General features: G+C 41.4%; 2 protein-coding genes across 5 annotated transcripts; both read left to right on the top strand.

The window, feature by feature from the left end:
- The first annotated feature begins 27,082 nt into the window (after nucleotides 1-27,082).
- On the top strand, nucleotides 27,083-75,119 carry LOC139282589 (protein arginine N-methyltransferase 3-like). Of its 3 annotated transcripts, none has more exons than XM_070902376.1 (16): nucleotides 27,083-27,110; nucleotides 27,392-27,527; nucleotides 28,352-28,434; nucleotides 28,526-28,575; nucleotides 28,780-28,885; nucleotides 29,761-29,926; nucleotides 30,436-30,577; nucleotides 32,803-32,868; nucleotides 34,532-34,653; nucleotides 37,335-37,434; nucleotides 50,112-50,190; nucleotides 56,629-56,816; nucleotides 58,984-59,070; nucleotides 67,269-67,319; nucleotides 67,893-67,980; nucleotides 74,880-75,119. In XM_070902376.1, exons 1-16 carry the CDS (start codon nucleotides 27,089-27,091, stop codon nucleotides 74,987-74,989), a joined length of 1,596 nt encoding a protein of 531 aa, XP_070758477.1. In that variant the 5' UTR covers nucleotides 27,083-27,088; the 3' UTR covers nucleotides 74,990-75,119. The 3 variants fall into 3 exon arrangements, with proteins under 3 accessions (XP_070758477.1, XP_070758494.1, XP_070758485.1); XM_070902393.1 differs by having other exon boundaries at nucleotides 27,089-27,119; XM_070902384.1 differs by having other exon boundaries at nucleotides 27,089-27,110; nucleotides 27,377-27,527.
- Nucleotides 75,120-80,558: 5,439 nt separating this feature from the next.
- On the top strand, nucleotides 80,559-97,623 carry slc6a5 (solute carrier family 6 member 5). Of its 2 annotated transcripts, XM_070902936.1 has the most exons (16): nucleotides 80,559-80,882; nucleotides 80,913-81,041; nucleotides 82,560-82,707; nucleotides 83,274-83,405; nucleotides 83,529-83,702; nucleotides 85,084-85,234; nucleotides 85,678-85,810; nucleotides 87,134-87,268; nucleotides 87,358-87,461; nucleotides 88,014-88,138; nucleotides 88,301-88,413; nucleotides 92,046-92,177; nucleotides 92,575-92,674; nucleotides 94,550-94,650; nucleotides 96,086-96,253; nucleotides 97,468-97,623. In XM_070902936.1, the coding sequence occupies exons 1-16, from the start codon at nucleotides 80,559-80,561 to the stop codon at nucleotides 97,621-97,623; spliced, it is 2,325 nt and encodes a 774-aa protein (XP_070759037.1). The 2 variants fall into 2 exon arrangements, with proteins under 2 accessions (XP_070759037.1, XP_070758957.1); XM_070902856.1 differs by having other exon boundaries at nucleotides 80,559-81,041.
- The last annotated feature ends 46,556 nt before the right edge of the window (nucleotides 97,624-144,179 follow it).

The raw sequence follows: 144,179 nt of genomic DNA on the forward strand, positions 1-144,179 counted from the left end.
TATTTCCAAAATATATCTGTAATTTCAAATTGTCCATGTCTAATATGTTTAATTACCAGCCAAGCCATAAACCACTTGGAATGTTTTCCGAACAGCTCCTTTAGTTTTAATGCCACGCCACCAAAGCGCCCTGCTGCTTTGTACAACCTTTGTACACTAATTGTGTGCTTTCCAACGACGTCCAACCCAAGGCTTCGGCTTAATGTTTCCCTTAGATAGATTGATGGATGGAATCGATCTGCAATGTCTTTAAAATGTTGAGACACTCTGTTGAACGTCCCAAGCATTGACATGTCATCCTCAAGGGTCATTTGGATAATAGACTGAAACATTTCAGTCGGTAGGACAGGCTGAACAGGGGGTGCATTCGGAACAGGCTCCTCAGGCTCATCAGACTGGATAGGTGGGTCAGACTCGACTGGAGAGGCAGGCTGGAGAGGTGAAAGTGTGTTGTTGTCATATAACTGTCCTGCTTGAGCATCCAAAACATATTCTATAAATGGTGTGACTGGTCCCTCCAAACTCAGATAATGCTCTCCATGCCCCTCTGCCACATGACCAAGTACTAGCACTGGATTGTTGTAAGAATATATGTTTGACTCTGATACAATAGTTGAGGCATTGATTCCCAGAGAGAACATTACAAGAAACTGGACCTGGAAAATTTCAGATGCTCTTTGCAATGTAATGTGGTCACCATATGTTCCAGTTTGGGCCATTCTTTCCAAGTATCCATCCCAGTCATTGCCCTCCACAAAGTTGAACAAGGGTGTTCCATTTTCATTGTATGGATAATTCCTGAGGTCTTGGAAAATTTCATCTCTTAAGGTTTCTGGTGATCTAAATATTCCAAGTGTGGATAGCTGGTCAGCCATGGCTGCAAACTGACAATTTCCATCTGGGTCAGGGTCATAGCGAATGCTTAACTTCATGGACATAAATTCCTTTAGTCTGTCTGTGTGTGTGTACTGAAACAAAAGTGGGTTTAGGCCTCTCTTTGATGGTGCTGTCTTGGGTTTTTTAGAGTGTGTCTTTTTTCGCAGCCGGGTAGCACTAGTTATATCCCACACAAAGAACCATTTTTGTGTTTGTTGGAGGGTCTTTGGGTCCCTGAAACTCACTTTGTATTTTGAGAGCTTTCGATTTTTTTTCACAATTGTACCACACCTTACGTGATACTTTTTGGAGACTCGATGGGCACCATCCCTCACTCTGACCAAAACAGCGTCCTTAACATTGTAGTGTTGTGATAGGTTTTGTTTGAATGCACGCTTGATCATCAGTTTAGCACAGTGCTCAGAGGCCTTCTGCGCCATTCTTCTCACCCTTTTTCGTTTAGTATCAAATTTTTCTCGATGTCTCAAGGATGGTAAAGTTGAATGTTGATTCCTCACAGACTCCTTACGAACAGAAGATGGAGAGCCGCATAAAGGATGCCTTATGCTGTTGCTTTTTCTTCCATAGTATATTTCAAATGGAGACCTCCAGCCTAAAACTTCTTTAAGATCCTCATTTAGCACTCTTGAGTATACAGGTAGGTGCTTGACCCAGTTAACTCCTTTCCTTTGAAATTTCACCAGATCATACATGATCTTCTTTCTTAGCCACCTGTGTGTCCTCTCGACCTTTCCTTGGCTTTGTGGATGATATGGTGAACTTTCAATTACTTTCACTTGCAGAGATCTCATTAGAATTTTCACCACCCCTTTAAACTCAGTCCCTTGGTCATGTCACAATAAATCTTGTTAAGGTGTTTGGCAATTTCAACACTACTTTTTCTTTTCAATGGTTTCAGCCACATGTAACGACTAAACACATCCATCACTGTGAGAATGTAACGGTATGACGGTATGAAGCCTGACCATAACTAATTTTCATTTTTCCCATGTCCAATAGGTCAATTTGGTGTCGATCTTGCACTTCTTTGGCTTGAATGGTCATCAAAGGGGGCTTATTCAGAAACTTTGCATTTTGAAGTTGGTAGCACTCAGTTTTGTTCAAGATTTCCTGCACCTTTCTTTCACTTACGCCACTATGATGCATTTTCAGTCGTTTGCTCAACTTTATTGCTCCAGAGCCCTTGGTATCATCTAGACCCTTTTTAACAACACAATCAACATTAGAATGTAACATGACTGGCTTGCCGGCACACAGCAGTGTCTGCAGGGTGCAGGTCAGGGTTATAATTAGCAGACCTACAAGGGGGACAAAAGAGGGAAAATGTTTAACTCCCAAAACTAAACTGCATTTTGTGCCTTTCTTTGCACTTTTATTTTATTTGTGGAATTTCATTGCAAGTACTAAAATATTTTATCTTGAATTAATATTTAAGAAGGTATTTTAATGATTACAATTTTGATAACCCACCACCACCTGTGGCCTCATAGTACCAAAATTCACACTGCTTTACGAATGTTGATCTTATGTTATAGCCCTAGATTTGTCTCAATAGAGGATGCTATCTTTAAAGAGGACACTGCTTTTATAGGAATACTGAAAAACAAGGTTTTAACAAATTCATTATGTATTCGCACCTATAATAACATTTTTAGCCTTTTAATAGCTATTTGGATGCTTACTATTTATGACTGTGTTAATTCATCGCATGGAATGCTAGGTATTCAGCTTCACTCATTCAGCCAATGGTTTACAGTGACTTCACACAGGGAAGGTGTTGCTCTCTCATCCACCATTCTTCATATGGCTAGGAACTAGGAAAAAGTGAATTAGTAAGTTAAACTAATTAGACTTACAGTGAAGGGTGAAGCACAGCTATCAAAGCTGTTGTTCACAATGAAGATCTACCCACGGAATAACACATGAGAGGGGTGAACAGAGAGGCAAGCTTTGAAGCAGCTTGGAACTGTAAAGTTTGGCATTCATCTTAAACCATTTTAGAGCAAAACAGCAAGTTATTTGTTATCCAAATTAATTGAGATCTGCAAAGTACAGTTTATGTTCTTACAATGACAAAAAAAAGTTCAACCCCAAAGTTTTATTGGCATTTAAAATATGGATGGTTCATAACTTTTCATTCTTTCTGTTAAAAAGCCCTATAATGTACATTAATCTACTCAAAACAGTAAAAAAAATGAAGGGTTCCACCCAGTGTAAGACCATATGCTGGTGCAGTGGGCCCTTCCTTCTGATGCATATGTTATTTTGTCATTCCACTATGTAAATAATATACATTATTAACCAGAATACCTCATTCATTGTGATCTGGGATGTGTTGTTTAAATGTTCACTTTAATTTTTTGAGCAGTGTATTGAAGTTTTTTGTGTGTGTGTGTGGGGTTTTTTTTTTGCACATGCACAGCTTTCCTTCAAATTTGTCCTGCTTTAAGTTATTAACTTTTAATATGCACCTAGAGGCATATATTTGAGTTTTACTCAAAGCTTTTTTTTCCAAACTGTTTTTAATGCAGTGAGCATAACTTGGACAATGCAGGTTTAAATTCAGTCATATAATTTCTTATCAAGGGCAAAACATCTACATATCTTTAGATCAACTGTAAAATGTCTTCATCCTTCCATATAATCAATTTCACAGATAATATTTGGCACAGTTTTTTCATACCTGGCATCATGTTGAACTCCGTCGGCTGTCTCAATTAAGCATGCAAGCAGCACATGATCTTTGTAGAACTGAACGGTGCAGCAGCCAATCAGATTACACCCCCCCCCCCCTCCCCTCCCCGGCTGGGTGACAGACGGTGTAAAGAGCTTTGAATTTGGCCACAAGTTATTGGCCTATATAATTCCAAACTTCAAATAGGCAACTAACGTTATATTTGGAGTATTCTGTCATACATAGATTTATTAGGCTACATAGCTCGAAGGGAAATTGCATAAAAATCAATAAAAGTCACTCTTGTCTAAATTCATTGTTTAACGAACAACAATAATAGGTATTATTACGTAATGCACCATGTTATTACATTTCCCAGCAAATAAAAAAGTTGCAAGTGCATTTTGTAATAATCTTCTCAAAATGTAATAACTTATTACGTAATGCGGCAAAATTTATTACATAATGCGTTGGGGTAGTTTATTACGAAATGCGGCAGTTTATTACAAAATGCGGCTTTATTACAAAATGAAATAAAGTTATTACATTTTGGACGTTTATTACAAAATGCACCGTTATTACAAAATGCGGCTCAACAGGGTCTTTCAAATTTCAAGTGCGCATGCGCCGCCATATAGCGCATTCTCTATGGTGGAAAGTGAGGATGAGGATCGTTCTTCCTCTAAGCTGTTACGACTTCATACCAAATAAATAAAATAAACAAGCCTTGCAGTGAGCTCGTGCCGTCTATCAAGTGACATATCGACGACCACGATCACTTCTGATCTTGTCCTCAGTCTATCAAGGAAGCAGGAAGAGCGCACACCGTCTGTATGATGAAGCATCTATAAATTTAATCGTTGCTCCTAGTAATGTAAATGATCTCACTTATATAGCGCCTTTCAACCTTCACGGTTCCCAAAGCGCTTTACAGCTAAGTCTCATTCACCCATTCTCTCACACACCAATGGCGACCGAGCTGCCATGCAAGGTCAGGAGCAACTTAGGGTTCAGTGTCTTGCTCAAGGACACTTCGACATGACAGGGGCAGCCGGGGATCGAACCCCCAACCTACTCTAACCAGCTTTACCTCCCGTGCGCCAGTGCTAACCACTGCGCCACCATGCCGCCCCTGTTGTCTGTTATGAAACTACTGTGCACCACCCTAGGAAAAGCGACCGGGCTCTTAACTGTCCTAGTTGTTGTCATTGCAGCGGTTTTGAATTATTTCGACGACCCTGTTCCGGTTAAATATACCAGGTAAAGGACAGCGGAGCTTCTCTGCCAGCACATTAACGTTGATTTAGCTGATATATAACACCAGATAACGCTAACGTTACACGTAACGTAGCTAAATGCGAATATAACTAAATGTTTTTAGCTGTTTAGCATATCTACTATCCAGACCTGTGGACCACAGCAGGGCCGGTTTTTGCTATGGGCAATGTGGGCGACCGCCCAGGGCGCAATCTATATGAGGGCGCACGAGCGCCCTCAAAAGAACTAAACAAAAAAAAAAACTAAACTCAAAACAAAACTCGCCAGTTTTCTAGACTACCGCTCATTTGTCAAGTTAGTGGAGTGGGCGCTGGGGCGCCCTCATTGTCACGTCAACTTGCTGCTGAGAGTCATACAGGTTGTGTGTGTCCGAAGAGGCAAGGGGGAGGGGGGAGGGGGATCAACTTGCGACTGCAGAGGTTGGCAAGGGGGAGGGGGGCGAGGGATAGACTGATGCCAGGCCACACAACACAAACTGCTTCCAAATAAATTGTATTTCATAATTAACATAGACCCATATGCCTACACGTAATTGATTGGGTTATGTGAAAAATGTAAAAAAAAAAAAAATCACCTACGTAAATTTGTCATCATCAGCATCAATCATACAGTTGCACAACAGATTTCGTATGATGATGTAATTGATGATTTTGCATCAAAGAAGGCTAGAAAAGTCAAGTTTTAGATTGCACTTCACACCTGTTGTTAATGTTAATGCCAGTTCTAAACAGGGTGAAAAACCCAGGTTGAAAAATAGTTTACTGCAGGAATCTTTTTTTTATGCTCCATAGAGTTGCCTTTTTTTTTGCTTTCTTCAGGGATTTTTCAAGCATGTGCAATTTATATACTGTATTTTATTTATTGATCTTGTTTTTTCTTTGTTCTAGTTCCGTTTTTGTATTTAAGATTATATGTAATAAAATAATACAAATAATATAATATATTGTTGTGTTGGTGGCGGGGTTTGGGGGTAAGTCCTTTTTTTGTGGGGCCGGGGGGGGGGACCGCCTCTGCTCGGTCTAAACTGTATGCTCAAAAATACAGAAAGGAGTGGGAATCAAACCCTGAATTCAAAGGCTGGTTGAAGCCGTTTATTGACGATGATACACGGGCATACTGCCTGTATTGTAAAGCTGATTTCTACTCCAAACTTTGTGATATAAAAAAACACGACAACTCAAAAACGTACTCAAAAGGCAAAGCCTTATAACAGTTCCACCCAGAGCAAGCTGCCATTCATGAGTTAAAAAAAAGTGACTCTGCAAAAAAGGCTGGAGCCACCATGGCATTAGCTATTGCCGAACACTATTCCATGCTGGCATGTGATCACATTGGGGAAGCATGTAAAGCTGCTTTCTCAGACTCCACTGCTGCTACTCACTTCAAAATGCACAGGACAAAGTGCACGGAAATGATTACTGGTGTTCTAGCACCATACTTTCTAAAGTTGTTTCAGCCTCCTCCTCGATGAGTTGTAAGTGTTTCTAAGTCCCTGGGGGTTGTGATAAGGTACTTTAGTGACACCAAACACACAATTGTCTCAACATTTCTGGGGCTTGTTGAGTTGGAGGGAGGAGATGCCAGATCTATAGCTCGAGCTGTTGTGGCTTTCCTGGAGAAGTGTTGTCTGAAAAAAGAGAAACTCCTGGGGATAGGGACCGACAATGCCTCCGTTATGACGGGGAATAACAATGGGGTCCATAAAGTGCTGAAGGAGGAGTATGGCCTCAAAGATCTGGTTCATCCATCCTGTATGTCCGATATGCTCTGAAGTTGTCTGGTGAGGCTTGCTATGAGCACAAGCTGCCTGATAATGTTTTGCAGCATTTTGGCACATCAGCTGCTTACTCATTTAAGTCAGCTCCCTCAGTTGCTGAACCTGAGATTTGTTTTGGTGTGCATTTTTTATTTATCCTAGATATATGGGATTAGTAGGACCTAATTAGTATAATAACTAAACTTTGTCTTTGTACAGGAAGTAGTTTTTCAGAAAAAGTATGGCCTCATATGAGGACAGTCGATTTATTTTTGCATTTAAAAACGATACAAAATAATGTCAATTACTTTCCCTGAACAGCCTTTTGTCTTTAACCTTCTCTAACAAGCCTCCTCTAACAAGCTCCTCTCCCAAAAGCAGTCTGTCTGCCTGTCCAGAACAGCCCTACTTGCCTTTGTGAAATGCTGCAAAGCAGTTGCGTTCACTTTGCAAGCAAAGGAACACATTGCATTTCATGCACCGCACACGGGATTTCCCAGGGCAGCCTTGTCCTCGGCAACGCATTGGATTTTTCAGGTCGGCCATCTCCGGGAGGTGAGCAGCAGAATATGTGCGGACAGAGACATGTGGGACTGGGGTGATCCGAGATCTTTTGCCTGGTTGTGGAAGGTGTGCATTCTCTTCCTCTGCATGTGCGACATGAGCATCTTCATCAAGAACGTCACACTTATTGAGGAATACCTGAGCCACTACCATGCGAAACTCAAGAAACTTCATGATAGCCTTTCTTGGAGTACCATTTTTCTGGTTATCTTGGTGATACAGCAGCCAGGTGTTGCCAAGAGCAAGATCCGTGAAGTGCATCAGCATGCGAATTGTCCACTTCTTGGTGCGGACACTCATTCTGTAGTAGCTTATCATTCTGTCTGACATGTGTTAGACATGCGTTATTGATGGCACAATCAATAACGTAAAATAGTCCCAATGTCCTCAAACGAGTACTTCATGTTTAGCGACGTAGCAGTTTGCTACTACTGCTAAAATTTGTAAAATTTGCATGCCATATGAAGCTACAGACGTTATTGTGCAAAGATACACTAGTTTCAACCATGAAATATGATTTGGATTTTTACCTTGCCCATTTTTCTGTCGGGAGTTGCTGTAGAAAGTTCTTGTTGGTATTCCTGCCATCTTGCTTTCACTGAAATGGGTGTATGTCGTTATGTCACCACTAGATGGTGCGGGCAGCGTCTCTAAATGAGGCCAATGGGTCGAAGTTTTCAAAAATGAAGTACCATGGTGTAGAAAGCCAAAAATGTAATGTCTACATATGAGGACACAGGGTCTCAGGAGGATAGAAAGCCTTGACCAAAATGAAGATGAACTACTCTTTCTGTGAGCCAGCACAGCGTGTGTGTGTGTGGAGGGGGGTCTGAAAAAAGCAAACAATGAACCTGAATTAGGGCCAGACTAGTTACCATCATTTTCTCACATTGCCATTGACAGTTTTTTGGAGCATAAGGTTAGAAACTAAACCAAACTTAAGAAAACTAAATAAAAAAAAACAGAAACCTGGATACAGGAGGAGGGTTGGACGTAGAGCAATTCCACCCCACATAACAGTCTTTTGATTAAATTTGATATTCTAACATTTAATACAGGACAAAATTAATTTATGTAACGTGGGTCTAGACACAGCATTTAAGTCATGAAGTTATTTTGAGAAGTGATGGCCTATTTCAACGGCAAAATTAAAAAAAACAAACCAAGAATCAACAGAAGGAAGTTCATTTGTAGTTCTAAACATATTTAGGGTGTTTTTTACTCACTTTTTGGACGTTATTCTTCTCTCCTACAGCGTCCATTACAATGACATGCAAATAGCCAATTATGCAAATTTGGCGTCATTCAGCGACTTTTAGGACAGCCAATAGCTACTTTCCTTCAAAGTAAGGGGGGAGAAACAAATATAATACAAGGGTTAAAGAGGACCTATTATACTTTTCCATATTTTCTGTCATGTACTTTAGTAATAAAACAAGTGCGCATGCGCCGACCGTGCATGCAGCCTGTTACAGTTAGCGCAATACATGTGTGTGTGTGTATATATAAATATGTGTGTGTGTATATGTGTATATATATATATATATACACTACTCACAATAAGTTAGGGATATTGTTATTTACATGAGTGCTTGTCCTATTTGGTCTGAATTTTAATGAAATAAGTAAAAGTTCCCTTTGATATTACTAATAATGAATGAGAAGAAACACCATTTTCATTAGTTTGATATTTATTACCCCAAAAATTTAGACAATAACAAGGATAGCCCCAAATAACAAAAATTGACAATGTCAGTAGCGGGTGTTTCCACCATTTGCCGCAATGACAGCTCGACAGCGACGTCTTATGCTCCTCACTAGCCTCATGATGTTGTTCTGAGGCAATGCGTTCCACTCTTCCACAAGTGCTACACGCAGTTCTGCCAGGTCACGTGGGGGTGGGGTACGATCATCCAGTCTCTGCTTCAGCTGGTCCCAGACGTGCTCTATGGGGTTCAGGTCAGGGGACATTGCCGGCCATACCATATGAGGCACTCCGACTTCCTGAAGTCGAGCTGTGACAATTCTGGCACGATGTGGTGGAGCATTATCATCCATGAACAGAAAGTTGGGGGTGTGCTGGCGGAATTGGGGGATGATGATGGGTTCTATGATGTCTCTGAGGTAAGAACGTGCAGTGACTGAGCCATCTACAATAACCAAATCTGTTTTGCGCTGACTGGTGATGCCTGCCCAGACTGTTGCACCTCCTCCACCAAAGCGAACCCTGGGGACCATGTTGACCTCGGCGTATCGCTCACCTCGCCTTCATCAGCAACGCTGACGACCATCATTTCTGTGCAAGGTGACCCGACACTCATCAGTGAACAGGACGGTAGACCACTGCTGCATTGTCCAGGTCACATGGTCTTGTGCCCACTGCAAACGTTCACGGCGGTGTCTTGGTGTCAGTGGAGTCACCTGCAACGCTCGTCTGGCATTCAAGCCAAAGCGGTGGAGTCGGTTGCGAATGGTTTGTCTGGAAACCCTAGTACCCCTCACATCTCGTAAACGGGCCTGCAGCTGTGTGGCAGTTACATAACGATGTCTGAGTGCATAGGTCCTTAGGTACTGGTCATCGTTGCGGTCTGTCACTCGTGGAGCTCCACTCCTGGGTCTGTCACGAACTCTGCCAGTAGTTCTGTGTCTTGATGCAAGTCTGCTGATGACACTTTGAGACACACCAAGTTCACGAGCAACATCTGACGGCCTGCCACCGACCCGAAGGCGCTCTATGGCCAGGTGGCGCTGCTCGTCCGTTAAGTGACGTCGTGTGTTCATGGCTGTTTGAATGATGAACTTGGAATGACTTACTGACAATACCAGCTTTTTATACCCACAGAATGTTGAAATTGATGCCACATTGAAAAGGGTTGTCTTTTGGTATTTTTTGGTATTGGCCCCAATATGTAAGGCACACTGTACACAGTGAGACCATTACGTGGAAAACACAAAATGAGGCGTGTCTATCACCCCAATACAATTGCCTCCCTATCCCAAAAATCTCTGAAGTGAAACAAACACCGTATGTATGACATCCACTGAGTCTCTCACAATATCCCTAACTTATTGTGAGTAGTGTATATATATATATACACATGTATGTAATGTAAGCACCCACTGTCATCCCTACAATACTGATATCAAGGCATTCAGTCAAAGGTGTCATATTTGATTTTGTCCAGGGCCTATACTGAAGAGTAACCAATGTCCTGCCATGTGTCTTTGTTGTTGGCTAGTTTGTAAATGACACTATGGAATAAACAAATTATACAACGCTACTGAACGTGTCCTTTTAACTGGGGATAGCACAGATGTGTAATCTTGAATATACTAACTGTTGGGGCACAGCTGATTCAGTGTGTGTTACTGAAATCACTAACCTTTTGTTTCATTTATTTTGCCAAGTGAACCAGTTTACTGTCCTATTAAACCTATATTTGGGGATAATGAAAACTTAAAACCTTTAGAACTTGAAACACTCTGTCCCAGTATCTTTTAAAATGTTTTGGAAAAATGTACGACGTCCCTACAGCAAACATTCTCCAAAGCTTCTGGCATGGAGGCATAGTGGCCACACATGCGCCTGTTTATACAGATACTCAGTTTTACTACAACATATAATATTCTATACAATTTTCTATCCATGATTTGGAGGCTATGTGAAATTGTAGCCACAGTCGAGGAGGATTTGCTATAAAATAAAGCACGTTGTCAGTGCTTAGGATAGATGATCCATCAGTAAAGTTGCATCGTCTGATTTCATCTGTTACTGACGTGTAACCTCTGAAATAGAAGTGTGCTGTGTATTGATTCATTATTGATTAATTCCTGGCGCTGTCCATGGTGCTGAAGTAGCAGACGGATTTGTAATTGTGACTGTTTCCTCTCTGTCCCAAAACAAACCCCCCCCCCTCGTTAAAAATGAACAAATCGGTATATGTGTAATGTATAATATCAGTAATAAGTTACCAGTGCGCTGCGCTGGATCTGCAGGTAGAGAAGCCGTAGAGGCACCGGCAGCGTCTCCCACATTGTTTATACATATCATATACAAGTGAATATGGTCTGATGAGCCTGACCCCTGTCTCATTGGTGTCCTCGTTTTCAGGAGAAGGAGGTGGAGAAAAATCCTCCACCTCGTAACTTGCGTCAGACTGACTGCTATCGCTATCCATTGTAATATCCATGCTAATGATATTGACTATTGACCACACCCCCGTTCTCTGTTTGAGAAAAAACGTTTACTGACAACCAGGACGTGACACTGGCTGGAGTGGGGCTTTAATATTATTATGTCACTGTTTTTCCCACTCAACCACAAAATCAAAGAATGCCAAACTGCAAATATAACACATTTGGGGGGCCTGACTTTGATTCAAGTAACGTGGACCTTGAGGTTCCAGGTGAAAATGACCTAAAAGGGTCAACTTTCTTTTTCGCCAACCTCATGTAGGTTTCAAACCACTGATGTTTCCATAAGCAGGACCAATTGTTTCTTTGAGTGCTTCTTATATTTGGTTTGTTTATTGTGACTGAAGCTGTTGTATGTTATTGCATGATTCCTGCTTATGCATTTTTTGAAATATGTCACTTTCTGCCTCATTTAAGTTTCTTTTTCTATATAAAGCCAGTATTGTGGCTTTGCAATGATGCAGCATATATAACAACGTGGAATTCTTGCACATTCTGTAATTTGTACAATGTTTGCACTATACAATACTTGTTTGAAAAGTAGCTTTTCTTTTGATGTACATTAAAGCTATGTCATGGCACCCAAAACCCCAAAAGTTTCTCTGCAGTTTATTGCTGATGTTGAAATTCAAGGAGGAAATGTCAAATTGTTTCCTATTTGTGTTGAGTTCAATCTTTTTTGTTTCATGGTTCCTGTTTTATTTTGTTACTTACTCTCCTTTCGTTTCGGTCTACTTCACTTCCTGCCTTTGTGTGTTTTCCCGCCTGTGTGATTGTCTTCACCTGTCCTGATCAGTTTCACCTGCCCCTCGTTATCCCCACCTGGCTTCTGTGTTTAGTCTGTGTTTCCCTCTCTCCAGTGCCAGTTTGTCGTATGTTGTTGCTGTGTGTGTTACCTGTATTGGCTGCAGCAGCCTCCTGCTTCCCTGGCTCCACCTATCTCCAGTCCCGACACCGGCCTCCGGCTCAGCTTCCCTGTCGCCGGTCGCTGGTCTCCGGCCCTGCCCTCCATCCGCCTGTCCCCGGCCTCCTGAGGGACTCCGTATGTCTGATCATCCTCCAGAGCAGGGATCACCAACCCGGTGCCCGCGGGCACCAGGTTGCCCCCACGGACCACATGAGTCGCCCGCGGCAAGCCTTTTCTAAAAATAACATTTTTAAAATTAAATTAAATTATTTATTTTTTAAACTGTCAAATTTTTATTCTCATATTGAAGTTGACTATTCCAGTCTTGACGTTGACTATTCCCGTATGAAGTTGAAAAGGTCAAAGGTAAGTATTGTGCGCATGACAAAATTTCTGCGTTCGTGGAGAGTAAGCTAGCTAGCGGGCGCATCGAAGACGGGAGGCTGAATGCGGTTTCTTACCCAAAAAACATAGCAGAAAAAAGAAAGAAAACTTATCATTTTCACAGCGAATGGGAGGAAGAGTTTTTTTTACTACTATGAAAGAAACCTGCGTGTGTTTCATTTGCGGGGCGAAAGTGGCGACGGCAAAGCGGCACAATGTGGAGAGACACTTCACTACGCATCACAAAAGCTACAATGCTAACTACCCACCGGGAAGCGCGCTACGGGCAGAAAAAGCCCGTGAGCTAAAGGCAGCTTTGGGTAAGCAGCAGTCTTTTTTCACGAGGCCGGCGAAAGACTTCCAAAAAGCAACCGAAGCCTCGTTTAGAGCTACACATTTTCTAATAAAGAAGAAGAAGGTATTTTCAGACGGAGAAGTTTTCAAAGAAGCAATGATGATAATTGTATCACTGTACTTAAAGACGAGAAAAATGGAACCGATCTAATCTCCACTCTCTCTGATGTCCAACTGGGGGCATCTACGATGGCTAGACGAGTGTCGGCTATGTCCGGTAACTTGGCCGATCAGCTGGACCGGGATCTGGCGACGTGCAGGTGGTTCAGCATCCAGTGCGACGAGTCCGTGGACAGCAGCAGTACAGCGCAGCTGTTGGTCTTTATCTGGATGGTGTTTGATGATTTCTCCACAAAAGAAGAACTCCTGACACTACTGCCCCTAAAGACGACTACGAGGGGAGTTGACATTTACAACGCGGTGAAGGACTTTTTCGTGCAGAAAAAGGTAGCATTGGAAAAGCTGGTAGCGGTGACGACAGACGGGGCTCCTGCTATGATCGGCCAACATACAGGTTTCATCGCTCACTGTAAAGGTGACCCAGACTTCCCAACATTTCTGCATTACCACTACATCATTCACCAGCAGGCGCTATGTGCAAAAGTGATCGGCTTTGGGCACGTGATGACTCCCGTTGTGAAAATCATAAACAGCATCCGCTCCAAGGCCAAACAGCACAGGATATTCAAGGTGCTATTGGAGGAGATGTCAGCTGAATATGGTGACCTGCTGCTACACACACAAATCCGATGGCTCAGCAGAGGACGAGTTTTACTTCGTTTTTTGTCACTTTTGGGTGAAATCAAAGAGTTCATGCAGTCCAAAGGCGAGGACGTCTCGCTGCTAGAGGACACAGAGTGGACACTTGACCTTGCATTTTTAACGGACATTACTGGGAAACTAAACCACTTGAACTGCGAGCTGCAAGGCAAAGGCAAGACTGTTGTTGACATGATAAGTGCTTTAAATGCATTTAAAGCCAAGATGAACATTTTCTCTGTGCATATACAGAGAAAAAATGTGCTGCACTTTCCCTCTGTGCAGTCGGTGCTGAAAGACAATGCTTCTGCATCTGAGACATTTGACAAAGTTGCAGAAAAGTACTGTCAAGTCATAAACACACTTGGGCAAGAGTTTGAGAATAGGTTTTGTGACCTTGATCAGCTTGAGCCATGTGTGTCATTTATTTCCAACCCTTTCATGAACGTGGACATAACATGCATTGCTGAGCAACTAAGTGCAACATTCAACTTGGATGTTGGGCAGGTGGAGATTGAAATCTTAACATTGCAAAATGACCTCCACCTCAAAGCCTACCAGGCTGCACCAAACTTTTGGTGCCTTGTTGACACAGAAAAGTACAGTGGGGTATGCACAGCAGCTATGAAGGTTGCCAGCCTGTTTGGTTCAACCTATCTCTGTGAATCAGCGTTTTCTGACATGAACTTCATCAAGAACAAACACAGAACACGCCTCACTGATGCACATCTGCAAGACTCACTCAGAGTTGCAGTGTCAAGTTACACACCAGATTACAATACACTGGTGAACAGCATGCAATGCCAGTCTTCCCACTAACAAAGAAACCAGATGTTGTCAGTGGCAACATGGTAGTGCCATGGTAAAGTGGAATAAGTGATAAGATTTATTAAAAAATATGAAAGTAGATTTTTGTTAAACATTACATAATTGATAACTTGTTAAAATGGGACATTTTGCCTATGAAATGTTGCAGAAGTGATCATCTGAAAATGTAAACAATTGCTGAGATTAATAGAAATAAAGTGTTGAATATTGATATGTTTCCTACCTTGTTCAGTCATTGTTGATATTTATAGTGAGAAATCATTAACGTGATCAGTGTCTTCACAAAGATGAGTATCATTTATCAACTGAGCAAATTTGTTATTTCAAAAGAGTGTATCAAACTGGTAGCCCTTCGTATGACTCGGTACCCATGAAGTAGCTCTCAGTTTCAAAAAGGCTGGTGACCCCTGCTCCAGAGCATCTACGCATGTCCTCCTGCCCGTCCTCCACCCATCTGTCCAGCCCAAAGACCTGACAACATTTAGGTTCAGCAATCAAAGCCAGACAAAGACTCAGGTTCATCAAGTATAATGCATCTTTGTCTTTAAATGTTTCAAGTATTAATTGGAATATTAGAGATGACAATAAATAAAATATAATCATTTAAAAATGTTTTTCTCTACATATTTTTATTGTATATTTCTGTTTTAAAACAATGTATATTGAACATTGTTTTGGTTGCTGTAATTGTTCATCCTGTCAAAGAGATTCCCTTTTTAATGCCGTTTCAATGGAAGACATGTGAGACTTATGTGAGTTTCTTCCAGGTCTTCACCAAAGCGAATGGCTTCAGCAGTTGCAGTTGGTCAAATTAGGTGGGCATCATCCAAGTCTCTTTAGTATATAGCACACTGTGTAAATGGTGATTAGAGGAGCTGAAACTTGAGGTACTCCAGCATCAGTGGTAGAAGAAATATTCAGATCCTTTACTTAAGTAAATGTATCAAGACGACGCTGTGAAAATACTCCATTACAAGTGAAAGTCCTGCATTGACAATGTTACTGAAAGTATTAAAGTAAAAGTACTCAATGCAGAAAAATGTCCCCTGTGACTATCATACTAGTATAGACTATATCATTAGACTATTATTACTCAGGCATTAATGTAAAAGCAGGATTTTACTGTTGTAGTTGGTTGAGGTGGATCTAACTTTTACATTTTTTAACTATTTTGTATAAGACTACAAGTAATGATTATCTTCATTATGGGTTCATCTGCTGATGAACCATGACATGTTTTTGCATGAAAAATGACTTAAATGATTATTAAAAGTGCCGGTTATTTGTTGACATTAGCGGAAGAGAGGCTCGGCACTCAGGAGCGTGCATAACGTCACCACCTTTCAATTTTCCTTTACATAGAAATCAGACCACAGGCTCACACATTGGCAATAAAAAGAGATTAATACATGTAAACTGCTGCATATTGTTACATATTGTACCTTTAAGTAAGTTTTACTTGTGATGGAGTATTTTTACAATGTGGTATTGCTACTTTGATTTAAGTAAAAGTACATCTTCCACCACTGGTGATATATGTTTAACCTTTTACTAATCTACTTCTCCTGCACCCCTGATGAAAACTGTGCAGGGCTGGATATCATATTATCAAAGGGTCTGAGTAAAGATCAGTATTCAGTATCAGTGTTGATTTATAAGAAAAGAAAACAAACATCGACAGTAGATTTAGAATCCTGGTGTTCTATTCTCTGACATCATAATCGACTCATTTGCATATATGCAGGTGCACAGAATTCCGGCTTCATTCGAGCATCAACCTTTGAAGAGTTAGGTAAGACCTCTTTACACCTCTGATAAAACTACGGTTTTACTTGGCTTTTTTTGTTTCGTAGTACTGTACTGTATTGGGGAAGGAGTACGTGTATATTCCTCATGTTGTTCTGTCAAGTAAATTACTTTTTTCATTAGTTACTTTCCAAATGACATTACAGTAAGATGTGCATCTTTTGCTGTGATCAGGAGGTGCGAATGCGCTTTTTGTCTCGCACAACATCATTTTAAGTTGTAAACTTTGCTTTACTTGTTGCCTAAATTGCATGTGTGCAAAATGGACTGCATTTGTAGTGTGTCATTGCACTAGAGGGAATTTCACATTGACTGAAAGGTTTGCAGTCCTTGCACTTGTGGTCTTTTGCAGTTCCTTTCACAGATACCATGAAAATGAAAGATTATTTAATGGGTATTTTACTAAATATGACTCCTCCATTCTGCCAGTTTCCTGATCACAAGAAAAGGTTTTCTTGTAATGTGACAGAAAAAGCTTCTCTTGAACTAATAGTGGAAAACAGTGTTTTCTGTTTTCTTGTAGCACTGGGGTTCATGTTCACTTTTGTTTTCTTCTCATTATTATCACCAAATGTAGTTATATTATTATTATTTGTATTATTGCTGTAACCACATTTGGTAGTAGTGGAAGTTCACTGTCATTTATTGTATTAAGTGCACCAGTTCCAACAATACTATGTTAATGAATATAACGATTTAGATATGTAATATGTCAGTTACATCTTGAATACTGATACTATTAAATTTAGGTCAGTGAGAATGTTAGTCAGTTGATTATGAAAGAAGTTGATCAGTGTGCTTCTTGAAAAAAAATCAGAATATCAGTCTAATGATTGCTGTTTGTGTTTTTGTGTCTGCAGTTCAAAATGATTGCGAGAGCGTTCAAGCAGCAAGTGGTACCACTAGCAAGACCTCGGACTCCAGGAGATACCAAACAAGGGGGTGAGAGCCCTTTCTCTCCTGGAGTCCTCAACCCTCCCATGATCTGGAAGGGGCCCGAGCGAAGGGGTGTAGGTCCTTCGTCTCGTGGCTTTGCCAACCCTTTCCGGATCTGGGAGAAGGACGGACGGAGGAGTGTAGGTCCTTCGTCCTCTGAAGAAAATCCAGGACAGAGGGGTGAGAGCCCTCTGTCCTCTGAAGACAGTGGAGGACGAAGGGGTGAGAGCCCTTTCTCTCCTGGAGTACTCAACCCTCCCATGATCTGGAAGGGGCCCGAGCGAAGGGGTGTAGGTCCTTCGTCTCGTGGCTTTGCCAACCCTTTCCAGATCTGGGAGAAGCGCGGACGGAGGGGTGTAGGTCCTTCGTCCTCTTCGGACAATCGAGGACAGAGGAGTGAGAGCCCTCTGTCCTCTTCGGACAATCGAGGACGGAGGGGTGAGAGCCCTCTGTCCTCTGAAGACAGTGGAGGACGAAGGGGTGAGAGCCCTTTCTCTCCTGGAGTCCTCAACCCACCCATGATCTGGATGGGGCCAGAGCGAAGGGGTGTAGGTCCTTCGTCTCGTGGCTCTGCCAACCCTTTCCAGATCTGGAAGAAGCGCGGACGGAGGGGTGTAGGTCCTTCGTCCTCTTCGGACAATCGAGGACAGAGGAGTGAGAGCCCTCTGTCCTCTGAAGACAATCGAGGACGAAGGGGTGAGAGGCCTTCGTCCTCTGAAGAAAATCCAGGACGGAGGGGTGAGAGCCCTCTGTCCTCTTCAGACAATCGAGGACGGAGGGGTGAGAGCCCTCTGTCCTCTGAAGACAATCGAGGACGAAGGGGTGAGAGGCCTTCGTCCTCTGAAGAAAATCCAGGACGGAGGGGTGAGAGCCCTCTGTCCTCTTCGGAAAATCGAGGACGGAGGGGTGAGAGCCCTCTGTCCTCTGAAGACAATCCAGGACGGAGGGGTGAGAGGCCTCTGTCCCACATGGATATCAAAGAGTGGATGAGGAGGTCCTGGCTCCGTGTCCTGGACTGTGAACGGAGCCGGGAGGAAAGAGAGAAGAGACAGAGGGATGAAGAGAAGAGAAGAAAGGAGCTGGAGGAGCTTAAACGCGAGAAGGAGAAGATGAGATGGTTTTGGTACGAGATACATGAGTGGGACAAGAAAAGGCAGGAGACAGAAGAGACACTGAGGGGTGAAGAAGATGGAACACAGCGTGAGAAGGAAGAGTGCATGAAAAAGTTAGGAATAGAAATGCAGGAGTTGGGACAGAGAATGCAGGAGAGCAAAAAGAGACTGAAAGATGAAGAAAAACAAAGACAGGAGCAGGAGGAGCTGAGACGTAGGAAGGAAAAGGAAGAGAGGATGAAAAGGGCCTGGTTGAACATACTAGAGGAGGCCCGGAGAAGAGCGGAAAGACAAAGACTGGAGAGTGAACCACAAAGACCAGACAGAGAAAGACAAGAGCCGAAGGGAAAAGAAAATCAGGAGACGGAAGAGACAACCAGCCAGCAGAAGGAAAACAAGTGGGAAAAGAAAAAAACAAAACTATGGGAGAAGGAGAAGAGGAGAAGAGAGAAGTGGGAGAGGAAAGAGAGAGACAGACAAGAGAAGGAGGAGAGACAAAGAGAGAAAAGGGCAAGGAAGGAGAGACAAAGACAAGAGAAGAAGGAGAGAGAAATAGAGAAAATGCAGGAGAAAGTGCTGCAGAAGAAGGAGAAGCAGGAGAAGAAAAGAGAGAAGAAGGAAAGGAAGGAGAAGAAAAAACAGGAGAAGCGGGAGGAGAGTGAAAGGCAGGAGATGGCCAAGAAGGAGAGGAAAAGACAGGAGAAGGAAGAAAAAGAAAAAGAGAAGAAAGAGAAGAAAGAGAGAGAAAAACAAGCCAAAGAAGACAAAAAACAACAGAAGGAGGAGAGAAGAAGGGCTCCAGATGTTGGCTTCCTGAAAAAAGTCAAATTCAGACTGAACGCGCCAAGGGCAAAAACCACCAAGCCCAGCTGGAGCTACGTGGAGGACTTTAGCTCACTTAATGGTAAGAAAATCAATTCTCCTTCTTTCACATTAAGTTTCATAGAAGCATGCATTGCCTCCCATAGATCCACGGTCAATTGTAATTGTTGAAATGATGCCTGATAGGTTTGAATGTTTGGTATTTTGTTTTAATTAAGCAAATTAATTCATATTAGCTACATGACCAGCATGACGTCAACATTGTGGGAAATACTATTTGGTTTCTTGCCAAGAGTTTTAAGATCAATACCACTCTCATGTCTGTACTTTAAAGGATGGCTTCACATCTTTCAGTGGTGAAAAACTGAATCCAAATACATTTACCCAAGCACTGTACTTGAGTGCAATTCTCAGGTACTTGTACTTTACTTGAGTATTTACATTTTGTGCTACTTTATACTTCTACTCCACTTTAATTTGGAGGCAAATATTGTGCTTTTTACCCCACAACATTTATTTGGCAGCTTTAGTTACTAGTCATGTTGCAGATTCAGATTATTAATACAAAATATTAAACAACAATACAAGAGCACAGCTAGAATAGACTGAGGACAAGGTGTATTTGGACAAGTGTGTTATGTGTCGATTGTTTGATGACAAAATGAAGCCAAACCAAACCAAAAAGCAGTAGGAACAGTGGGAATAATATCCAAATACTAAAAGTAGGGCTCAGTTATTATATAGGCCTTTCTTAAGTATGGTTTGCATTTTTCATATGATCTGGAAAATAAATGGATAATCCTCCTGTTTTTTATTTTCGTATTGAAGAAAAATAACAAATCCCTGACAAGATGCCCGTGACCAAACGTGTCATTCATAATTTACAGAGCTAATTAATAATGTGTGGATTCTTTTTAAAGATAACAATAAGTATGACTTTTCTCATTGTGTCTAAAAAGATTTAATTCTCACAAAGTTGCTCATGTTATCCTAAGCTGCAGACATGGAATAATAGTGTAGAAGCTGCAGTATCTGCAGGAAACCGCTCATCAATGACAGGAAGTTAATATGCATCTATAAGCACCATTGAGACTCCTATTTGTTAGAAGCCTTGTTTTAATCCCAGAGTGGGCACATGTTCCTTCTGTCTCTGATATAATCATCATGGAAATCAGTCATCTAGAAACATAGATGACTGATTTCTATTGTTGACTCTTCCCTGTTGGGAGGGGTGCAGGTGTGAAACTGGACTCCAAACTTAACCTATCATATGCTGTTCATTTCAGGCGACACTGCACCAGACCGTTAGACGAGAGGCAAGGAGAGAGGACGAGAGTAGAGGCAGGCGTCAACATGGCAGGAGGTCAGATAACAGCGCAGAAAGACAGCTGTGTCCAGGTGACGTGAAAATAATGTTCACCTTGAACGTTGGTAAACTTGTACAGTTTGTTGGAGGTGCCACCTCCAGTACTTGTCCTCAACAGTGTCCTCCTTGGTGCACTGCTCTTTTGGGGTGCTGCACCAGTGCATCCTTAGTTGGGGGGGGATTTGCTCCATTCTTCATCCTTTCATCGCGCACAACTCAAGACGAACTCGATCGATGTTGAGTTGGCTGCTGGTGCGATGTCCAGCTCTGACACATGCACACTGGCTCAGACCACAACATCTGTGTCCACAGTGCACAGGGTGATCCCTTAAATCCTCTTCTTGCACCATCCGCCGCATGGAGCAGCATCCTTATCTGCCTCTTTAAGCACGCAAGGGGCAGATAAGGATGTCTAACCATGAGCTCTATGAACCTGTCCAATCTGGATTCAAAGCACAGGACAGCACAGAGACCGCCCTCATCAAAATCACCTCCTCACCGCTGCTGACTCCGGCCACATCATCATCCTCATCCTCCTGGACCTCTCTGCAGCCTCTGACACAGTTTCCCACACCATCCTCCTCAACTGCTTATCTGAATACCTAGACCTCGCCGGCACAGCTCTCTCCTGGTTCCAGTCAAGCTTGGACCCCTCCTTTTTACCATCAGATCCCACCACCACGGCGTCAGCTTCCACTGCTGCGACAACCAACTCGACTTCAGCACTAAACCATTGTCGCGGCAATCCGAAAACCTGATGCTGTCTGGAGTCGGTGAGATGATGGCAGGGAAATACCCAAACACAATATCAATTTCTTTATTGCTTGCAAGCAAGAGTGACCCCATACGTACATGGGAGAGACTGCAGAACAAACGTTACATTACACGTACACATATTTATTTTAAGTACTAGACTTTTGTGGTACGGTATATATATATGTGTAATGTAACGTTTGTTCTGCAGTCTCTCCCATATACGTATGGGGTCACTCTTGCTTGCAAGCAATAAAGAATTCTTGGGAACTAGAGATAAAGACAGATATTGTGTTTGGGTATTTCCCTGCCATCATCTCACCGACTCCAGACAGCATCAGGTTTTCGGATTGCCGCGACAATGGTTTAGGGCTGAAGTCGAATTGGTTGTCGCAGCAGTGGAAGCTGACGCTGTGGTGGTGTGATCTGATGGTAAAAAGGAGGGATCTAAGATTGACTGGAACCAGGAGAGAGCTATACCGGCGAGGTCTAGGTATTTAGATAGGCAGTTGAGGAGGATGGTGTGGGAAACTGTGTCAGAGGCTGCAGAGAGGTCCAGGAGGATGAGGATGATGATGTGGCCGGAGTCAGCAGCGATGAGGAGGTGATTTTGATGAGGGCGGTCTCTGTGCTGTGCTGTGCTTTGAATCCAGATTGGACAGGTTCATAGAGCTCATGGTTAGACATCCTTATCTGCCCCTTGCGTGCTTAAAGAGGCAGATAAGGATGCTGCTCCATGTGGCGGATGGTGCAAGAAGAGGATTTAAGGGATCACCCTGTGCACTGTGGACACAGATGTTGTGGTCTGAGCCAGTGTGCATGTGTCAGAGCTGGACATCGCACCAGCAGCCAACTCAACATCTATCGAGTTCGTCGAGTTGTGCGCGAAGAAAGGATGAAGAATGGAGCGAATCCCCCCCAACTAAGGATGCACTGGTGCAGCACCTCAAAAGAGCAGTGCACCAAGGAGGACACTGTTGGGGACACGTACACTGCAACATCATGGCTGGCTGCCAGGGGGCAGGAGACCGTGAATAAAAGGTTCAACAACAACAATCAACTTCTGAAAATGTTCAGGGCCCCAAACTGTACAAGTGTACCACGTTTCATGCTTTTCTAAAAAAGTGAACATGTCACCTGGACGATACTATGAGGAGGCAGCAAAGGTCAGGGTCAGGGTCAGGGAGTGGTTCAGTTAAAAGGGGATCGAAATAATTTTAAAATCAAAATAAATCATAGGCTCCAGCCCTGGTGGTACCCTTCAATAAAAGTTCCAGCTCTGCAGCCATACTCACTGACAGGAAGTTCAGGGAGGAAATCCAAGTAATAGAACCAGATTCCTCAAAGTATTTAGGTGAGCAGGCTAACAGCATTGAGGGGCCACCAGAAGAGCTGGAACAGATGGCGGCAGATCATCATCTAGAGGTCCAACTATGACCTTTTTTAATCCAGCAAAACTTAATTACGACGGCTGTAATTCTGTCACCTGCTATAATTCTTATTGAATACATTTTTACGAGCCAGCCACTTAGAAATCCTCCCAAGCAACCACCTGATAACATGCAAGGTGTTGCTGACTTTATTGTCTGAAAGGGGGAGAAAGAATGCATTATCCAACAACAACAACCTGTTAACAGGCCAGGTGCTGTTGGCTTCAGTTCAGAAAACTGTGTGAATGTCCAGACAGGAAGCATGAGATGCATGTTAGATGACAGCAGTAGCAGCAGTAGAAGTTGTAGTATCTACTGTTTAATCTTGTGCAGTGTTGCTTTACATCAGAACTGTAAAAATACATGTAAAGTAAATATGAGTGACACATCACTGCAGAATAGAGCAAGTCCCAGTCCTGCATGTTGGCATTTCAGTTCATTCATCCTCTTTACCAGTCACAGGCCTGAATCACAAATACAGTTCATCAGTGTTCAGGTGGCAAAAGTGGCCGGCCACTTATCAGAGACACTGAACGTGACGCCACGCTTAACATGACATCACGTGTCATAGCATGACAGCAAATGTTTAGAAACCTGAAGAAGGTAAATGAGGCAGTTGGGAAGAATCCTGAGTCCCAAAAGTATTGATTCTGCACCAAACAGGTCAGGCACAACAGGGTCATATCACACGTAAGAAAGGGTCACGTATGGAAGACTGCTTAACCTATGACGGGTAAGACCCCCCTGTGTAACCTGGGGACAACCTAAGACAGGTACAGCCACGAGTACTTGACCTCGACGCCACTGTGAGCAGGCACAGTGTGCGAGAACACTGTGACTTGTGTTTCTGTACAATGTGCAGGAACACAGGACATGGCTGAAAGAAATTTAAGAATAAAATGTTAAAAAAAAAAACCCAAAAAACAGGCAAGTATGGAAGACTGGTTCACCTATGACGGGTAAGATCCCCCTGCAGAACCTGGGACAACCTAAGACAGGCACAGCCACGAGTACTTGACCTATTTGCCACTGTGGGCAGGCACAGTGTGCAGCACTACGTCTCATGTTCTTGCATAAGAACACGAGACTTGATTTGGAAATAGTGTAAATAAAATGATGGTGGTTTGAGGAGGACTCAGAGTGTGCTCTGCTCTTGAGTGGCGCATGTCTGTTGATACTTGGGACCGGGAGGAACACCCGATCACTGGTCTCTAATACTCTTCAGGGTCTGATGCCCCCCCTAAAAGTAGGATCTTGATAAACACTGATAATGAGTGGACCTGAGAGAACACCATGGCACCTACATGAGGATTATAGTTACTACTTAGACTTACATATAACTGCCTACCAAAGCCTGAAACGCCTACAAGACGTTTTAAGAATGAAAAATGGCCGTAATGGCCTCAAGGGTAAGAAATGTCAACATGCAGATTCAGCCTAATGGGGTTAGCTTGCTATCACGTGACATGTCATATAGTCACGTCTTTCCATCAATATGTATCGACTACTAATACTTCTACTGCTGCTGCAAATATAGATGCTGCTCTGGTAAATACTCAGTGCTTCTATACAGAGAAAGAGAAAGGTGACAGGACAGCTATTGATATAAATAAATGATGATGAATGTCTGTCAGTAGTGCTCCTCCTCTGCCAAGAACAGCCCTGCCTCTTGCTCCTCAGTCCTCTAACTGACTGTGGCCTCCTCCAGCTCCTCCGCTCTACTTCCTGAAGAGACTTTCCCTCCTGCCCTCCAGGAGGCGCTATAAATAAAGAACAACTAAAATGATATTGTTGTCTCATTGCATTGATTTATATTTGTGTGTGTAGATTATATCTTTTATCATGGAAGGAGCTGCTAATATTGCTTGTTGAACTCCAAAACTCCAATTAGTCCAATTGCATATGAATAACTCCAGACGGGTGTAGTCTGTATATGACCGTGATGTCCTGCATATGATCTTAATTATGAAAAATGTATCAATCTTTGAATAAAATAATATAGTTGAGTTAGCATAAAGCATCATATCTATTTTCAAAAATGTAATTTTCAGTGTAAATAGACAGTTAAGAACAGTGGAATGGAGATAGACGACGTACCATCAAAAAGTACTTACACAAACTGGCCAGCAGGTGTCGCACTGTGTCTGAACTCTTCATTAACAGGTCGAGCTATAGTGTTGAACCTAAGGAATGAAACAGTTTGCCTGCTGGTCTTTGACTCGCTCCAACACTGTGTTGGTTTAAAACCAAACTAAAGACTTTTCGCTGGAGCATTTCACATCTTAAAGGTTCTATATGGACTTTTCAGAAAGTCGGTGATTTTACTGACACCGGTGGCCGTTAAGGCGGAGGCAGAAATTGTATTTTGGGTGGGCCATCTTTTCCCAGAAAACTGTATGAAACGTCGGAAGAAGAAAAAAGAACAAACATAGAGTAAATGAAACACAAGCGACCCGTTTACTTTGCAAAGCTCTGCATCACAAAGGCAGCAACAGCAAAACACTGCCTATCCAACAGAGCATCAGTCTGTAAAGGCTGAACACAACAGGTCACACAAAAAGTGTCTTTTGGGTGTCTTTATAACCAGCCGGCTGCGCATTGGCTCTCCAGCCACTGTTAATTATATTTTATAGCACAAAGCGGCAACTAAACATGAATCCAGACAGCAGGAGAAAGTGTTCACTTACACAGAAATCGCACATTAACATTAACATTTAAAGTCGAGATGAAATTCCATTTTAACCCTTTTTAGAGCACATCCCCAGTCATATTGTGCACCTATCTCTATCTGACAATATATGCCAAAAAAAATACAAAAAATCAATTTCTTTATATTCTTAAATCAAAATCCAATCGTGTTTTATTTTCCCTGTAAAACAAAACATGACGTGTGCTTACATAAGCTTGAACTGACCAATAATATCATGACGTCCACCCGTCAATCAATCAACTTTTAGCGGCACAGAGCTAACATTCATTAGCTAGCTAGCAACAGACGTGTCCACGTCTTAATAGGCTGGAAACGCAACGTTGACATATCATCAATAGTTGATGCATTAGCTAATGTGTTCGCAAACCGTTACCTATTTATATGTCCAGCAGACACAGAGCGACATTGGCATTAATTAAAAGAGTCGTATTTCTGGTCTCATGTTGAATATAAGTCCATTCACTTTCCCTTTACCTCAGGCATACAACAACGTTACTGTATGTCATCATATACAATAATACACATACTACATATACCGGGAGGGGGGGGGGGGGGGCAAAGACACTGCTGGTGTCAGACTGTCTTTGCTGGTAAATACTGTAGCAGAGGCCGTTTTGTGAGGCCTCCAACACTTAAAGCTTTCTGAGTTAGATGTTCTTTTCTTAAAAACTGTACATTCATTTATAGAAATCTAAGAGTTGGGAGCGTTTGCCAAATGTCAGTCTTCAGAGGTGGATAACTTTTATATTATTTTTGGAGACCACCTCAAACACCCTCTTAGGTTTGGCTTATGTTCTAATATTAGGAAGAATTCAGAGTGACCAGAATTGGCCTGTGAAACATCTTCAGTCTTTTGACCCTTTAACATCCAATTTTCTGCTTTGTTTTCTCTTAAGTAGCTTTAAGGTTGGAAATATCTAATTCCACACTGCCTGACAGCATCACATATACATTCTGTATTACCTTACTCAAACTCTTCATTGAGCATGTATGATATCTATATATACACCTATATTAATTATAATGGTTAAGCCTATATATTTATACATAACCTATATCATGTATAGGCTATATGATGTAGACTAAAAAATTTTAACCCACAACAGTTTTTTATTCCATTCCATCAAATTGAGCAAATCAGCATAATGTTACACACATTTCCCCCTAATCAGACTGAGATATTCTATGGAAATGTTGGTATCTCCACTACAATTTATAAAGTTACGTGGATTTGTGGTAACTGAACCACGAGTTTAAACCCTTTTCAGTTAATCAAGAGACTGATGGTGTTGCATCAAAACAAGACAGTATTTGAGCACCTGGAAAAGAAAAGAAACACCGAGACTCATTTTCACTTGTTCTTCACTTGTTTCACTTCAAATGCCTTACATTTTTTTTATTTATCAAACTATCCGAGTTGCAATACACAGACGTGTCATAAATGTAACTTTGGCGACATCGTGTGGTGAACATCTGGAAGTGCCTCCTCTGACTCTGCCCGCCCCTTCTTTACGTCACCAAACGTCACCAGGAAGTCCGCTGAAACCTAGGCGACATCATGGCCGAATACACAGACCCACGTGAGTGTGGTAAATAGCAAATTTAAACCCCAAAACTGTTGCTGCAAAAAAATCCAAGCGCTAATTTTTGCTAGCGACAGTTTCTTTTACGTTCACAGTTAATTAACGTTGTCTTTAGTTGCGTTTCACGATGCGTTAACAGCCTTTCGCCCAACTGTAACGGTTGCACCGCTAATGCTAATTTATCGAGGGAAAGTAATTAGCTTACTTCAACACTGCCAACGTGACAGTGTGGCGTCGTGGCTCTTAGGTGCAGCTGTAATGAGGTTTCATTTTGACAGGCGGTGATGGAGCTGCCGAGGAGATGCCCGAGCTCTCTGACTGTGACGATGACGACATTGATGATGATGAAGAGCAGTGGCAGTGGCTGGAGGAGGACAGTCAGACAGTTAACGTTACCTGTCTGTTCTGTGACAGGTGAGATGACTTTGCACTTCTAGAGGAAACAGGCCGCAGACTTTTACCACAGCCAGCATTTTTAGAAATGCACTGGATATGTGGATGAATCAGAGTTTTCCTTTTAAATGCCCTGCAGTGATTTCCCTTCCTTCAGCCTTCATTAATATTTTCAGCCTCTCCCTTCATTCATTTTAGTCATAAATGGTAATAAGACAGTCACATTAGCTGTAATTATGACATACAACGGTATGAGGTTTTCAAACAGGTGGCCAGGCTGAGTCATCAAGCGCAATATTAACTGTTTATATAACCCTCAATAGATTTCTGATGCTGTTATTAAAGTTATCAATTCCTGGAGTATAGAGGATGTTTTCATACGGCCAAACTATGCATATGTCATCTATTCTAATCTAAAGTAAGCCCCCTTAAAGTTTTTTGACCAGAAATAATAGTGACAAATTTCCCGAGAACATAAAGTAGAAAAGCAATTGGGATTTTCTGCACAAATTTAAATGTACATGTCTCCACATAACTTGCCAAAAGCACAAGAATGGCTCCGCAGATCTGAGGTTGTCTGTGTTTCCGTAGTAACTTTTAAAGACTGATGCTACATACATCTAGTTGGTGTTTGTGTCTGACCTCCAGTAAACAATTTGCGATGCATTCTGAAAATCCCAGAGGTTTTCCCAAACTCAGATAAACTAAAATAAAACAGGAAGCTGTTCTTTTTATTCAGGATAATCCACACACACCAAAACCAGTTGTCATTTGGACTATTTCTAATTCTTTGTATGTAATTTCCTGTACTGAGAATCGTAACGTTTTCGACTTTTGTGTTTCAGGTTGCTGAGCTCTGTGCATGCCACCCTGCAGCACTGCACAGCTGAGCACCAGGTCAACCTTGTAGACGTGATAAGGAAACACAGTAAGCAGACACCGATGCCCTCTGCGACACTGAAGCAGCAGGCGATTATTCAGTTTTGTTGAAATGTCTCACCCTTCCTTTCCTCTTTTAGATTTAGATGACTACGGTTACATAAAGATGATCAACTTCATCCGGTCAACAGTAAGTACATATGCTGTAAATGTATATATTGTTGAATTTCTCTGATGTTTGTTCATGGGACATGGGGATTGTTAATATGTCACCCAGAGAAATATGAGAAAACATCTGCTCAAAGATAGTAAGTTAATGCAGTACAACTTAAAAAAAAAAAGTGCACTAGTATTAATTAATTTTTTTTTATATATAAATGCGGATTGTTTATAGAAATGTGATGCGTCCTGTCTGACGGGATTGCCAGACGCTCCCTTACCCTGGGAGAGTGAGGACTTCCTGCGACCAGTCCTACAGGACGACCCCCTGCTGCAGACAGGTACAGCAACTCCTGAGATAGATAGGATAGGTAGATTTTATTTTTGAGTAACTGACTGCAGTTTGAGTAACGGCTGGTTCAGATTGCTGTTCTGCCTGCATCACTCAACTGTTGTACATCCTGTATCTTGTGATGTGACACAAGCTGCCTTATTTCTTCTGAAACATGCTTATACTGCAGTCGGTGACATGTTTCCCACAATCCCCCTGAAGGCCCTCAGAAGAAGCAGGATTTTGTTTTTGCTGTGTTGGTGCAGAGAGCATTTGAGGAGTGACAGATTTGAGAGTGACGTACTTTATTCAGCTTGTCTTTTAGCTGCATTTCCCTGGTTGTAGACACTGGTCTCTGTGCGTCCTCTGCAGGGCATTTCTCCCAGTATGATTATTTCATGACAAAGTGACAAAATCCTGACAGGAATAAAACAAACACACCAATCAAAAGCAACACCCATTTCTTGTATAGAGTTATTGTTAGTTACAGGGCTGATACCTATTCTTTGTATTGACTACATTTTTTTAAAACCCCACTGGAGACCTTGTGGTTAAGTACAATAAACATATAATTTTATAACTATTTTTTTTATAAGATGACTTTAAATTCACTGGATATATTTATTCTGATTTCACATCCACTTCACTTCAGTTCGCTTCGTTGTCCCTTGAAGGAAAACCTTTCGTGCTGCAGCAGTTTAGAATACAACAGAAAACGTGCAGCGCATAAATACAAAAAAAATGTTCAAATTAAAGCAACCTAAAAAAACAGAAAACACTAAAACAAGTAATTGGAAGATCAGAGTTAGTCACTGTGTTGAGCCTTTGTGTTCAGTCCGTGTATTTTACCCTCTGTTTGTCTCCCCGGCTCTGTGATTCTTGCAGACCCCGAGGAGCTCTCTGGCAGTGAGGGGTCGAGCCTGTCGGCGTGCCGGTCATCTGGGGCAGAGTCCCACGATGCACTGCTGCAGAGGTCACAGGTCGCTGAGGAGAGAGCCCGTCGCTCAGAGGAGGCGCTGGCCAGAGCCATGGATGACCTGCACAAACTCAAGTCAGTGATGCTTCTGCATTTTCAAGTTTTTTTTTATTTTTTATAACGATTAGATGTGATAAGGTTTCTTACGATCTTGGATAGATGTTTTCTTTTTATGTTCATGAGAGCTTGCAGTGTCCTCAGTGTGTTGCTTTACGTCTGCACTACCCTCGTGGGGCCAGCAGGGGGATCCAGTGAACCCAGTATTGCAGAAACATCAGCTAGAGTACCTTGTGGAAGAAGTTTGGAGGAAGGGGACAGATAAAAAAGGGAAGGGAAAATTCCACTGCAGCATGGAGGTTAAAATGAGGAGGGGAGGTAGGCAGGGGGGCAATAAGGGAAAATTACAGAAAGAGTGAGGTTGGGGGGGGTTGGAAGAGAGTTAGGAAGATGAATGCCTCCCATCTCCTCCATTTACTGCTACGTCCTGCATGAAGGTTGTGTGTGCTTTCTGCTTTCTGGTCACTGCTTTTGTCCCGTTTCCTAATATGAGAAGTTAAACGCAGATCTGTCCGGTGTTCTTTCAGGCTGCTGGCTCAAGGTTTGGTACTGAATGCAGAAACCAGCAGATCTGGCAACCTGGGCACCGTGGCCGAGCTCCGAGAGGACGAGGACGAGGCCTACTTCAGCTCCTACGGCCATTATGGCATCCATGAGGAGATGCTGAAGGTCTGAGTCGTTGCAGACACACAAACACACGCGTAACGCACACGCCGACCAGGCCTGCAGGTCTCATTACAGTCCTGTGAGTCACTCCCCGCGGGTGCAGCAGTCTCTGCAGAGCAAAAGTGGGTTCATCAGCGTACGTCTTGGCTGAAAGATTTCGATGTAGCACATAAATGAAGATGATCATCTTTATGCACACATTGATACTGAGGACAAGACATTTTCTCAAAAGTGACAAATCAGCAATACGTGCTGAGCTCTCATGTGAGACACCAGTGAGAAACGTGGAAATTAATTTTTACACTGCTCAAGTGCTGAAACTTGAAAGTGTCAGCAAGCTGGGGGGGTGGGGGTGGGGTCAGCTCTGTCTCCTCCTCCTTCCTGTTCTACTTACCGCAGTGCTTAAGCTTTTTCCATTTGGACGTCCTGATTGGTGCTGAGCACTCTTAAGTTTTGCGTCATGTGTGTGTGCGTCAGGCTGCAAACTCCATCAGAGCCTCAGGAGGGGCCGAGAACACGTGATTGGGGGGCTTTGCGGTAGAATGTGGTCAACTCTTTTACAGGTTGACATTAAGTGCATCACCTATGACGCATTCAGTGTGTGTGTGTGTGTGTGTGTGTGAGAGAGAGAGAGAGAGAGAGAGAGAGACCCTATGAAAGAGGGTGTCATGTTTTTGGAGTTAGATGTGTGTCGCTTCAGTTTAAGGTGAATCAGTTTTTAATTTGTCACTGACAGTCGTAGCCTGATTTAATAAAAAATGGATGCTGGCCAGTCGGTGTGACATGACGGAGATGAGAATGACGGAAATCCTGTCTCACTTTGCCTGACGGAGCTAACACATCTAGGAATTTCAGTTTCAATAGACAGTTTGAGGCTAAAAAATGAATTGTTTTTATACTGAAAATCTGGATTTGCAATTTTTTTTAATTATGGCCTTAATTTTACACAACATGGACAACATTTTAAAAATCTTAAAAACGATGGGAGTGTGTACAATTAAATAGCTATTGGTTGCAATCCTAATCAATCCTGGTCCAAGTCCAGTTGGAGCTAATTTGAGGCATGTGAGTTTAGTATGAAAATCCCTGTTTGTGTTACTGTCTGTCTGCCGCAGCTCGGCAAGGAAACACAAAGAGGGAATGGACAGGGAGAACAATTACAGCGAGCAATAACTCTTTCAATGTACATACGGGCATCTAAGTATTGTAAAGAGATAGATTAGAAGACATTTGAACCTGTCCTTCAACCAGTCTTACGAGGTAAAATTCAATCCAAACATGCACGACCTGTCTGTAGACGGTTACAACACACGCTGACATGTTGAGAGCCTTGTGAGGCAACACCACAACCCTGCAGTGTTGGTCATAAAAAACAAGCATTTAAATCATTTAACCCTACGTCTAAATGTTGTTTGACATTTTTCTACAGTATATAATTCTGAGAGTAATTACAGCTGAAAGATATATTGATTACAATGACAGTATTTTTATGATACTACACATCAGCATGGACCTCAGTATCACAGTTAACATTGTGATGTAACATACATTTTTGTTTCCCTGATCTTTACTGCTTCTTCATAGTTGAATGACAAATATCAGAGCTTGTTTGACTGATGCAGCTGATTGCAATGATTACTAATGATTTTCTAATTGAAAAACTTTCGTTTGTGTAAATATCTTCCCAGAGCTCCAGATTCTGTTCAAACCAAGTGTTGAATAGAACTTGCACTAGTGCATGTTACTGTCATTTCAATAGATTCTGTAGCTTTTCCTCCAGAGAGGAGGTGCCCGGGCTTGTGGGCAGACTTGATTGGCAGGTTAATTAGCGAGTGCTGACCTGACCTCCACTAGAAAAATATCGGAGTTGTATTTATCCCATAGATTTGCTCTAAAATGTCCAAGAATCCCCCACTGTTTTGATCTGCTGTTATCTACACCTGTGTTGAAACAGAGCCATGCTCTGAGATTTCTTTTCCCCAAGAGGGATGAAAAGTTGAATTCAACTTCATATCACAACATAGGCATCCTAATACAAGCAGTTGTAAAACTCATAGACTGCAAATTATCTGCAAAAGGTTAGATTTATATATGCCTCGCCTTAACCTTTAGAAACCCTGCAGTATATTTTAATTTGTGCCATACACATTAACACGTTATATTCTTTTACGCAAGAAAGGTTTGTGTTGCTGTGCGTTGTTGTTAATATTTGAATATTCTCTTCACAGGATAAAGTGCGCACAGAGAGTTACCGTGACTTCATGTACCGCAACCCTGACGTGTTCAGAGACAAGGTGAGCCGGCTGAGCAAATACAAACAGATATGTGTGTTAATGTGCAGTATGTGCAGGGTAGATGGTTTAATGTACAGCCAAGTCTATTAACAGAAACAGGCGTGTGCATTTTGCAGGAAAGACATTAATAAGGCGATGGTGTCTGATTTAAAACACGGTGGGACTTTATTAGCACCTTGAACGCCGACTGCAGAGTGCTGATAACAGACACATGCATTCCACAACCAAACCCATGACAACCCCCCCCCCCAAAAAACCCTTCCAACTCGCCCCCCACCCGTTTTCCATTGCCTTTAGTTGCAGGAAGCAGTGGCCTGTATCATGACCATCCATTATATGGGGGGCTGCTGGTTAGTGCTGGGATGAGGCTTTAGAGGAGGGAGGCAGGCTGTGTTGATGGGAACGTACATTATCCCTGTCAGAGCAAAACATTCGGCAGAGAGCGAAGTGTCACCTTCTACAAAACGGGATGTTCTTGTTTCAGTACTGTTAAGATGGGGGGGGGTACAAAAAGATGGAGAAAGGAATGAGGAGTTGTTTGTTGTGTCGAGTCAGCAGTATGTTGCCGACCCTCTGTGAACCCATAAAGGCAGCAGGATGCTTAGAGGGAAGTTAAAGTGGCCTTAAATAGACACACACATAAACACGGCGTTACATATAGATGCCTGTATAGTCTTTGCCGCTGTGCCTCGGCCATTTAACAACAGTCGGAGGCGAAGATGAACAAATTAAGTGTAACCTATGGGAACCTGAAATAGAGGTAATTAAAAACTTAGCCAACAACAACAACTAGAGTGAAAAAGTTACTTGGGGAGCCTGAGGATTTAGAAGCAGTTTGATCAGTAAAGGTGCTGAGGACAAGCTCAGCATGCCCAACGTACAGACCATTGATTCGACTTCACCTGTGGACCGAGACCACTTGACCAGGAAGCCGAAGCAGCTAGAGGTGGTCGCTTGGTAGTTCGTATAATACCTCAAAAAAATCTCCAACGTGCCACATCAGCCTCAGTTGTTTGTACTTTTTTTTTATCGTTTTATGTTCTTGTTTTGATATTCCAACAAAGTAACGTGAATGTAACGCCATTTACTAGCCGACAGTAGAGTCCCGAATTATAAGACGACTTGCCAAACAGCGTGTGAATGCAGCGTACTGTTAAAAAACGAACATTTAAAATTTATCAGTTTGCTCATCAGACCTGCTGCCCAAAGCTGAAATGCATTTATACATTTATAAAGCATACACAGTATAACATATGTTATGTTATACATATGACCCACAGCCAGATCACCACTAAAATCTTGTACTGGCTGTGGGCAACGACGATTTTAACTACTTCTGGTTGTGTATTAAGTTGTTTTGGTTGATGATGGTTCCATTTTTTCACCCAGTGTGCACTACAAACGATTGTCCAGAGACAAACCATCTACAGTGGTCCCTGGGGGTCAGCAGTCCCACAGACACAAGAATATTTATCAAGAAATAAAATGTGAATGGAGTTACATGCTCCTACTTATGGTGGCACTTTTTAAACCCTCAAATTGCACAGGCATGTCCTGAACTTTCCGTATTTGTTATCTTTGGGCTAATTTCTATCCCTGATTCTGTGCCTCTATCCCACCACCCGACCCCCTTCCTCGACCCCCTTCCCTGACCACGTTACAGGTGGTGCTCGATGTGGGCTGTGGGACTGGCATACTGTCCATGTTCGCTGCCAGATCTGGGGCCAAGAAGGTCATAGCAGTCGACCAGTCAGAAATCATCTATCAGGCCATGGATATAGTCAGGTGAGACACACACACACACACACACACACACACACACACACACACACGCTACAAAATGTTCCTTGTTTTTCAGTTGGCAGTTAACATGCTAGTAGATTAGCTCACTAGCGGTAGTGCTAGCTCGGATACCCCTGTCAGTCATGTGACCCTCGCCTTGCATGTCATAGTGGTCCTGCGGTAGTTGAGAGTGTAGACGGGTCTTCCCTTTGTGTGCAGCAGAGGATTGTGGGAGTGGAGGTCTGTGTGACCTCCAGCCACCTTTTTATTTGTTGCAGCTGGTTGACTTCGATAGAGCTGCTGTCAGTCGCGTGGCCATAATGCACATAATTTACACCCGCGGTCTGACTCATTCACCCCTCGCCTCTTCTCCAATGTAGTAACTTCAGTCCGAGGCCTGCAGTCACACACACACACACACACACACACAAACATGTAGATGACCCCCTGTTGGTACCTTTTAATACAGTCCTCAGTCCAATTTCAGGTGCTGTGTGTTTCCAGTTTTCCAGCAGCTGGCTCTCCACAGTGGAGTCATTTACCTCCACCAGAGCTGCTGCTGTCCCTTCGTCTACCTGCAACCACTTCCTCCAACACACCCCTGCCTCTAAAATGCATTTTTGAGTTAGGGGCCATTATGACTGCTATTATTACCGTTATGTAAGAGAGTGTCGTATAAGCAAAACAACGGGGTTTGCTGAAGGAAAACGACATTTTAATTTTACAGCCCACTGACTCGCTGTTGGAGTGTGTGTTGGCATGCAAGCTGCGTCGCAGGTTCGCCAGCGGTGAAGATTCCACTAAAGAAAGATGTGTAACCCCCCCTCCTCCCTACACTTTCACACATGTACACACAATAACACACACATACATACAGAAACACACTCAGAGTCTGCCCATGGGTCCCTTTTAAACTGACTGTTTGCTTGATTTGTGATTTTTAAAGCGCTCATTTGTGTGTGTGTGTGTGTGTGTGCACACGGCTGGCCTTTGTGTGTCCGTCACTTCCTCTTGATGTTAATATCAGGATTGTAATTAAAGTGGCTCCTGTTGGTTAGGCAGGAGCATCCATCTCCTGTCTCCACTCCGTCGCCGAAGTTTAAGTGAAGCGTCTAAATAGTTTTTTTTTTTTTAATGGCTGGAATTGATGGATTATCCAATAGAAAGCTTTGAATTGTGACAACAAAGTGGGAAAAAAAATAGATAATATTTTACGTAGATGAGTGAAATTCAACTTTTACTGGTGATATGAAGATGAGTGGATGTTTATCAGCCAATATTTGACTTTTGTCGAAGAATGCTAATCAGCATTTTACCAGCCAGTAACACACAATATGAATGCATGTAAGTTGTAAAAATGATGAAATGTTTATTTTTATGTTTATGTTTTAGTTTTAAATCAATGTGAGGAAAAATGTATTTGTTTGACTTAGATCCACCATCAAAAACACTGGTTTCCTATGATGAAATGTACAACCTCTCTCTCTCTCTCTCTCTCTCACTCTCTCACTCTCTCTCTCTCTCTCTCTCTCTCTCACTCTCTCTCACTCTCTCTCTCTCTCTCACACACACACACACACACACACACACACACACACACACCCCTGCCCCCCCCCCCCTACAAAGCCACACAGATACTGACTCTCTCCCCAGAGTCTTGACATTGTCCTCTAAATTACCCCAATAATGAGATTACAGTGTTTCCCTCTTGTGAAAGGTGGAGGAGGTGGGAGGGGAAGGGGGGGTTATGTGTGAGGGGTGTGGGGGTGATTCTGGGAGGAGGTGATAGCAGCGGTAGCAGAGCAGCAGAGAGGGGAGAGACAGTTCAAGATAAGGATCGCTGCCACAGAAATGCACTCTGGGCCGCTGTGAGTAATTGTTCTGTCCTCAGTAACATTAGCTGTCATGATAATGGAATATTCACAGAGATTGATACCCAGACTGGCCGGTCTGAGAGGAAGGATCATTTAAACAGCTGCACTGATCTTACGGTCCCTACCTGAGCCTGACTCCTCTGCAGGCCCACAGTTACACGTTCACCCCTTTCCCGCACGGCTCAGGAAAGACTGGAAATGTACTTGGAACATAATATAATGATTTACAGATCTTGACATGTTTAAAAAAAAAAAAAAAAAAAGCCTCAGTGACTCAGGGCTCAAATGACTTTGTGTAATGTCAAAGGGGTCGCTCTAGTGATGAACCTACAGAGAGTCATCACCCCACTGCAGTTCCCCTCTGCTCTACGGAGCGTTTTCAGCATCTTTCAGCTCTTTGTTTTGGTTTTTATGGCCTGCTACTTTACTGTTTTCAACCTCATTTCCACTCGCTGTATGCAGCTGTTTTCAGTGACAAAGCTCTGACCTAAAGCACGACTCCAAATGAATGCTAATGTTGTTCTGGGTCTGTTGTAGAGACTAAATAGACTGTTGTTTGCTGACAAGTTAACCAGATCAACTTCAGAAGGTTTTAATATGTCAGTGTTGTGTTTACAGGTTGTTCTGCTTCCACCAAGTGGCCAAAAAAAATCAATTAATTCTCTTTTAATACGAGATAATTGGGATTTGCAGGGTTCGTGGCGTCCACTTTTTTGAACAATGACTGCATTAATTTGTTGGATGCTAGGCGATGTAAGATTGACATAGGTCATGTTTCCAAGTCCTCTGACTCTTGCATGTTTCCCACAGGTCCAACCAGCTGGAGGACAAGATCACTCTGATCAAAGGCCGCGTAGAAGACATCAAGCTGCCTGTGGAGAAGGTGGACATCATCATCTCAGAATGGATGGTCAGTACATATTTACACACATATACATACTGCAGCAGTTTGATTGTGGGAATGCAGGAGTGTCAATCAGGTCAAAGCCTTCTGCTCCTAAAGCTTCATATAATCAGTAAATGAAAAAAAGTGATGCAAGTTCAGTTTCAACTCAAGTTGTCTTTGTGTAATTGTTAAGTCATATTCACACAGCCGACTACATTGTAGGAGTGTCTCTCTCTCTCTACATGCACATGACGGTTCAACCAGCTCCGTGTATGTGCTTGGCTTGTAAGACCTCGTATTGCTGCTCGATTCAACGCATTTCTGGCTTGACTGGTGTGGACAGCTCGGGCCAGACTCAAACCAGTATTAAGTGGGAGTATTAAGTGGGCAGGACTAAAAGAGCACAGGTAGATGAGTGGAAGCCTCTGATTTGGAAGATGAGGTGTGTATGAATTAAGATGTACATAGTGGACAATGACAGACGACTAATGCCTGGACATCATACCAATATCCAATATAATGCATACATCGACACACACAGAAGACATTTTACCAGTGTGCAGAAAAACCAGTGTGAAAACCAGTGTGCAGAATTAAGGCCAGATAATGAAGACCTAAATGGAATGCAACCATCATTAATGTTATTCGTTACACCTGTGTTTGAGAAGTCAAAACTCGAGACAGGTTGTAGAGTATTTGTTGAACAGGCAATTACAAGTAATACAAAAACTCATTACAACTCTACAAAGGTCAAGGGGCTTGTCTTGAAATGGCCTTCGAATACAGATGAATTATTTATTTTCCTGATGTAGTAAGTCAACTGTAACTTTTACTAATACCGTGGTATGTCAAAGTAACAAGGTCTCTACAAAGCCTAATAAAAACTTGCCTCATGAATATGCATTTACCACACTGAGGATTCCTCAATATACCCCAGCACAGGGAAGGAGCACTGTACTTGTCTGACACTAGGACTGTTCTTTATTTGTCTTCCCTAGCCATTTCTACCATGTACCATTATTGGGAACTACTAATTTTGCCTGGATCTCAAAATATATTTACAGATGCAAATAACTTTTTGGCTCACCTGAGGCCAATACGTTTGTTTACATGTGTGGTGTGAAAATATCTTGGAAGCAGCTTATCTTCCATCCAACAGTAGGACTTTTCATACACATGCATATACACAAAATGTAGATGCCCAACTTAATCTCAGATTGGTCCTTTACCAGCCAATGAGTGTGCAGAATCCAAGGTGCCAGCAGCAGTGATGCATGTTTTAAACATGGCTTAAACGGGGCTAAACTCGACCATGAGCTCTTCTGAATACCTAACCAAGAAGAGCAGTCTTCCTTCCCCTTGATGCCCATTTATCAGGGAGATTCTCTGTGGTGATACAGGCGGGACGGCCAAAGTTGAACGCACCGCTGAAGTCATCCCTAATTCATGAGCATCCCGTATCTGTCCCCCCTCCACCTCCCCCATCCATCGTGAAACCCCAGGGTCACGAGCAGGGGTCGCCAGCCAGAGCCTTCCCATCCTCACGCCAGGGAAATTGAAATTCGGTGGTTGACGTGCTGGTGGAACGGTGAAGGATAGGGGGCGTAATCTCTGATGACACCAGCTCACCGAGCGCTAATAAATCTAAGAATTCTCCAGTCACTTCTCATCATGGCAGCAATGGCAGATATTTCTCAGAGTGGCCAGAACTTCAAAAGCTGCCCTCCAATCTGCCTGTATGAAATAGAAAAATGACAGTTGTCACAAGAGGAGACGTTCTGGTCAGTGTAAATGGCTTTAGACTGTATTACACTTTCATGGCTTTGTCTTATAGCCAGGTAGTGGCTTATTATCTCAGAGAGATTCTGGAGATCATTACTCTAGTATCAGGTTTTTTTTTTTTCTGCTTCAGGTGCTTTTTTTTTCTCAGTGTTTGTCACGTAAATCTCTGATGTTGTGTCTTCAGGTTTTTTGAAGTCCCATATTATATCTTCTTAGTGAATTTTCCGCATCATTCAATGCATTAGTTTGTTTAGTTTATTTGTACATTTTTCTCAAAAAACACTTAGTATAGGAAGGGAATTTCCCGTGTATGGATTCAAGATTGATCCCTTGTTACCCACTGACTCTCTAAAATGACACATTTTCAAATGTGTTTTACAAAAATATAACCTCTGTTGTTGGTGCTCAGAAAAACTACTGCTATGTTTCCCTCTTGTCCCACCAAATCCCCATGATCCCCATAAAACCATTCATGAAATTGCTTAAAACAGGTGGAAAGCATAATTTGACTAACCAAAAATGTTTTCAACAATAGCCGTGTATAATGTATTTAGATTCTGTAATTACCTCTTTTGTGTTAGTCCAGCATTTACAATTTTATCTCATTGATATCGGCCTCACTGTTAACTTGTAACTCTCAGCCATATCAGAGCTGCATGAAGTTACTACTAATGCAAACCAAACATTTCCAGCTGCTGCTAGTTCACATTAAAAGCACTCAACGGGCTTTTATTGTGAAGCAGTCACGGGAAACACAATGTATTTGTCTCCGAGCTTAGCACTGACAGCGGCCGTTCATCTGAAATGTGTCAACAAAGCGAGACAGTGGTCATTTTCTGCATTTTTCTTTTGACAGTGGATCAGTTTGATATATTATAAGGAGTAATGGAACAAGTATGAAACAGCCACAGTGAGCTGTTAGATGAAGAGCTGCATGCTGATGGAAAAAGGTCTGTTATTGAGTATCTTGTCTTATTAAAACAATGTGAGCTTGTTTGGCTTCTATGCTCAAGGAGTGTTTGCTGCTCGCAGATTTTGGGGACCTGTAGTATTAAACCACAGAACTGAAATCTTAAGGATTGTAACTTTAAAGTCACTTTGATTAAGCTTGTCCCACTTGGTTCCTCCCTGCATTAAGCCCAAACATCCTGTCCTGACTATGACAAATAATGGAGGCAAAACAACATCAGATTGCTGTGTCTCTCTGACTTTAAGGTTTAATACCTTGGCCTGACTTTAATGCATGCCTCTGGTGTCACCTGATCCTGTTCAAAATGCACAAACACACACTAACACTGACTGGAGGCTTGCTAAGGCCTCCAACAGAGAATGGCCAAATTGGGTCAAAGCAATGGCGGGGATGCACAGGAGGGAATTCAGTAACTAAGAATAGATTAGCATCCAGCCGCATGCTTTGTATTCCTTCCTCTTGTTTGTAGGAATGGAGGATCGACAAAATAAAAAGGAAAAGGAGCAGAACTGAAAACACAGCCAAGTAGAAATTATAGTACAATAGTCTGGTGAGTCTGTTGTCACTGAACAGTATAATTAATCTGCAATTTTTAATAGGCCTACAAATCCATGCTCTGTGGATCCAGAGAGAGAGCCTTGAGCTCACTGTGGCAGAGAAAAGCATCACTCCTTTTAAAAAAAAAAAAAAGAAAAGTAAAACAAGTACCACATTCATTTATCATCACGTGTGTTGTGATTGAAAATGTTGTTCTCTGGCCTGGAAAGTGTTCTGTATTGAGTGGAAGGCATTAAATGAAAAATGTTTAGGACTTTGAAAAGGTATTAATTCCAGAGAGACTGTAAACTAAAGCAGTACATAACTTCTCAAAAATGAAAATAAGTGAAGAACAGAATGACAGCTTGTTGCTACAACTTCAAAGTGTTTACATTAGAGATGCACACAATTAACTGACCAACATTGCTCCAGAGTGCTGCTAGTGGTCAAAAACTACCTTTACATACTAACCCTACATTCTGTAATGGAGGATGTAATGACTTAAATTACCAAAGTAGGTAAACCCATGTAAGTTTTCAGATACCTCATTTAAATACCGTTAAACACACTTTGCTTAACTTTGCGTGTTTAAGTGATATTACATTTTTTATCCAGTGTTAAAGGAACACACATCGCATTTTGAAAAATCTGCTTATTTGGGGTTTTACTAAGAGGTAAGTGAGAAAAGCAAAGCGATCATCATCTGTGTGTTCAATTCAGAGCTTAGCATAAAGACTAGATGAGGGGGAAAATGGCATTAAAGCTGGCTTAATTACACTTGTATGTATGTATGTATTTAACATGTTAAATTGGAAAACATGACACTGTATTTGTGTTTTACCAAGCAGTTTGTTGTTTGGGAGCAACGGTACCAGCTGGGCTCATGTACAGCACCCCGCGTCAAGTCCTGTCCCCACTGTAAACATTTTTGTAAGCCTAAACACAACCTTGATATTTGGATGTTTGCTAGCTAAAATATACAGTGCGTAAACAAGACAGTCTTGGAATTGTTGGAAGGTTGAATTTTTGAACTTTTAAAGTTGGCTAATCACCCCCCCCCCCCCCCTCTAGTCTTTGTGCTAAGCTATGCTAACATGTCACAGAGCTAGCATTACCTCTGGATTGGATGCATAGAGATGTGAACTCTCTTGCAAACAAGATCTTGATTTCAACTACACTTACTGAATTAATAAAAGCTATTAACTGAATAGATAGATCCTCTCATGTAACTCTCTTTAAGACAGGAAATAACCACATTTCCGAAAATGTATTCCTTTAGTTACATTTTCATCTAAATTTAACAGCCATTTTTATAGATGCTGTTTTTTGCTCTCACATTGAAGTAGATGTTGCATATTATTATTGGCATGTATATTACTCACATTTGTATTGATGCTCTATAACTGACCATCAGTTATTTATTTCTATGTAAAAAGAAATAGTATCATAACCAACAGATGTCAGGAATTATAATAAAAAGTATTACTTTAACTATCCGTATACCAGCAAATTGTAGGTTTATACAGATAACCTTGCAAGTTTTATCATGAAGTAATATGTTACTTACTTGACAATTAAGGCTGTTGAGGAAGAGAAACAAAGGATTATATCACTGAAGTCCAGCTGTCAGAGTTGTTGGACCCAGCAGACAGATAGTGGTTATAGGGCTAATAGACAGAGATGTGTGATTAATGTGGTGTAACTGTGGTGGTGGTGGTGGTGGTGGTGGAGGAGGAGGAGAAGGGGGCAAATGAGAGTCTGTCTGTGGTGGCAGTGTTTGAGAGACTGCCTTTAGCAGCACCACTGTCATTTCATAACTCACAACATTGATCGGTCCTCTTTCTCAGCACACGGAAAAACAAACAGTCCAGAGCAGATAAGAGACTGGGGGGCTGGCGGGGAGGAGGAGAGCTGAATTCCCCAAAGACTAAATAAAGCTTGTCACTCCAAGATCAATCACAGGTGATGGGCCTGCTAGCTTGATAGTGTTTAATGACACGCACGTACAAATCCGGACATGAGAGTCGACCGTCAGAGGAGAGTTGGCTTTAACAAACTTTTGTTACATAATACTAGCGTCAACATTACGAACTGAGGCCTTAAAATGAGGATTGAAAATCACATTTTTGTGACACATAAGACGATAACTACGTTAACAAGGACACAACCAGTTAACAGTGACATACTTTGCATTCTGAGTCTGTTTTTGTAGTTTATTGTATTATATTTTTAACGTGATCCAACAGCTATAATGAAGTGTAGATAGCAGGGAACGTTTCAGCAGTATTAGTTTTGAATGTTAAAATCTGAACCAGCTTCCAAGAAGAAGTTTTGAATCACACACTAAATTACACATTTTCACCATTTCTGCCGTCCGTCAAACCTGCAAGTTCTACCAGCTTGTTGTCGCATATCCAGTCAACGGACGTTCTCCAGGCTCTCAGGGGAGCGCTAAGTGGAACAGCTTGATTTTTGACCCGAGAGAGACACCATGAAAAAGTGTGTTTGTTTTTGAAGGGGAAAGAGTAAAGAGGTGACATAAAGATGTACTTTTATTTAGTCTTTTACAAAATTATAAAAGAGCTTTTTATGCCGCTGTCGCTTGTGGTGACTGAATCTGCAGCGTGTTTGCTGTTAATGTCTCGTTTTGGCTTTCTGCAGCACATTTTTTCATTTGCAGCACGTTTCTCCTAATGGAAATGTTTTGGGCTGTTGTCCACAATTCGTCATTATAAAATAACTCATGGGGTGCATTGAACACAAACCGATGATACAGAAAACTACGATAGAAACCAAGTGTTAAGTTTTACTGTGGAGGCTGAACCTCCGTCTCCCTGAGGTGCAGTATCAGTGAAAAGTTCGGACACACTTTCTTATTCAAGTGAAAGGGAAAGTGTCCAAACTTTTGATTGGTACTGTATGCGGTAACTCACCTTGGAGAAACTCTCTCAGAATGTCAAAGTGGTCTTCAGCAGCAGTGAGTGTTCAGTCTGTTTCATTAAAATGTGAAAGGGACCCTGAACAAGAAAAGTGTCAAAGAGCCCCGTTCAACTCCTCTGCTGTGGAGGATTTCTTTGTACCTGCAGCTCTGATATTTTACCTTGAAGTGAACATACTTTGACTACAAATCAAGTATCGCTGACGCACACATATACACACACAAAGTCCGAATCATTGTGTGCGGTAGAGGTGTGAAGTCAAATTAATGGCAGCCCTTCCTCTTTAGCCTCATTATCAGGGCTGGGAGCCTCACCTGCCCAAGAAGAGGGCGGTAGTCATCAGTCATCCTGTCCTGCAGTCTGACTGACTGTCAGTCACACACTCACACACACACACACACACACACACAGATAGAGACTCAGATGCAATAAAGTAGATGCACACATCCAAACACAAACGCAGCGACAGTGCCACAGGTGTGTCCATGTTCTAATGAGGATTTATTGGCTGTACTTACTTCCCCAAGACCTTCAGGAAGTGGTTTTCAGCCAGCTGCCTGTGTAACTAAATGTCTGATGCATCTAACTCATCCCATTTGTTATTTGGTAGTGCTTCTACAGTCTTTCACCCAAAATACCCAGATTGTTTTAAAGAAGCAGACGAGTTTTCATTTCATGTCCACACCCACCCAAAAGTTATTGTTTCCTATGATCCACGCTATTTACAGAACATTATGTCTTTATGCAACAAGCAGAGCTCAGAACATCCTCCAGTTAGGTGAAACAGGACAGCCATATTAGGAAGTTAAACATTTTTAGTCAATGAAAACACGAGAAATGGTTAAAGCACAGAGTCCTTGCTTTGCCCCTGGTATTTCTAAAATCCAAATTTTACCTGGGTAATGTATTATCAAGCTTTTTAAATCCTTTTTTTTCACCTGCACTGGCTCATCATTTTCAGTAAATGATTTTCATTTAAAAATACTATTTTTACTATTACTTACTTTTTTACTATACTATTTTAATATTTAATTATACTTTTTTAAGATGCGGTTTGTTTGTTTAAATGTATTTTCACCCACAACGTATTTCCTCCTGCTGGGGAGTGACTTGTAAAGTTTTTCTATTCATTCGTCAGATCACATAGGCTCATATTTTCATAAATGTGTCCAAAAGAAATCAGAGAAATGTGTCTCATCTTAGTACACCACCCCTCTGTTTTTATTTTCCCCCATTCTTGCTTAGTGAGGCATAGGCATATGGCCGTATAGGCAGCCATTTACTATGAGTAGGGTGGTATATAAAGACCCACAACACAATTCAATAGCTTCAATAATATATACTGTATGTATCTAAAATGCAATGTTGCATTTCCCTCATCTGGTCAAAACATCAGAAGGAAAAAGGTAACTGCTCTCTGGTTTGATTAACACTGCTACATGCAGAACATGAACCTGACGACGTGATGTATCCCTCAAACAGACATCCTCATAAACCCAAACCCATAATCCTGCATCGCTCAGCTGATATTGTTTTTGTGGAGACAAATGGCCTCCTTGTTCCCTCAAAATGATGAATTTAATAACGGCCTGTTATTGGATAAGGACACTGCCGAATACAAGTATATTGGGATTTTTATAGTGTATGTGTGAATTCACTGCTATAACTTTTTATTTCACAAAGGCACCCAAAGGCAAACACCTTAAAACCAAATGAGTTTTCATGTTAAGGTGCCTTTCCAAAAATCCAAACAGTGAATTCATGTATTGGGAGATGATGTGTGCCTGTATTAAATATCAGATTATCTGGTCATGACATCTACTCCTGACATGATGGAGGTTCTCCCCTCATCTTCCAGCAGCCTGCCAACCAAGACATTTAATTATGTTCATTTATTTGTTCAAAGATATTTAATATTTAAGACTTTATTTAACAGAAAACTATCAGAGATGTTTGAAGAGCTGCTAAATTTAAAAGAGTAACTTCACAGTATTTCACTGCCCTCTCTGGATGCAAGTTTACAGTCTGTTTGACCTCTGACCACACCCAGTTTGTTGGGCGTGGTCAGGGTTAGACGAAGCATGATCGCATATAAAGCCAATGCAATGACAGGTGTGAACGGGAATAGATACAAATTCTTGGGTGGCGCAAGAGACGAGACTTAAAAGGAGAGAGAGTAGACGGAAGTAAACGGAAAGAAGTGGAGTTCCTGGTGAGTCCTGAGATCACTGTGAGGCACACAGACACGGTCGGTGCATACGTTGCTTGCTAGCTTACAGCTAATGTCCGTACAGTCTGTAAATTAGCTGTTTTGTGCGAATGAAGAGAGAATGCAAAACAGCCCAGAGGTCAAATTCATGGAAATAATGTGTGGTGACAATTCACTTTGCATTCTGTCTGTACACACCTTTTTAAAGGCTTTTCCACCCTGACAAGATACAATTGGGGGGGGAAAGGATGTGCATGTATGTACGTATGCTTCAAACCACAGTGAATCTTACACTACATAATAACACTTTGCCCAAAGTGACAATATTCCATTTGCCTTAAAACCTTTCATCTTTAAGCAATTTGCATACATAATTAAAATGTTGTACTGGCCATGGAAATTATCGTAACATCTTCCAAAAATACATGATGTCCTTATCATTGATTTCAGAAGAGCCATTGCTTCTAATAACCTTGTAGCTATACTGCAAATTACTTGCTGTTACAGTCTTTCCCCTCCATCTCTCATTTGCATGCCTTTAAATGGAAATTAGGCTGATATTGGAACCTGCACAATGTATACTCACCAAGCGTTAACACACCAAAATCTATTACACGGATGTGTTTGATATGTTTATGGTAATGTGGTGTCATCTGAACATAGACTAGTATAGAAGAGGCTTGCTGCCTTCAGTATTCAGTGAAGCATGGGAGTATTCCCACACACACACGCACATCCAGAAACACATATTCGTGCATGCACACCATCTCCTTTATTTTGCCTTGGCCCTCCTGGGACTGGAAGTGATGATGATCTGCAGTAATTGAGGAAGACGTATGTTGAATGCAGAAGGAAAGAGGAGGTACTGAAGGGCGGAGGAAAGTGTAAACTGCTGATGAAGATTTTGTAGCAAAATGCCTCTTGGTACCTAAAATTGACAGTCACTCCGTCTCCCAAGAGTTGATGGACATGAAAATCTGTAAATTGTAGCACACACCATGCCATTGCCTCCAGCTACTAAAAATAGGAAAACAATGCAGTTATTATGAAAGTAATCTCTGTAGAGTTTATAAAGGAGCTTAATAGCATTTGTGTAGTTAAGGGCAGTGGCAACTCATTGAAAAAGCTAAAATTCTTGACACAAGTAACACAGCTGTAAAAGTGTATTTGCCATTTTTTTTGTGTATGTGTATTGGTGTATATGTCGATGTGTGTGTGTGATAGCCCATTCAGGGGAATGTGCTTTGTATGCTAATTTTGTTAATGTGTATAAGCTGCTCCAGCCCATTCTCATTAGGTTTTCATTAGTCTATTTTATGGAAATGCACAGTGACTATACTGCAGAGCTGCCTAACAGTACGCTGAGCCGCTTCCTCGGCCCGTCTGTGTCACTGAGCCCACAGACGGACCGACGGACAGATCGATCGGTGGAAATGGTCCCAAAAAAGTTAGTAAATCAGTCTGGTGTTGATTGAATCTTGTTAATAAAGATAAAGTGACGTGAGCTAATTGAGAAAGTTAGGTAGCTCAACCAACATGTCAGCAACAACAGATGCATCAAGACAGAGCAGCAAAATGGCATAAGCCTTAACCCTTAAAGGAATACTAAGGAATAATATTTTGAAAATGCCACTCATTGTTTTACTGAAAGATTTGAAAATCAATATCAATGCAGAGGAACTCTCAACCTGTTTAGCCTAGCCTAGAAAATAAACTGGAAGCAGGAGGAAACAGCTAGCTCGGAAACAGTATCCTGCCTTCCAATAAATACAAACGTGTCGCACATTATGTATGTGTGTACAAATATGAAATATTGTGGTTCAATGAGTAGTTAGTTTGCACATTGGAGCCATACCAACTGCTCAGGTTGTGCTTTCTTCTCATGAATAATTGATCCCTCTTGTAGACCTGCGTCATTCAGGAGTGACAGCATGTTCACTGATGGATTGTTATTGTTGGATTTTTCAAGTAGAGCTTGAAGTTTTCTTGTTTCTGTGTTTTTGGTAATTAACATTGCAGATGTATAAAATTAGGGGGGTGTGGTAAATTCCACTGGGAGGACATGGAAGGCAGCAGGAGGGGGCAGTAATTCTGGATTGTTGTTGACGATAAAAGTAAGGTGTGACTCTGCTTTCAGGCATCTCTCTCTCATATCCTCTTTCCTTCGAGTGAAGCAGTGTCCCGTGAAATTGGGATCTAAATTACGAGGCTGGTGTACTCTGTGTGAGGGTTTTAAAAACGTCCCGCTCTGCCGCTAAGGACATCGGCCGGACCACAACAGTCAGCAGCAGACGATCCACCGGCCTGACTTTGGTTCGAGACCAGTCCGCTGTCGATAAACAGAGAGAATGTTTCCCTTTATCGCCTCGCGGAGGATGAGTCGGTTATATCAGCTTCATCGCTGTCATCATTATCAGCTCAGGCCCATGACAGAGATGGTGACGATTTTGGAGTTAGGGTTATAAATCAGGGCTGTTTCCCCTGTTTGTCTGCCGCTTGCTCTCCTCTCCTCTCTCCTATAAAAGGTTGTCTTTATTTGAATAATAAGCCTCTTATCTCAGTGAATTACTATTCTGTTGGCCACTGCATTCTCTCTATATCACTCTGTCTCGCTCTTCCTGTCTCCTCCTCTCCACTTTTTCTTCATCATACAAAAAAAGACCCCCCTCCCCTCCTCCACACACTCTTTATCTTCTGTCCTGGCTCTGACCTCTCCTTGTCCCTCTTTCCCTCCACTGAAGAGAAAGTAGAGATATTGGATTTTTATACATAACTCAGGCCATTTTGTTTTCTTATTTTTTCCCATCATGCCCTAAAAAAGGGTTGTTGACAAAACACTCTCACTTGTATTATTGTTCCACTCAGAATAAACCAGATAAAGTAGTACTAAATGCGTTTTAAAATGTTTTTTATCAGGCCGAATGCTTTACATATCAGTCTTTGTTTTACTTTTGCTTATTTCGTTGGTCTATTATGACTTATTTTCGCAGCTTAGGCCATTGTTTGTCTTGGTTATAATAACATTGTACTCACAAGAGTCGAGTAGAGATCTCGAAATATGGTGGAATCATGTAATTCATTTAATTGATATTATATGGAGTACGGCCTACACCTGCTCTATATGTAAAGTGTCATGAGATAACTTTTGTTGTGATGTGGCGCTATATAAATAAAATTGAATTGAACTGAAATGGTCTGTAATACCTAAGCCTGACAAGGACCCTACTCTGTGTAGCAATTATAGACCCCTCTCCTTCCTTAATGCTGAGATCAAAGCGCTTGCTTGCGTCTTGGCAATCCCGTCGTGAGCCTTATTTGACTAAACTGGTTCACTGTGACCAGGCAGGTTTTATTAAGCCATGAAATTGAGTGACCCCACAGAATAAATGGTTAAAATAGACTTTTGGGGGTGATTTTTGTTGAGTATCAGATAGCCCATTAGAACTGCACCAGAAATCTATGGCTTCATAGATCTACAGTGAACATGCGTACAGATTCATCATTGTGATGGAAAATGATGGGAACCAAATATCCAGATTGAAAATTGAAGGTGTCGTGCATGCGTGTGCTCTTGTTCTGATCCTAAAACACAGATTTGGAAGCACTGACGTGTGTTTCTGGTCCTGAAGGAGCCAGTCAGTGTTGTCACAGCTTTTAAAGGACTGATATGGGTCATCAGTTACAGTATAATGTGCATGTACTGATTTCTTGATCCTCCCCAGATGGGGATATGCCCTCCCATATGTTTGAACCCGCCCAAACGTTATGCACACAAATACCATAGTGAAGGAGCCAGCGTTGCAGCTCGGGCTCAGCTGATTGGTTGAACTGCTGGTTGGATTGGCAGCACGTAGAAAAAGCCATTTGTCAGCAGTATCTGCCACTCAGGTCGAAGCCAACAAGATGTGGACAAAACTCAATTTCAGCATTAATGGAATAATACCACGGTTAATGTGCCGCCTACTGGAGCAGAACACAAGGTCAGCTCAGGGTCAAACCTTTGGAGGCTGGGTGGCAGAGCACGTGGGCACGTCGCTCCGTTCACAGTCACGGCTAATTCAGATTTCCACCATAGTGATGTTAAATTAAAAAATAATTGAATTGTCCACCGGGTCTATGGTCTTCTCCTTTCATGCATTTATTACCTGCGTTGAACTGTCAAAGACACCAGATGATGCTGTATGAACTGCTGCTTTTGTCCTTTGTTCAGATAAGTTGTTCCAGAAGATACCGGGGTAATAAAGTTTATGTCCTCTCTTTCAAGGGTTACTTCTTGCTGTTTGAGTCCATGTTGGACTCCGTCCTGTACGCTAGAGACCGCTACCTGGCTGACACTGGCTCAGGTAGGTCACATATTCTCCTCATCACAAAATGAAGGTAGTACAGAGGATTGTTATATCAGAATGTATGTGTTGGAAATAGTCAGATTTAGCTTTAGACTATGGAAAACATACTGTACTGCCTCTCACTAAAACACTAAAACGCTGTGAAAAGACTAAACTAAGGTTTAGCCCAGCATCTCCACTACCTGCTGCTGTTAAATTGATAGAGCTGATAGAGATTCAACGTCAGAGCTGCTGCCTTATATACCGCCTGCACTCCATTTGAGCGAGTTTCCCCGTCCTTGCCACTCCGTAACGAGCAGGAGGCCGGCACAATCAAATAGAGGCAGTGCCCATGAAAATCTTCGATATGATCAAATGTGGTGGATCAGCTTTTCAGCAGCGGTTTAATTTCCAGGGTAAAGGGTGTCTAACTCTAGTTTTAAAACCCAAATTTTGTATTTAGAGTTTTTCTCTGCAATGTAAATACTATTTATTCTCCACATACAGTATATATGACTGTGTTAACAACTTCAAATACTTTTTGTGTGTGTTTTATTACTCAGTAAAGGCTGTTTCCCTTGCCATTGAATAGTTGGAGTGGGGCTGTGTGATCCTGAGGTCAGATTTACTCTAAATGTCATCTGTCAGCAGGAAGAAATTGTTCATGCCAGCCCCCTGTGGTTATTACAAGCAACACATGTGGGAATGATTGGAGTGGTTTTCCTGTATTTCCCACTGGGTGTGTCAAATTGTACACATGTCAATACAAGCAGCAAACATCGCAGTACTTCTCTCAATATATACTATAATCTAAGTTGATAGAATCAAATGTTAAAGCCAGAAATATATGAGAGGAAATGGAAGATTTTGCTCTCAATTTATTTTTTACACGAATGTCTTTTGAGTTTTTTTTTTAATACGATTTGAACATGGAAAGGAGGGTTCAATACTCAGAGGTGGGCTAACAAATAGCTCAGGGAGAGCAGTTCAATCAGTGGGGAGGCTCAGCAGCTCACCTCAACCCGGCACACAGCTGTTTTAAAGACAACATGTCTCTTGTATGGCTGGCCTGGAGGATGGGTGAAGAGGTGAACTCGCAAACAGTAGTTGAGTTTGGGTTCTGTACCAATTTCCACTGTAAATATCCATAGGACATGTAAATACATTAATCTTATATCTTTCAGGTGACAACAACCCTATATTATTTACTCCTTCAAACAGTTGCCTTTCTATATCAATGTGTCTATAACTAAAGACAGAAGCAAAAGATATAAGATGGGTATTTTCAACAGGATTTGAAAGTAGTCAAAATAATGAGACTCTACATAGACAATAGGTGGACAGATGCAAAGATAGTTTTCTTTAGGCAAGTGTGTGTGTGTGTGTGTGTGTGTGTGTGTGTGTGTGTGTGTGTGTGTGTGTGTGTGTGTGTGTGTGTGTGTGTGTCAGTCAGTCAGTCAGTCAGTCTCCTGGGTTGTCCCCATCCCTGCCTCTGACCAGATTTAATGGCTTGTGCCAAATGTGACCCAACTAAGGAACCGTTCCACCACACTGCCTTTAGTGGCTCCTTGGGACATGAGGGAGAGGTCACACTCACACATATACACACACACACACACACACACACACACATTGATGGACAGCCGGAATGGCCGCACCTACAGAGACAGATCTGTTAGTGAGGGAGATTGGACAGGCGAACGTGTGACCAGAAAGTGACAGGTCAGAGGACACCGTACGGTTCGTCATGAGCCTTTAACCCTGACGCTCCCGACACGGGCCGCTCTTGCTGGATCTATTACCAGCAGCTGTTGAAGGAGTTCTAGAGTAACATTGATGCATATTTTGATTATAAAATAATAATAATAATATTGATAATAATAACATTCAGCATACGGCTGGAAGAACTATTCCAAAATCTCACAGTCACATCAATAATGATAAATGTACATTTTTGTAATACAACGGCGTACACTGTTTATTTCCCCATGTAGGCTTACTTCTGATAAACTGCAGTCTGACCAGTTAAAGATCCTGGACTTCTGGACTGGACTGTGAGCTGATTGGTTGGTTGGATATCTGGTTTCATGTCATTGGTTATTGCAGTTATTCTCTGCGAGATTATATGAAATTGAGACAATTCTTTCATTCAACATGTTAAATTTAGGTCTGTAAGAGATTCATAATCTCATGAGTTTGATGAATTCAGTTTATTTCCCATGCCTAATTCAGGGTGCATGGTGCCAGGCACTGAGAAGAGGTTTGTTGCCTGTGTCAATACTATGAGTGGAGGCTCCTCCATGTTGTTGTTTTTGTTCAGAGGTAAGCATGCCCAAGGCAGTATTTATGTGCAAATCTGCGAAGCAAGTATTCCTGCCCTTCAGCACAGCCACACTTCACTTTAACGCAATAATCAAAACAAAGGTACATACCATAACTTTTTAATTTATTGATTATTGATCCAGCAGTTGGTTGTTGTCACATTAGGTTTATCAATTTCTACTCTTAAGTTTATTTTCAGATTTTGAGTGTGTGCGCACTGCTGTGCTGAGTTGTTAGTCCGGCCCTGCAGCACTGCTGCTGTATGTGTGTTTAAGCTACATCAGTAGAGAGTTACAGCGGCTCCCTCATTCTCCCCACTACATTAACCTCCCCTTCATCCTTAAATGTGTCCCTGCATGCCTGGCACAGCGTCCAGGGAAAAGGGATCAGTTTTGTCCCATGCCCCCTCCCACACCGTCTTTCCCTCTTTCACAGCTGACCAATGAGGGAGATTGAGAGAGCAAGAGAAGAAAGTGGGGGGCGGGGGGGGCATGACAAACGGGCTGTGATCAGCGAGTCGAGAAGGACGCAGATGTCAAAGCCATGAATCTGGGGACGCCCGTGCAAACCCCCCTTCTTCCTCTTCGTCTTTCTCCCTCTCCATCCACCGCACAGCACCCCCTCCTTCGCCTGTTCGTCTCTCTGTCTCCATTTCTTTTTCTGTGTGTCTCTCAGAAGGGCCTGTCCTGATTCTGCTCAATCAGCAGCCCCCCCCCCTTCCTCTCACCTGGCCCTCATAATTACTCATTCGGTTCAGTAATCAGAGTAAAATTAAGTGACAAATCTGCTGTTTGCGTGTGTATGTGTGTGTAAATATGTGTGCACATGCATTAGGTATGGTGACACTCACAGGGTCACAAGCCGGCGTCAGCTAATAATGGGAGGCCATGAGTTGCCCATCACTGTGCTGTCAACATCCATTTGCACATTTTATGGTCCCATGTGTCGAAGGTTACGTGAGACTGAGCGCTAACACACATGCCAGGCAAAAGTTTAAAATGTGCTCATTGGAAGGCTTGAATTTTTAAACTGATAAAAAGTGTTGTAGTTTGCTTCATGGAGAACGAGGGCTGGGGCCAAGTTGGTTTCACAGCAGTTACAATGGATTCTAATTCTCTGGACGATTGTTGTATCCCCTCTTTCCCATATCTTCTTGTAAAGTACTTAATAACTTTTGGGAAGTGCTGTATAAATGAAGTTTGTTAACCCTACGTTCATAACTAGGTCACATTTTTGCAGTGACAGAAACTTTTCAAAGCACTCCTGCATCATAATCACTTTCTCTGTTATCCATAAGATGTGTTAAACAGTCATTTCGCCAAAATAAAATATGGATAAGTATAACTAACTGGAGACGAGATGCTCCTGGGATCACACCAGCCGCGACATCCGTCAACATGTTGGCGTTCGGACCCACGAGCACTCAGCAGTCATTACTAAATCATTACACGAGTACTTTACAGGTGTGTAATTGATTGGTCACTACCGTAAAGTTTCATGACTGCATCTTACATGGTTGTGAGGCTGTCGCGTTGACAAAATCTGTCCACAGACAGACATATAAACATCTGGCAAAGTACTCAAAACCGCTTCTGTGGTAGCTCTCTACAGAAGGTGTCTCCAGGATCACATTTTGCCTCAGCCTGTTCGCTTTGGGGAGTTTGCCTTGCTCTAATTTCTCACAGGAAGTTATCATGACGCCACGATCAGGTGCAGAATTTTCTTTCTGACTGTCGTGTTATGAACATCTGTAATTGGGACAGATTTTTACATTACTACTAGTAACATTGTATGTCAGAATATTAAGTTTGATATATCCTCATGAGTGAATTATAAACTCTAGTTTAGGCCCTAGGCTTGTGTGTTGGCTAATGTTACTTCACAGTAGGGATACCAGTGGCTTCAAGCATTTCAGCTCTGACTTAATCACCAAGCATATTAACCATACACAGGCATCTATTCAGATGTGAAAACCATGAAAAGACATTAAGGCTCACGTTTAATGCTCATTTTAAGACATGGATAATGTTCATTCAATAGACAGTGTTATGTAATATGAGGAGCGACAGTAATCACTGCCTATGCTCAGTCTTCAAAGCTTTGAAAAATGAAACTGCAAACACAGGTCCACAGTGACAGACTGACATCTTCCATCTTCTAAGAAAAATAGTTTTTCTGAGGCTTCAGGTTCAGTCAGCTAAAAAAAAAAAAAAGAAAATATCAGAAGCTTGTTCGACCAAAATACGGCCAGGGTTATTTTCAGCAGCAATCATTTCTCTAAGGTGATAGAGACACTGTCAACTGTGAAACCCTGTGTTTAACTGTTCTGGCCACTGGCACAAGCTTCACAACCCTCAAAATGATTAAAAATCACAGGATTTCCCAACAATTCAGAATCTATTCCACCTCAAGTAATGAATCTGTTTTTGTCATTCTTTACCACAAAGCATAGTTATCAGTGTTGCTGGTAAATATGAGAGAGATGTCAAGCGAGTGCAGGCAGAGAAACATTATTATCGATGCTTTGCAACTTTCATTAGCATGCCTACCATGCCACTATAAGGCCAAAAGTATATGGACACACCTTTACACATGCTTTTTGTCTACTCTAGCATGGCTTCAACTATGTAGCACCAGTTTGGAGAAGGCCCTTTCCTGTTCCAACATGACAAGACCGCTGTGCACAAAGCTTTGTCCATTCAGAAATGGTTCTCCCAGTTTTGTGTGGAAGAACTTAGTCTCGCATTGCCAGGCCTATCTCCGCACTTTGGAGAAAGGTCTGGCTCAACCAATCGTCGTTCTGGGATAGGGGAAGAAAAACGCTCTGCCTTGTTTGTTTTTCTTTAAACTAATCACAATCATCCTGGGTGGCACTGAGCCGGGGGACCTCACTGGACCCGTTAAAACCACAGACGATTTTCAGTGTGTAGGCTGCTAGCTCGGAGGTCGTTGATGTTGTTGTTTCACGTAGCAAAGGGGACATTGAAAACAGCAATGCGCAGATAGCGGAAGGGGAGTAGAATGACAACTGAAATAGACGCCAGAATTATCCCGGCAGCCTACGTCCGGTGAGTCAGACCAGGAGAAACTTGACTGGCCTGCAGAGAGCAGAGACCTGACCTCCAACACCTTTGGGATGAACCGGAATGGCTTATTGGCTATTTGGCTTATCGGCCAACATCAGTTTGACCTCACTGATGCTCTTGTGGCTGAACGGGAGCAGATCCCTGCAGCCACGTTCCAAACACTTTTGGAAAGCCTTTTCTGAAGGATGGAGACTGTTATATTATATTAGCATATGGGACAATGAGATCTTGAACAATCACATATAGTAATGTTCTGGTTCACTTTTTAACCATCTAGTATAAAGTATGAATGTATGAAGTCTGAAAGTAGGACAAAGTGGTCGTCAGGCCATGTTTTGTGCACATGTGATAGATACAGTCATTACAGCAGCATCATGAAATTGATGCAAAGCTCCACACCCACAAGATGTTGAGGCGTTCTCTGATTAAATTTGTTGAATGGTTTTCAAGCCATTAAATTTGTTGATATTAAGCACGTCTCAGCAGTGAGAGTAGAGGTTTATGGGACCAGAATTTGCCCACCCTTTCCTTTAGTTATGATTAATGATCTTTTGTTCAGCGCAAAACAAATCCCTGAAGGGATTCACTCATCGCTGACCAGGCAGCCTTACAATAGTTGAGCCCACTGAAACTGCATTTTGAGATGCAGTAACCTCCTCAAATGTGGACTGTGATACATTTGCTTGGTGCTCTTGTTTCTTTTGGATGTGTAATGCATTGTTAGAAGGTTAAAACAACATTCAGGTTCAATTTTAGTGCATTGTCAATAGACCTCGGTTATGCAACAGTTTATACAACAGATGGTTCAAAAACCAGCAGTTCTTGACTAAATGAAATGAAAAATCAGCATTCTGATAGGACTTTTAAACTTTGACCGCCTCCTAGTCGATGCTGCAACTGGTCTGTTGTTCACAGATGGCTGATATAGTTTTTTTTGGGGGGGGCTTGTCAAGGCTTGAGACTGACCTGTAATGATACTGTTGTACTTATTATTTACGTATGTTATGATCAGTCCTTGACTCCCTTTGCTCCTCTCTTTCCACCACAGTCTATCCAGACCTATGTAACATCAGCTTGGCAGCAGTTGGAGACACACAGAAGCACCAAGACCGCATTGCATTCTGGGATGACGTTTATGGCTTCAATATGGCATGCATGAAGAAGGCTGTGGTGCCTGAGGCTGTGGTGGAGGTGGTGAAAGCAGACACACTCATTTCTGAGCCTACAGTCATACAGGTAAACATGCTTATAGATTATGTACTGCCGCATTCAGCCTGCCAGGTCCAATAATAACACTGATATTTGAATCTGTAAGTCGACAATTTGTTTTACCGATATTCAGTATATTCAGTTCTAAAATAACAACATATGCAATAGAGTGACTTGTCTCTATAATTCAACATATTACTGGTTGTTTAAGCTAGCTGTAATGTGACAGATGTGAATGTACAGTATGACATGAAGCACTAGACATATTGTGTTTTCTGTATTTGTATGAAATTGAAGAAGAGAAAAAAATGATTTAACTTGCATAAGCTAATCCCGTAAATCAGGCTGATGTGGTTTGGATTCATCTCGCCCTGTAATGAACTGTTCTGTTCTTATTTTCTGGTAAGAGCATTTATGTTGATTGAACATTGGTTCCCATCCTGGGGGTCGGGACCCTACAAGGGGTCACAAATTAATTTATGGGGTCAAGATGATTACTGGGGTAGGAAAGAAGAAAAAACAAAACTCTACATGAGGCTTTTCTCTAATCTTTGATTCTTGTGAAATACTGTGTAGTGTTACATCTTCAGGCCTCTAAAAATGATTAAAATATCAAACAACTTGATGAGGTTAATTAAACTGCTTTCAAATAATAGACATGCAACCTGTACCGAGGGATCTGTCCTTCCTTTAAAGGGGGACTTTGACAGTCCATGATGCACCTGGGTTTGCTTAGCACTTGTCGCTCAAAGACAAAATACAGATGACATCAGCCAGTGTGATCAACAATATATAAAGAACAAGTATCAAATGTTTCTGCCAAAAGTTGCCCCGACACTAAACCTTTAGTGCAGACGCTTCAGTTTATCTGTGGATGACACAAACTAACCAATGTCTGATATTTAACACCTGTATCGGCAAACCAATATGTCAGTCTGATCTGAATGTGCAAGGATCTTGGAGGGTACAAACAGGAGAAATAGAGTTTGCGGGGCCAAAACTGTTAGGCTATAGACAGAGAATGCAATGAGTTAGCTGTGGAGAGAGAGATACACTGAAAGTGTAGGTGTGTGTGTGTGTGGCAGTGCTGTAGAGCTGGGTGATTGATCTGTCTAATCCTTGTTTAAGTTCCTCTTTAGGAAACTTCATTACTCTCAGCCCCCTGTGGATAGAGCGGTTTTCACTGGGCTGATGGGAGAGCACACACACATTTCACACAGAGATAAAACAAACACACACAGTCCAACATCTAAGAGCACAGATACCTCTCCTGAATCTGCCTGTGTAGGAACGCTCTTACCTCTTGTCTCATACCATCGTGTGTTTCTTCGCTGGTCGGCCTGTTTGTAAAGTAGCATGTCCTCCACCCATCTGTGGATGTGATGAATGAGGGGAGAACTTGATATAATGGAATTTGAATCCTCTAATCGATAGTTTCTCCCCTCCAGTGACAAATAGACAGCCCCTCTGCCCAAATTACATGGACTCTCATCTATTGCCTCCCGTTGATACGATCCAATAACATTCCATTAAGGCTGGCTGCTATTCCGTAAAATTGAGAGCCCTTTCATGGAATTATAAATTCCTGCAAAACAGATGAGTTTTTTTTCTCTCAGTGAGAACAGATAGGAATGTTCGACTTGAGGAATGTTTAACTTGCAACCATTTGATGCTGCTTTAAACCTGCCTTATATAATGTGTTTCGTGTTCGGAGTCGTAATTTTAACAGTTTAGAAAGTGATTTTGCTGTGGAGTGTGTTGCTGTAAATGGTCCCTTAAAGGCACAAGCTGTGATCCACATGTAAACCTGCCAGGGATGATACATATTTATAGTGTCAAAGCGGTTGTGCTGATGTCCGTGGGTTTTTTTTCATCTGTAAGTAATACTCATCAATGCTATATGTATTCTGTACCAGAAGGAAGTTTCATTTGGGTTAGTTCTATAGCAGTTGCTGCTTAATGGACATCATTACATCAACCATTTTGTCAGATTTGTGACCAAGCAAATATTGTCAATCATCTTTCATCTACTCCCCAAATGCCCTTGTTGGAGCATTATCTTTACTCTTTTTATTACAGCTGCAGGTGATTTAGTAGAATTTAGTTTTTCTATGACCGGCTTGCTGCTAACAAAGCTAGTCACATAGCATAGTTGTGCATCACGTGATGTGTGTTTTTCTTTTACTTTCAACAGACGTTTGACTGTAACAGAGTGTGTCTGTCTGAGTTGGAGTTTGCATCAGATTTCAGCTTGAAGATAACAAACACCACCGACTGTACGGTAAGTATCCACTTGCCCACTGAGACATCCACAAACGTTTGTAGAGTTGAGAAAGTTTTAGCCTTAAAAATGTTAAAATTAATTTTTTATGTTGCTGACATGTCAAATGCAAAAGCAAATTTATTTAGAAGAAAAACCTGTTAGTGTTTCTAACGCGTACAAGATCATTTATGTCGTCCCTTTTTTTTTGTGAGTGTTGAATATGTAGGGGTATTCAAAATTGACCTGAAACAAAAGTTTGCACATCCGCTGTTACCACCTGTAATTTATCAGAGGTATTGTGTGAAAGGAACGAGGCAGTAGAAACAGCAGAGACATCAGTCAGCTCATGTTGATGGATCATGTTTCTGTATTTAAGAGGATATCTGTCAGTCGGATATTTAATAGAGTTTCAAATCGAACCAAAGCAACGTGACTTTGAATTGCATGTCGTACAACATAGTGAATGTTCATAGCCTGCTTGCCCTGTCATTCTCTCAAATGCCAAAACACACTCACACAATCACAACCCACAACCCACCTCTCACGCTGCGGTGTGAAGCCATGTTCCAGTTTCCTGTCCTGGTCATATATCCACTGGACTACAGTTGAACTCTATAAGACATTCCTCATGTTTCAGCCTTGTCCACTTGCACATACTTGTCTCACATGTCAACATACTGGAAATTGAATAACTTTGTGACCTCACCAGACGAATAAGTAGCCATGATATTTTTATGTATATAGTTTATTATCACAAAAGTCTCCTGTTTCTCTTGAGCACTGTTGAAGCAGTTTCTGTTGATCCTGTGGGTTATGGAGAGTAACCAGGACATTGTTTCTGGGAATGTAATTGGAAGTCAGTCAAACCGAAATTATCTGCCTGGCTTGATATGACTATGGGTAAGTGATGCCTTTTTTTTGGTTTGTTTGTTTTTTTTTTGGGTGGAATATAGTTCTGTGTCTGGGTTTTTCAGAGGCATTATGCAGATGTTCTGTAGTGCTGTTGAACTGAAAAAACTACACATGGGGCCTACAGCTGACCTTGGCCTACTTTGTGTTCATCCTACATGATTGTGGCGCTGGTAGTGTTTGCTGTTTGTAAAGACACCATATAGGAAATTGAAAACCGGCTCAGTCATTTTCTCATGTTCTCTAATGCGAGACAGATTTGTATTTTATAGTAGCAGAGCCATTTTCACTGCCACATGATTGCAGTGTATATGATGAATGAATCATATGACCTGATAATGTACAACATATCCATCTTGTGTGGTGCTCCAGCAGCCAAATTGATTACATTTTCACTTGAAACAACACCCCTACCACATGTATGGATCTCTGTCCAAAATCAAACCCTATTGGACCAGTTGACTCATTTATTTTCATCACATAAAATAAATGCGTTTAATTAACCCCTTTTTAAATTATGAGTGCTATGTAAGACATTACATGACTCATCTGAACCTTTGAGTTGTGCTGTGTAGGTCAGCTTGACCAACAACTGTAACACAAAAGTGTGTGTGTCCTCAGTGAGGGTCAGCTACAGGCACCAAAGCATAGAGAATGGTTTATGAGTCTATTTGGTGAGGTGCTGGCAGCCGCCATCAACCCCCCAGCCATCCCCACCCACCTCCGCTGAACTTCCTCTCGTGTCAGAGCCACATTTCTCTCGGTGGTACCAGCAGCGACCTGCCGACTACAGAACAGCCTCACTACTGCAGGCTCTGACGCTCTGCACTGTGAGAAGTGATCGGTCTGTAAAAAAGCCCATTGTGTTGGAGCGGCTTTGTGTTGTGCTGCAGTGTTACTGCACTGTCTGGGGTATTGGTTTAATGGATAATCAATAGATGGTTATTATCTGCCCTGTGCTCTCTGGGTAAGGCCTGTGAATTTAATGGGATTTGTAAACATCCTCTCATTTTTCCTGTCTTTTCTGCTCTGTAATTGAAAACATCCAGTTTCTATTTCTAGGATGTAATTCCAGTCATGTTAGGGGTCCGCTGCAGCAAAACAGATGATGGGATCATATGGTACAGAGATGTAATTTTCCCCTTTTTGTTTTTTTTTTTTAAGGCTTGTAGGTGCTCAACTACTTTTTCCCTGCTTTCTTCCTGCTATTTCACGCTTCTGATCATCCTCAGTTGGAGTGCTGATATGCGAAACCATAGCCAGTATGTGTCTTTGTATCTCATGTATAGGATTTATTATGCTGTCATGCTACCAGTCCCGTTTTATCCAGGTGTTTCTGGCTTCTGTAATGCAGGTATGCTGTGTAGAAGGTAACACTTGTACACATTGTAGATACTCGCCTCCTGCATCCAGCCTGCTTGTCCCAGGATTTACAGATGGATTATTGACCTGCAGGAGTCGGGTGATGTTACCATAAAGATACTGATCTGTAGTCAGTATTGGCTGCAACTCCTCAGTAGTAGTTAAGGTTAGGATGTGTGAAGGGTAAACCGCTCCTGGACCAGTGCTCGGGGATCGGTGAGGGAGAGCTGCTGCGCCTCCTGTCCTGTGATGGAGCGCCTGCTTTTGTTCTCCTGTCGACAGTCCATTCATCAGCTGAGCCTGCCTAACCTTGCATTAAATGAACAGCACAACCCCTGCGTCTGTGCCGTTCACGCACAAGACAAATCCTCTCACTCGTGCTATTTTTTTTATTTTTTTATCACTCCTTTCCTTGCCTCCCTTTTACGTCTCACATGCTTTGTGCCGTGCACACATCGTGTCCGCCTTTGCAAAACGTGAATCCATGTACAGGATATATATGTGCTGAAAGTTTTATTAAAACCCCAGATCAGAAATTCTCTCAGGGCATCTATATCGTTTCTTTTTTTTTTCGTTTTAGCCTCCACACTTACATGATCCATTTACCTGAACTGTAGAACAGGTAGCTAAAATGCCTCATCCCCTCCTAAAGGCTGGAGATGATGTATGCTGATGGTGTGGCAGGAGAGAATAAGTTTCTGTCTGTAATTAATTTTAACACTGCTGTCTCACTGCTGCTGATGTAGCTACTGTAGCGCTTCAGAGAAAAATGTCTCTGCAATCCATCTCTAACCTGCTCTCCATCAAATTTAAATTGTGTGTGGGGGGTGGGGGGGGGTGGCCTTCTGGACTGACGGGGCAGGCACTCGTCAACTTCAAGGACGATTTTCAGCACATTAAGAAGGGATTTGTTAATGGAAAGATCCACTCTTTAACTCTTAACAGTGTATCAGTACATAGCATTCAGAGTTGGGCTATGAGCTGACTGTCAACGATTGTTCAGCGTACCGATTCATGTCATCATCCTAGGTAAGGGGGAAGTGCACTGATTTTATACATCAAATCCTGTTTACAGGTCTTGGGGAGTACTACTGCGTATGCACTTTTATTTGCTGGATTATGTTTAATGGTGGTGCAGATTTGTTTTAAATTAGTTTTTCCTTTGTAAAGCATTGGCTGCATGAATAAAAAGAACAAGGTGTAAAAAGCCTTTTGTGGCCTCAGAAAGAGGTGCGTTGTCTCAAGTAATGACACTTGAAGCTGAAGACTACGAGTTTAAAACTGAAAAAAATCTGGGGGTTGTGGAGTAAGACAGAAGTGAGCTTACCACACGTCTGTAGCCCGTCCTCATCTCGACTCGAGGCTACACTAGCTGCTACTAGCATAGCACAGCCGAATCCTCCACTTTTGCACTATGGGTAATATAGGCGCCAGGTTTTGACAAGGAAGAAGAATGCGTGAAATAAAAAAGATGAAATCTCTGATTCTGCTCCATCGATCTTGATCCCTTTTTTTTTTTTTTTAAACTCTCCATTGTGAGTCTGACAATGTTATAGAAGCGCTCGCAATGCTGAATCCGTGGAATTGTCTTTTAATTGTCAAGTCCACCTTTTCAAATTTCTGACTGCTTTGGTTCAGCTTCATCAGGTAAAGGTCCATAAAAGAAGTGAAGATGTTGTGTTGTGTGGCGCAAGGTTGGCAAAGTGGTGGTGTCCACCACACCAGAGATCTGGGTTCCACCTTGTAACACAACCAAGGTACGTTAAACCCCAGAGACCTGGGCCTTTGAATTTGGAGGATTTGAAGATTTATATATAATATATAGTTTTTTTTTAAGGAGCCAGCATCTAGTGGCAACCAGATGAACTGCAGCTTAAGAGACTTCAGTATTTGTGCCAATTTTTAGTCACACACAGAGAAATCCATCACAGAAGAGACATAGACCAGTGTCTACACACAGAGCAGCAGCCACAAGATGTGTTTCTTTTGAACAAAGGATGACATTTTTCTCAACTAGAAAAACTCTCTCCACTCTCTCTTTTTCACCCTCACATCCGTTTCAGGCACACTGAAGGTTGTGTAAAGGCCTGGTTAAAAATATGGGCAATCACTAAGAGGGATAGTGGTTACATTTCCATAACTTCCTCAAAGGTGCCCCCCTGTAATGCGCTGCATTATTGATAGGTTTCCCAAATTTCAACAACAGAGGGGAGTCAGAAGTTATTGTGGCCAATAGTCATAAAATGAGAAAATTAAATATCCCTCTTATATTATGTATATGTTAAAACCACACATATTTTTTGTATTTATATTTAGTTTTCCTGTCTCTCCTCTGAACGTGAACGAAGCTCAGTGACGCAACAGTTTTGCACAACGTGAATCTGGACCTTCTCTAACTGTAACAGTGCAGCTGTTGGTGTGAGAGGCATCACGAGTGCAGAACGCCGTCTTTGTGCTCCACCTCTCTGGAGTGGCAGCAGTCTCCACCCGGAGAGGCTGAGAGGAGAGATGGAGGAGGTGTGGGGTGTGTGTGTGTGTGTGTGTGTGTGTGTGTGTGTGTGTGTGTGTGTGTGTGTGTGTGTGGGGGGGGTATTCACACCAACCCGCCGGTGAGGTGGTCGCGCTTGAGGCCTCCACGCCTGGATAAACCCCATCAAAAGCGCATTAGCCCTCTCTTCTCCCGCCCCCTCCCTCCCTCCCCCTTCAGTGCCCCTCCCTTTCCCTCCCCTTAAACCCCCCCTCCCAACGTCCCCCCACCGTCATATAATAGTATCTGGCCTGGCCACGCAGCTCGCTGACACACAGCCGGGCGAAAGGGGAGCGATGATGAATTGCTCCCTGTTGGTGTTATCCATGATGATAATTATTAATTTTCCCCCCGCTCTTCCCGGAGAATGGGGGCCGGAGAGCTGCAGTGTTGCGGAGCCTCCTCCGTGGGCCGTCAGGGAGCCCACTGTCATCACTTATCGCAGACAGAGCCGGGGCCCAAGGCTAAACGCTGATGAAAATGAAAAGCGCTCATTCTGATTCGTCCTGTTTTTGGTGTGTGCGTATGTGTCTCCATGTTTTAACTTCGGCCCTTCTTTTCCTCGTCCTTTCCTCTGCCTCCGTCTGTCTCTCTTGCATCCGCAACCATCCCTTCCTTCTTCCCCATGCGTAAATTTAAGGCTTCAGATTCTAAATTTAAGCACAAGATGACAATCAAGACTGCAATCATTAATATTTTTAATATTAACATTACATCAAATGACAAATGAAAGGGGGATGCTCATAGTGCTGAAATTAGAGAATGAGAAAGCTCTGCTTCTCTTTTGGAGATTTTTTAGCTCATTGTTTTGCACATTTTCTGTTTTGTTCAGCATTTCCAGCAAACAAGCTCTGATAAGCCACTGTACACTACCTGCTTAGCACCAAACAGCTGATGTTAGCTAACATGTTAGCCAAAACAGCCTTATAAGCTGTGATATGTTAAAGGTTGTGTGTCTATCAGCTTTCTGCCCCCTCGTGACCAAAAATCATTTAATGCTGCTTTAAGAATATTTAGCGCCTGCCCCTACGATAATTATGCATCAATGTGAGAGATGGAGCCAGAGAGTCAGGAACAAAATACAGCAGTGCATACTTCTTTTCAAGGTGTTTTAATTCTTGTCAAGTAAAGATAGCTTCAGATGAACAGAAACAGAAACTCTTTTTGCTGTTGAACACAGTTTCCAGTCCCCATCTGGAAGTTTGAATCTTTGCTAAACCGTTTTATTGGGCATCGTAAATGCTGTCATTAAGTCCTTTCAAAGGGCCCCAAGAAGTTTGGTACAGTCCATATCTGGAGTGTGAGTCATCAAGGTCTTTATTGCGTAAATTAACACTTCCGCATCTTTTGTGTTTTATGCATGAGGCAGTTACAGTACATTCCTTTTTTTTTTTCTTTCAAATGGGATTTTAATGGGGCAGCGAGGCACCGAGCTTCTCCGCTGGTTTTGTATTTCTAAGTTTCACTCTGTGGCCTAAATTTTAATCGCCCGTCTCGCTGCAGTGTGAAAGTTGCACAACGCAGAAGTGACAATCAATCTCGCTTACGAGGCGTTGTCATCAGCGAGGCGCGATGAGGATGATCTCTGCCTCTCCGGCTGAGAGAGGTGAATCCGCTCTGCCTGACGAGTAATTACGGCTAATTTCCTAATTACCTCAGCACCGAGTGTCTCTGTAGCGTTCATTAAAAGCCATAATTGCATTGGGTTGACATGCTCTTTTATCCACTTTGGGTTATTTTCTGGCGGTTTAGCTGTGAGCTAGTGGTGCCGCCCCTGCCTGTCTGACTTGATAAAGGTTGATTGAAGCCTTGTTGCGGGGAGTGTGTCTAACACAGCTTCTGACGGCATCATGGTTATCAAGTCTGCATGTGTGTATCTTTGTGTGCGCTATATGAAAAAAGTGTCTCTCTATGCCAGTTTTACTTGCAAAAATGGTTTCAATACAATTTGGGAGACTTTTACAGACGCTGTGAACAGATGGTGCTGTATTTTGCTTCTCCAAGTGATAGAAACCAATAAAAAACGAAGCCTTTTCCATTATGTTACAGCCACTCTCCTTTCAACTTTATCTATGTCTTCCTCCTGTCTGTCTTCCTGTCTTTACCTCTCTCTCTCCTTCTGTCCCTCTGTTTTCCTCTTTCCCTCTCTTGCATTGATTCGGCTCTTCTTTGTCTTAGAGAGCTGGCCTCCAAGTTGTCAGCTGCGTCAGGATTAAAAGCTATTAGTTCTGCTTCATTGCCACTACAAGTGCGCGCCTGAGATTGATAGAGTGCATCTCTTCCTCCAGTGGGGGGAGAAATGGGAGGAAAACAAGCCTTGGGGGTGGTTTTTACCTCACATATCTGACAACGGTCACCTACAGGCACTCTGGCCCTGGACTTTCCCTCAGTTTGTTTTAGAATTGTGAATTGGTTTTCACTCTGTTGTGTTTATAGCTCTGTAAATCCTTACCAGCAGACAGCATATTTTAAAAGAAAGACTACTAGACTGCTCATAGATTTCCATGCAGCTTTTTTTAAGTGAATTGAAAACCCAATCTGAAGGAAAAGAAGTTTGTCATTTCTGGTCACATCTGAGACCTAAAAAAAAGCCTTAATGAAGCTTTAGACTGGCTTGTTTATTCTTCTTTGGTCTTATCAGCATAATAATGGATTCCCTGAGAGCAGAGATTTGTCGGTTGTCTAATTTCCTTTCCCCTGGTGGGCATTATTCAGATGAACACACATTCATATTCAGTTGGACCAAAACCACATTAGTGTTTATTTTTCTTAAGCGATTCCTCCTCTGTGCTGAGTGTTTTCACATTGCTGCAACACTGTCACCAAAATAGCCACCTTTGCTAATTTCATGTGCCAAGCTGGATTTCTTTTTTTATTGTCAGCAAAATTGCCTCCATGTTGTTGGCGGCTGCCTCGTAATTTATTTCTTTTGTCCAGTGACAAGTCTCCCAGATGAGGTGAGAGGGGGCACATGGGAGCTGTTGTTGACTCAGCCTCAACGACAAACCAAGTTGGGTTTGAGAGGAAGGAAATACAGTTCTCACATGAGTCAAATCGATACCCACTTCATCTTTATCTAACAGGGTGGCCAATACAGTTCTCCAGACCATACACCCACACACACACACACATAGAACAATGACCGGTAAACATGGCAAGCAAAATAATCTGAATTGTGAATACTGTAAAGATAACTGTAAATATTTGAGCAGTAAATTTTGTTCCCAGTTTGTTTTTACTGCCTTATTCCTGAACACAGCAGCTCATTTAACCTATTTTGCTCATTAAAACCCTGAGACTTGTTCTGCCTCCTGCCTCTCTCTCTCAGCTCTGCATGTCAGAGTTGCAGTGTAGTCAAACAAATCCAGGGGTTTATTGTACTGTCACATTCTAACACACCCCTCATATTTCATTGCAGGCAATTGTCGGCTACTTTGACATTTTCTTTGACAAAGGCTGCAGCAACAAGGTAAGCAGCGGCGGCAACAGCCAAGCCATTTAACGGAAACTCAATTATGTTCACGCTTTAGCGTGTTCCTCCTCCCTGAGGCGTTCGCTGGCAATCGACGGGCGTCCTAGCCGACTGCTGATATAAGCACTTAACCAGCAGAGCCGGCCAGTTGGAACAGCCGACGCCAAGCTCTGTGAGCAACATAGACATGCCTTTTGATTGCACTTCCTATTGTACCTGAGACTCAAACTGCATGCCATGGATGGTCCAGTAAATTTCCATCTCCATGGGGGCTAAGGCTGGAACAATGTAACATGGGATTATCTGTTTGCTTCATAAATACAGTGCATAATACAAATTCAAATTAAGGCTCATTGCTTTTTATAGATGTTCAGATTTTTTTAAATTAAAGTAGTAAATTGGTTTAAAACTGATTTATAAACAGATCTTATCTTCCTAAGCGTCCAAAAGTTTAGTTTTTGCAAATTGCTACTACATGACAAGGTGCTCTTAGCTCTGTAGAGAGAATTAACACCACTGATTTGTAATAAATTTGCTCTTTTTTTTTTCTTTCACGTCTTGTCACGCCAGGTGATGTTCTCCACGGGTCCTCAGGTCACAAAGACACACTGGAAACAGACCGTCTTCCTACTGGAGAGGCCTGTCTCTGTCCAAGCAGGTCAGTGACCACACAGACCTTCACACGGCAAGGAAACACTGGACAAACACGGTTTCATGTTTCCTTTAGGTTTGCGTTGTATGTGTTTACTTTCTGTCGTGATTTTATTTTCCTCTTGTGGACCTCGGCGGTGCGTCATAGTGAGCTGCAGCAGGTAATCTGTCTGTGGTGGAGATGTAGTCAGGCTGGTTGACACCCGTTATCTGTCACCCACAGAGACAGTGAGGGATCAAAACAAATCACGTTCAGCCATCTGAGACAGCATGTAAAACTTCATCTGATAGCCAGTCGCAGGCCTCTGAATCATGACAGGTTACAAGAGGAGCATTTTGTAACTGACCAGTGAAATATTTATAGAATCACTGTATCAGCAGATTAGAGTCGTATTAAATGGGGCTTGCTTGCTGTGAGTAATAGCTGTATGGATGTTCTCTATAATGCAGGTTCAAACTATATTTTTTGTCGTCGTGATTAACTCAGACAGCCAATTTGACGTGGGTCCGTCGTGGTGAATATCAGGGCTTTTACACTTGTAGGATACTTTCACACTACACACTGTCACATGACTGCCAGCAGCTACCAAACTCCCATACAAACAAGTATGCTCTAAAGCTGTGTCATATAGATATACATACATACATACATACTTATACTGTATCTGTTAAGGTACAGTATGTAAAATCACCAGTTAAGTTCTCTTATTGATGTCCAACACATTGGACTTCATGTTAAAGGAAAGGAAATTGCACACTTTTTCTCTTACCAATGAAAAGTTAGTTCCATCATTAGCAATAAAAAGCACCTTTTCTCAATTAAATGCACTGACGTGTTTTGCTGCCACGGACCTACTTGGTCTGGTATGACCACTAGCTTTATTTTAGCAAACTTTAGATAAATGCAACCGTGTAATTGACAGTAGTCTTTTCAACATGTGCTACTGTTACATCATGTCACATCAGCATCTTATCCTGCCTTTTCTCCTTTGAGATGTTTTCATCTCAGAAAGGCGACACTTCCTGTTGAAGAACTTTGAGGTTTCAGGATCTCAAGTTTGCTTCATCTGTTAAACCACTGTGTTGCTACTCGTACTCATCGACACAGTTCTTCTTCTGTTTATTCCAAAGAAAATGGAGACATAAATGCACTGCATCATGTGTGCCAGAGCATTTATCCCAGGAAGGACCTTTCTGAGCCTGGATGGTTTAGATAAGTAAGTTGAGGCTGTAATGAACTAAATACAGGACGAATCTCTATTGTTAGTGGTACTGGTGTTATGAACCTGTGATCATGGCAAAAAATGTTAATCATTACTTTGCTGTGTTCCCTACACACTCAGTCATTGTGTTTGTTGTTTGAACAATCCTGTGTTTATTACTGCTGTAAGCTCTGACCCTCTGTGCGCTTTATCATAATGGGAATCGCGGATGTGTCTGTTGATGTGAGGATGGATGAGCCTCGGGGGCCGACTGTCCGCTTGCTGACCAGATATTAGATGGACTCTACTGTAATAAATGACCTGCGGAGAGAAGGAGCTGCTAAATGTCAGGGAGCCCTTAGCCACGCTCAGTCCCTGCCGGCGGCAGCCAGGACGATAAGAACGTCAAAACCTCTGACGCTGCTTAAACGCTATCGCAGGCTTCGTGCTCTGCTGGGTCAGATAAACACAGCTGGATCTGAGAGCTGAGGACGGCAGTATGCTAACACAGTACAGAAGTGGGAAACTGCCCAACTACCCATTTGGTTCGACTATCTGGTGCAGAATATCGGCCTCTGATAAATGCTCATAAATGCTCCCAAGAAGATGAACCCTTTTCATTTTGGACACTCCCAAAGCTCCACCTCAAGGCCAACGTGTCAAAGGTTCAAATCCTCCGCCTTTTAATGTGTGCAATATAATAAACACAGCTGCCTCTGGGGACATATAATAAAGATTCTTCCATTTCATACTGTGACTGATGCAGATGCAAGTCTGTTGAAGTGTATCAAATGCTGTCTTACAAAATTGTTAATACAACACATAAAATTGACAACAGTTTTTCCTTTCTCTCCCTCACACACACACACACACACACACACACACACACACACACACACACACTTTCTCTCTCTGTCTTTTTTAACCTTGTGCCTGATTTTACAGTCAGCAGAGCGTCTGGGCTCTTGGGGTTACTCGCCGGCATAGTGACATGTTACAGCATTAGCCACACACATACACACACACACACACATATATATATATATATATATATAAACACACACATATTCACATCCTGAGCTCAGAACCAGCCAGTTTTGGTCCAGCTGAGTCTCGCTTAAACACGTCGTTGAGGCTATAATGATCCATCAGTCTGGGTGTGTGTGTGATCGAAGCAGACTGAGGAGGAAAAGTTTAAAGGAAGAACAAAATGAAGGCGGGAGTGTGTGAGTGAGCGGCAGGTTATTGATGTGCTCGCTCCACCCTGGCACCCTGACGGTCCCCAGCCTCCTCCAGGGGCCGTAAACCAGAAATTGAGTTTTTAACAGCATTCACCGGCTTCCTGCTAGGCTCCTTTGGTGTACTTTACAACACACGCACACACACATACACACACACTGCTCCTTTACACACTCAAATTCACAAGAGTACTTGCATACTCCTATACTAAACTCCCCTCTGGCTCTAAGAGAAAACTTCCTAAAGTCACCTTGAAGATGACAAAACTCTCTCACACAGGCACGGTGGCCTCTCCTCCTGGGTGTTGACTGAGAAGCACCTTCAGCTCTGATTGGCCGTAGCGAGGGCCAGGCATTAACATCCAGTGGTTTGTTTTAATACCGATTCTGTCTGTGGTGATTTATCGTAGCAGAGACTGAATCCTATTTGATGTGTTTGTACGAATGCAGCAGTAATTAACTCTGAGGCTGCGCTTCTGTGGGAGGCGCCGGCGGAAGAGAGAGAAGGCACGCAGCAGGCTGGAACAAAACATCCCTGCAAATCCTCCCGGCTGGCAGCGTAATAAATTAAACAGCGAATCATTTGTCATGCTCTGCTGTGTTTGTGTAGCTCAAGTATTGAAGAGGAGGGTCCTTTTTCACAGTTTTACCTACTTAATGTTTGCAGGGAAAGGAGGTCACGCTGTTTTTTTTGCAAGAAAGTCCCATGATCCTCGAGGTGAGGCGGTGGCCTGGTTACCTGCGCCGAGGGCCCCTCGGAGCAGCTGAAACACAGGCGTTTTGTTCTGTCATTGGACGGTCAGGTGGTCTTTGTTCCCACCCACTTTCATGACTCACCCCCTCGCTCCCGAGTGGAGCTGTAGCTCTTCCAAACCTCCTCCTTCCCCCGCCCACACCTGTCCAGGCTCAGTTTAAACAACTCTCCCCCTCCTCAACCCCCCCCTAAAGTCCAGGTAAAAATCTGTTTAAACCAGGGTATTTTTCAGTAAACTAAGAGTCTTAGCACTGAAGTGCTTCAGCTCAGTCTCTCACCGTATGGGGCTGCAGATACCGTAGGAGTGTGAGCTAAATGGTCAAAATGTAAATGACAACAGTTTAAACGAATCACTAATGCGAGCCGTGTATTTCCAGTGTAATTTCATGGAGAAAGGCTGTGTTGGGCTGAGACGGGCTGTTTCTGTGGGCCCGGTTGTGCTTAATGACACTGGCATGTTGATGTACGACATCGCGCCTCCATTCCCCGACTCATTTCCACACATGGTTAACTCTTTCTCCCAGCATCTGAGTGGCCAGTTTACTGAAGGCACTGAGGCCCCTCTTCCATGGGGAGTTTGGTCTGACTGATTACAGTGGATCTGCTGTAGTCGCGCCACGACTGAGCCGACGTTCGGTTGGTGGTTTGTATGATTCAGTGCTTTAATGTGAAACATGAGGGATTAGTTGGACAGTTTTCTGCAAAGTTATTTTGAGGGGGAAAGTCTTTGGTCCCACCCCTCTTTTTTTCTTTCAGTTGTGTTTTAACAGAAGGCCACCAAAGGTCAAGCAATTATTCCTTTGACCTTTTATCTGCCTTTTACCAACTTGAGTTTGACTGCAGCCTCCCATGAGCACCAGGCTCTGTTGCTGTTGCCAGAAATTGAGGCTCCTTGTGTCATTTCCTATAAAATGAGTGAAAGCAAAGATAGTTTGTTTTGTTTTTTGGAAAATCTTTGTCTTTGTAGACATTGAAAGGTAAACATCCAGAAATGGTGCAGAGCAAGAATACTTGAGTCACGCCTAACACGGAAACAGATGTCCGCAGTCACACCGATGTACCTCCAACATAGATGGCTGTTTGCATTTGGGAGATCTGCATGAGGTTGAGCACCACCTGGAATCTGGAAAGAGGGTTGGGTTAGGAGAGCTGAAACCACCTGCTTTCAGATCACCAGTGTGTAGCCACAAAGACAACACAAACCTGGCGTGTTAGGGACCTTTCCTGTTACAGTTGGGTCGTCTTGTGTCCACAGTGTCGACCACTGACCCAGTTCGTTAAGTTGGTGATGGAGTGGGAGCAGACAGCGTCTTTTAGATTCTTATTACAGGCTACATCTTTTTCCAGCCTTGTCCATGCATCAAGACAGTTGTATCGTTTTTGGCCACCATAAATCCAGTTTTCCACCCAAAGTTAGTCAATGCTGTAGCAAGGCTCCTTACTACAACAAGGAAGAGACTGAATAGTGCACTGAACACTGAATAGTGTGTGTTTTAATATTTTTCTCATTACCGTCAAGGCTTGACCCTTAGTTATATTTCAGGAAGGCGGATCACAGCTTCAACGAAGAGATCTTTGGGCAGGTCCCTCTTAACAGTTCCCATGTCCAGAATGAGGACTAAAGGGGATCACGCTGAGGCAGGTTTTCGGTTTGGTTAGTTGTAGGCTTTAAATGCTGTACAGCACTTTGTAATATTATTTTGAAAAGTGCTTTATTAATAAGTTTAATGTAATGATACTGTTCATAAAGTTTCCTCCTATGCTCTTTTCCAAAAGAGGAGAGAGTCTTGACACCTCACTAACAAATCTGAACTGTACTGATGCTCCTTTAGCTCTTGTTCATTTGTTACACTTTCTGCTTTTGGAGAAGCACCCACAGTGTAAACGCTGCGTCTGTTGGCCCTCTCTGCAGTGGAGCGACAGACCCAGAGTGCGGCGCCAGCAGCAAAGACTCGGTGACAGCGACGTTGGCATGGTAACGAGTGAGACGTGACAGCAGCGATGGCGGACGCTTCACTGGAGAAAGCTCCACAGTCAGCATTTTCTCTCCTCGTCCTCCTCTAACCTCCAGCAACGAATTGCGCCTATCACAGAGAGGAGGTGTGGGGGGGGGTGAGAGAATGCTTGTTTGCCGTGTGGGTAAACATTCATTTACCTCCAGCAGTCAAACGTGAAGTTAATCAGAGTGATTATGCGTCATAATCATCAGCCTCTTCTCCCGGCCTCCCGGTCGCTCGTGCGTCGTACTGTAAACTTCCTTCTCGCTGCCATCTGGAGATTTCGGCGAGTCTGCATTCATACATATACACACTCGCCCACAGTCTTACTTATTAACATACATTAAACCACGTTGCCTTTACACACGTCATCGTTTCTGTGAGCGCTCATGCTGCAGAGGCCTGAGCTCAGCAGCACTGTGCTGCTGCAGGGCGTCAGGAGCATTTCTTTTTACGAGCAGTTATTCATTTCTCTTTTATTATGAACACGCTGATCGACGTCTTACTGAGGGACATTTTGTTCTGCCTTTTGATGTGATTTGATGTAAATAAGTAGAAGTTACGGTCATGATATACTGAGGATGGTTATCAAGAGCAAAATCAAATGAACTTAATCTGATGTGAACAGAAACAAAATCCACCCGCTTGTTCTTAAAAAACAAAAAGTCACACAGGAGCAAACATGACTAACTTTACACACATGCACACATCATTTTCCATCCCAAAACAAATGTGACTGGTTTCCAAGGAGAGAAAAAAAAACACAAAATCCTTTATTTTGTAATTATATCAACATCAATGAGCCCTGCTGATCCCTCATTACCAGGAATCTGTGTAAAACTACTCAGTCCTGTTGGAGTAACGTTGGCTTAAAACTACAGCGAACAGCTGTTTTAGGAAATTCCGGAGCCTTTTTTCTTTAAATGAAACAAGATATTTGTGACGCATTTTTAAGCATTTCGGCAGGAACCATCAGGCGTGAGGCTGAGTGCTCCAGACATCCTAGGACAGTTGGAAAGTATTGAGGGATTAACTAAGGCATTGTTGGTTTTGGTCTTTTCATGCAATTTATTGTCTGTAAGGGAAATGTAGACTAATTTCAGCCTTATCCTTTAAGTCATACACAACATCATAACATCCTTTAGCGATGTAGCATGAGCCCCTTCCAGTTTAACAAAATAATGAACTGTTGAGTGTTGTAATATGTACACACTGTACTGTACAGAAGGCAAGTTACAATAATATTAGTGTTTACTTTCCTGTGAACCATTTGCAGCATACAATCGTAGTGGCTACCAAGGCGCTCCGGTCTCATACTGTAATCCACTTCTACTTTGGGTTAGGGTTTGAAAAAGTTAGTTTAGAGCTTTTCTCTGCTGTGCCAAGTGCCCGTCTTTGTTAGAAGAAACCCCTTCATGACAAAACCCGGGGGAAAAACTAACAGTTCTCTCTGTGTTACAGTCTACACTCCCAATTCTTCATATTTTTAAATAAACATTTGGTTATTGTTTCATTATCAAGTGTCTTGAGAACCCTTCCTGTGAGAATGAACTTTAAATAATCTTTGACTTTAGCTGTAGTCCTGCCTCTTGTTCAAAGCAGAGAGGGGCAACCGTGTGACTGGTTTCAGTGATTATCACAACTTCAAACACAAAGGAGGAGAAACTAACTGTGAATTGATGTTGGCATTTCTCTCTGCTTGCTCTTTTCTTCAGGGGAGGAACTCCAGGGAAAGATCACCGTGCGTAAAAACAAGAAGGACCCTCGCTCACTGTTGGTGACCTTTGACCTCCGAGACAGGAAGCAGACTTACAGCCTGCAATAACGTCAGTCAGCCATCACGCGGTGCAACATCCAGCCTAGCTTTTTATTGACCATTCATGTATTCACAACATGTGGGAGCTGGATGGAATTAAAACACGTGATTCTGATGTTTCTATTGTTCGGATTGTTTCTGTGCCTTGTAATAAAAAAACTAAGATTTTCTCCTTGTGAGTGTTTGATTGAGCGTATGGTAAAATATCCAACTCCAGAAAGCATTTGTTTGGCGATTTGCGGGTGAAATTAAGAATAAGATTTTTAGATATAATTCTTGTTTCAAAGGCATTTCAATTACTCATTATTACATCTCTTATTTCAATGTGAAGCAGGTCCCAACTACACATTGAACTGCAGTCGCATACATGCTGTTCAAACAGCAGTTATATGTTACCTAGATTTCAAATCCAGTTTATCCCAGTTTCAACCTTTAAATGTCTTTAGACCTGCAAATAACCAAAAGCGATTCAGACCACTCTCATTATGCACCATTACTCACATGCCTCCCTGCATGATCAAAACGTCCAGCAAATGAAAAAAAACACTAAGAGGAAGTCGCTGCCAGCTCTTTGTTAGAGAGATTTTGTGCATTTGCCAAGTATTTCTCTTAATTTCCCTCCTTATTGTCCTACTTTGAGCTGCGTGAGATCTCACCGGGGGCATCATCCATCTTCCGTGAGTTTACTGGGACAATGCGAAATGAATTTAAGCTTTAAAAAGGCTGACTGAAGCCTCTTTACATACTTCATTGAGCAGCTCTGCTTACAATTAAAGATTTTTCTTTCCTTCTCTACCTGAGATGATGAATCCTGGACTCTGAGAAAGTGTAGTCATCTGTGAGGAGGAGGAGCAGACTGTGGGGCTGGCTGCCTGTCTTATTGGTGAGTTGACAGTCACCTCTTCTGATGTATTTCTACTGCTTCTGTGTCCTCTCTGCCATTATATTAATAGTCTGGTGTGCGTGCTGACATCAAGTAGGGCATGTGCTCACAGGAGCCGGCTCTTCAGTGCAGGAAAAGATGTGTGCATGTTTCTGAAAGTTCGGTTGAAAGGAAACTATCCACCGGACTGCAGTTGTATCTTAAATATCTTGTCAACTCTTCAACCATAGTCCATTGAATAGTTTCATTTTCTACCTGATGTACCTGGACGAGTGAGATGAATTTACAGACTTCTGAAAGCCTGACATGCTGAATTCCCGCAGCACCGTTCTGCATGTTGATGTGTGTGCTGACATAACTGAAAATTATTCAATTTAAAAAGCTGAAACTGTTGGTTTTGTGGTGTTTGAAAATCTCAAGTCTTTTAATGAGCTGATTTCTTTTAGAAACAGATGTCAATGGTGTTAATTGTCTCACAGGCCGACATTTCTCTTCTGAGGCCTGTCTATGTTCATCAGTAGTTTATTTTGTAATCCCTTTGTGGGTCATAGCTAATTCACAAGGAAAATCATTCCTATTTATTATATAAAAAGTCAGAATATTTGCAGCATTTTGTTTAAATTTGCTTGTAGTTTACAAACACATTCACATACTTTGTTTTTTAGATGAAGGTGTAATTTGCACCACCTTTATTTAGGGTGTTTCTTTGGGTTGGGTGGCCCATAGTGGCCTGCTCCCTGATGAACACCTTTTGAATACAAGGACGTAAATTGAGAAAAAGCCCACGAGCTTATAGAAAAATACTTCATATTCTTGTTTAAAACTAAATAGCTGCATGAACGGAACAGGCGCCATCCAATAGCAGTCAGGCATTTAAACTGCTTCTCCTGAGGAAGCTGCACACACCGCCCGAAGTTGCATTGTAACGTGGGAAGGCTCAGTCAGCCAGGACTGACGTGGTGCTGATGATGATGATGATGATGATGATGGGAGCCGGGAGCCTCTGGATGACCTCCTCCGCTGAATCACTGCTTTCCAGGCGCTTCAGATGGATGTGGCTTCTTATCACTCAGGCGACAGTGGGAGTGATCAATTAATTACACGAGCTCTTGTAATTAACGAGCACGAGGAGACACCCAGAAACCCCTCCGCGAGGCGGTTAACTCAGCTCCTGTTTTTCCAGTTTGTGAAGGTGGTTCTCTAAAAGCACCCTAACCCTCTCTTTTTTATTATTATTATTATTATTATTATTATTATTATTATTAAAAGTGAGAAACCAAAACCAAGAAAGCAGGAAAAGCTGTTTATATTCTATGAACGGCTGTTGTGGACATCTTGAGTCTTTGTCAAACACGTGGTCTGTATTTTGCTGCACGTGTGTAAAACCCTGCAACTTCCTTCAATGAAACATTTCAAAGCGTCACGAGAATCAAAACTAGGTGTGTGTGTGTGTGTGTGTGTGTGTGTGTGTGTGTTCACACTCTGGAAGACGAGCAGAAATCAATTACAATTATTCTCTGTTGACAATGTAATTAAACCGGAGGCGGCGGCTGATACAGCCGCTCTTATCTGGACCGGACGGAGATTTACAAGCGGAGGGAGCGCCGCGTGCATAGCAAGTGAACGGCCCCGGGTGGGACTGCGCGTGTCCCGGGGTAACCACACTGATCCCGGCGGGGAGGCTGCCCCAAACCTGCTCAGCTGTCGTGAAATCAACGCAGGTTAAAAACAGGGCATCCAGCGGAAAACATTATTTCAAAGAGCCCGTAGAAAAACGCCAATGAGGGTTTAGATAAAGATTAATTTTAGTTTTAGGTCTGTGGGGTTGTTCTTTCGTTCTTTGGGTGCGTTAAAACATTTGTCTTGTTGTTAGGATCCTAACAATATGATAAAAGTTATTTTAGTATTATACCGTAGCTCTCTAACGTTAGGCCTTGTAGGCAAGCCTGTGGTTAAGAACAGTGTAAGATACCTTAATGGCTTAGTTGAATCATATGAAAACAACAATTAAATAGACTAAAAATAGGCCATATACATATATTATTACGGAAATTTAGATATTATTATTATTATTATTATTATTATTATTATTAAAGGCCTATCTGCCAGGCTTTATCGCCTGTTCAAGAACAACAGCAAAACAACGTGGTTGCTAAGCAACGATGCACACGCCGACTGGTTATTTTTTTTGAACACGTTTCTAATTGGACTGTCAGGTCTGAGATCAGTGTTCAACGTACAACCAGTCTGACTCCGTCAGTCAGAGGAGAGGGCCGGAGCTGTTCCGCTTTAATGAACAAAAAATATTTCAGTGTTGCTGCAAAGTGTCAAGACTTTAACATTTTAAAACATTCACCATTTTATCAATTCCCCTCCCCTGTGTTGGTGTGTGTGTGTGTGTGTCTTTATGTTGGATAGCATGTGCTTATGCGTGCTTTGTCTTCAGCTCGTCCACCACGCTCTGTGTGATGGTCTACTGCATGGAGGCCTAAAGATACAACCGTTTATAATGAACAGGTTCTCCTTCATTGATGAGACAAAGAAGGTCGCTTGTGTCTTTTTTTAGTAAATCCACACTCCGAGAACTTGCATGGGCATCATCCGTTTAAAGGGAGACTTGGACGATGGTATGCGCAATGCAGTCTTTTAGAATCTCCAGTATGGCACCTTTTTTTTTCCTCCTCTGCTGTCACTTCTTCCAGTCCAGGCTCCAGTGGTTGGCTACGGTTCCTTCTGTAACACGTGATTTAAGAAAAAAAAAAAAAAATAGGCCTCCTTCTTGCGTAAGACTTTAACAAATGAGTAGCTTTATAAAGACCTCGCCCACTTTTTTTTTTTTTTACTTGATCAATGCTCCTATCGGTGACGCACGAAGGAACTTATAGAGCCTGCAGCGCGCCGTGCGTAAAACCCGCCAAGTGGAAAAACTATTTATAGTTCAGACCATTTTTAGCACATAGTTTTTAACAGTCTATTTTACACCTACAACTTCCCAAAAAATCAATTTATGTAGGTGTATTTATGATATGTCTATGCGTAATAATATGTATAAAGAATACCAGCCTCGCCTTTGATATAAAAACTTAAATACACACTTCTACAACTAATGGCCCTTTGCTTTTATAGTCCACTTTCTGCATTTTACAGGCCACAGTGTTGATGACCAAAGGTTTTCTGTATGTAAAACCAAGAATGGTCTGAACTACAAATGCTTCTTTCCCATGAGTGGCTACTGTAATTGTAACTGTACCAGAGAAAGCCAACTCAGCACAGTGCAAACATCATTCACTAGACCTTCTCCAATAATATCCTAAACCTGGAAATCTTTATCCTCAACGAGCTGCCTGCGCTCGTGTGGGATGGATCCATGTATCTGCGGAAGCGTCCTACACATCCCTGGAGACAAGTGTATTAATCAGCTTTGAAAGAGTCCGTCCAGCGCTCACGCATGCACAGTGCGTAACCAGAACGCACACAATTCACGCACGCACACACGTCGTCTTGGCTCCTGTTGTCCCTTTAAAAATCCGAATCCAAGGCCAATGATTTATCAAACTCCTATTATCAAGAAAATGTCACGCGAAGGGCACCTTGCTCTGCACTGACGCAAACTCCGGTCTTTCCCACGGAGCTATAGAAAAGCTTTGCACTTGGTGCTTTGCGCGGCGACAAGCAGTCCGCTTCCAGTCCTCTCCTCGTCCTTTTACAGCTGTATCCATCCTGCCAGCAGACCTCTGCACAAAATGGTAAGTGTCCGAAAACACTTTCTTTACTTTTCTTTACTTTTACCCGCAGTTTCATCTGTCTTGTGCACTTGTTCGGAGCTGTTTTCATGTTAATTTGACACTTTTTAAAAAGCAGTTTGGCACGTTGCGGTACTTGCGCTGTCCATGGTGCTGAAATGCAGCTGTGGCTCAACATTAAGAACTTTCTTCACTTCATTCTGTCACCAGTTCACCTGTTTTCTCCAGTCTGGCTTTTTAAGAGTTTAAATGGGGGAAAAGTTAAATTTTAGTCCATCGTACCTCTTTTCCTATTTTTTTTTTATGTATTCTGTTTAAACAGAAACGATTACAGCCAGGTGCAATTCTTTTATTTTCTCACTAATTAACAACACAACTAAGCATTAATCAATCAACTGTTTTGTTTTTAATAACCCCCACCCTCCCTTTTTTTTTTTTTTACGAATCTGGAGGTTTTTCCGGCTGCTTTCCCGCCCCCCCCTCAAAGCTAAATTTTAGGGAGTCATTTGTAATTCTGCCGCCCCGGGTCCGCTCACTGCTGTAACGCCGGTGATCTTGCATGCCTGCCGGGGAGAGCGGAGCTACCGAGAGACCCGCAGCAGCTTGTCTATTGCCCATAAAAATCAGTGGATGTGTGTGGCTGAATGACATGAGGGGGAAATGGGGCGTAAAATTAAAGAATCTTGCAGAAAGCGAGAACTGGAGAAGCAAAGCAACCCCCTCCCTCCAACACACACTCATACACACACACACACACACACACACACACATCAACACACTGTAGGCTGTGAGCTGAAACTATAGAGCAGCCAGAGCCAGAACATGCTGCAGAAAAACGTTGCAGAAAGAGAATTGAGCATATTTAGTCCCAAAGCAGGGATGGGCTGCAGCAGCCTCACAGCTTCACGCTTTCTGCCGTTCTGCTGCCTTTTGTCTTGCTGATCTGTCACTCATGTTCCAGGATTTCTCTGACCAGAGAGACATGGCCAAACAGCCGGCCAGCGCTCCCACAGGCTACATCCCGGCGCAGCAGCCCGACGGAGCTGCGGGACTTACAACAAACAAACCGGACAACACGGCTGCGTGCCCGCCGCCCTCCCCTCACCATCACCCGGCGCCTCAGCCGCCACCTCCGTGCAACGAGAGCAAAACTTTTTGTCCCACGGAAAATAAACCGGGAGAACTGGACACCAGTAAAGCGTATGGGACGTTTAAAAGCACTCCTCCGCCGGTCCCTGGATCCGTGGCCGCCAACTCGGCCTTCAGGAAGGATTCCGTCGGTTCGGCCCGCGGGGGGTCCGCCCAGTACGGCGACCCACTCCGGGCCTCGGCAGAGCAGAACAACACCGCGGGCAACTGGACGGCTATGAGCCAGACCACCATCATACTGGGAACAGATGGGAACACGTCTGTTCAGCCCGGCACCGTGACGGGGGTAAGTCAGCTAAATGAACCGTTTCCTTAACGGAGAGCGGCTGGTCTGAAAGCGGAGCGGCTGGAAGCAGGTGCGGTGTGGATGTTTCCGTGTGTCGCTGATAAGAAAGCTGACTGGATTAACCTGCTGCCTCCAAACAGGGAAGGTGCAAACCCCCCCTGGGAGCTCTTACCGCCACGCAGAGCTTCAGTAGATCAGTGCTGTTGGTGTGTGATGCTACAGTATGGGGTTAATGTGGGGCTGCAGGCTCTGGTTTGTGGATTTGACACTGTGCAGATGTGCCTAAAAAGTGTTCAGTTGTAGGCCAGCAACTTTCGAGCTGAGTGCTTGTGGCTCGATGAGCGGATCGCAGCCTAAAGATCATTATGAGGCCATAAACGTAGACTGATCGTTCATTATCGGATGATTTGAAAAGAATTGTTGGGCTATTTACAAAGAAAGACAGTGGCCCGAATGATTTCATTATCTTCTTCTCTGCTGTGATTCGGGATGTGTTAAGATCCCCACAAAGCCACATGACAGTAGTTCACTGACCTCACGCATGGACGGCCGAAAGGCTGAATTCTTGCCTGTAATGAAACAGTACTTTGGGTGGACCCTGAGCTATTTGGCGTCCCTGCTCTGCGCAGCGCCCGGTCCTGATCCCTCTGCACCAATCTGATGTACCATCAAAACTTTCAAGCCCGCCTGTGTCAGCTAAACATCCGGGAAACAAAACGGAGGCATTCTGTGTTAATCAGTGTGATGAACGACCAGATCCGCTTCAGCGCAGAGGGAACATGAGAGTTTTAAAAAAACGATTTCCGGTGATTTGTTTGACTTGAGTTTTGCTCACAGTTACGATGGTAACACGATTAGTGATGAAGAGGATTAAATCATACTCTCGCGGTATTGTCGGTGTTCCCTGCTCCCGGCAGACGCACTTGGTTGGGCCCAGAAGCCCAGGTGTTATCCGGTTGATAGGCAGCACTGTATTACATGAGACTGCGGATCGTTTCCAATCCCCGCGAGGGAACCCCCACCCCTCACACACACACACACACACACTCACACACACATTCCCATGCATGGTGTTGGTTATGTATCTGAACATTCATGGCGTTTGTTGTATGGATTTGCTCACATCCTGCAGCGCGGCTGTGATTACGCGTTTGTTAGTGGGCCACTCGCAAGGTTTTTTGATGAGACTTAGGATGTAATTTTAAGCGGTTTGGTGGCAATAATGGGCCTAGAAGTGCGGTTGAAGCTGAGTTTTACAGACAGTCTCGTCATTGGACAGCTGCTGCTGAACTCCGACAGCCAAACGCATCTGTAACGTCAACGAAATGAACGTGAAAGAGAAATAATTAGTTGCTCATTTTAAATGAAGAAAATATTTCAACTTCAGTAAAAAAAACCAAAAAAAAAAAACCATCTTAAATATTGTTATTTTTCTAATGTTTAACTTGGGCTCTATGTGACTAGGCTGGGTTTTTATTTTAGAGAGTGAATGAATGTTTTTTTTTTTTCCCCTCTTAGGCTGAAGATGATGATGAGGAGGGAGATGAGAATAAGGCCAGAGGAAACTGGTCCAATAAACTGGATTTTATTCTGTCCATGGTTGGCTATGCGGTGGGACTGGGGAACGTGTGGAGGTTCCCTTATCTTGCCTTCCAAAATGGTGGAGGTAAGACTTCTGGGTCACTGGTTTTAATTGCCGACACAGAAACAAACGAAAAATCAGCTCAGAAAATCGAATTTAGCGTTTTAAGTCAGTGTTTGAATTATTTCTCATCTGCTGAGATGTTTCTTCCAACGCGTCTTCCAGTTATTGCAGGCCTTTAACCAGGCGACAGACACTATAGGCCCACTAAAACAGGATTTAAAAATAGCTTACAGAGGCGAGAGTTTGTTCAGTGATTATTCTCATTGGAAAAAAAACGGGGAAAAATGAAGATAAGAGAAAGAAAAAATGCACTAAAATAATGTATTTATATTAAGAAAGCTGTGAAAAAAATGTCACAGTTGATTATAATATGAATATTAATTGTAACAAAATAGTCTATGAGATGTAGTATTATTATTATTAATTTGTTCAGCTATATGCTCAAAGCCATTTACAGATAATTGATGATTTTCACTCATTAATCAACGTAATGATTCATACTGTGTGTTGTTTATTACTGTGTGTGTCCATCTTTATTTTTTAATGAATTGTTGATGTTAGTTTCAGCCTGTTTCTTTTCCTTGCAGGAGCTTTTTTGATCCCCTACCTGACAATGTTGGGCATCGCCGGCATCCCCATCTTTTTGCTGGAGGTGTCCCTGGGCCAGTTTGCCAGCCAGGGGCCCGTGTCAGTGTGGAAATGCATCCCAGCTCTGCAAGGTAAACTGCCACAACTAATCAACGGAAGGACCATTCAAAAATAAAAACTCATGTCTTATCACCAAGAGCTCTCTACCTTTCTTAAGAGTAATTTATATATTTCGTCTCATTTATTTATTTTAGGTTGCGGGATTGCCATGTTGATTATATCTGTCTTGATAGCCATATACTATAATATTATAATGTGCTGGACACTGTACTACCTGTTCGCTTCGTTGAAGGGCTCACTGCCATGGGCTAACTGTAGGAATGAGTGGAACACGGTGGAATGTAAGGACAAAGACATGCTGCTGTTAGGTAAGACACACACCTACACACACACACACACACACACACACACACTAAAAGCACCTCTCTCTCCGCAATGCGTCATGACTCCCTCAGCTGAGGTGTCCTGCAGTATAATGAATCCTGACCTGTGATCTCTGCGGTGTTTTCACTCTCTAAAACACTTTAAATTCAGAGGCACTTCACTTTATCTGTTGGATCCATTTTTAATGATACAGGCCAATAATATGTAAAGGGAGGAGGGGGGGTGGGGGGGGCTCCATGTGACAGATTACACTTAGAAACAAACATCTGATGTATTTTCGATTATTCGTTTGTGTTATAATGTCCGATAAAAGCGTTTTTTAATGCTTTAAAGCTGCAGCATACAGCTGAAGCAGTCTGTCTTGGTGTGCTTTTTTAATGAAACTGTATCTTAAATCATGTTTTGACTGTGAGGAAATGTGCGTGCAGGGACACGGAGGGGTTTGATGTCGGTCTGCGTCGAATAAACATCGAAATTCCGTTCATTTCGCGTGATATTTGCCTTTAGCGATTCTGTGAATTCAGCACAAAAACTGCTTGCTTGACAAATTTACTGTACTGGCGGAGCTGCTGCAGTGCTGCAGTGAGCCCGAGACGGACCCCTGCCGGCTGCTGCGCGAACTACAGGCATATCCGACCCTGTAGTCTCTCAACCCCATGAATGAGGAAATCAGTTAATGACAACAAGCATCACAATACACAACACATAGTAGATGAATTATGTAACCCGTGATATATTAAAATGTGTGTGCATGTGGCGGGCTGGACAAAATAATATGAACACCTTTACAATCTGATACAACAGCCCTGCAAAACATTATAAATACCATTTGTAGTTTATCGTTTTCACATGTTTGTGTCATAAAGTTGCTGATCAAGGTGGCGGTTTTTGAGGCCTTATTTTGTGGTGATGTAGGATTACATTCAATGGTTTGAGTTTTTAGTTAAAGAAAACTCTCTCAAGTGGTTCAGTCAAGATAATATTCAAAGAGGTATTTTCAGTTTTGGTCAGTATTTTGTTTTGAAAATACATGTCTGTGTTTTATATGTATTAAAAGCAGGATTTGAAAAATGTAAGTCATGAATGAGTCTGCACGAAAACATTGGGCTGTCAAAAGCAAAACAGGTTTTCTTATCTTTCCTACCTAAAATGAGGCACAGATTCAATATAATAATTTCTGTTATTCATATCTAGCTGTATATATAATATATAATATATATATATAATCTAAATCCAGTTCAGATCCGTCTGTTCGCTCCCACCTTACATTCAGTGTGAAATCCTGAGCAGACAGTAAGCGCCGTCCCACAGCAGCAATCTGCCAGTCTCTCCCAGTTGATGTGTGTTGGTTTCTGATTGAAACAGACTCGTGTATCCTGCGGGACAGAAACATCACCTCCATCAAGAACTCCTCTTTCTGTCTGTCCGCAAACACTGTGGGAAACCTGACGAAGCTGTTGAACATGACTGTGGACGGCAACAAGACCTACGTCAGCCCCAGTGAGGAATACTTCAAGTGAGTGAAGCTTCTGGCTGATGAAAACCTGCAATCTGAAGTAGAATTTTGATTTGATAGAAACAACAGTCTAATTTTCATAGTTTTTTTTTATGTCCACAGATGAGATAAAATCTGTTCAAATCTGTTTTCACTCACTGTTCTCATGCAGATGTTTGGCTTTAGGGCTTCAAAACAGGCAACAACAGTGTTGACAGGCACTAAGACCAGGCTTAGTCACAATGATAACTTCTTGTTTTAAATGTTCCCAGTCACTTTTGAAAGGGTTTAACAGAACCACGTGTATACATATTGGACGTAGAAAAAGAGTTTTACAACAGTTTCTGACAATGTTCTACGTCTACAAATCTTTGTGCCTTTGAATGAAATATAATGCATTATGTTTTAGTTTATTGAGATTTGTTTTCAGGCTGAGTTTTTTGCTGTTTGAATCACTTCTGCAGGTACAATGTGTTGCACATCTCTAAAGGAATTGAATATCCAGGAGACATCCGCTGGCCTCTGGCAGGCTGTCTGATGCTGGCCTGGCTCATCGTCTACGCCTCTCTAGCCAAAGGAATCAAGTCATCAGGAAAGGTAACAAAACACACATCTTCTGCCTGTTAGCGCAGCTGTAGCAGAAAATCTGTGGGTGCCTTCAATTTTAAATTAGCACACATATAAGAAGTGAGTCCTGCTGGCCCTCAGCAAGGGAACAACTCATGTTTAATTAATAATTAACAGTCCTGACTGTGTGTTCCACTTTGGATCTACCTATAAGTTGTAATGCAGTAGTGAAATGCTCTTTGAACTTGATACATATTGAGAATTTCTTTTTAACTTTTGTTGCATACAATCATCGAGTGCATGAAAACAATTCTGTATAAATTAAGAAATCCCCCTAAAGCTTCTGACAGAGGTCTGATAATGTATTCAAGAGGAATCCGATTCAATAAGCAGCTTCAATTCTGGATTCAGATTCGATAAATTGAAAACAAACTCCAACCCTAATTAAATGTACACTTACTACAACCTGTCCACAGAGCAGCAGTGTGGATGAACAAGCATTGACAGCAGATAATTAACAGACTTTCATTTAACATCCGTGGGGTTCTTGTCTTAGCACACCCACAGCGTCTAACCAGTGCGATGCCATAATAACTTGTATACTTTTGGGAGAGACTGAGGAGAGAAAACATGCAGAAAGAAACATTTTACATGGTGCTGATTGCACCAAGGATTTAAGAGCTCATTCAGATTGAAGTCTTGTATAACATTGCCCTCTACTGGACGTGGATGTGACATACACTGTGGCGACAGTCAGACCTCAGCTGGCACAGCTAAAATGTACACTATTTAGATTGCACCAATAGATCTGCAGCATGTTTTAGGAAACATCTGGCCACCTGTTTTTTTAATTTCTATTATAGGGGCCTGTGTGTGTGTCAAGGGTTACTTATTACATCAGAATCAGAAATACTTTATTGATCCCCGGGGGGGATTGTACAAAATATAAAAATAAGACTGAGTCAAATAAAGGAATAAAGGAGGAAAGTAAGAAAAAAAGAAGAAAACAACAACAGGCTGCATGCATTTTTGACAACTCTTACTCGTTGGTGCATTAAGGACGCTGTGGAAGCTCACATTTGCTTTGTAGTCATGATCTATATTTGGGGAAATCAAACCCCGGAAGACATCGTCGCTCATACAAATCTGATTGTTTTTTGTTTCACAAAGTTGCTGTTTGTTCGAATCACCTGACATGAAGGAAAGAATCCCTCAAAAACATCTTGCCCAAGAAACTTTCAAACTGCGTTTAGGTCAAGTTTAGGTCAGATGTCCAGTGTATTGCTTTCTTAAGTGTCTCCTTTCACTCCGTCTCTCTCTCGTTTTGTCTCATCTCGTCTCTTCTCTGCACAGGTGGTTTATTTCACAGCCACATTTCCCTACGTGGTGCTGGTCATCCTGCTGATCAGAGGAGTGACCCTCCCCGGTGCCTTCGACGGCATCCTCTACTTTATCACACCGAAGTGGGAGAAGTTGAATGATGCAAAGGTACCTGACGTCCGTTTGTTTAATTCAACCGTGAATGAAATGAAATGTTCTGCTCTTCACCCGCAGCTCGTTCTCTCTTCCTCTGTCAGGTGTGGAAAGACGCAGCCACTCAGATCTTCTTCTCTCTGTCGGCTGCTTGGGGAGGCCTCATCACTCTCTCCTCCTACAATAAGTTCCACAATAACTGCTACAGGTAAACACACAAAAGGTAAACCATGCTTCTGGCAGACAAATTCAAACTGTCACCATAGACACATGAGTCTGTATCTGTATGTCTGATAGCAGTGAGAATAATAAATGGCACTCCTCTCAGCCAGCAGTTCGGTGTTTCTTTCATTTTCTTTCACCTAAAGTATTCCCCCTCTGTGTTTGAAATCGGTGATATATTATATTTATCACACTCACTACGTGGCTGTTATTGTTCATCACTGGGTGAACAAAATAACAGAGACATTTTACAGGATAAAGCACAACACCCCCTTGTGTGCACCTTCTGTAACACTTTTTAGAGCCCTCTATTTGCAGTGAGTATTTATTCCTGCCACCAGATGGCGCCATTGCGTCTCTCACCTGTGTGTACACTCGACAGTGATGTCCTGAGCATCATCATACTATATATATTTATATTTATATATCACTTGATATCTGTAGCATGTTTTGAATATTGCTGCACTATTTCAGTCTCTAAAGCAGATATTTGCTTATTCAGCCTCCGTTTTTTTCTCTTTCCTCTTTCCCCCTGCAGGGATACTATTATTGTGACATGTACAAACAGTGCCACCAGTATATTTGCTGGGTTTGTCATCTTCTCGGTCATTGGTTTCATGGCACATGAGTTGAAAGTGCCAATAGAGAAGGTGGCAGATGAAGGTAAGATACCAGACCAGCAGGCAGCAGCAGTAGGCCCGGCACTGCTCACTGAAACACACCTGAACAAGTTGAGATGCTGTGGAGATGGTGTGTGTGCATCCTCATTTACGTGTGAGTGTGTGTGTGTGTGTGTGTGTGTGTGTGTGTGTGTGTGCGCGTCAGGTCCAGGCATAGCGTTCGTGGTGTATCCAGAGGCTCTGACCAGACTTCCCCTGTCTCCTTTCTGGGCGATCATCTTCTTCCTCATGCTCCTGACTCTTGGCTTGGATACCATGGTAACCACTGCTCCTTAACTGTGTGTGTGTGTGTGTCTACTATTATATGTCTATACTTACGTGGCTCATATGTCCTCATAATAAAGATGAGGAAAATCTTCCAGAGTAAGGATATTTTATGGATTTTAGGAATTAAGCTTGTGTGGAAAAATTCAAGACCTGCGTAAATACACTTGACATTTAAACCAGATTAAGATGAGAAAATTGCATATATACAGAATGGGATTATCTTAATTTAGCACAATGACTGGAAGCAGAGGGAAAGAGTTCGCCCAGCTATGTCGAAAAGAAAAAAAGAAAAAACTTTATTTACGTATTTACGTATTTGTCTTGTTAGCTGCAAGCTAGCCACTAATCCATCCAAGGGTTAGCTGGGTTTTGTTCTTGGTAGCTTGGAAACTCTATGAGGACAGGACTGATGCTGCATTCAGTTACTGTGTCCAGTGATTGTTGGTCAAGAAATAGCTTCTGTGCTAATGCTAAAGCTAACTGTTCCTAAATCCACAATAAACAACAGGTAAGGCAGTACTGGAGTTGTTGGAAGGTGTATATATATATATATATTTATACTTTTGATGGAGCTAGCAGCCACCTCCTGCTTTCAGTCTTTGTTCTAAGCAAGGCTAAACTGTACCGGACCAACTTCTGTTAGGACACACAGAGATAAAAGATATGAAGGGATTAATATCATTCCTCATCTGAATCTGGGAAAGACAAGCAAACAAACCTGTTTCCTAAAATAGGGATTTTTTTTGGGCCACTTGGGGGCAGAAGAACTACACAACACTCCCGTTTCAGCTCTGGTTTGGTTTCCACTGACTCCTGAGAAAAATGTCTTGCCGTTTAGCTGCTTCATGTTCCATTTCTTTCACCAGCTATTTGATAACTTTGTCTATCTGTTGTTTGGTGCCAGGCAGGTAGTGTACAGTGGGTTTGTCAGGATATTTTTACTGAAGTAAATGTGGTGTAAAAACAAAACAACGGGCTAACGGAGGCTAAAAAAGCTCAGTGGAGCTGCAGAGTTGGTGATAATTCTCTGTGTGTACATCACTGCAAAAAAAACCCTTTCACATTACACATAGTCATTGGATTCAATGTTAATATCAAAATTATTCTGTGTTAAAGGGTTATAATTAATCTTAGATCAGAGTATTAATTCATGCAAATGAACGTCAGTGTTCAGTTTGTATTTCTAGGTATTTATGTATTTTCCGTCATTTTTTGGATGTTGGTTTGTGAGAAAACACTGTTTCTGTTGTGGCCGCAACACCAAACAGTGTATTTCTGTTGGTGAAGATCTACAAGTTTCACAACATCAACAGTCTTAATGTCAGTGACGAGAGTCTCTTGACTTTTGTTTGCTCCAAAGTAAACACTCAACTTTGGTGGCGCCATGTTTAAATGCCTCAGACATTGACCCAATTAACATAATTACCCGTACACACCACCCACTGCGACTGATTTCAGCTGAAGTGCTCCAGCTCTCCGGGTACTTGAACAGAGGGGGGTCCGTGTGATTGGAGTGAGTGAAACTAAGCTGACCTCAAAGTTTCTGAACAACAACGATAAAAATAAATAAATTGAAGCTTAAGTACATTACATTTAAGCAAGGTGGTTCGAGCCTCTGAGTTCCAAACATGAGTGTTTGAGGACGACACCTTGGACTGCGGATGATTCCACATTCCTCATTTTTCACTGTTTTCTGACATTTATAGATTAAACAATCACAAAAAAATAATGTAGAGATTAATGATTAGTGAAAATAAAAAAAAAAGACATTACATTTACACTTAAATGATACACTAATAAACTCAAAGATAATTAAATTCAACAATGAATAATTATATTTCCCTTTTCTGTCCTTTGATTGTTAATTAATAATTGCATTTAAAATTGAATATAATAATAGGAGTACCATTTTCATGCTTTTACACCAGTCAGACTATCTCTAACAGCGAGACTAGAGTCCTTTTAAAACAGAAACAACATTTATTTGAATCTCGTTTACTTTCTAAATTATTTTGCTAAAGAAAAATATATTGAAAACCATCATTTTATACACTTTTATATCAACAATGGATCAAATGAGCATGTGTAATGTGAAAGGTTACGCTCAAAGTAACAAACTAGCTAGCAATGAAGCTAGCTTTGTCTAATGAATAACATGTAGCATTTAGCAGCTAAAGAGACAGATATTTCCCTCAGGAGAGGGTGGAGACCAGATTGAAGTGACTCCTTTTTAGTATAATCCATGTAACTCTACACTTCTAAGTTACACTTCTGGGAACAAAACTTTAATTGTGTGAGTTACGGCACTGATTCATTCCTGATGGAACTTCAGTGAACAAACACTTCAGTCTCCGGGATGTTTTTAAAGTCCAGAGCACCTCCAGATACAATCCTGGGCAAACAATTCCAGCTAAAACACCAACTCCTTCAAGTGCACCGAGATGCTTCTGAGCCGAGCAAAGGAGCAGAGGGCACAGGGGCGCATTAAGACACAAGTCAACAGTAACGGTAAATGATGATGTTACTTTGCTTTGGCAGCCGCGGCTCCGAGGAGAGGGCTGGTGGCTTTGTTGTAGAGAGCTGCTCGGCGGTAATAGGCTTGGGATGTTGACGGGAAATTAGTTTTGGGAGCTCAGGAGGAAGGAGAGGAGTGGAGAAGTGGCAGATAGCTCGGTGCCAATGGGTTTCTACAGCACGCACACACATATACCAACCTCCCTCAATTTGTCTGTTTGTATGTTCATCCACTGCTGTCCTCTGGGCTTTGAACCCCTTTTACCATCATGTTACACACAAACTCCACCTGTTAGTCCTCTCCATTGTAATCTGCGTTCTTAATCGTTATTTGTTTACAGATCTTCTCCTGCTCAGGATTAGGACAGTGTTCTTTATTTGTTTTGGAAAATAAATGAAAATACAGTGTAAAAATGTGTTTACTGGATGAATTGAGGACGAATGCGCACACAACTGCACTCCACAACACTGGATACTGTATTCTGATAGCAGCAGCTGCACTGATTCAAATGAGTTAACCTGCTGACTGGAGGCTTTTCAGTTGAAACGCTGCTGCAAACTGGCCTGAGTGGATCATTTTCAGTAAATCTGTAGTCTGACTCACTGGATGTAGGCTGCGGGTATAATCCTGCCATTAGCTGACTATTTCAGTCATAATTCTCCTCCCCTTCAGCTTTCTGCGTGCTACAGTTTGCCACCGTCGCTGCATCCTGGGTGTAGCGCCGACCAAGACGATTGTGATCCCACCGTACCAGAATGATAATGGGTTCAGCCAGACCGTTCTCCAGCTCTGGCACAGTGCTAAAACGATGTGTGGGGATAAGTCTGGCTATGCGAGACTAGTAATTCTGTAGTGGAGACAGCCAATCAGGATCTGCTGTGACATGTTAGCTTGAAACAGCGTTTAAAAGTGATGTTGTTCTTTTTTGGAAACCAGAAAATTAAACAGAATTTATATTAATTCATGGTATTTTTCAGTCTTGATTAAACATCCTTCTTAATACATATGTTTAAACCTCCCTTATCTCCTCTTCTCTCCCCTTTCTTCACACTTTTTCTCCGGCTCATTTTCCTTTCGCCCTTCTTCTTCCCAACCATCTCTATCCCAGTTTGCCACCATTGAGACTATCGTAACCTCTGTGTCAGACGAGTTCCCCAAATACTTGAGGAAACACAAACCGCTCTTCACCCTGGTCTGCTGTGTCTGCTTCTTCATCCTGGGATTTCCCATGATCACAGAGGTACGACACGGACACAAAAACACACATCCATGTGCACACTGATGCCACGCCACGGCCACACTTAAGCATTCTCCCCCGCGCCCTGCGACTCTTTCTTTGAATAAGCTGACAGATTTTTGCATGTAAAGCGAAGTTGCAGCCTTCAGAGGACAGGCTCAGTGAGTGGAACAAGAGAGGCTGAGTCTTATTAAAATCCCCCCAGACAGCTTCAGAGGACAAAAATCCAGCCTAAAGTGGAATTCATACATGTCATTTCTTATGATTCGGTACAAGCCAGTGTGAAAGTTATGACCATGGACAAGTCAGAGGTGGAAAGAAGTGAGTGAGGACGGCAGGGCTGTCATTGTAAGATGTAGCCTTGAATTGTTTTTGTAATATTCTGTTTTGTTTGTGACAGAGTGGGATGTTCATGCTGCAGCTGGTGGACACTTTCGCAGCCTCCTACTCTTTGGTCATCATTGCTATCTTCGAGCTGGTGGGGATTTCCTACCTCTACGGTGAGTAAGGCTGCTACATCTCATGACCTTTGACCAACAAGACAACAACATACTGACAGTTTTGTTCTTGTAGTAGTCCTGAGGGTGAGGGAAGGTCACGAGGTTACCATAATCAAAAGGTCAGCCACTGGAGGTCAGCAAAGACAGGATTGCCAGGGGGTGTTAAGTTACTCTTTATTTCTCTGAGGAGCATGAATGTGCTCGGCCTACTTCATTGTTTGTCAGATGTATTTTTTTGCACCAGGAAATATCAACTTTCCTCAGCTATTATTTTCCCAAGAGAAATTTGGTCTGCGTCCAAACTTGAACACATACAGTTAATGATGGAAATGCAGCAATTGCAGAAACAATTCATAAAAGTAATATAAAGTATAAAAAAAATGGTAAAAAAAGTATTACAAATATAAAAACTTAGATAAATAAATAAATAAATGAATAACGAATTTCCAATCTCTGCACAGTCTTCAGTAAATTGCATAATAACCTCCCACTTAGATTTTTCTTCAGAACAATTGGAGAGTAAACATGACTATCAGGAATCATCCTCTGGGCATCATTAATGTCTCCAGCAAATTCCATGTAAATGAGGCTATTTGCTTTCTATATACTGTCATAAACCAAAGTCTCTCAAGTGAAGGTTTTTGACCTGATGGCACTCAACAAAATCATTAGGATTCATACTATGGGGACCACAGATATTCATTACCAAAGTGATGGTGATCTTGTGAACGTATCTAGTTAAGGACCAAAATATCGGATGTGCTGACTGACCTACATCTTCCATCCTTTGTTGTTTACAGGTCAAAAAATCTACTTAAAATCTCTTTCATCAAATATCAGATATCATAACCTGTAACACAGCTCCAGGAAAACATTTCTGTTTTAAAGATGAATTGTTTGTTTAGTGCCAATTGTTTATTTAGGTTTATATATTCTGACTTTTAGCCTCATGTATGGGTCAGGCACCGGAAAACACCGGATCCTTCAGCTCCCATTTGCAGCTCAATTGCGTCTTTTGTTAGACCCTTGATGCCTGGTGTCTTTCAAACTCCACATGCCCAGTTTGTGACGCAGGCTTGCTGTTGAAAATCTTGTGAGTGATGTCACTTGAGTAATTTTAAAGCTCAGTGAAATGACCCTTAACGGTGTGCTAAACCGAAAATAATTTCGTCAGTCTGTGTTTTATCTGAGAGTTTCAGTGTCCCATGATGCTTTGAATGCTGATTTAAAAAAAGGTCAAATTTAAAGATCTTTAACTTGAATGTCAGCTCATTGAAGCAGCTGCTGCAGCTTCGATACAGAAACAACTGAAACTCCTAAACTGTTTGAACAGAACAGTCAAAACGACTTCGTGTTGGACAGTAGCTGTGTACACAATGTTATTCCAGCAGTGACCACTAGGTGTCTCTGTTGTAATGTATAAGTCACACACGCAGGCAGAGAGCTCAGGTGTGTGTGTGTGTGTGTCAGAAGGCTGTTACCAAGGAGCAAAGCAAAAGGCTCACCTCCAGTTTGTCAGAGCATCAGTACAGGTGACATATTGAAATGACTGTGTGGCTCTGCCTCTTCATGTCACTCACTGTTATCCGTCAATAAAGGCAGAGGAATGAAGCCATCTGCTCCCTCGCTTTTTCTCAGGGACGACAGAAACTGATACTCTCTCTCTCTCTCTCTCTCTCTCTCTCTCATTCACACACACACACACACACACACACACACACACACACACAGTCCTGAGGAAGGATTGAATTTGCTGGTCCTTTTTTTTTTAAAGCACCTTATTAAACCCAGGTCTGTGTCTGCTCTTTCTCATTTTCTCCCATTTCTCTCATCTTTTATTTTATTTCTCATCTCTTTTCTTTTTTCCTTCTGCAGGTCTGCAGAGGTTTTGCGAGGACATTGAAATGATGATTGGTTTCCAGCCAAACCGATTCTGGAGAATCTGCTGGGCCTTTGTGACTCCAACCATTCTGACGGTATGTTTGTTTTTGCTCATCTCATTCTCTCACAGACGCATTGACATGTGCAGCTTAAAATGTTCCTATTTCAACCGCCGCCTCTCAAGTTCATTGATTTGCAATCGGAAAGGAACAGGGGAGAGACTACTCCTGTTACACGGAAATCGAAAATTATTTCTTCCTTCTAATTCCTGTCATGTCTCCATAGTCTCAAGTTGTCAAAATAGTAACAAAAGCACGTTTATTTCCAGAGAACACATTTTCTGTAAAATGGCCACTTATTTGTTGTATGCTGTGTAGCAGAAGCAGTAAATTCTGACGCACAGGGTTTACCAGCATGTCAGTGTTGGACACTGGCCAGCATTAATGTTAGTAACTGTGATGGAAACCACTGTAGCTCAAAAGCATAGGTGATGATGACAAATGGAGCAGCAGTCAAGCCGGCTGGTCATCTTACTCTCACGAGGGAGTTTAGATTTCCTCAGGGAGCTCACTGATGCACAACCCCAGGCTAATCTATTTCTGTCTGCCTTCTTGTTTTCTTTTCCAGTTTGTTTCCCTTTTCTCTGTCTCAGTGTCATCATTCTCAACCAAATGCTGTAGATAACTCACCGCTCATATAGTAAAAAGGACGGTCTCATTTTCGCTGTCGCCTTCTTCTTTATATGGAACAGTGGACACAGCTTTAGCTATGTGTCCTGAGTTCAGTGCAGTTAATTAGGAAGAAATCTACTGTGCAGTCTTCATTTAGTGCAGAAAAACATTAATTAAAATTAAACAGTTCAGCAACATCCGCAGTCTGAAAACTTTAAGATTTACAGTTGTTTTTATTCTTACCAATGACGATTTGTATCTGAAGGACGCAGAAAGGGCAAGTCATTTAGTCGTAAATTACTTTTTAAGTAAGTTTGCTTTCCCAGTTAAGCATCGCACTAGTTTTGGATGAACTGTGGAGTGATTTGTTTCCCCTGAAGGATTGTGGGTTTTTCTGCCATTATTCGTATTGTACTCTAGTAAGTATGAACTGTGTATCCAGTTCCAGTCATCTTGGTTATTCATCTCGGTTCTTCTCTGAAGCTTGACAGTGACCTTCCGACACAAAACTTACAAGATGTTTCTGTGGGAAGATACAAATGCAGATGTTTTCAGTGGTTCTCAAAAGGAAACTAGCGATTTTATTTATTTATTTCAAAATCTTTTCTTCACGTGTACAAATAGCAACGACTATAAATCCGCAGCATGCACAGATTTTGCTCTTTAGCTGTGCAAGTGATAAGTGATCTACTCCTGTTGAAAATGTGGGTATTTTTCTGTGAAAATCTGCAAACACAACTACATTTGGCAGTTTTTCACTCGCTCAGAAGCTGAAGTGACTGGCTCAAGGACAGTGCGGCAGTAGTTCCTGAAGGCGTCTCATTTAACATACATTTCCTGGATTCCCTGGTCTGTGCAGGGCATCCTGGGACTGAGTCTGTACCAGTGGAAGGTGATGACGTATGAGGACTACACCTACCCCACCTGGTCCATGGTTATGGGCTGGCTCATGGTCATCTGCTCCGTCATCTGGATCCCCATCATGTTCCTCATTAAGATGCACCTCGCCCCTGGCACTTTAATCGAGGTAATAATTGAGACAAAGCCGTGACGAGACATCATCACGTATGTTTTGTTTTTGTCTGCTTCGCACACACACAGTCTCACACACACAGTCTCACACACACACACACACACACACACACACACACACTGTCGGAGAAATCAATAGTCTCATCCTTCGCTCATTAGCAGGGAGAGACGGGCTGCTGGCTGAGTATTAATTTGGACATTTTTCTGGGAGTCTGGCGGGTCCCTTTTAAATACTTAGATTAATGGATGATGATGATCGTGGCTTTCTCTCCTAACGTCTCTGTTCCCTCAGCAGCTCTGACAGAGGCCTCAATCACAGACCATTCTCAAGTTTACATTTTAATTTCTTTTCTTTGTTTTGACTGTAATACATTTACAATCATCTTCGTTTTTACTCATACTTTAGGGCAATATTGCATGGTACTGCTGCAAAACAACTTCAAACACCCCACATGTTTTCGTGATGTTATACAAGCAAAAAGAGGCAGCCCAAAAACTTTCTTTTCATTTTTTTTTAATTTTCAAATCAGTCTTTATATCATCTTAGGGTCAAAAGAATAGACTTATTATACCCATTATGGGGAACAAACAAACCTGGAGGACCAAAAAAGAACCACAAACAGGAGGACTGAAAGTTCACAGCAGTAAACGCAGCAGGCGTATCAGTAAGGTCAACTATATGTTCATAATGCAGAAAATTAAAAGTGGGCTACATTTACTGTATATAACATTTTTATACCAAAGCTCTTTCAGTGTGCTTCTCATTAGCCCACACACATTCTCACACCGATGCTATTCAAAGCAATGGCCTTGCCCACAGCGACTGGGATTCTCAGAATGAGGTTCAGAGCGTGGACATGTGGACAGAAGGCACATTGTAATTTTAGATAAAAGCGCTCATAAAAACACAACATCTGAAAAAAAAAAGTATTTTCTCATATATATTTCTCAGTTCATGGTAGTGTCTACACAAGATACTGTTTAAACTTCCCTTTTGCTTCCCTTTTCTTTACTTCAGTTCAGATGACTTCCTGTGGTAGCATCAGAAAATATACTGTCACATGAACACGGCTAAAAATTCTACACATAGGAGCTTTAAGCTTCAACAAGAAAGCTACCATTCAGTGTCCCACCCCCCCACTACAAATATGAGTTGATGTAAATGCTCTGCCCATGTAAACCCGCTTTGTGTGGCCTCTCCTCTTGCAGCGTCTGAAGCTGGTCTGCTCCCCTCAGCCCGACTGGGGTCCTTTCCTGATGAAGCACCGTGGAGAGCGCTACAAGAACATGATTGACCCTCTCGGAACCAACTCCCTGGGCCTCAAACTTCCCCCAAAGGACTTCCAGCTCGGGTCCTACCAGTAGCAGCCACCCCGGCAGCACTACAACCACCACCTCCAACCCATGCAGGGGGCACCGGGGCACCTCTTCTTCTCCCTCCTCCTCTTCTTCCCCTTTTCTTCTCTCTCTCTTTCTCCTGTCTGTACTTCACACCCTTTACTTCCTTCCTGAGTTGTGGATGTGGAAACAGAGGCTCCCTTCCCGCTTCCTTCTCTTCTTCTTCACCACTTCTTCTCTTCTGTCAGGCAGGAGTGGCTGCCCAGGTGGAGTCTACTCCTCCGCTGCTGCTTTTTACTCGGTTAATGGGCTATCATTGCCTCCCACACATGACCACTGATTACTCCAGAACCCTTCCCAGGGATCTTTATTCCAAGAGAAAAATTGTGTCATAAAATGACACAGCTCAGACTGCACTTGCAATATTAGACTCACTGTAGCTGCTCCCTATGGAGTCGTGTGTGTACGTTTGTGTGTTTTAGTGTGTGTGTGTGTGTGTGTGCCATCATATTTGTGTGTAGAGATAATGAATCACCTTGGTGCAAGCAGACAGAGGGAAACAAAAAGAAAATAGAGCGACAGCGAAACAACGGTTCAACAAGCTTGACGGGGATCTGTGTTTTGTTCCATCTGTGTACAAAATTCCATCAGCAATACAAATAATATCAACTGCCTCGAGAAAAAAAAAAGAAAAGTAAACACAGTATGCACTGTTATCACATTTTGTTCCTATCCAGCAGTATAGATGTATATTCACACTCGCTATTGCTTAGTCGCTCTTGCTTTGTTAAAAATAGATTACAAGATCTGCAATTTGTGCCTCCTACGTCCCTGTAGAGTAGCGAATGCATCCTGATTACCACTTTAAGTAGATACACTTTGGCCTGGGTGACTCTGCAGTGTGATAGAAGCTTGGGTCTATTTTTCTCTCTGAATCTGAGGGACCCTTTGTGATACCCTCTCTCTTTGTCTATTTATTAAGTCGTATTCCTGTTCTCCTCGACTGTATTATCCTAGAGTGTAAAGTAGCACATTTCTAATGTAGGAAACCACTAGAGTAGTCTCTCCTTCCCTTAGTAGGTGATAGCGTGGCCATTTAACCTGTTTAAGTCTCTGACCCTATATTTTAGACAGTGTATTTATTGCTGTATGTGTTGTGAACTTGTCAAGCCATCTGTGAAAACCATCTTTACGATGTACATCACATCAGTAGAGTAAGAGTATATATATATATATATATATATACTTATACAGTAATATATGTATAGCCTCCAGCAGAGGAGAGAGCCAGTGAGACAGAGATTGAGAATGTGTGTGTGTGCGTGTTCATGTCTCTCTGAACCACATGTTTCTCTTGCTAGCTGTGTAATATCTTGTATAAAGTGTACACTTCTGAAAAAATCTTCCAATAGTAAGTGTGTGTGTTGTCGCGTCCTCACAATGTTAGGAGCAGCTGCTATGTGTGAGTAGATGAAGATTATGAAGATTAGACTAGAAAATGGCCTCCTTCTTTCCTGGAAGTGTACTTTGTCTCTTGTTGTTTGTGGTAGACCTCCGGAGACCTCTTTGCCATTTCAGACTTATGCCTCTTGCTTCTCTGTGTGTCCTCAACAGGGTCTCAGGTATACACGATTCCATCAGACTACTCCAGTAGCTGTAGGAATAATAGCATTCAGTGCATAGGAAACAGAGAGTAGAGCCATCCTAATGCTAAACTATATTGGAAGCTGTCTGGAAGTTCGTGCAAAGGATCAGAATCGAAATACTTCCTGATGACCTCAATGCAGCATCACTTCGCTTTATGCTTGCCGTTGCTTAAATGCGCCTTGCGATGATTATACAGGACATACGAGTGGCTTAACCCGCTTTGACCAACTGTGTGCGGTGCTCGATCAAGTATCTTACTTTTCATTATGTTCGTAAGATAGAAAACAATTAAGATTCATTTTAAAAAATCTAATTTCGAATGCTTTGTAATCAATTTGAAATTGAATTGGCTCTCCAGTTTGTTGACCGATAAACTGGTCAGTTTTATTTGCATATGCAGAAAATGTATTTCTTTCAGCGACTTTTGCCGTGCTCACACTGTGGTCCATCAGAATCCTTCAAATTACTGAAATAGAACTTATTTCTCTTTGCGTTGAGCACAAATGGGCTCTTAAAAGGTGTAAAAGTAATCTCCAGATGTAACACCACAGCAGCTTGAAGGTACAGTTCGGTCCAGCCCAGCGGGCACCCGACTAACTTTGTAGCCTCTTTAAATGTGACATGACATTTAAAGAGGGCTGCCAACCAATTACCTACAAAGAAACACCATGTATTCACTCAGCACTTAGCAATTAGCCATTTCATTTCATGTTGACTCAAAGTCCTGATTGGTTTTACTACGCTTTTAACACTGCAGGTGTTTACTTGTTGAGTAGCTTTTAGCGGCTTGGCGTTAGTGTTTTAAATAGAGGTATGCAGGTATGGATACAATAACAGTTGCTCTGAGGTTTGAGGGTCTCTCTTGAGGGTAACTATTTCTCTAAGCCATGTCTTTTCATAATCTTGACCTGAAAATTGCACAGATATGATTTAAGAGGTTTGAAAAGCAATTAATGAGCACACCCTGTTGTTAAATAACTTGCTTGCTCCATAGTGTTGCTTTTGTTAAGACTTAGTGCATTTAGCTCTATTTGTTTAAACGTGATAATAATGTATGTCTGTGTATGCTCGTGTGTGTGTGTGCTTGTCCCTGTAGTTTTACTGAACTCCACTTAACTGTCAATCAGATGTTTGCATGGCCAGTCTCAAGAGTAGATCGCCAACGCGGACTTTGTCGCTCTTTATACCTGACATTTCTTTCTCTATGACAAGTGAAAATACACGCCGCTTCTGCACAATAAAAGTCCTGCCTCGTATTGGCGCATCGCCTGTACGCAAAATTGGAGTTTGGCGTATGCGCTGCACGCAATTTGAAAGTGCAAAGTTGCGTAATTTGTACGCAGATTGAAGAGACCCAGCTGGGATCTTGAGCTTGTTAAAACTGATATGCTCCAGAAAATTCAATCCTATGGCAACCACTCACTAGAGGGCTGGGGTGGCCAAAGCAGCAGGTTGGGATTTTAAACCATGTGTTGGATGTAGTGGACAATATGCTCTTTGTAGTAGGACTTGAATGATAGAAGCCTTTTATGCCCTGAGATAGATTTTAAATGTTTCCTTTATGGCCACAGCTAAATAACTATACGTTTTGTGTTTCCATTTCTACTCGGCTTCTTTGCTTTTATTTTGAGAAAAAATTGTCTTAGGGTTCAATTATAACTACATTGCTTCATAAAATATAACACTGAAGAGCTTGCATGTGCAGTTTGTGTTGCTGTAACTCAATGTCCATGTATAATAACCCTTGTCCTTTCTCTCTCTCAATAGTATAAGTCCGTGCATGTTTACTTTAGGGAGCTTTTTGTTCTACATAATGTAAAGAAACAGAGGGTTGATGTTGTCCTTCTTACAGAGGAGGAAGAAGAAAAAAAACAAAACAGAAAAAGTCAGTTCGCTTTGCCTGCAAGTCAACTTTGGGCAGTATAGGTAACCAAAGAAAGAGTACTTTAACTAGAGTTGTAGTGAAAACAAACTTTAGAAGAAAAAAGGAACGTGTCATCTGCATATAGGAGGTTGAGATACTGCCATTCATATCCCATGTAGTGTTCCTCGATGTTTGCCAATACGTTACAAAACATCTTCAGGTAACCATTGGCCTTATAGATGTCCTCTAATGGTATAATATTGTATGTATTTCAAAAATAACACCACAGAATAGCTTATCGTCTGTCTCATATGGTACCAGTATTCCTATTGTTATGTCTGTTGTGTCTTTTTGGCACTTTATTGTCCGACCTATGAATGCATAGGTTAAATTTCTAATTACTTGAGTAATGTCATATATTTCTGTGTTCTATGTGAGGTACTGCTGCCTATGGATATAGATATGTGCCTCCAACAGCTCATGACATCCTTTGATTTGAAAATAGAGAGTAGATATATAACAAATATGTTTTAAAATCGGTGTGAGATATATAAAAAAAGAAAATATATATATCATATATGTGAAATGCATTTATTTATTTTCAATGTCACCAATCTTTGAGGCCCTACCTCAGATTTTGTATTTATGTATAGAAATGCAATTGGATTATAGTATCTTTGCCAATAATAATATATCGCTATTATATCATGAAATGTATAACCTATGAATCAATAAATAAATGTTATTGTTTTCTTTGTTGTCACTGGCTTCTTTTAGACAGGCCCCCTGCTGTGTAAGTGGAGCTATAAACAATAATGACAAGGAAATTAGGTTAAGACAATTAGTCCCTTCTGTGACCCGTCAATCACCTTTTCAGCTGCTGAACAACCGAAAGCATCACGGCAGTGTGAAAATGTTACATACTGTGATATTCATGATGAAAGAGGAGGAGATTGGAGGAAAAAGATGATCTGAATGCTCCTGCAGGCATGTTGTTTGTTGGTACATACCATGAGCTGCTGAACACCACTGACTGTGGCAGAGTAGTTTGCATATTTCATGTCGAAATAATTTGCAATTTAAATCATTTGCATGCACCACACCGGTTGGTACAGTATATCATGCACATCAGTGAGAAGTCCCTTAACATTTCCAGGAGGCAGAAAAACTGTAGAGATTTATTGAATTTAATGCATCAAGGCTTATTGATTTGTTATGAAAAGGAAGGAAAATAAGTGAGTGGAACTTATTTGTAAAATACATTAATTCTACATATAATTACATAATATCATTTAATATTGTCAATACTGATATTGGCATAAACATTTGGTGGTTATTAGCAAAAAAGGATTTCAAATTGCATGTTTAATAGATTATTTTGGATGAAAATAATTTTAAACACACATTGAACGTGCCTCATTTAACACATGACTAAAAGACTGCAGCCACGCTAGCGGCTCTGTGAAGGTGGGGCAAATGCTGACATGCTGATGTTTAGCAGGTAACATTTACCATGTTCACCCTGCTAACAATTGTTAATTAGCTCAAAACACAAAAAACTGATGCGTATCATGGCAAAGTCATTAGTTTTTGCAGGTGCATGTGGCCATAAACAAAGGTGTGGGGAAAACTGAAATTTTGACCTGATGATGGACGTATATGAAAAGTCAGAGAACTTGGAACCATGAATGTCTGCACAAAAGGAAATCTGTCCAACAGTCCAATCGATATTTCAGTCTAGACCAAAGCAGTGGACTGACAGACCAACGTTTCCATACATAATCATAATATAATTAATAATTTCTGAAGCAGCATACTGTATTTTAAAGTACATAAATTCCAGAAATGTGAGCAGGTTCCTACCAAATCCTTTGTAATTATTAGCTTATGTAAAGTGTAGCCTCAGCCATATTGGAGGAGCTGATCCTTGAAGTCACCTTGTTCAGTCTTAAACCTGCAGACTCTTATCCCGCTGTGGCCCATCTGCTCGTGTAAAGGAATAGTTCACAGCAAAAAGAGAATGATCGCGTCTCACATCCATGTCAGTCAACTCTCTGACGAGTTAACCGCCGTAGTTTCACTTCACCTTTCACCCAAATCGCAGAGGTAAAGAGGGTGGCTGCTCTTTTTGCTGCTCGTACATATAAAGAATCCATCACATTTTCTGTGATGCTGGACTTTTGATGCTGCGGTCCAGCATCAAACAGACAAAAATCCAATATTTCCCTCATTATCTTTGGCGTTCTCCAACAATCACCCCACAGGAGCAAAGAGACTTCCTCAGAGCGCGAGGAGAACTTTGAATGAAAAAAGTAAATGTGGGCCTTGTTTTCCACAGAACACTTTGGTTATGCTGCATGAGTATATTAGTATATTATCCATCTCATTGTCTGTTGATAGTTTGCACTTTTGATTGATTTTACTGTAACTTATTCTCCAAGGGGTATTCAGTCTGAGTAGCCGTATGAGCCTCCTGAATTTACACCCAAAATACCTCCAGCTCCTTCCTCTTCAGCTGCAGTTATTATTGACTGTTTGACAGTCTACCCACAGGATGAACCATTAAAGTACAGAAGAATTTTTGCTAAAAGATAAAAAAAAGCTACAAATCTAAATGACGGAAATTACACAAAGTCATGTTATTTACCTAAATGACGAAATTTAGCCAGATTATCATGGGAAAAAATGATCAGATGGTAATATACAGTGTAAATTTTACTTTACTCTCCAAGGGAATATTCACACAAGATCCAGAAAACAGAAGACCTGTGCAATTAATACAAACCAGAGGGGAAATTCCCTTTGTTTTAAGACACAGCAGCATTTACCTTCTGTTGAAAGCACTTAGATCTGAAAGTTTTGTTGAGGAAAAGTGCTGCCATCTGGACTGTCAGCGCCGTCCTTCTCTTGTCAAACTAATGTTAGATCAAAGATCTGTGCGAGAGGGAAAAATAAAGTTTGATGTGTTCAAGAACACTTTGTCCCCTTTTTGCAAGTGGTGACATTCAGACATTTATCATTCTGACCGCGGCAGTCTCGCCCGCTCTCTCCGCCCGACAGCCCGTTTGTTTACTTCACCATCAGTTAAAAAGTTGCCTGGCCCCCGGCTTGAAGACACAAGACCCAGCTCACAGTTTCCTGCCTGTATTCAGCTGACAAGAAAATCCTGCGTGATTTATCTCATCAGCTGATGAAAGCTGATGAGATAAGGCAGGAAGTGAGATGACCTCGAGGAGCAGAAAACTTCACAACTACACTTGCAAAAATATAACTATTCGCTTTTAAAATGAGCCATTTCTGTGTTACAATGACAAGAATGCTGTTGACACATAATAATAAACATGATTAAAGGGTATCTGTTTTTTTCCTGTCTCTCACTGTGAGCTCTGCTAAAATTCTTTCATTACTGTTGAAATTTAATCTTATTTTTGCCTTATTCTCAGAACCCAACATGGTAACAATAAAAAAAAGCTGAAATTTGATTGTGAAAGACATGTTATTCATCCCCTACCACTGTTGCAGATAATAGAGTGCTGTTTATCTCTTTACTCTTTCATTTATTTTTTTTGACTTTCTGCTCCTAAAACACGTGAGCTCGGTAATTAAATAGCAGTGAGTCAGAGAAGGCTGCTTTGACTAAACACATTTTAAAGCCGGTTTTGTGTTAATTGTTTCTCCTTGACTCGAGGGCATCATTCACGAGAGACACTCAACTTTGCTTTAATTCGCACCACTGTCAGATTCAGCAACAGACACATAAACATTTCCTCCCTCTTCTTTCAGTGGTTCAGCTGTTTGAGTTGCAAACCTTTAGTAGTGGATTGTATCATCACTTATGGTCGATGGTCCATTTTTGAAAGTCTGTAATCAGCTTAACTCTTTTTATGTTTCAGGAAGAGTTATAATTCGGTAAGGCAGCATCAAGCAGAAGGACTTAAACTGTTAAGTGGATTTGTGTGTAGTGTAAGTGTTACACAATATACAATTTTAACAGTCACCTGCCTGCCAACAGTATAAATTCAGTACCTTTATACCTGCAAAAATGTACTGTTTTCGGCCACTTGGGGGCAGTGCAACAAGCTGTAAACACATTATAGTGAACATGTTAGCAAACTGGCTTATTTCAAGCAGTCATGAAGCAACACTAGCATTCATTTGGAGTTGTGTTTCTGTCGACTTGATGAATGTAAGTCCAATATTAACTCTCCTTTAAGCTCAGTTTTGGTCTCCAGTTCACCATTCACCCTTAAAGAAAGTTGGGCCTAGCCCCAGTTCCTTGCTCCAGTTGGACCTGGTAAGCCTAGATCATTTTAGAACAATGAGAACAACCAAGACACAAAAACTAATTTGGTGATTCGCAGGTCAAAATATGTCCAGACATCCAGGTTAAACCCAGGCTACTCTTGGTCGAAAAGGTTTTTAGTCCTTTGTAAAAACTCACCACATACTCACCAATCAGGATCATTGTATTAATTACATCAACTTGACTTATATACTGTACATCAGATGGAAATAACACTATTGTCAGAATCATCATTGTATGCAGCAGTAAGATTTTCCTTAATTGGACCTAAGGAGCCTAAACCAAGATACAAGTCCCCAGAACAAAATTACACAAAAGTTGCCTTTTAAGTAAGGGAGATACTGTGAATAGCCTACACCTGAATAAAATATGATAATAGTAATAAGACCAAAGGGCATGAGCATGTAGGAAGACAATAAACTGAACAACAGGGAAAAAAAAAAACAGGAATAAGAACAATATAAATAAAAACATTTATCAAACTTTTCCAAATCTTTCACAAAGCGCAAAGAGAAAAATATGATCCCTTTCCGGGGGTTTCTTGAGGCAACCTGTGAGAAATCACCAACTGAAGTAGAAGTTGACAGGGTAGATTGAGGGAAAGTAGGTATAAGAGTAGTAATCACAAAATAATTCCTAGAATCCAGAGAACATCACAAACTGAGCAGTGTAAGAGCACCTGACAGCTTCTAATATCTGTGAATTGACAGAGGGGAAGTTTAAGTTCAAATATATTGTGCAGAAGCGGCAGTATGATACAAATGAAAATCACTGCGTGACATTTACTTACAGAAAGATGAGCTTTATTAGGCTTTGACCATGAAAATATCACAGTTCTGTTCAACTGATGCCTCATTCAATTAGTGTATGCTCAGTATGTTGGGAAGCAAACTGTGAAATTGATGTGGTAAATAGCATGAACAGTCAAAAAACATCATCAAACGCTTAAATTAAATCTTTAAGAAAGCAGCATGGTTGAAAAAGTATTTTATTAAACCATGGCTGAGCTTTTATTTGTTGCTACATAGCTATGGAGTCTGTTTCTATTTGATATTTCTTATATTTACTTATATTTGGGTTGTTCTGCTTCTTTTTGTGACTAAATTCTGTGACGGTGTGGTTGTATTTATTGTTGTGACATTTGTTTGTGAACTTTTATTTTGAAATTTCTGTGGTGGAGGTAATCTGTGTGTTTAACCCTCATTGGATAATTGGGTTAGGGTTAGGGTTAGAGTCGGCCATCTTGTGGTATATAAATAGGTGTTGCCTTCACCTGTGGTGTGAAACTCCTTGACAAAGTCCTTGTGCTGGAATGTGCTGGTTGAACAAAGATCAGACTCTTCCAGTAACTCGGTTAGTGGTGCCAAGTTTTCGTTTTCACGTTACTTGAGGACCCAGCTGACGGTGAAGTAGTGAGACTGCACTCTTTCTACATGTGCAGCAGCCTGAAGCCAAGATACAACAATGTTTTCGTCTTCTTGCGCCCAACCTGTGGTCATCTATTCAGAGGTAATGCAAACTTTAAACTGTTACTGTTTCTGTGAGGTTAATAAGTCTGAGGTAGAAGTGTAATGCAATTCACAGTCAGCTGTCTCTTAATCAAGATGTAATGACCTCTGCCTTACTTTGAACCCAAAACTAATTTAACTGAAATACTTCAAGTGTAAATAGGATGAGATGAATATGTTATATCTAGTGAGGGGCGGATGAAGCCTTATTAAGCTTTGGGGCTTTCTTTCTATTTGTGCCAAAAAAGATTTGAAGCTTCGGGGCTTCAAACTCAGCAAATCATCACCTTGCTGACATTAACACTTTTAGTGTTAAATCTGTATACTTTTGTTCAGAAGTGCTGCATTAAATATAGATGTAATTAGGAAACATGTTACAGTAAAACAATTATGTGTTCGCTTCACAGGAGTGAAACAAGCTTCGGAGCTTCTGTATCATCCGCCCATCTCTAGTTTTATCCAAAGTTGTGAAGCTGTTCCACTCGCTAGCAGTCTCTCATTGTGTTTTTATCACTGGTGGTTCTAAAAAGGTGAAACATGTTCCTGGCCTTTTAATATTCATATTCTAAGATAAATGAGTTTCCACAGTATTTTATATCAGAATGTGAACCCTTCATGATTTTACACAATGATTCATTTGTGAGCATTCAATATATTACAGCTACCATGAAGTTTTACCAGCGTGGCAGCACATGTAATACATCATTGTGGCTTCTCCCTTGTCTTTAATATCTGCTTACAGTCTCTTGTAATGTCCCTCCAACGTTGTAGATGTAATCTCTGCTGTCTAAAAAACGCCATTGCTAGTTGCCCTCCATTATTTTATCTTTATTCTGCATTTTAGGAATGTATCTAGATCATTTTGCAGGAAACTCAACGGTGAAAAATCTATTGAGAAATGCTCAGTAAAATGATAAGAAATAATAAGAGAAATAGTAGATAAATAAGTAACAACATTATGGAATGGCTGGAATAACATAATGGGGTTTAAGTTAAAGATTGTATTTCAACTCTGACATATTTACAGCTTGCTGCTGTGGAATATGATCCTTTTCCTTTGCATTTTCTGTGGTATATTGTTTGTGATTCAGTTTGATATTCACATTCAAATGATTTGAGGTGCACTTAGTACGGGTTTGTAGAACCTGTCTGTTCTTTCTGGTACTTCTTTTGTGCACTTGACATTGGGACTTGACTACTACAGGATTACCATTTCTGTTTCAACTGAAATGTGTATTTTCAGAGTGTGATGAAATACTCACTTCCTGCACTCATTATTGACAAGACCACTCAATGTGACAGTCGCGGAAGTGGAGGATTGTGCAGACGGTGAGCTGTAAAGACTGAAACGCGTTTAAAGCTGCATTACGTTATGTTCTGTGGGATTGAAAATGGTGAGATGACTAATGCAGACGATCAGTTCAATATTTCAAAATACTCTTAGGGCTGACTTCCATCATCCATATTTTGCACAGCACCTCAGATATCTAAAAATATGTGTTTGCTACTATGGAGCGAGACAGACATCTGAGGTCTGCCTCTGTGTAATCCAAAAAACAAAACCCTTTAACAGACTGCACCTGCTCTGCTGACAAGAGGATATTAAATCTCAATAGAGTCTCCTTTAGTAATAAGAGCAGAGTGTGCAGATGTGTCCAACTCTGCATGCCGTGTCCGAGCTGTTACGGAGGTCAGTGCTTTCTTCACGCTCTTGTTGTTGTTGTTTTCTGAACTGAGTGCAAAGATAAAGAGTCTCCTGTGTCTTAATGCGAGGCAGCTACAGAAATGTCAGACTCTTGGTACCTAATGTTGTAGTATTTTCCTGCAATATCTTGAAAATTAAAGGTATCCTTTTAATCCAAATGCAAATGAGAAGATTGCTCCGCCAAGCAAAACCAAATTATGCGATCAGAGGCAACCTGAAATTGACTTGAAGCATTTGGGTTTCATAAAGTTTGTAATGACTAATTTTGAAGTAGTCCAGATCTGCTCCTGAGAGGCTTTTGACAAGCATCCGGTCAAGAATAAAGTCAAGCGGGCAGACGAAGCAGGATGAAGGAAAAGACAAAACCTGAATTTTACTTTTGACGGATGACTCCACTGAAATATTAATCTATCTCAATATGTACGGTGTCATTTTGTTGAGAGGAAGAGTTTGAACTTTTCCTGTGGCTGCCGACAGCATGGGACGTGTAATCTTAGCCGTGTTAATAAGAAAGCAATATTGTCAGTGAAACAGTAAAAGCTGCTGAGAGTAAAAGAAGCTATAGCCACCTGAGGCTTTCTCCCTTGCTGGAAATTCTAGTAATTACAAAAATAATAGCCTGAGTGCTTGACACGAGGACTCGTCACTGACGATGAGCTCTGCTTTTACAGTATTTTTGAGTTTTAAAAAAAGGTCTCTTTTTCACGTCTGTGTTTTCATGTTGTAAACAGATCAATAATCGTTTGATTCTGACGTCTTTATTCCATCCTGCAAGTAAAATAAAAAAACATTGGCTACTTGAAGTTTTGCTGGTCAGATAAATTACAGGTTGTTTATGTTTATGCGCTCCTTCCACCGGAATGGTGATTTATAGCCGAGCCAGGGGGTGTTTGGTAAATATATGCCAGGGAAAATAACAATGTTATCCTTTAATGAGTCTTTCAAAATAAATTGCCTTGGCAAAACAAGAACGTTCCCTCTCTGGAACTGGCAATCGTGTCAGTACTGTACTTGAAAACCCGTGGCAGTGTGCTAGTGAGTGCTTGTATTTGAAAGCAAACAACAGTTAATTAATACACAATGGCCTGAATCGTTGGTAGGAAATGACTCAACGATGACAGTGCCTTGACTATTTCTCGCCTGCAGGAGGAGTTAAAGGTTGACTCAAACAAATAATTTAAACTCTTCAATACTGCAGGTCAAAAGGTAACTTAAACAGTGAAAATTATTAGACCCTTTTCTCTTAGAGACGGAGGAAATAGTGAGAAATAACCGCGATAACAGCGGTAGCAATCTGACAATCATAGCAAAGACAAATCGCTTTTTCCATCCACAAATAAGCCTCAACAGGCATTTCTGTGATGCTGTGTTCAAGAGCAGCCATCAGTATTATGGTGCCAAACAGAATCTGGAGCGGTCTATAAGCAAACCAACCAGTCCACCGCCTTTCAAATGTTTGTTTACCAGCTGTTTTACTGTTTTTTTTTAATGAAAAGCAGTATTGACTGAAAGTAAACTTCCTCAAATCAGCAATGCAAAATGTCTGTGATTAAAGAATACATTTTTAAGGCAGGGACACATTAGGGCTGTGGAGACGATTTTGATTTGGACGTGACGACGGATGGGACCATGTTGGACCGGGTCTGACCGGGTCAGAGATTCGGATCTCGTGTTGTGTTCAGATCAAGTCGCTGCCAGTCGTTCTCATAAAGATATATTTAAATGTGTAATAATGTAAATAAATCCAGTTGCACATTCCCAAGATAATGTGCTTGCTGATTAGATTTTAGAAAAGATTTCCCTCCTTTTCCATTAACTGAAAAGATGAAATACTTGCTGCATACCATATGGGTATGTTATTTAATAGAAACACTTCATTACAAACCGATGATGATGATATTAGTCTCCCCTTTACCAATATCTATTCACCTGGTCTGCAGTCTTCCACAGGACAGCCACAGAGAGATCAGTGATCAGTTGACATTACAGTGTAATAATCACACACACAGTCAGTGTAAAAAGATAAAAATACATGATTCAAAAATAGATTTTATTTGTCATGCTAATTTACTTTTTTTAAATGACAAGTGTTTTTAGTTGTATCTTTATCTACAGCTGAAAGATGAGAAAGGCCTTTGTGATCAAACCTTAAACAATACTGACAGAAAGATTTGCTGTCGTAACAATGTTATCTGAGGAAATACACACACACACACACACACACACACACACACACACACACACACACACACACACACACACACACACACACACACACACACACACACACACACACTGTGCTTATGTGCACTGTAGGCAAACCAGTTTAATCATGACCTGAAGGTGAGGAAAGTAAGCACATGTACGTGCAAACAGGTGTATAGACCGTGTTTGTGTGTATCGGTGGTTGTACTCGGAGCGTCTCTACAGCAGCCAATGAGAGGATTTCTTGACAGATGAGCTGAATAACTGTTAGGAAGGCGTGTAGGAAACTAATTAACTGAGACGAGGTCATTGCTTCACTTTGTGCTATACACCATTAACCTCATGGTAGAAAATCACTTGAAAACAAAGTTGTTTTCTGTTTGTATCAGCTTTTCTTCTTTTGTTATTCGACTTCTTCATCAATTTCCCTGCAATCTCACATGTAGCAGCATGAAAAACACTGTACTGCTACATTTGTCATTTGGTGAGAGATACTGCAGCTAAGAAACAATTTCTACTCCCATTCATTAGTTGGGAAATAGCTACCTATTAATAAAGATTTATATAATCTGATGTCTTGATGGAAGCTATATAGCACCTGGCTTCATGGTTACAGCAGAGTGAAAGCCTTCATTTGTCAGTGTGGTCCAGTACTGAGAGAGATAACATCAAATATCCAATTCCCTCAGGCCTTGGGCTTTACTGAAGTGTGTCTGCCTTTCCTTAGAATTGGCACCTGTGTATTATGGTCCAGTACTGAGCAGCAACAACAGAGCTGAAGAAATCAATGGCCGTGCCCTCGCGAAAGAAGTGGGTGAGCGAGGGCATTCATCAGATCACAGACGTGGATCAAGTGGAATTACAGCTGTGGCCCCAAACCTTTGTTGTTTTTCTACAGTCGTGGTTAGGACGCAGCAGACCCCTGAACCCAGGGTCACATGGTCTTCATCATTTTGTCTCACATTAAGGCCCCATTCAGACAGCATGAGCTTTACAGGGAGAGGTCGGGTAACGTAATAGTTACCACAGAATATCAGTGATTATAATATTAATTTAACTGTGTCCAACCTTTTTTTTTTATTTTTTTTTTATTTTTAATAAACGTTTCCACTGAAAGAAGTTTGACAGTTATATATGCAATATGCTTATTCGCTCTCTTCTGGAGCGCTAGATGAAAAGATCGATACTGTAGGGAGGTTTTGCGGCTCAGTTTAAGAGCTTAAATTAGTTTAAATGACTGCACTTACCTGAATGAGACTGAGTGTAAAATGCATCAAGGTTCTAAGTAGTAGCAAGTAGTCTGATAAGGTATATTTGCTCTCAACTGAACTTGCATTCACAATCCAAATAGTTAATTTCGTCTAATCAGCAGCCAAGGTAGGGGACTACATGCAGAATCTGTTCTAGAAAACATGGCTTCAGGAAAACTAACTCGAAGGACCCACTTGGTCCCGTATCAGTCAGAACACATAAACGTGCTCTGCTCAGAAATGGCTTTTAACAGGCACGTTGCTCTGGTTCAAATGTTAGTTTTGAATGCCAACTCCATGTTCGCCTTCTCCGTTTTTAGTTTGGCCGTACTTAAACAGTCGTGACACTTCCTGGAAACAGAGAGGCGGCTGGTAACTTCACCTAGTGTTGTGACAGAAGAACGCTGCCTTGTCTTTACCGCCTCATCTCTGCGCCAACACACTGTGTAGCTTGAAAAGCACAACTTCTAAAAGTAGCTATGAAAACATAAACCCAGCAGATTGGAAAAAAAATAATAAGTTCCCCATCAAAAAATATACAGATGTTAACCATATGTTTCTTGTTTATGTTAAGATAGCCAAGTTGTACTATACTGTCAGCTGCTCACACACAGTTTACTAAGGAATAGAAGACCTCCAATACGACTGCCAGGCAGTTTGTTTTCACCTGAAAGCCCTGGATAGTGTTTGGATTTCGCGTACGTTTAATTTGATTGCTGTATCCCTGAAGGGAAATTGTAGAAATCAACATTATGGGCTGTGAGTGTACTGTGCGAAATGTGCTAATTACATTGTAATTTGTAACCTTGTCTTGGAACATTATTTCTTGCCATCACGGACTGAATGTGTGAATGGAATCAAATATTTGTCTGGATCAGCACAGAAAGGCGTGTGGGCGGACAGAGGACAACATCTGTCCGCTGTATTATGGGCTCTTTGATTTGTGCCCGGTCCAGATGGGCTGTCACGCTTCATGGTTTCACACAGCAAACGCTACAGTAACAAATGACTCAGGCTGTGATCCAATGACGGGGACTTTCACTAGGACAAACAAAGGGCCAGATGAATGGGCATCTGTGGCTGCAGCGTCACTGCAGCAGTAGATTGTCCCTCCTGTCCTATGAAGCCTAGCGAAGGAAAACTCCAAATGTCAAAACATGAAACATGAGTGATGGCAAAGTACTAAAGTGCAGGCCGATTATAGACAAACCCTGAGTTGTTATAGTTATTTTTTAAACAATTATTATCATTTAGAGTCATTATTTTTATTGCTGAATTTAAGGTATTGAAGTAAATCAGCTGATAACTTTCTGTGCCTGTTGAAGGAGTTATCGACGACGATCTCTCTTGTAATGATGACTGACTGTCATACCTGTTTTACTGTATTAAATATTGTAGATGATATAAGTAATTTTGGCGTGTTTTCACACTTTGGCTGAGGGTATTTTTTTTTTTCAAAATCCAAAACCATTTCCCTGAGAGGTCACTACGTTTGCGAGACAGGAGGTAGCTACTGGAAATCTGGAGTGAAGAAAATATCAAAACTATTAAAAATTCTGAAATATTAAAGTATATAAGCGAGCAACTTCCTTAATCCTTAAAAAAGCCGTAACCAAGTGCTGTGAGTGCCTTAACATAACCAGAAACGTACAGTATGTATAATGAAATGCGTTGTTGGTGAACATTTTATTGATTCGCTCAGTATCAACGTTTTTGAGACTTGCCAGATACGTTAACATTATGTTTCCTGTAAAAAGGTGTATATAAAGGTAATTTCTAGGAGACTCATCGGAGCAGAGAGTGCTAGGTGGAAAGATTTATTTTTGTGATTACATCACACAACTTTGGGCTTGTTGGTGTTCTGACACTGATATCGGTTAATCTTCAAATAATGCACTTTGCATTGCTTTTAGGCATTTGCTTTCTGCTCACTGTGGATGCGAGATGTGGCATTGCAATTCAGCAGGAGATACGGCTCGCGCAGTACAATGTGGGCTGCAGTTTCTTGGCCTTCACTACAATAGCTCCTTCTGTGTTGAATTCCTGTGCCATTTGTTATGGAGCGGGCTGTTGCTGTATGTGCTCCTCTGCGCTCAGCCCACCACCAGCAGCCCCAGCTTGACGGTAGCAGCGGGAGGCCCGGAGGAGCTCCTCAGGACGGAGATGCTCCGACTCCTCCGTTTGGGACTGATGCACAGCTTCAGGCAAGAGAAGGCATCTGATACACTTGTATATTGTTCTAATTATACAAGCCACAGTGTTGTAGGATGGAAAGCAATTTCATCAATGTCATATTGTGTACAAAATTTAATTTAGCAAAATACCACCTAAGGAAGGGAGAGCATGTTGTCGTCTAAAACTAATTTACTCATGAATGCAGGCAGCTCTGTGATCACACAAAATCCTAATCTTTCCCCCATGTTCACTTGATTATTCTGTCAGATGAAATAATTAATTATCGCTATGATCAACATTATCTGCTATTATGTGTATTTGAACTTGCAGCGTGCAGGGCCACACTCTTTATTCTGATATCCATGTGGGTGATCCTCTGAATCCCATTCTAGGACTTTATTATTTTATTCATGAGATCTGCTGATACATTATCAGGCTTTGGATGGAGACATGGGAATCCATTCGGTGTGTCTTCCTCTGCTGGAGGTTGATCAGTGCCATTGCGCATGTGGGTCATTGTCATGTTTCAAACTGCCTGTTGTGGCTTTGCTTCAGCGGAGATCTTCATTTCCTTTTTCGCTTGTGTCACTCGATGTTCTCTGATGCTTGTCTCTTGTTTTACTTTTTGCTTTCTGGCTCTGGAATATTCATCACTTTTTCCATCTGTCTGCCTCCTTTTTGTTTCCTCTGACTGAGAAGCATTTCCTTTTTCTGAGTTCTTCCTCTGGGATGAATGATATTCTTTCCCCCCTCAGTGATTTGAAGTTTCACCCCTACTCAGATATATTGGCCTCCTTAAGAATTCATCCATACATAAAACATATCTCACCAGTTTTCTACAAGTGATCTTTGTAAGCGGTGATCATCATCAAGACAAACATCAAACTTTGATAGTACTTTCTAGACTGTGTTTGGGTTGGTTTACCTACAATTACATCCGTGGTTAGCACAACTAAAAGCAAAAATTTGAATATGGCAAATTATTGATGTTCCTGGTCTTGCTTTGAAGTATGCAAATGCTTGAAAAAAATACAGTTGCATATTTCCCACAATGCTTTGCTCGCTGATTAGATGTTCGGAAAACGTTTCCATCCTTTGTTATTAGCTGAAAAAAAAAAGAAATACTGGCTGCATGCCATATGGGTACGTTATTTAACAAAATTACTGAATGAAAAAACAAATGACTAGATCACATTTGATGATACTGATAAACCTTTTACCTCTATCCATCAATTAAATTCGAATTTGTGCCCCCTTTTTTTTAGCTGGATTTCAGTTTTTTCAACTTGAAATGCCAAGCTTAAATTTACCTCATTGAGAAAAGTTAGATTTTCCAAACTGGTCCATCTGCTGCATCTGCAGTAGTCATGTTAATTTAATCCATTAAGGCAGATTTTCAAAGCCTTCATTTGTCCAGTTACTAATTAACAAAACATTATGATTATGATGATTGGAAATGTATCCTTCTGCAATGTTAACGTTTTTTAAACGGTAATCTGTTGTTCAAAGAATACGCCAATATTTGGGGAAACAAGCTTGCGTGCTTCCTTACAGAGAGTTAGATGAGAAAATCAACCTATTGTATCTTTGTGTCAATACAGAGAGAGGTCCAGCATGTGCTCAACCTAGCTTAGCACAAACATTAGAAGAGGGAGGAAATGGCTGAAGACTCTCAAGGGACCACTACGGCCTGCGAGGCGACGGTTACTTGACAGATGGTATCAGTAGGCCGTCTGGGTCACGTGCTCCCGTAAACCTTGTTTGAAGATCACAGTTAAAAGTTCCCTCTGGAGAATTCTTTTCTTAGAGAGTCCCTGTGTCAAATACACAGTCATTGGTAATCAGTACAGCATTGTAATTAGTTCCCACAATGTTGGTCAGCTGGGAGTTACAATGCTAGCTGGGAGATGATTTTTGTGCAGAGGATGCACACAGTAATGCATGATGAATAGCCAACAGGAAGTAGCTACTGTAGCGCATATGCCCAATGGGCAAAAGCAAGGATGCGGAGGCTGCAGAAATTACAACTTTCATAGGAATGAATGAGTCATCATCACCGAAAGCTCACATTTCCTTGACTCAGAACAGAGATGATATCACAGAATTGATATTGGTCTTCTCGGCTAATTCCCGGTGAGACTTATTTCCCAAAATATCAGAATATTCTTTGACGGTTTTACTCGTCTTCCTTCGTCTCTGTCTCATTAGGCAGAACCTTTTCTAAATGATTTCAGAAAATCAAACTCGCTGTGCAGAGATTGAACAAGGGGAAAACAAGAAATCAGTCCTCTATTGTCTTGCTGTCTTCTTCTCTTGAGTCATCAACGCAAATTACACAGAGAAGAGAGTGTATCATTGGCCAGCTACTTTTCTCCGCCCAAACAGTGATAGCGTGAAAGTGTTATTAATGCTGGCTTCATCATCGCTGGTCTTTTTTTTCCCTTTTCTTTGCTCTCATTTATAGAGGTGTAAACGCCCCCCCCCCCCCCCCCCCCCCAACACCTCAAACCTACCAAATAGAGCTCTCGACGCCGTCTGGGCCCCAAAGCAGTGAACACAAATGTCAGCTAGATTACCAGCCTAATTGGCACGGCGTTAGCCCTCCTTTCCAAAGGCGAGGGTCAGGCTGAGAGCTGAGATGCAGCACTGAGGACGGTAAATCACAGGACCCACATCTAAACTGAGCAGAGCAGTGAGGAGGAGGAATTCCTTTTCCTTTTCTCTTCTCAGGCTCATATTCTCCACACACAGATGCACATCCATGCATAAACAATGACACACAGACGCAGGATACAAAATTCACATTCGACTGGGCACACACCCTCATAGGTAAGGCCTGATCTGCATGGTTGGTCTCCTGGAATTCCATGATATAAGAATGCAGAAGTCTTAAAAATGCAAAATACCTGCCATGTGAGGGGAATGTAAGAGAGAGGAAAGGAAATTCAACAACTAGGAGCAGGCAGTCAAGGTTATAAATGCCTAGAACATATTCCTGAAAGAAAACTTCAGCACATTTTGCCCCCAACGTATATACATATATAAAAACAATGATGTAAAGTGAAAAGGGACGCTCACAGCGACAAACCCACTGAGAATTTATCACAGACTCTGCAGCTCTATGTTGCTTTTTATCTTCTTTTAGCTCATTGTTTTGTTTGGCTAATTTACTGTGCGGTGCGCTCATCAACCCCATTTCAAGCAGCGGCGGGCAGCTACAAGCTCTGATAAACAGTACCCAGTACCAAATGGCACAGACAGATTAAGCGACTAGCTTGTGAAGAAAGTGGCGCATTTAGCAGCTAAAGAGCCAGATATTTACACACACAGGGACCAGTTTGGGTTCCAGTGTCTTGTTCACAGACCGCATCACCAACCTTACGATTAATAGACATCTTGCTCTGCCACATGAGCGACGGCCGCTCCTCCGAATTTTATCTTAGTAAGAAATAAATCCTCCCACTATGCATGTCTAGACCCTGCTGTCTTCTCTTTTCACAAAATGTGAGACTGTATTGTGCTACTACAACACACCTTGTCTGCCAGTGGTCGCTGTAGGGACTCAACAAACCTTGAATCCCATCGGTCTGTCTGTTGGAGTATAATCTAAAAGAGAGAGTTGTCAAGGAAATTGACTTATTAATGCGTGACAGTTTGCAAGTTAAACTGACAGGTCTAATATGAGGCAGCATACTAATCCAGAGATGTTGCCAGTGCAAGGCCATGAAGCAGATATCAGTACCACAAGCTTCTCACCATGTTTCCTGTGGTGAAATAGGAAGAAAAGGAGCAGACTCTTGTATACGCCATATTTTTTGGTGGGCGGTCTACCGTGGTCAATCAAATCCCAGTGTTAGCCTCAGTTATAGTCAAGTATTTTGTCCCATGTGTCAAAGCTTTGTCCCAGAATGCTTTGCTTGCTGGTTTTGGAAAACATTTCCATCCTTTGTTATTAGCTGAAAAAAAAAAATACCTGCTGCATGCCATGTGGGTATGTTATTTAACAAAATGACTTTATTAAAAACAAATGACTAGAGCACAATTGATGATATTGATAAACCTTTTACCTCCTATCCATCAATTTAAATCAATTTTTTTTTGCCTTTGTAGAAACAGAATGCTTGATGGCTGGATGTCGGCAGTAAATGGCTACTCCAGAAAAATTGCCCCTCCCGTATGTTGACAATAGATGTTTAGTTTGCTGAAACATCGAGAAAAACAAACACTCCAAAACAAAAAACATACTTTCATTTAAAAAAACAAAGCTTTTTCCTCTATGCACTAGCCTACTGTTGTGTGTACTGAAGAGAAAGATGCCATGATCTCTTAAGCTTGTTTGAGCCAGCAGTAGAAAGGCTTTCAATGCTTTACTTAGTGAATATCATGATAATATTGAACTGTGACCCCAGTATTGTGTATTTAAATAGTAAGGACACAATACAGTCTTACTATTCTTGTATGTTACTCTTGTGTGTAGTCGTGGTTAATGCTGTCACAATAAGGTAACAGACCAAACTAAGTGAAAATAAAAAATAAGAGACAAAAGCTGTCTGCACTTGTTCATTGTTAAATTATTTCCAGTACCTATTTACCTGCTTTTATCATCCGCATTACCCTTTCAGGTGATCACGTATTTTTATTCTCCATGTTTTGTTAGCTTTCTTTTCTTTGTATCCTTCTCTTCCTGTGTAACCTATCATTTACAGTGCCCAAAATATTCTCTGCACGCTTGAAATAATGATACAGTGATTACAGACTGTTGCAAGGAAAGAAATAGGTGGTTCTAGTGCACTTTGTACTGTCCATTAACTGCCACTTGTGTTGTGTGCCGGTGCTCTCTGTGTGGAAGGGAGGTCATAGACTCTGACCCCAGTATTAACAGAATCACCAGACTGTTCTCAGCACTGCAGAGCCTCTCCTCCTCCGGAGTTTGGTATGATCATCAGAGGTATGAAATCACAGCTCTCATTTTAGCCAGTTTCAGTGCTTTACTTACTTTAGTTTAATCAACCAGCTTATAGACGGATCCCGGCTGGATATGTAATGTTTTGGCCAAGAGTCTACAAGCACAGCTTAGTTTGAGGCTGTGCTAACGTACTCTAAATGGCAATGCTAACATGTTGATGTTTAGCAGGTAAAATGTTCAGCATGTTAGCATGCTAACATTGGCTAATTAGGACTAAACAGTATAGTTGACGCCGATGGAAATGTGATTCGTTTTGTAGGTATTTGTACATAAACGAGCAATGACAAATGTAACCTGATGGTGACACTAAATAAAAAAAGTGAATAGATCACCAAAATGATCACAATTCTTCATGTCAGCACCATGAATAACTGTACAAAATGTTGTGCCAATCCATTTAGCCAATGTTGATATATTGGATAAGTGCTGGGGGTGCTAGAAGTCAGGGATCACTAAAATCATGTGGATTCATCTCCTGGGCACCATGGATATCTGCACCAAACTCCCCGCTTCATTTAGGGTTTTCTTTAAGGGTTGGTGAAAATGTAATGGGGGGGGGGGGATAAAGGAACATTGAGTTTTACCAGGATTGACCTCAGCAGTGTACATCATGAACTTAAAACTCCCCTCATCGCCTCTGCTGCTCCTGTACGGTTTTCTGCCTCTCTTGCCCATTCCCACAATCCTTGTGCTCAAGGAACACACTGGCCCGCAAACTGAAGTCTGTGCCAGTTAACAATCAAACTTCACCCAGTCATTTCTGACGTCCGATTGAAGAGCTATATTTCAGTTTTCAAACTGCTGCCTATTGGTGAGAGTGTGTAACAAGCTACAGCGTGCAAACAGAAAGCTATCCAGTGCAATATCCTGTGTATTACAACCTGACTGCCTGTACCTGCCTGGGGCATTGGAAAAAGAATTTGTTCTCCTGACAATGGCTGTGAGTAACTTCTTTAAGGGCCTTACACACCATCTGCGTTGCATAACAGTGCACTCATTTGACGGGCATAGCACACACCAGATGAGCCATACAAACAAAACAAGAACTCAATGTACGGAAGCCAGGATGTGCAGATCCGTAGAGTGAATATGCTAAAATTGCATTTTGATGCTTGGAAATGGATCAGAGGCGTATCCTAAGGTGTATTAATGTCCATCTTGCCGCCCCCGGTGTGTGGACTTGCATAGAAAACAATAGGTGCAGGTGGTTTTGCATGTGTCATAAGCTGCTGGTGTGTGCTGCCAATAAGGCCTGGAAATGTTGAGTACATTCACTGAAAAAGCTCAGACATTTTCTTGCATGCTAAGAATGGAAATAAATCACAGTCTGAAAACGGCCCGGCAGATGAGCACAATTGCACACAAAAATAGCAGCTTGAATCAAAACAACCCGATAATCGAAAGCCGACTACGTTGTTGAAGAATTGTCTGAGAAAACTGGATGTTCAGTGATTTTTGTTTGGGTCTCTGTATGTTCACTGCAACATCAGCAGCACATATACAAATACAGATTTCTCACTGAATCTGCTTTCAAACAGCTGACATTAACGGAGTTAATTTTTGTATTTGTGGTCAACTCATGAAAGTTAATTTGTTAACAAATTAACTATGATTCTGGTATCCACTAAAAGGAAAGATTTACTGCTTAGAGTTGGGAATAATGGCAGTGTGAGTCTCACAGGAGTGACAGGAGTGGGCATACAGTACACGATGTGGGTGTTATTTACATGCAGGCGCTGCTGTTGGGGATTTGAAATGAAAAGATGATGTGGACAACACATCTGACCAGACACAACTGCTTCAACAACAGCATACAAATAAATGTCATCATTAATTCTGATATATCCTGCTACTGCATTCTTCACTATCCTCAGTGGCAGAGAAATGCTCAAAGCTAAAACAACCCCCAGAAGGGATTTTGTTTTAATTTGTGTCAATAACGTTTATATTTTTCCAGATTTTTCATTCGAACGTTCCACATTTGTCCTGGTACTGTACACAAAAGCTATTGTTTGTCAGTGCACTGGAGTTGTGATTTTCCTGTTTTTCCCTCAATCTTTAGTTTTTTAACAGTTTTCAAAATGTTTCTAAATTCTCTAACATCCCATGAGCATCTGATGCACTCACTTCAATCAGTGATATTCAGACATAGCAGAAAAAATCACATAGCTCTTTTCCCCCTCATGTTATGTTCAAATGAATGCCCCCTCATCCTTTGCCACAGTCTGAGACTATAGCATGTTCTTTTTGATATATTAGCTCTGACACCTGGGTCATATTTTCATTAATTAAACATGGCTTTGTAATAATTTCCTACTGATAGAGACCCATTTCACCACAGACTTTGGGCACACATGATATGCCTTTGCCACATAACTTTAATTAGAAAATGATAAATGCGTTAGTAGTGTGTCCGTACTTTTTCTAAAGGTCACGGTCACCTCTGGCTTTACTCATTTTAATTCATCTCGCATTTGCAAAGGAGTTGTTGACTGTATTGAGGAGTTGCCTCCAGCTCTTACCTTTTTTTAGTGTGCTTTTCAGGTCCACTACATCTTAATAGGTAGCCCTGAATGTTTGTGTGTGTGCATGATTTCTTTCTTTCTTTTCTTTTTTTTACTTTAGAAAGCTCCATAGCATCTTGTGAAGTATCGCTGCTCTGACTATCAATGTGAGAAAGTAACCTCAGGTCACCATTCATTCCAAACTACAAGAGCTATATCTAGCTGATTCAAGACCCTCCATTTTTTTTTTGCAGTGACATGCCCGCAGACAGTGCTTGTTTTCTGCAAATGAGTTTTGCAGACTTTCAAGGGCTTGTCGTTCTTTTTTTCCCCTTTTTTAATTTCCTACAGAGTGATGGGTGATGCCCTGTTGCCCCACTACATGTCTCCTAATTTCCTGCTGATAAAACAACATCACGAGAAAATTTTCAAGTGTTCAAGTCTTGTTCATCAGCTGACCATGTGCAGGTTAGGACCCAGGTAGTCCAAATAGCTTGGCCTAAGACTGGCATAAACTACACTCATGCCAGACAGATTGTGTTTTTTGGAGTCTTCTGATACAAAACTAGCTTGACGTCTGCTACCTGGAGCTCATACTTAGCTGAAATCAGTGGTGTCCACACCACCAAAACAAATAGCTGTACATATATATATATATACGATGTACTTGTAAGAATCTGCTCACTTTGTCTTCTGGTACCAGAACACAGTCTATTGTGCAGACCAAGCCACTGGGCTGTAAGGTGGTTTTGGCATAGTGACCACAGTCGGTCACATGATACACTGGCCCAAAAATATTTTTATCCCATACACAATCATTACAAAAATTGCCTGTAAAAGGATGAATACGTTTTCATACACCCTGAATTAACTATTTATCCGAATTTGATTCATTAGGTCTAGTTAACATTGAAAAACCTTGGAGAGCTACATCACTAAATTATTCTCATGACGTTCAGGCCAGAGAACTCTACTGCGCATGAATGGGGCTTCAATTTCTGGGGCTTCCAGTTCTTATATGTTCATGGAGCGGACACTCGACTTGCACAGCTACCTGGGTAAAATGATAGTTTCATCCAGTTTGGACTTTGTCCCCCCAGCCCCTTAAAGCATCTCTGTTATGATGGTTTGATGTTGCGTGATGGTCCAAACTCATGTATCAAAGTTCACCAAATTCAGCCAAATACCGATTTCCAGATTCCCAATATTGGACAGTAGGCAGTGCAGTGAACTAGAAGACTGTCCTCAATGGGAAGACACAGGAGGCCGCTGCCCTGCATCCCAATGGTAGCAGATAAGAAAGCAGTTATGTCAATATTTTTGTAACTGTCATTTGTAACTGTTTTGGAAGGCTCTGATAACGATGTCATCCTGCTGAATAGGGCGACAGATCAGAAAACGCTCATATTGATCCTTTTGGAAGGCAATGACAAACAACCCACTTTGCCATGTAGTTTGGAGGACTGGTTGCTGTGCGGAGAGAAAGGGGGTGATGACATGGACCGAAATGAGCTTCTCTCTCAGTGAATTTTGGATGTCCCTCTGTCCCTTCAGTACCTCAATCTTACTCTTCCCCAGTGAACATCACATCCCTGAAACAGTGGAGAGAGAAGCCTGCCAAACACATGATTACAACCATGCACCCTGTAAAGAAGAAAAGCAGGACTTCAACTGTACGCCTAATTTTCTATTTTTGGTGTGGCGTAAAATAGAATCCTATTTATAATAACGCCTCTTAGAAATACATGACATATTTCCCATAGTGGGGTTGTAGGGCCAGTTGTTATAGTGTACCATAAAGCATGAAACAACAACAAGACAATATTGGACTTTGAAATGACGAGGAAACAAAACAAAAAGGGAAGTGTGGTGTGTTTGACTGTGTCTGGTGATCGCAGAACAGTCTGGCATTAATAGTTTGTTAGTTTGTTGACCGTTCACCCCATGAGTTTACTCAGCTCTATAACTGGAGTTAAGTGGACTTACTGTGAGTTATAATTGTGTGCAGCAAAAAAAAAGATTACAGTCAAGTTCTTATTGACTGTAATTTACTTGTCATTCAAGTATTTGGGCCTGAAAGGCTGTGACCTACCATTTTCCTTCTCTTTGTTGCATTCCTTCCTTTCTTATTTCTGTCCTTTCCTCACTGCTTAAAACTGCTCTCCGCGACACAAAAATGCCAGAATTTCTTTACAGGTGTCCAGTCTAGTCCTAAAAATACAAGCTGTACTTAAAGAGCTTGTTCACCCGGGTCAGAAAAAAACCATCATCATTTTATCTCCTCCACAAGTCCATAATGTGTTAGTTGCTGCTCTGTGCGCTCAAGAGGATACGGACATGACAAAAAAAGAAAACCCTGGGTTCACAAGCAAAAAGCCACCATGGAGTGTAAAAACCAGTGTAAATTCTGAATAAATGTGCATATGTTGCTAGCTACCTTTTTTCCTTTACAGTCTATGGATGGAGCCTTTTCACATTGCTGCGTGAAGTTGTTCCTTGTTTGCATTTGGAAGCCCATACTGTTTATGAAAATCACACTAGGAAATAGAGAAACCGAAAGCATGGAATTCAAACCGGCTTTTGGTGACCAATAACTACAAAATGTCCATTTTCCAAAAGTTATAAAGGCAACTGACACTTTGAAAAAAAGGGGTGAACCATCAACATATAGCACTGTAGATGTATACATTTTAAAAGCTTTTATCTGCGAAAAATATATGCTAATAAAATTACACCAGAGCCTTTTGTATCATTCACAGAAGGTCTTTCTGTTTGGGTGTCAGTTGCAAAACTACACTGCAGTTACCTTTTTAGCTTGGGTCATCTTTTAAACAATGAAACGACATCTGTTTACGAAACCTGGGTGTGACATTTACAGAGAGGTGTGAAATGTGTAGGTAGTGCGAGGTGGAGTCGGTGCTTTGTGTTCTGAACAGAGCAGTGACTCTAACCCATCCATCACTGTAAGGGATTGTTGTGTGCATTGACATTTTATATGCTGTGAAGGGAGCAAAGTGGGCTGCTGTTGCCTGTGATTCATTTGTTGTTGTTTTTTCATTGGGATCCTACAGAGGAGTGGAGGAGCCAGCGCTTTGTTTGAATGTCAGCAGCTGAGACACAAAGAGACTGCTGTGCCCACTGAGCTATGTACAGTATACCCCCATGATTATGATGGATTGTCCACTGTGAGTGCACATTTATGAATGTTAAGAGCACTTTTTATTCTAAGTGCATGTTCTGAAAGTCGGGCTGTCGCCAGGAATACTGAAATGCTGAAGTAATTCAGTCTTATCCATATGGAGGAGATGGATGAGAAGACTGAATTTAATACTTTAAAACTGTGCCCACAGCTCAGACGATAATCCTTCTAATTCAACTCTCACATGAAAGTTTATTTGGAACTTTCAGACAATCTCTTTCTAGTCATGTCCTCGTTCAGCCCAGACACCGTACTGCTTGACCTCAAAGCACTTTCATAGATAATTGCCTTTTAATGTATTACAAATTGTGGCACCACCAAATTTAGCATCAAAGCTATTCGAAAGTGAAATTGTGAGTTTTTAACTGAAGAGGTGTTGATTGTTCTGGGGCCAATCAACTCTTCAGTGTTTCCCAGCTGTTGTTTCAATTATAACATTTTATCCAAACCTTTTGCTGTGAATAGTTAAGAGTTGTTTTGTCAGTTTGATCAACACATTTCCAAATATGAATTACTGCTGCGCCTGTGTGTTGCCTTTGATGTGCCAATGACAGCTTCATTATTTTGCTTTTAGATAGATGTGAGAGAATGGCGACTTGCCAGCCTCTGTAGTGTTAAGTAAAGCCTGTTATTTGGCTGAATTTCTCACCACAAATAATCCAACAAATGTATTCCAATCGACAAAGAAAATGGATATTTATATGCATCTTGCTTTTTACCCACGACTCAGTAAAAAAAAACAAACACTTGGGCTTCCTAAACAAGAGTTAGCACTATGTGCCATGATAGACCCACTGTGGGCACTTTGTGGAGAAACAGAAGTGTTTCTATAAATAAAGCGTGAACTGACAGTGCAAATATATTTTACCACTAACAACTGGAACAGCTCATATTGTATCGTTATATCCATAGCTTTTTGTAGATGTGTAATGTTGGCATCAAGAAACACACAGACAATGAAACACAGGCCATTCACTGGGATGTTGGTGAATCACTTTAATAGACGTAAATGTCCGGTTGGCTCAGTTTCTAGCAGCATAAGTATTCGGTCACGCAGAATACGTTTGTAAATCTATTCTGTGACCTTCTCTGCCGTACACCATGGTTAACCTGCCTGTTGTCTTTCTGCAGCAACTAAGCCACATGCAATTGTTTTTGTGCGACATTGTTGAAATATTTCAATACCAGAGCCAATGCGATAATCGCACACAATACAATAATAAGTTTCACTCGTGATGCTGAAACTTTGTGTCCTGCCGATCAATTAGGGGGTTTGGCTACCCCTTCAGTTTATATTTACATCACAGATTGTGCCTTTTTAGAGAGAGACTTCGACAACATCTCCCCGAGCGTACTGCATCCTTTCAGGCATGTGATGATGAGAAAGAAATCGCTCGTCTTGGCTCGGAAACATTTAGAAGAAGCCTGGTAGAAAGAATTGGCTTCAAAGGCCCTATACAAGGGTTACTGCCAGCCTCAGCCTGCCATTTTGACTCTTCCTATAGCAGCTTCACAGTTGTGTTACACGTCTCCCAGAAAGTTGAAAGGTGGGAGATCCACTAATGACTTTCCTGTTAATTAACAATGTCTAAAAATACAATAAAGAGCTTCAGTAGCTAGAGAGCCTTGTTTCGCTGTGGCTCTAAATCTACTCAGTAAAGTTAAGTCATAGTCAAACAAGAACTCTGTGTTCTTTGTTTAAATAAACTTCTGTTCATTAACATCCCGTCAATATCATTGCCCTCAAATTGGTCTCATTTAGTACTGAAAGACTGACGATATAGTGGAGGCTATGTACATTGATTGTTATGAAGTTATTGATACAAAACTTAATTAAACCTCGTACTCATGTTTAATACTCTCAAAACGCATCTAATTTGTCTTTATCTCACAAATAAGAAACCATAAACCATTGTGATCGTTTACCATTTTATTAACAAAATATCGGGAACAACTGAAAAGGGCTGAGTGAAGTTGAAATAAATCATGAAAGAAATGGCTTGGTGAAGCAGTTTATACAGTGTGATCTTATCAAGCTGATGGTATTTTAGTTTTACTTTGACCGTATTTCCCATTGTAAATAGTTACATCTACATTTCCCATCATATCTTAAAATGGAACACGGCAGCGTTCGCTTCATGATGCATTTCAAGCATAAAACATGAACTGCAGATTTATTCTAAAAGTTGGAAAGGAGGCTGTGACACACAGGGTTAATGAGCTCCAGTGATCTGACGTCTCCCACGTAAACGGGCAGATATGATTTCGAGTTACTATCGTTATACCGTCTGATGTGTGTAGAGGTGTATGAGGTTATTCTGTAGCAGCCTGGTGTCGTTTGCATGTAATTTAATCAAGGTAAACACAGTGTACGGCTGTGCTTAATAGCACTGTGCTCTGGTGCGGCACATGTCCAATCAGAGGCTGCGTATTTACTAACATATGTGTCCTGTTGCCCTCAGATGGCTGCAGGGATTTCATGAACTGAAGGAGAAACTTTTCATACAGTACAAAGCAGCTGTGGACAACAGATACTGTAAGAATCGGTCATATGCATTCATAGATAAATGCAGACTGATTTACCAGTTTTCCTGCTTTAATCACATTAAATGTTATTTTTTTCTATGCCCATTTAAACACATCTACTGGTTGGAAAGTGATTAATAGAAATGGTTTATTTACATTTTAAGCATTATTGCCTTATTTCAGTGCATTTGATGACAAAATCACCAAAGTGGCAGCAGATGTATGTAAGTGTAAGACACATTTCCCATCAAAATACCAACAACTCGCTTCGCTGCCTCATTTGAATGCACCACTCGCTCTGCGCTGGGCACCAAAGGATCACAAAGTTCAAGGTCAGGACCAAACAGTGAGAGCGCGGACTGCGTTGGTCATTGTGCCCACAAGCTTCTCGCTAAATAGATTCTATACAGGTTTCACTCACACTGCCTACATGAATGGGCGAACGCCGGCACCCGTGGAAACTGACATTATCTACACCGTGTAAAACCTTAGTTACTCAGCCATGTACACACCTTCTGGGTGTCCTTACAAATAAGGCTGTAACCTGGCTGTCTTCTTCAGTTAGATAGCTTATAATTAAGATAAGCGATTAACATTGTGGTGAATGCTGTTGATTTTTTTTTCTTTTCGATCCTCGGGGGATGGATCGGTGCCATTTCGCCGGCTGCCTCTGTCCACTGCCTCTATTGTTAGTGTGGCCATTTTGCTTCGCCTTGTGGAGCCAAAGTACATAAACACCATTATCAGAGGAGCAGTTGGAGGGAGCGTGCTGCTGTCAAACAAACAATGGCCCTGTGGAATTACCTGCCATGACTCATACATGTCAGAGAAGTGCTATCATCCTCATTCAACCACAGTCTGGGAGCCCTCAAGATTTTGTTGTGTTCATTTGGCTTCTAAGTGATTGAGGAGTATCTGACTATTAATTAAGAGTGTTGATTACTGTAATTTGTAATCATTCTTCCTATAATTTCTGCAGTGTGCAGCAGTGCACAGAGGGAGGTCCATGAACAGTAACTACGTGCTATTGTTTTTCTGTATGTGTGTTTGTATTTTCTTCGCCCGACCTTGAATACTTTGATTTAATAATACAGATTATTAATTAGTGGTGTGCTGGTGGGGTTTTTATGAAACTCATTAAAGTAAAATTGAGATAATTGCAGCAAATGTTTGGCTGAAAAGTACACACAATTTGCATCACTATGCAGTCTCTGATGCTGGTTACTCCTTTCATTCAGCCTTTAGGATTTTATATTTTTTTCTGCAGCTTTTTTGTTCAGCTTTTACCTTCAAAATAAGTTCAGAGAGGCAGACTTTCACTGACATCACTATCATAAACTGTTGCAGATTATCTGTGGACGTTGCTTTTAATCAGAAGCACCAGCTGCCAGGTTGCATGAGGCTATTACCTATTCAGGCGGCCCTGCTCAATGGCTTGTTTTATACTGCTATCGCTCAAGGTTATGCTGAACCTGATTTGTACTGTCATTAGATGGGTCCTGTTGACATTTCAAATACTCTCAAGCTGAATCATGGCATGTTTTGTAAATTTTCCATCCAGTGGACAGAAACTGAAGCAATAACCTGAGTGAAGATTACTCTGAGATATCCATCTTTATGTGTGATAGTGAAATCCGTAAGATGTATTCTTTAAAGAGACACATTCTGCATAGTTTAAATCAGATCTTAGAGTCACAGGTCTCACAAAAATGTCCTCACTGTTTCGCCTGAAATGATGTATTATTTTATTATGATTGCTGTTACCCTTTCTTGGTGAGTTTCCAGTTAGACAAGATGTCTTCCAGTACTTGGGTTTAAATTGCCCCGAAGATAATCGATTTACCCATCTTCAGTATTTACGAGCTTTTTTCCCTGCAGTAACCCTCCAGATAAAAACCATGGAAGTGAAGTTACTGCTGCCCTCAGTTAGCAGGTCAATAATGTTGTCAGTTATGTTTTCTTGGTATTTTGAGAAAAGCTAAGTTAAGAGAAAAGTCATAGTGAAACCTTCACTGTGTGTCACTGCCTTATTTGTGTATTTTGGTGGCGGGACAAGCAAGCATCAGCCGAAATGGCCTAACAGCCTTACTTATTGTAAAGAGATTCTTTAGGATTCTTCAGGGACTGAAACGCAGGTGACGAGACATAATGCAATACATTTTGAATCGTACCTCGTAAAAAACCACCCACTGAAACTCAAAAGGCTCCCAGGAGTGTGATATAGGGAAGCTGAGAAAGGTTAAACTTTATGCCGATGTCCACTAATGTGTAGACACGACAACCGATCCTTGTTTTGAGTCCCTCATGAATCAACCTTTAAACTAATTAGAGGAAATGTTGATTGTCTCAGTCAATGGTGTCCCACAATAACACTTTACTTGGAAAAACCTGAAATCATTCCAATGTCCAGGCTATTAAACACACATATAAACTAAAAATGAAGTCACAGAACAGCTAACCGCTGTACAGGACTGTGTAGTGTTGGCACTGAAATTCCTGTATCTGTAGCCGAAGGGTGTAGAAATGTTACCTCAGCGCTGGGGTGGGCTAGCTTGAAGGAAAATGTGTTTGTGTGTTTCTCGCAGCAGTTGGAAGGGAATCTGTGTGTTTTGTGTGTGTGTGTTGTGATGGAAGAGTGGAGCGGCTGCTGCTCTTCCTTTTGCTCTGAGATTTGAGCTCCCAACCAGGCCAGTGTGCGCTCCCAGCGCTGCAGCCCTGAATGGGAAGCACCAGCAGCCACTCGCTGCGAGGTGCAGACCTGACAAGCCTGCATTGACAGATAAGGCAGAGAAGCTTCGGTCAACAACAGAGCTGCACAATACAAATGCTAATATCCAACTGGAGGGTTGTACCAAGATGTTTACTACTGAGATTTGATTGAATTCCGCCTCATTTCCCACCTTGCCAAATCAGATCCCCACTGCTTATCTGTAAGAGCCTTGCTTATGGCTAAAATAGGAAATGGTAATCACTATGGCCTTTTTCAGCATGGGAGTTTCAAGTGCAAAGATGTCCTTCTAGGTCCATTTGGAGGAACTACGAACCATTACTGGCTGTCCTCTCTCTGTTCTGTCTTTTGTGTCTACTAATGAGAAATGTCATTCTTTAAACTCTGTCCCTGCCCTCTCTCTCTGACTTTTCAAACATATTGAAGGTCACTTAAAGGGTTATCTTCATCAGTGAACTGCAGGTTTCTGTGGTTGTCCTAAGGGTTTCTATAAAGACCCAGTGTTAAATGGACAGCGTTCATCCCACTGGAGCGATGGACTCTGTCTAACATCTGCAGTTTGCCTATAAAGCCAGAATGCTTCCATTTTTCTTTTCCGCTTGAATTAGGACAACATGCCCTGCGCACAGCACTGGAAATTGTCAGCCATGTGGCGTGGGATTGGGAGTGCTTAAGGTATCAAGGAGACATTGGTTGGTATGCTCAAGGAAGCTGTACAATTGCAAGAAGCAGAGCTTAGTGTGTAAAATGCCCCTCAGTTACTTTTTGACAGAGAGGTGTGCAATATTTGCTGATGTCATATTTACTCCTCATCACATCGCAGTTTGAACTTCATACTTCATCATTTAGAATAAAACCAGCAGCACTAGCTACAACCCTTTTATTTCAAATTACAGATATCTTATCAGATAACATACAATAATAATAATAATATTGTGTTTTTTTGTTTTTTTCTAACACACTGGTATTGTACCAAGTTATATACAACTACAGATGAGATCGCACATGCATTATCACAGTTTGTGGGTGTTAAAATACCAATTCACTGCATCATTTCAAGCTCTCATTAGAGTAATGGTAATGACTTGCATTGATTTCCACACAGCAGCACTGTTTCTGCGTGCTGCCCCGGGCTGTAAAATGTCAGAATCTCAAGAGTCTGCCAGCTTGACTTTTTGCATCTATAATAAACTCGTGCTCTCATTACTCGCAACACTTGCACGGAAAAAGAAGTTTGTATTGGCACAGTATAATAAATAAATATGCAAATTTTGATGAAATCATACAAGTCATTTTGTCAATACTAATTTGGTTGCCTATTTAGAGTTGTAATGCAAGAGGTTCTTGATTTATTCAGTATGTCTCCATCTTCGGCGTGAAGCACTCTCTGCATGGTGTCTCTGCAGAAAACCTTCCTGTCAATCAAACAGTGTGGCCATGGACTGCTGCGTCTTTTCTTCTTGGAATTTTTATTGATGAGGTTTGAGTTTCTGTAGGTAGTGCTAGGTCAAAGGAGAGTAACAGAATACATTAAAGTTGCTCTAATCAATATTTTTTACATTAACAATAGATCAAATGCTGATCTGCAATTTGAAAGGGCTCGCTGGTAACATAAAGAAAATGATCACCTGACTGTGTGCTTCCACTAAATGGAGCTGTTAACATCTTTTAACTCATTGTTTGGGTTTTATGACTCACAGCTTTACTGTTTTGAATCATTTTCATGACGCTCATCAGCTGCATTTTCAGATGCAGCAGACAGCTGAAAACCCACCGTACGCTACCTTCTCAGCACCAAATAGCTGACAGACAAAGTTAACAACTAGGTGGTGAAAATAGTGAAGCATTTATCAGTTCAACAACCAGATACGAGTGAATATTGGACTTTCGTCAGGTGGACAGAAACAGGACTTGGGGATAATATGTCAGTGTTGTGTTTACAGCTGTGTGTTGTTGTGCTGCCCCCAAGTAGCCAAAACTACAGGCTAATAAATCTGCAACATATTGTTTGCAAAATTTGGAAATACTTGTTAATGCTTTTGATGTTGTTGAAGTTAAAAAAGTGCTCTGTTTTATAAAATCATAAAATGTATTGAGCATATCAACTATATCCATATCTGATATTAAGGTTTGCTCGAGTGAGGAAAACTGTGTAACCTGACAGTTATTAAATTCTTAAGAAACATGGCCTGGAAAGACAGAAAACATGAGGCTGCAAATGGAGAAGTAGAGAGAAGAGATACGGGCATTAGCAGTAGGTAGTAAATCCACAATAATTGGATCACTGATGACAGCGTCAGCCGTGGGCCACCGATGCCAACATCAGAGGGGGGGGGGCCAAGGATGCTAGCGCTAGCGATAGGCCACTGATGCCAACATCAGAGGGGGGGCCAAGGATACTAGCGCTAGCGATAGGCCACCGATGCCAACATCAACTGAAGGCCTTTGATCAGCAACAGGTCGTAAATTCAAAATAATTGGGCCGCAGATGCTGACGTTAGCAGGTGTGGGCTGCTGGTGCCCACAAGCTGGAGAATAAAACACCAGAAGGCAGGGCTTGTTGGAATATATAAGAAGTTGTGCATAACATGTTTAGTTAGTCAGGTTCCGGGACTGACTCTGGTTTTATCTCTGTTAAAGAATAAAACTCTAGTGCGTCGAACTCTGATCGTCTCCAGTGAATTTTTTTGAACCTGTTTGTGACTCCAAGAGCTACTAAATCCTCCAGAAGACGAAGTGTTGGAGGAGAGATCCAGAATGTATGTGCATATTCACAAAAGCCCACACAGACCAAAAGACAAATATCAGTGTGGCTGTAAGGGTCCTGACACTCCAAGCTGACAGTCGGCTGTTGTTGAGCGTCTGTGGCCGACCATCGACATTTCTGGCATTCATTCTGCCGCTTGTGCATATTGAATTGGTGGCACTGGCATTCAGTGAGAGAGACGGCTCTCTGGCTATTCAGGTTAGCTTTCATGCATTTAGTTAATTTTCTCCCTAGCTTTTGCTTCTGAATCATCTTGTCTTAGGACAAAAACAAAATATTTCAAGGCCAACTACAATTTTCAACAGATATATTTCTCAATTTGTATTCAACGCTTATAACAAGACAGTTAAAACATATTGACGGAAAAAGTTTGTTTTGTTTCCCCCTCTGTGATGGCTGACGGCTGACAGATATATAGATATTTCTTCTCACATAAATGCAGAACATACATACATGTCAGCAGTCAGCTGGCCGTTTGCGGTCAGCTCAAGTGCAATTTAAAACAGAGGACGCGCCACAATGGAAATTGTCAGCCTGTCTGTGCTAGTTATGTGGTCAACTAGGTGTGTCCAGCCAATAACCGGAATGTAATGGTGAAAATTAAATAATGGTGTGTTACACAACTGTGCTACAGTAAAAGTAATGGGATTACATCCCCAAATACTGTTTTAAAGACTATTAAAACAACAATTTATTTATACAAAAATCTCACAGGTTATTAGAGTGTAATACACATACTTTTTGCCTCAAAGGTTGTTGCACTGTGTTGCAGCTTGTTGTTTTGTTCATCATTACTGCAGACAGCCTGTATTTTGGCTGTGCGCTGTGGGCCCTCTTGGGGGTGGTGGGTTTGAAACCCAACTTCTCCCTGATAATTACCCCCTCTGCTTGTTATGCTTCAAGCCTCAATCACACGGCTAGCTGAAATGGAACAGAGAGGGCCTCACATTTAGCCTCGCAATGTAAACATTAAGCCTCCTGTGTGTTGGGAGCGCCATGGTTCATCTCAAGCAGAGGTTTCACTGGGCTGGAAAAAATGGACAAGGAGTGTAAACAGTGTCACGCTGCCCTCCAAAATAATCAGCCAGCACTTAATGCATGATTGTTCCAACATCCAATTCCTGTGAAACGTGTCATTTTAGCAATAGATTTATTTTAAATCTTTATATATAAATATATATCTACTTATGTAGATATATATTATGTAGAAATATATATATATATATATATATGTATATATATATATATATATATATATATGTATATATATATATATGTGTGTATAAGCCAAAGTATTAACTGGAACAGTATGAGCCCAAATACTGTTTTGAGAACTGTTGCAGACTTCTTGACTTCAAATTCTAGACTTCAAATGATTGTCAGGAGCCAGTTATTATGACCTTACAAGCACAGCTCTTTCAGAGCAAAGGTACTTGTTGCTGAAACACTGAAAAACACTCTTATCAAGTATTGAAGAATAAAACGTATTTTCAGTTTCAAGCCACACCATTGTTGCCTCTGCACACGTGCATCTTCCCACCTGCCAGCCTCTGTGAATCAGTGCTCCCCAAATCACTAATCCCAATGTAACCCTTGGCAATAAGGACGTTTGTTATTGTCCTATACCACAAAATGACCACAATACATCAACAGGGGTTGAAAGGGTTTTTGATCACTCAGAGTGAATCAAAGCATGCTTCCTCTAAGGCTAACCTTTCCTGTTTGTTTTCCTTTCTGAAAGAAGTTTTTCCTTTCTGAAAGAAGTTCTTTGACTCAGCGATTGGAAGACACTGCTATGAGTTATTGAGTGGAGGAAAAAAAAATGTGACAATGTAGTCAGACTTACTTCTATAACCAGAGAGGCAGAACACACACTTAAATGAAAATGCAAAGTACAACCCTAAAATGAGTTGCATTTTTTTTTTTTTGAACAACGAACTGAAGAAGAAGCAGGTGATTCAATTCAGGCCGAATAAAAGTCGTATATGCCAGAATTACAAATCACAGCGCTAAATAACTCAGTGAATCCTTGAATGTATTCAGTCAGAAACGCAGTATGAGATCTGAGGTTTTCTTTTACTGTAGTAGATTATTAACGTTAAAGCACACACAGAGGACACCTCGGTGAGTTCTTCACCTCACTATGCTATGAGAGAATCTTTTCAAAGCATGTTTGAGTGCAACTTACTACGGGAAAGTTTTCTATGTGCTACTGAACCAACAAACAAGCTGACAGACACACAACCACAACATTAACACCAAATGGCTGATGTGTTAACAAACAATTGACTAAAAACGTATCTCATAAAGCAAAGTTAGTATTTGGAGACGTGTTTGTGTCCACCTGATGACTGTAAGTCCATTTTTGGTCTCCACTACCTTCTGAGAAAAATATATGCCTCTTTAGCTGCTAGATGTTCCAATTTCTTCCCCAGCTTGTTACTGACTTTGTCTGTCTGCCGTCTGGTGCTGGGCAGATAGTGTACAGTGGGTTTATCAGAAATTATTTGCTGAAAAAAGCTGCTAAAACATACAGTAAATATGCAATGAAACGGTTTACAATCCAAAATATAGGCTAATAGGCTAAAAAGCTTCCTAAAGCTGCAGAGTTGGTGATTATTCTTCAGCACTGCGATAGACTTGATGTGAAAGACTTAAACTGAATTTTCAGCATATAGAAAAAAGATTCTCTATACAGTAAAACACTGACATTCTGCTGCTAGAAGCTCTGTGAAGCTGAACTTGGGCACACCAGTGGTTTGAGCTAAATGCTAATATCAACATGCTAACATGCGCACCATGCGAATACTCAGATGTTTAGCAGGTATAATGTTCACCACGTTCCACATCTTTGTGTTGAGTGTGTTTAGTGCTATTTAGGAAATATCTGCATGCTAGCAAAGTAGAGTCGAGGCTGATGGAAATGTCATTAGTTTAGCAGGTATTTGGTCATCAACCAAAGTATTGGACAAAGTAAAAATTTGACCTGATGGTGGTGCTAGAATAAAAGTTAAGGGATCAACAAATGATTTTACAATTCATTCATCATTGCCCTCCATTGAGCCCTGCTGCTTGTATAAACATGACAGTAATGGCAGTCATCTATCCTACCACTGAGCTGTAGTAAGCTCCTACAGCAATAGTTTTGATTCTTGACTACTACTGAAATGTAATTACAATGAATTTTTTTCAGACAGGGAGAACAAACCCACACGTTTGTTTTATGATGATGAAAATGTGTTGATAATCATTGTCTTCTTTATTCTAGCAAACAGCCTGAGTCCCATAGAGCTACCTCCCACAAAATGCTGACAAAACAAGAGAGGACTATGCCATCAATAATAGCAGTGATTGTATCTGTTTCCTTTTTCCCCCTTTATCTTTTCTTTTTATTGTCCTCAGCAAGAGCAATCAGATAAGATAAAGTCCATCTCCTCAAAAATGTTGACACAAATGTTATTTCCTTAAGGTCATCCCAGGCCTATGGAGACAAATGGTCTTTGTTGTTATTATTTTTTGTGGTTTGCTGACGCCAATGTTTTAACTCAGATAATTATGTTGCAAAAGTCTTTGTGCTTGTGACAGAAGCAGTTTGCTTTACCTTCAATCCGCAGGAGATTGTTTTGTTTTATCTGGAACAATGAAGCAGGTCTAAATGAGGCTGCAAGCTTGGTGGGGGGGGATCTCGTGTGATCAATAATGTGTCTGTTTGGTCTGGGGAGAGATTTAAAGAGAAAGGAGCGCTCCGCCTCTGCTCGGAGGTGTTTCATCCTCTGAGATGTACTATCAAAGTCAAAAAGCGTTAAATAACACTGTAGGACCTTTTAGTTCAGTGGAGGCAGTGCTGTCATCAGGTTGAAAGGTGGAAACCATTTTAGGGTCTCACAGTGGAACTCACAAATATCCTTTAATTGATAAATGCGGTATGGTTTTACATTTTAACTTGATTTTATAAAGACATGAACAAGCTTGATGTGCTAAATGTCCTCATCCACACTTTGTATGTTATATACTGTACACTATATGGCAACAGAGCCCCGACCTCAACCACATTCAACACCTTTGGGATGAACTGGAACAGCAAGTGCGAGCCCGGCCTTATCACCCAACATCAGCGTCACCTCACTAATGCTCTTGTGGTTGGATGGCAGCCATTTCCTGAAGCCAGGTTTTAAAATCTTGTGGAAAGCATGAGTTTAACCGTTTAACACCACTTTACAACAAGCTTACTTCTGTAATACTTCGCCGTGCAGACATGGATATTCCGATCCGACTTGGAGTTGACAGATTGAACTTTTTCTTTGAAGGAGAAGGCTCCCGATTTCTTTTATCTGCTGCTGTTGATGCCGACGCTTCTTCATTTGAATGGGCTTGTTTTTCCTCCTCCTCCCCATTTTCTAAAAACTGGTCAATCCAGTTGGATTCTTGAAAGTAGGTTGTTACGTTTTCGTAGATTTTTCTGGACTTTTTGTGAAATTCAATCTTAGGTCAAAGTTGATCAAAAACAGTTTTGGTCTTTCCTGTTTTTTTGTTTTTGTTTTTCAAATATTTTAGTAGTGTGACTAAAAAAAAAACAAAAAATCAAAACAAACGGCAACACTCAACACCACCGCAGCTCATCTCTGCACGCTGTAGTCTGTTGACATTTTTCCGCGCATCAGCGCTACGTCGCACGTTTCTTTGCTTTGATTGGTTGTAGGTCTATCCAATTGTGTTTAGAGGCATGTTGTTCCGTGCTGTGAACTGAGAGGTTCCAAACTAATTAGCATTGGCAAATTGCCCTGGCGATGTCAGGCTAACATTTGAGAGCAGTGAAACAGAAATACATTCTGTGGAAGAATAAATTACATTTTACTGCCTTTTGTATCATCCACTTCCCACAGTAGCAGCAGCAGTTTGGGAAAATCAGCCCCCTCGAGTGTCACTGGCAGCCCCTCTCTCCCTGCGCTCTCACAGGACAACACCAGACCAAATTGACTCTGAGGTTCAGGCCAGAACACAGAACGGTTTCCAAGCTGGGCACCTGCCATTACACCTGCCCTTATCTCTCTGTCTGCCTTCTGAATTGGAAAAAAAGTTGGACAGCTGCTAAATTCGATAGAATAGAAGTTTTTTTTTACATTTGCTTGAAGCATTACATGTAGCATTTTCTGCAAAATGAATTATGGGATAAATAGCAGTAGAAATTAATTTCTTCAACAACAGTATAAAAGTGACTTTACATGTCCTGACATGTTATTGGTACAATATCTGTCCACTGCAGCTTGCCAGAAACTTCAAACCTGCTGTTTTTTTAGTGTGTGTGTGTGTGTGTGGCAATGAGAATGTGCCCAGTTTATGTCCAATACGAGCTGACAGCAAGTCAGTAAAAGCAATCATTGAGTCTTCCCTTTGTTATTTTTTTGGATGCCATTTTGGCTTTCATAACAGACAAACAACACGTTGCGACACCCGTTCATCTTCTTTGACAATATGCTGAACATTACCATGTCCCAACACGTTACTTCAATGGTGAATCTTAGTGTGTTAGTATGCTAACCGTGTGCACGTTAACATGCTAAACATTATATGCCAACATTTGCATGTTTACATTCTTCATAACTAAGACTACCTCTAAAGCTCACATGCTAAAGCTAACATTCAGAACATTACATACTAGATGCTAGCATGTTACATTGCTAATTGTGAGCATGTAACCAATGTTGGTGATGAATGTTGCTGTAAGCATGCATGATAATATACTAACAGCAATTAGCTTTTCAATTAGCTTTACTTCACCTGTCATATACTACCTCATTATTTATTCTTTTAAACACTGCAATACATACATTTTTCACTTAAATATTGTAAATGTGTATATTTTTTATATCTTGTTTTTCTACATAGTCTCATTTCTAAATTTATGCTACTTTCTACTCTTGAATGGGAGCACTGGTACTGTATAATTTCCCCCCAGGGATCACTTAAGTATTTCTGACTCTGATTCTGATTCTCACAGTAAAAACGCTTGTGTGTAAGTGGGAAACACACAAAAACAGAGATGTTTGGCATTGAGTGAGGTGAAGCACTCAGGAGGGCTGGCTGAGGTGGATGCTACCATTCAGAAGAAACTGTTAGTGGCAGGTATAAGAATCAGCCGAAATCAAACCAGATGGTCCTCTGGGTTGTCAGAATTGTTGACACTTTCTTTCCTGCTCTGGGTCATGCAGAAAAACAAAACAAAAATCCTTCATTATAGCATGTCAGGTCACATTTTGTTGTTTGATTGTGTTTTTGCTTGTGTGTTGAAGAAAACGGTAAGTAAGAAGATTTTAAATGCTACACTGGATTTGAATAGCAAAAAAGTCACAGGACTTCAGAGTGAGCATGTGTTTTTCAGTTCTTTGAAGCTAAATTACATTTAAGAGGTTTCAAGGTTAACCCCAAGTGTTATCACGCTCATCATTCATCATGGCCCCAGTCGCTTCTCCTCTCCAAACTTTGTCTCAAAAACTTATAAGATAATTTTAGTTAACTTGAATCATGTTAGCTTGGATAAATTAAACCTCATGTGTCGAATTTCAGACATTTAACATACAGAGCTTTAACAGTATAGACTGTAGCTCCCCACTTGTACAGTCAGTGGACTGGCGCACAGTCTGTGCCCCTAAAATTTTGGGTGGTGCAAGGACAACTGCACAAAGTGTGAAAACCTCATGGACACGAGCAGAAGATTTACATTTACATTGTGCACGCCCTCACAGCTATGCAGAAGCAGATGCTATCATTCCATAGAGAGTACTACTTCAGGAGCAGGACACATTTTTGGAGTCAGGATCTACGTCCCAGGAACCAATGCTCCGAAGCTACTGCAGTTGAAATGCTCGCAAAGTTCTTGCGTTCCTAAAAAGTTTCATGGCAAAGTAAATGTGATTTTAAAAAGAGCATTATTTGTGAGAGTGTGTATACAGACCAGTGGTGGCAGAGACAGGTTTTGTAGTACTTTTGTACTGGCAAAAACTGCTGAGCTCGATGTGCAGGTAGTCTATTTTCACCATCCTCTGGACAGCTTTCACACATCATCCAAGGAGGGTGATAAAGAAGTTAAATTTAAATTCCATGGTAGGTCCTTTTTTAAAGAAAGCCTCACACCAGCATTTTGAAATATTCAGCAGCTTAAAATAATCAAACAGATTAAACACCCAGAGCTGCTGTGATTAACAACTCATTATCTATCTGGAGTAAAGACTGTTCACCTGCAGTTCCCCAGAGAAAGGAGAGGCTTCTTACCTTTTCAGCTGTAGGTTAGTAGCTTATTCTTTATCCTTGCTCTGAGACGGCTGGTGCTCAGGGGGAACATACAGGACTCCAGTTATACCACAACATAAATTTGCAGTTTTCTTCTCTTAACCTCCATCTCTTTTTGATCATTCTCAAAAGAAACACATACCACAAGTAAATGTGTTGCATCAGTATTTTGCTTCCCAAAAAAACGTAATCAGTCTTATTAGAGGAGTCCCAGCTATTTCAGATAACAAGGCAGGAAATGCCTGCCATGAGTGACAGTTGATTTTCTTGTGTGATCCGTGTTATGGCAGGGTCTTATCAGGAAGCTGCCATTCCCAATGAGGAAGCACCGCTTCTTTAATTATGCTTAATCCAGGGAAAATGTAGCCAGTCATATCACACATGTCACATTGGGCAACTAAATATGGTTGTTCTTTCAACAGGAGACGCATTCAGACAGTTATCAGACATTGCTCGTGTTGGAATCCGAGGGTGTGTTTCTTTTCAAAACACTCAGCTGTCCCCCTGTTTACCAGAGTCTGATTCAGTGTGGATGGAGAGGGACAAAAACACATTTTCAGAGACCTGGGTAGCAAGATGGGAAGGGGGGAAATGTGCATGAGAAAGGAAAGGCAAATTTATCCTTTCATGCGTTGCAGGCATTTTGGCAGGAACGAAAGAGATGCACCATTGCGGGGTTAATGGTAGAGAAGTGACATAACTCAGTGCTATAAGGAAATTATGAAAGTAAAAAATGAACATAATGATCTTTGAATTCAAACAACGGCAGAGATAGGTAGATAAATAGATTGCCTTCTTGCAAGATTAAAAGATCATTTGGGCTCATGACATGTTTGGTTTTATTTTTGTAAGAATGTGAGAAGTCAGATAATCAGACAGATTGTAAACAAGCCACTATATTAGCCAGATTTTTAAAAACCACTTTATGTGGAGGATTCTCAACCATGGAAACAATATTTCAACAAATAAAATCTTAACTCAAGGTCGCTTTACTGCGGATCCAACAGTGAGATGTGAAAGCTCCAGAAAAAGTCAATTGAATTAACATTTTTCCTTGTCAATTGTTTGACTTTTAAGTTCTTTTTGTGTTTTGAATAAATTTGGCTAACTTGGGCGTTTGGGACTTCTTCCGCATCCCCAGATCTCAGCAGTTGGTGAGTATAAAGTTATCCTCAAAATGACTCAGTAGCAATATATATAACTATATATAACTCATAAGCAAGAAAACTGGACTGAAAACATGAACTCCTTGGCAGACATTTAACATTTTCAGCCAAAATTTTCTATACCTAAACCTTCACATTCGTCATCATCTTGACTTTAGTCGAGAGTGGACAAGGCCACATCTTGTTAGCATCGGCTTCTCTTGACCTGTGGTGTCATTACTTCTCTGATGCTCAGTCTGACTGAATAACTGTGGTCAGTTTGTGGAGTTGAAAACAGCAGCGACACACAGCACCTGTGTTTATCACAGTGCAGATGCGGTTGTCTCTTCCCTCAAAGACACCATAGGGAATAGAAATAACATTTTGCAAAAAACTTCAGCAGCGATGTCACAGTAGCTGTCATTGTAAAATACAAATAGCAGAAAAACTGACATACACACATTTAAATGAGCAAGGATGCAAACAAACAAATCAATCAACTGTGAGATGAATTCATTCCAGTGCTGTCATGTAGTGCAGGTTGTATTTCATGCTGGTTTCCTCTCAGGAGTATGTGCTCAGTTACTTTGCTCAAAGTTAGTCTTGACCTGTATTTTCCAAGCCTTTGCCTTGTAGCAAGAAGATTGTGCGTATGAATTATGCACAGCACTTTGGAAGGCTCTACATCTCAGTCTTTACAGCCTTTAGCCAAGGAAATAAAGTCTGATTTAAACCTTGACACAAAAAAAAATTCAGTTGCTCCATCTTGTAGCAGAAATAGCCACATTTCATGCAGATTCTTTTGTGGGTTTTATTTTTAAAATATCTTTTTCATCCTGAAACGAGAACAGCAATGTCTGCTGATGCCTGCGTTTGGGCGGTGGTAAATCAGCGCCCTGACAGATGTCACTGTAGTGATGAATGCCTTCATCGCTGAGCGAGACATGAGGGGCTTTGCTCTTCTGTCTGTGGATGCCATGGCAACGCACACAGAGTGGTGTGTGTGTGTGTGTGTGTGTGTGTGACCTGCCCACCTTCCAAACACTCGCCAGTTAAACTTCCGTGTTCTGTTGCTGCGTCTGCCTGCCAGTCTGGGCTCGGCTGATACGCCAAATCTGCTCTTCTGCTCTGGCAGTGGAAAGACTTTGATCCACTAATAGTCAGTGACCACAATCATGTATGCAGTTTGATGCAGTTCAAGAAGGACTTTGAAATCACTAGACGTGTGTGTGTGTGTGTGTGTCTATGTATGGGTGTGCTCTACTTTTGAGTTTTAGGTCTCTAGATTTAACACAATCTTTGCAAATAATTGCCAGTCCTCACTACTTCAAGGGTCGATTTCAGAAATTATTCACAAACACCAGCACATTATTGAAACAGATCCCAGAGTAAAGCATATCTTTTAAATTTCCTAAAAATGGTCTTTAAACGGTTCACTTATCTCCACAATCTTCTGGTAAAAGCAGAAATCTCCACCCCTCGTCTCCCCCAGCTGCAAATACAGATGATGTAACTGTAAGAGCAAATCTTTCAGACATCCACACACAGGGCGCAATATACCTGCACATGGCCTGACCACCTGTAGTACCACTTGTGTAATTCACCTTATGTGCTGTCGACGTGGTCTGGCTTACGTTAGCAAAACATACAATAAAGGCTGATTAACAGAAAGTAATGTGACTGTTCGCTAAACCCTCCCCCGAACAGTGATTGTCCAATCACAGCTTAGTAACCATGAGTCGGCACAGCAGGCCTGCAAAGCTTTATGCCAAAGTGGTGTGCATGGGAAGTAAAGGAACAGATTAGACAAGGTGGAGCACATCATTAACAAACTAGATTACTATTTACATTGTGGAGTTAAAAAATAAAATGAAAACTACATTTTCCTGATTCTAATCTTGATTCACTGTGTTAATTGTATATTTGTCTTATGTTACATACTAAGTATTTGTAAAAAAAAAAAAACGATATATATATTTTTTTGATAAAAAGTTCCTCTTTCTGTAAAACGGTTCCATAAGAGAAGTTATGTAAGTTAAGTCAGCTGAGACTGTAATCACTTGTTTGTATTCCACCAGTGTTGTTTATCAGTGTTACCAATCGGCGAGAACCAAAACCAAAGCAGTAATGGAAGTGTAATTCATCCTTTACAATCTGACATCAATCAGCAAATGAGAGCAAAGAGAGACCATGACGTAGGTGTGTGACTGCCCCCCCTTATTATCATAAAGGAGGAAGAAATACATAAATAAAAAGATAAATGTGGAAATAAATATATATAGAAATGAACAAATAAGTGTGGATAAAAATGAATGTATAAATGAAATGTAAAAAGTGGAAATAAATAAATATATGAAGAAATACAAATAATACATTATTATTCATATATGTATTGCACACTTTTTTATTTATTCTTTTTTTGGCATTTATGATTTATTTATTGTCAATTAACCACAGTCATTTATTTATTAAATTATTTACATAAATATATATGAAATCAAGTGTGATTTCTCCATTGTGTGGCAGCCATTTCTGGATGCTATTAAACGTTACGCCAGATTTACATTTTCCAAACACATCAGCTAGAAGCCCTTTTCTCTTCTAACGTGAAAAGTGGAAACATGCTGTTTGGAAATACAAACAGGTATGCCAGCTAAGCAGTCAAATGTAAGAAGTCAGATTTTACATGTTCTTATAATACTAGGAACTAGCTCCACACTACAATATAAGTATAATCTGTTCTTTCTTTATTTCTTTCTTTATGTCTTCTGCATGGTTCATCAACTGGCGAGGATGCTGACTTC

Source organism: Enoplosus armatus, chromosome 1 (assembly GCF_043641665.1).
Source record: "Enoplosus armatus isolate fEnoArm2 chromosome 1, fEnoArm2.hap1, whole genome shotgun sequence".
Lineage (NCBI taxonomy): Eukaryota > Metazoa > Chordata > Actinopteri > Centrarchiformes > Enoplosidae > Enoplosus > Enoplosus armatus.

Excerpts from the sequence above, each read along its gene's own strand:
- LOC139282589 (XM_070902384.1), top strand. The coding sequence starts at position 27,089 with ATGGCCGAATACACAGACCCAC. Across the intron at positions 28,886-29,760 it reads CGACCCCCTGCTGCAGACAG|ACCCCGAGGAGCTCTCTGGC; the intron begins GTACAGCAACTC and ends TGATTCTTGCAG. Across the intron at positions 32,869-34,531 it reads CTGACGTGTTCAGAGACAAG|GTGGTGCTCGATGTGGGCTG; the intron begins GTGAGCCGGCTG and ends ACCACGTTACAG.
- slc6a5 (XM_070902856.1), top strand. The coding sequence starts at position 80,559 with ATGTTCCAGGATTTCTCTGACCAGAGAGACATGGCCAAACAGCCGGCC. Across the intron at positions 85,235-85,677 it reads CCCAGTGAGGAATACTTCAA|GTACAATGTGTTGCACATCT; the intron begins GTGAGTGAAGCT and ends TCACTTCTGCAG. Across the intron at positions 92,178-92,574 it reads GATTTCCCATGATCACAGAG|AGTGGGATGTTCATGCTGCA; the intron begins GTACGACACGGA and ends TGTTTGTGACAG.